Below are 143221 nucleotides of genomic sequence, written 5' to 3'. Positions count from 1 at the left end.
AGCCTCGATACAGAACGTCACATCACTAGTGTTTGGTTTAAGTTGAGTTCTTTAGGTTTCCCCAGTTTAGGTTTGTTTGCTCCCCGCTCTGCTCCTCCTGTTTTTGTCACCTTATCACCTCTGTAAATAAACATTCACTCGCACCCCAGCCAGTGCCTGCATTTTGGATCCTTTTCTCAATTCACCACACGACTGCTGCGCAGCCGTGAAAGTGTCTGATGCTAAAATACCACATATGTTCCCTCCTATAACAAAAATTAAAAACTAAGGATTGTTTACAGTATGATATTTTTTATCAGATATGTTCCCATTAGTTTGTGTAGGAATTATTAAACTGCATAGTGACAACCAAAAAACTGGTTCACTCACACCTTAGACCGATGTTGGACAACATGCCTTCCTCTAATGTTAAGTCAGTCTTTGCATTTTTTCCAGGTAACTCCCACAGGCATGACATGATGATTAAAGCTTGGATGTGTAATCTGTCGTGTGTATTATGTGCTCTCCAGCAAGATAAATTCATGTTTTTTTATATAGTTTAACAAAACTGTTTGCAACATAGGGTACAGAGGCCTGTTGATTCAAACAGGTTTGTTTAGATGCACCTTTTTTGAGTGCATGTTTTGTATGATAAGTTTTAATCTAAATAAACACTTTAATTAGTAGCTTTAAATAACAGTCATCATACCCTGCAGAATTAGAGACGGAGCAGCCGGGCTATGTAAAAAGCATCCAAAATGCCGAAAAAGATAAAAAGATTGCATACCTGGAAAGTAAGGTCGCTGACCTGGAACAATACTCCAGGATAAACGACGTCATCATCACTGGGCTCCATATTAAACCCCGGTCATACACTCAGGCGGTGACCGCTGACAGCAACGAGGAACCTGGAGAGCTTGACATTAGCTCCACGGAACAACAGGTGGCTGCTTTCCTGCGGTCCAAAGGGATTGCCCTGGACTGTAACTCTGTCGAAGCATGCCACCCTCTTCCCAGGAGGAACGGCAACATACCGGCTATTATATTAAGGTTTGTAAATCGAAAGCACAAGATTACGCTGCTGAAACAAGGAAGAAAATTAAAAGGATCTAATGTCTTTATCAATGAACATCTAACCAAACACAACGCTGAAATAGCCAAAAAAGCGCGACACCTTAAGAAGCTGGGAAAAATCCAAGGCACTTGGACGACGAACTGCAAAATATTCATTAAACTAAACGGATCACCAGAGGAAGCCAAAGTTCTGACCATTAAAAATATGGCGGATCTCGAAAAATATCAGTGAGCAACACGATCTGGACGGCAAACAAGGTAACAGACAACCACACACTCACTTATGACACACACTGGAAGGAAGAACTCAGATACATCTGGAAGAATCAGCTGCATCAGTCAGACAGTTGCAGAATATGATCAATTGGAACTGAAAACATTTAACTATATGGATCACAATACACACGACTTGGAATATGAAATAGATCCAGACAACAACTTTTTCTCATCTAACAATAACAATTGCTGCTACTATACAAATAAAGACTACAATCAGAGGATTAAAACTGAGAATAAATTATCAATTATCCACTTTAACTGTAGAAGTCTCTATGCTAATTTTAGTCATATCAAAGAATATCTTAACCAGTTTTCACATCCATTTAGTGTCATTGCCTTATCAGAAACTTGGATCAATATGGAAAAAGGAACAGACTTTGAACTGGAGGGTTATGAATTCACATTTATAACTAGGCGAAACAAAGGAGGAGGAGGAGTGGCCTTGTATGTGGACAAATCCTTGAAATTTAATGTGGTGGAAAAGATGACGATGGTGATTGATAATGTACTAGAATGTATTACAGTTGAAATTTGTAAAGAAAAAAGTAAAAATGTAATCATTAGCTGTATATACAGAGCTCCAGGTAGTAGTATTGAGACATTTAAAGACTGGATAGAAGAAACATTTATTGAAATAGCTCGCAAAAAAGTTTTCATTTGTGGAGACTTCAATATTGATTTGCTAAACCCAAATAAACATAAAACCACTGAGGAATTTATAAACACAATGCACTGTATGAATCTATTCCCTAAAATTACTAGACCTACCAGGATTACATCACATTGTGCAACTCTCATAGACAACATTTTTGCAAATGACATTGAAAATAAGACTGTAAGTGGACTCCTGATTAACGACATAAGTGACCATCTTCCAATTTTTACAATCTATGATAGGAATTACAAGATCAATAAAATGGACAGTAAAAAAGAGTACAGACGAGTAAGAACAGAAGAAAGAATGAATGCATTTAAAAAAGATTTATTGAAGGAAAACTGGGGTGAAGTATATCAGGAACAGGACGTTAATAGTGCTTATAATAAATTCCTTAGAATATTTACATTACTGTACAATACCAACTGTCCAATAAAGCAATATAGTAGGAAACAGAAATATATGGACTGTCCATGGATAACAAAAGGTCTGCAAAATGCATGTATAAAGAAAAATGCTCTATACAGAGAGTTCTTAAGAACGAGAACTAAAGATGCTGAAATCAGATACAAAAGATATAAAAATAGGTTAACTAATATACTTAGATTTAGTAAAAAGGAATACTATAAGAAGCAATTAGATATAAATAGAAATAATAATAAAAGATTATGGGAAATCCTGAACAGTGTTATAAAATGTGGGACTGGACAAAAGAACTATCCCAAGTATTTCATTTGTAATGACCATGAAGAATACAATATGGATGTTGTGGCAAATAGTCTCAATGAATTCTTTGTAACTGCTGGACCAAATTTAGCAAGAACAATCACTCATTCTGGGAAAGCACAGGAAAAACCCGATACACTGATTGACAGAAATCCATATTCTATGTTTCTCACAGCCGTTGATGAAAATGAAGTTCTTGAAATTGTCAAAAAATGTAAAAATCACAAATCTTTGGATTGTAATGATATTGATATGATAGTGGTTAAAAGAGTCATTGAGGCTATTATAAAACCATTTACATACATCTGTAATTTATCATTTCAAACTGGTCGATTTCCAGACAGAATGAAAATAGCAAAAGTTATACCTCTATACAAATCTGGAAACAAACACCATTTCACAAACTACAGGCCTGTCTCTTTACTACCTCAATTCTCAAAAGTTCTTGAAAAACTGTTTAAAAACAGACTGGAAAAATTTATAGATAAACATAAACTACTCACTGAGAGTCAGTACGGATTCAGATCAAGCAGATCAACATCATCGGCACTATTAGATTCAATAGAATACATCACAAATTCCATAGACAAAAAGCAATATGTGGCTGGGTTATTCATAGACTTGACAAAGGCATTTGACACTATAGATCATGATATATTAATAAGAAAACTGGAACGTTATGGTGTCAGAGGGGTAGTTTTAGATTGGGTCCGGAGTTATTTAAGTGACAGAAAGCAGTTTGTGAAAATAAATGGTGGTTGCTCCTTATGTATGGACATTGCTTGTGGTGTACCCCAAGGGTCAGTTTTGGGTCCAAAATTCTTCAACTTGTACATTAACGACATCTGTAAAGTGTCCAAAGTATTAAAAATGGTTCTCTTTGCTGACGATACAAACATTTTTTGCTCTGGTGATGATCTGCAGAATTTATTGGAGGATATGACTAATGAAATAAGTAAAGTGAAGTTCTGGCTTGATAAAAACAAATTATCATTAAATTTGAATAAATCTAAACTTATGTTATTTGGAAATAGTAGTTTAAATACAAATGCAAAGATTCAAATAAATGGTGTTGATATTGAAAGAGTCAGTGAAAATAAATTTCTGGGGGTAATAATAGATGAAAAACTTAACTGGAGAGCTCACGTAAGATATATTCATTCCAAAGTATCACGAAGCATTGCAGTACTAAACAAGGCAAAACAGGTATTCGACAGAACATCACTTCATATTCTCTACTGTTCACTGGTTTCACCATACTTAAGCTATTGTGCAGAGGTCTGGGGCAATAACTATAAAACCACATTACATTCACTTTTTACTCTTCAAAAGAAAGCAATTGGAATCATCCACAATGCAGGTTATAGGGAACATACAAACTCACTATTTTTGCAGTCTGAAATATTGAAAATTGACGATATAGTGAAATTCCAAACAGCACAAATTCTATTCAAAGCAAAAAATAAAGAACTGCCAGGTAATATTCAGAGTATGTTTTTTTTGAAAGAAGGAAGTTATAATTTAAGGGGTTTTTGTAACTTCAAAACAATGAAGGTACGTACTACAAGAAAAGGCTTTTGTGTTTCTGTTCAAGGAGTGAAACTATGGAACAAACTGAATATGGAATTAAAGCAATGTCCAAACATAAAACTGTTCAAAAAGAGTTATAAAAATATGATCTTCTCGATCTATAAAGAAAAGGAAAATATTTAAATTAAGTGAATGTCTCTATTTAAAAACAAACAAACAAAAAATTCATGATGTGATATTATAGTATATAGTATATCAGAAATCTGTTCACTATTTTTATTACAAATTATATCAGTAAGGAAGCTGACTAAATATTCACTGATAATTTATGGGACAGGGGTGGGATTAAATAAGTGTATACTTCTTCCCACTCCCTTTCAACATGTAAATTAATCAGAATGTTTTTTTGTATGTAATTTGTATAGTATATTTTTTTTCTCTCATTTCTTTTCTAAATGTACTTGTATATTGTTCACATGTTGAAATAAATTACCAATCAATCAATCAATCAATCAATCAATCAATAAGGGGGCGTGTTCGCAGTCATGTCCAGAGACGCTCCACCACGAGTTACTACTGAGCAGACTCTGGCTCCAAAAGTGGAACATGGCAGCGCCCACAAGCGGGATATTTTGGCTTCATTTTCGCAGAATGGGAGGAAGTGCTGTCAGCATCCAGTCTGGTAATAGAAATGGTTCTAATCTTTACAGTTTCTCAGATTGTAGTTTCTCAGGCAGCTTGTTAACATAATCAGCCCTTCACCTTCTTACCAGAATCATACAGTCTAAAACCTGCACGCCTCATCTGGGTAAGAAAGATGAAGTCATTGTGGAAGGACCTAGAACCTCCATTCCTTCTATCAGTGATTTAATGAAAAGACCTCTGTGTCTATGAGAAAGTCTATTTTATGAATTTGGGCCATACTTTGCCTAAGAAAAGGAGTATGCTCACTGGCTGACATGCAAGCTGTTTCACAGTCATAGCCGTCCTCTTGTCACTGTGGGGTTTTTTTTTTTTTTTAATCCAACCTCACCTCTTCATTTGTGTGCAGGACGGCCAGTAGCTGGTCCTGCGGGGAGAGCAGAGCGCCTTCTTTCTGCAGAGAGAGACGAGGCAGGAGGCCACATTTCTGGTAGTAACGCTGAGCTGCCTGCTCACACAGCCACGACACAGAGCAGGAGTTGGCCTCACTGGGATGCAGAGCAATGACCGGCGATTAAACAGAAATTAAAAACAAAACAACAACAACAACAAAAAAACACTATACCAATCAGATTGGTGATTTATTTTTATGTACTGCTCAAACTTAAAACTTTTCACCGACCTTTGTGGAACTGGGATCAGGAAGACGTCTTCCTGAACCCGGACCCTCATTCTGATTGGTGGAGGAAGTGACGTGGGCATAGGAGCAACCAAAGTTTGAGTTGGAGGCTAGAGTAAACAAAATAAAACATTCAAGCACTGTTAAAACATCTGTATTTAATGTCGTCAACTCTTTGTAGAAAGACAAAGCAGAGTCTGTGGAGGGATCAGAAAGTCTAAACATCAGGAAAGTAAAAGTTTGTCAGGTGATGCTACAAAACACCAAGGTATAACTATATATAAGATCCGAAATGGGCGATGTCATCTTTTACTCCTGGACAAAGCCCACGGCATCCAGGCTGCAGAAATATGTAAAAACAGCTCGCCCGTTTTGATCAGCTCGCGCTCATTTACTTCCACATTCATCACTGTTCAAAATGAATCAGAAATGAAGACACATCATCTTCAAGTTATATCCCCTAGTGACACTGAATTATAGTTATTCTCTCACTGAGTGTGCATTTCCTGAATAATTCATGTGTAGTCTCACTCTGACTATCACCTTTTCACACTTGGAGTGACTTATTCACAATCACTGTGTTGTGTGTATTTCCTTAGTTAGTGTTACTCCATCCGTAACTAACAAACAGCAAAAGAGCATTCCACTTCTGACCTAAGCATGGATAAGGAGAGGTGGGGGCGGTGTGTCTGATCTCCAATCGTCATCATCTGCATCCCCAAGCTGTTCTTTCTCTGAGAGAGGCCTCTACTGGACAGGGAGGAAACTGCAGATCCTGAAAGAAAAAGGGCACAACAAGCTAGAAAAGTGGGAAAAGCACGAAAAAGAAAAACCAAACAAACCCAGTCTAATCTGCAGGCCGTGTCCGAGTTCAAATACTTGTTTTGAATTCCAGCTGCAGAAGATAAGGCAGTTTCCTCTACTCTTGGCCCAGATGAGTGTGGTAAAAAGCAAACTTACAAATCAGATGTCCTTGCAGAGCCTTAACTCCATCCTGTACATCCGATATGGACTGAAGCTGTCTGGTGAGGCTTGCTATGAACACCAGCTGCCTGATAATGTTGATGACCCACTCTTTCTGTGAGCCCGCACAGCCTGTGTGTGTGGAGGGATGTCGGAAAAAAACAAAACAAAAAAACAAAAAAACAATTAGCCTGAATTAGGACTAGTTGTCATCATTTTTTTTTCACATAGCCACGGTTTTTTCTATGGTCTGTTTTTGGGCCATTAATGTAGTTTGGTAACAGCATTATGCTTAAAAATGTTCATCTTTTACTGTTACCTGTTGTGGATCACAAAGTTTAAAACTACTTAAAAACACACACAAACACAACAAAGTAACTCCACCATGTGTCTATCCGGTCTTTAAGTGATGACGTGATCAATCCTACTTCTGGGCCCAAACTACTCTGCGTTTAATAAGGCTGTTGTGTTTTTAACATGTTTTAATGCTTTGTAACTTGTTCTATTTAATCTCAACAAGCCCCTTACAAAAAGTAAGTGATCACTGTCGGCCTCTCTCAGTTTTTATTACAACTATTCATTTTAAAGCTCAGTTTTTAAAACCTTACCATGTAACTACAGCCCAGGCAATGCAGCAGCACATTAATGACTAACCTGTATGTGGATGGATTATCTCAGTTGTTCTCTTGACTGAAGTTTGGTCCGTTTACAGCATCCTGCCATGCCACTGCATTTGTCCCTAACCATCGGGAACCCTCACCTTAACTCTTATCCAGTGGAAAAAAGTTCCCCTTCATCACTGTGTTAATGTTATGCTAACATAGCTGTTTCGCTAGTCACATAGCACATCACTATATACCAGCTAGCCAAACTTCAGTAACCCTACAAACATCACTGCTGCTTACTTTCCTGTCTTCATGTATGTCAGAAGTGATAGCAGAGCTGTGCCTTTTAATTTGTTTTAGAAATCCCTCAGTCAGAACCTGGTATATTATATTTAGACGGAAACTAGTGAGCTAACTCTCTGCTAACTTCTAACTTCAGACAGATTTTTAACTCTCAGTGATCATTTGACTTTGGGACCTGCAGTGTAGTTTGGGTCCAGACACGCTAATGACCAGACTTAAAGACCAAATTTCGGGTCACTTTTGCTGGTCCCAAGCCCCAATAAAGAAGCTAGCTTGAAGCTTGACATAAAAAACAATAATTGCTAAGAAAAGTGTAATTTGTAGTTCTAAATATATTCTAAATGCATTTAGATCGTTTTTACTCACTTTATGTCTCTTCCACGATGTTACGTCTCTCTCCTATGTTGGTTACAATTACATAAGCACTTAGCAGGACAGTGGAAAAACCCAGGGCCACAGTGATACTGAGAATTCCACGGTGTTCACTGTCTTCAGCAACCTTACGAGGGCCGGTTGAACGGCTACAGTCTTATCATACACGTGCAGTGTTCCTACAAGCCATAAGGTTACCTTGAGTGAGGAAGATGATGATTGAATGTCCGTCTGAGTCCATAGGTTGAGGTGCAAGCACATTTCTCCCATTCTCCACAGAGGGCAGTGGCGCATAGGTGTGACGTCACTAACACTTAAGTTGCCTTAGAGTGATAGCAGAAAATTGTGAGCGTTACACTTGTATGCGGCTTGACGTAGGCACACATTGGCAGGGATGTGGTTGGAACGGCTGACTAGATAAGGCCTGGTGTCCAGCTAATGAAAAAGAGCCGAAAATTGGGGTGCGGCTGCGCAGGTGTGCACTTTAAATATAGCACTTTTGCCCTGTTATTCCGGGCCGCCCGATTGGCTCATGGGAACGTGACAGGCCCTATGGCAGAGATTGAGGACAGAGGGCAGTGGTTCGAATCCCATGCGGACCATATGTTGGGGACACAAAAAAAAAAAAAAAAAAAAAAAAAAAAAATCCCTGGCTCTGAAATTCACTTGCTACGCTTGCTAGAAGCCTACAGGCGAGCCTACAGAATGGGCTCTCTCTGCCTTTTTTTTTTTTTAACCCCTGTCTCAAAATCTCTTCCATCAATCAATATTGGTTGTTATGGTTGCTATGGACGCCAAACACACCATGCATTGTCGCTTTCTCAATCTCTTCTTCATGTCCGAACAAACGCTCAATTTTGCCTTCATTAACACAAATTATACATCAAAATGTAGGTATTTTTCTTGCCTTTAACAAAATGGCACTGTCATTATTGTAGGAGTTGCCGTTTTCTCGCAAATGGCCTCGAAGCAACACAGTTAAAAAATGTCCACATTCAAAGTCTATGGAGACTTGAGTGAAAATGACAGCTGAAATTCTGTAACAGAGGCGTTTTCAACTCCTCATATCTCCTAGATGTATTTTTCTTTAGAGACCTGAAAACCGCCTTGATTTTTTTTTTCCTTTTTTATTAAAGCCTGCTGATTGTTACAGTGAAAGAATGATGTCGACAGTCCGTGTACTTTTGGAGTTACAGAACATTTTGTAAGACGAAGAAACGGCAGTTTTCACCTCTCAGTTGTGGTAAACGCTTGAAATATATTATAGGGCAGGCCGCGGCGTAGAGAACGCGCTTTGGGAGCGAGAGACCCAGGTTGAAATCTAGCCAGTGGCAGTATCTAATATCGTTCCCTAATTCACTTTATAATTACAAATTCTCAACACTTGAACATTCCCACGTGTGTTCTGATCAAAACAGTGCAAGAATGAGCTCTTTAGCTTTTGATTTACAACCTATCCACATTTCTTTGCGGACACTCCTGCATGTCACAAATACATTGCACAAAGCGCATCTGTGGCTGTGTACCATTCGTGGTGCGTTGGCTCCCTCTACTGGTACGCGCCTCATTCAAATGTCGCCACACATTTAAAATTGCAGGGTGTCTTTACACTGTCATAGCTCCTAGATAGATTTCTTCAGAGCTGAAAATCGCTGTGATTATTCACCATAGCCTGCTTTGTCTTACAGTGAAAGAACGATGTCAACGTATAACATCGTTGGTTACTTTAATTATGTTTGTTTTTTTAAATCAAATCCTACAAAACAGGACCATTGTGACACAAAACCTCTCACACACTAACACAAACTCTTTATACAGATACAGAGCTTTACATGTATAAATAAGGCAGACAAAAATGCATAAAACACAAGCTATCCACAGACTGTCGGTGGACGCCATGTCACTTTATTTTGTTTTTATCTTGTTTCTTTTTGGTGTAGCCTCATTAAACAAAATGTTTATAAAAATGACCACTTTTATTATGAATTATTAGGAAATTAATAATTCATTATTAATTATTTATTATGAACACACCTGCCACCCTCAAGTAGAGGTGGCACAGAGGAGGCACTTGGAGTTTCGGTCGAGAAAGTGTCCGTGTGACTGAGTCCTGTCCCAGCTCTGCTTCAAGGTCTGTCGGTCCAGCTTGTTGAGGGTCTGAGAGCAAAGACTGATATCCTGGACCAGCTCTGACAAACTGTCCAGGTCTTGACTCTCCCAGGGGCCAGAGACCTGACAACCTGCAGGTTAAGCAACAAAGAATCATTTTATTTCATATCCATAATTTCCATTTTCCCCCCTATAAATATTTGACATCCAAATGTAGCCTGTTAGCTAGCGTTCAGCAATGTTTTCTGCTCCATAAAATGGAAAATTAATTCACAGCTAATCTTTTTTTTAAATCTTTAAACCACACTTCTATATTGTAATGTCTGTGTGTGTAATCATCATGTAACACCTCTGTGCATACATACTAAATGTTCAAACTTAGAAATGCGTCAAAAGGAAACGCACTGATAGCAAGAAACAAACTGTTGCCAAGTACAACTTTGCACAGGTGATAAAAACATCAAAGAAATCCAAATTGTGAATTAGTGTGAAACAGTGAATCTAAGAATAGCTTTAGAAAAAAAAAGGAACTCCATGGAGTATCTCCAAGTTCAGACATACCTTCGAGGTTTAGAAGTGTCAGTGGTCGACGGGCCTCTCTGACAGACGCCAGGATGTTGTGAAGTCCCACTGATGTAACAGACGGATTTCCTGACAGATTCAGACTCACCAGTGTGGGACACGACGAGAGGCACCTGTGAAATAATAAGAAAAAGTCCAACAGGCCAGTAAAGAGTGACAATTTAAACAAAGGCAAAGCCCCACTAACATGAGTAATAACTGAGCCGTAGAAATGACGCCCTCACACACACACACACACACACCTCGCCAAGGTAGCTACACTGCTGTCTGTCAGCCCATTTGCAGCCAGGCTGAGGTGGGTCAGAGAGCACTCGTCCTGCAAAAACACAAAAGTCTTAACCTGATTGCACAATTATATCTTTCGACAATAAATGACATTGCATGATTTTTGCGTGCACACCTGTGACAGGACTTTGGCGAGGTGTTCCAGTGCCGGGTAATCAGCAGGCCCTCTGCAGACAGCTGACAGGTCCACGTGTGGGAGGCAGTGGAGGGGCAGAGTCTTTAACACCAGCTCAAAGCCGGTGGAGCCCAGGGGATTGAGGGACAGGCACACTGCTTTCAAATGGCCTGTGCCTGAACGTTCAGAAGATGTAAAGTTAGTTGCAGTTTTGCTTATGGGTGGGAGTTCAGTGAAGCTTAAGGCTTCAGTCAGCTGCTTGTTAGAGAGTCACCTGTGAGCGCGCTGGCTAGCAGCAGTCGATGCTGCTGAAGGAAATGAGCAGTGAGACCTGCAGAGACCGCTTGGCTAGCACAGGGCAGCAGGACAGCAGACAGGACAGAGACTCAGACACGCCGTCCCCCAGTGGGTTCATACTGAGGTCCAGCTCCTCCAGGCACTTTGAGTGGAAACGAGCAGAAAAAGCAAATGATCACGAGAGCCAATTCTCTCTGACAGATATCATTGATATGAATCAGGTTAGCTTGTTATTAAGATCTAAGGTAGTTATTAAGACCAGAGGTACTTAAATACAGGTTAGATGGTAAACCTGGAGCTGCCACTATTGGCTAGCTGAGGCCCTTACCGGGAATGCAGGTGCACTCTGTCCCTTTAAAGCATTTACAGCCTTCTCCAGGCCGTCCCCTGTAATGCAGTTGGCAGAAATGTCCAGCAGCTGCAGACGAGGCATGGTGAGCGTTGTGGCAATCAGCTCAGGGAGAAGGTCGTCAGACATACGGTTTCCAGAAATTCGCAGCTCCGTGAGGCTGGCCTGAAGTTTTAGGGCACGGAGGAGCGGGCTGAGGGAAGAGGCGGCCAAACCGAGACATTTGGAGTCCTGACACGGAGGAACCCCGGTCCCGAACCTCACATAGCCGGGAGACACGCTTGTTCTCATCTACAGGTAGAAAGAGATGGTACTTCATAACAGAATACAAGAATGCACATGTGTCCGTTTTATAATGCATTTCCTCTGTGTTGCTCACCCACTGCTAGACTTTGACAGGCCTTCTTGTATCGCTCAGGGAGAGGAGGGAGATCCCCACGAGCAAACGTCAGCCAGAACCCACAACACAAACCCATCAGTTATCCTGCACTGGTGCGGGAAAGTGAAGCCAAGGATTCAATCCCAAAAACTGTGATTCCTTCAGTGTCTCCTGGAAGCTGGCTCCAAAAGCAAGTCAGCATCCAGTCTGGTAATAGAAATGGTTCTAATCTTTACAGTTTCTCAGATTGTAGTTTCTCAGGCAGCTTGTTAACATAATCAGCCCTTCACCTTCTTACCAGAATCATATAGTCTAAAACCTGCACGCCTCATCTGGGTAAGAAAGATGAAGTCATTGTGGAAGGACCTAGAACCTCCATTCCTTCTATCAGTGATTTAATGAAAAGACCTCTGTGTCTATGAGAAAGTCTATTTTATGAATTTGGGCCATACTTTGCCTAAGAAAAGGAGTATGCTCACTGGCTGACATGCAAGCTGTTTCACAGTCATAGCTGTCCTCTTGTCACTGTGGGTTGTTTTTTTTTTTTTAAATCCAAGATAGCAACGGTGACAACATTTGTCTTAAACACTCGTGATCAGACTTCATCAACCAATCATGGTAGTCTTCAGCATCTTTTAAATTGTCTGTGGTCCAAGTATGGTCACTTCTGGCTCTCCTCAGTGTCACCTCACCTCTTCATTTGTGTGCAGGACGGCCAGTAGCTGGTCCTGCGGGGAGAGCAGAGCGCCTTCTTTCTGCAGAGAGAGACGAGGCAGGAGGCCACATTTCTGGTAGTAACGCTGAGCTGCCTGCTCACACAGCCACGACACAGAGCAGGAGTTGGCCTCACTGGGATGCAGAGCAATGACCGGTGATTAAACAGAAATTAAAAACAAAACAACAACAACAACAAAAAAACACTATACCAATCAGATTGGGATTTATTTTTATGTACTGCTCAAACTTAAAACTTTTCACCGACCTTTGTGGAACTGGGATCAGGAAGACGTCTTCCTGAACCCGGACCCTCATTCTGATTGGTGGAGGAAGTGACGTGGGCATAGGAGCAACCAAAGTTTGAGTTGGAGGCTAGAGTAAACAAAATAAAACATTCAAGCACTGTTAAAACATCTGTATTTAATGTCGTCAACTCTTTGTAGAAAGACAAAGCAGAGTCTGTGGAGGGATCAGAAAGTCTAAACATCAGGAAAGTAAAAGTTTGTCAGGTGATGCTACAAAACACCAAGGTATAACTATATATAAGATCCGAAATGGGCGATGTCATCTTTTACTCCTGGACAAAGCCCACGGCATCCAGGCTGCAGAAATATGTAAAAACAGCTCGCCCGTTTTGATCAGCTCGCGCTCATTTACTTCCACATTCATCACTGTTCAAAATGAATCAGAAATGAAGACACATCATCTTCAAGTTATATCCCCTAGTGACACTGAATTATAGTTATTCTCTCACTGAGTGTGCATTTCCTGAATAATTCATGTGTAGTCTCACTCTGACTATCACCTTTTCACACTTGGAGTGACTTATTCACAATCACTGTGTTGTGTGTATTTCCTTAGTTAGTGTTACTCCATCCGTAACTAACAAACAGCAAAAGAGCATTCCACTTCTGACCTAAGCATGGATAAGGAGAGGTGGGGGCGGTGTGTCTGATCTCCAATCGTCATCATCTGCATCCCCAAGCTGTTCTTTCTCTGAGAGAGGCCTCTACTGGACAGGGAGGAAACTGCAGATCCTGAAAGAAAAAGGGCACAACAAGCTAGAAAAGTGGGAAAAGCACGAAAAAGAAAAACCAAACAAACCCAGTCTAATCTGCAGGCCGTGTCCGAGTTCAGGGCTCTCAAAATTTCAAAATCCCTGGTAGCCCTTCGGGCAGGGACTCTTCAGTTTTTGGTAGCCCAAAATAAATGTAAGTAGCCCGAATAAAAAAAGAGAGCAATTTTTTGATTGATGTTTTGTTTACTGTTTTGTTTCCTTTACAATATTATACATTAAAGTATAATATTGTAAAGGAAACAAAACATTAATCAAAAAAATGTTGAAAAACAAATTACAACATTGTATAAAAATTACAATCATCAACTCAAATACTTGGTTCTAATTGAACAGAAATTTCTATGAACTTGTAAGAACTGTGTAGGACATGAATCAGTCTGTGTCAGATCCTGAATTTGAAATTTCCACTGAAGTCACGGGTAAGAGACAAGTGGAACCAAGATCGAGGCCATTTGCTTTTTGAAGTTTGCAAAGACTGCTAAATTTTGCCAGTGGTAGTTCACTCTTTGCAACATAGTACGCTGTTCTAAACAGATTTTTCAGGTTTATTTTTAGTATGTTATTTGCAATTGGTGTTTGTTCTGGGAAAGATATTGCAGACTGAGCAATAATGCATTTCTTGCATTTCTCATGGGTTCTAATGGGGGCCTTTCTTAAAATGACTGGTCCCAGTAACAAAGGCGCTTGTCGACTCAGAAATCGAGAGAAAACCAACAACACACCCGGCAGAACATTATGTTATTTACACGGGTGCACATAAGTGGTCCGCATGTGCGCATTCCCTGTCAAAATAAAAGACGCGCACCAGATAAGAAGTTGCAACGCGCGTTTGCGTCCATATAAAAAGCACTGTTTTTGTCCGCTAGAGTGGGATTTTCACGGCACATTCCGCACCACATCTCTGTGCGTTCATCATTTGTTTGAAGCCAGCTCACCTCCTGCAACCACTTTTCTGAGAATACATGCTTCTTTTGTGGTTCGGACTCCTTCTGACATTTCTTTGGAGGTAGAGGAACACCAAAGTAATTGCTTAAAGGAGCTTCTTCGACATCTTTAAGAGTTCTAAACAAATGTCTGTCCTCCTCCAGAAAATCTTATGTATGCAAACACGCGTTGCAACTTCATATCTTGTGCGCGTTTTTTATTTTGACAGCGAATGCGCACCTGCGGACCACTTATGTGCAGCCCTGGTTATTTAGCTCGTCATATTGCAGCCACAGAAATTCTTTTGTCCATGAAACCATAAAGCTGCACTTTCTTTTTGCCTTATAGTCTGATTTGTCATAACTTTTCCGTTTTGTGGTAAGCTTTTCTTTGGCTGTCACTTCTTCACCCTGACCTCTCTTATTTGGCTCAGCAGAACTAAAATATATATCCTGCTGCTTTTACACACGCACTCACATAAGCTCAGCGATTCTCTGCGCGATCAACCTCTCACATGTTTAAGCTGCGGGAGATTTCACTTGTCATGTTTGCATAGTAAGCTAACGATTAATAAGACGATGTCAGAGGAATTGATGCGCAAATTATCATCACTCACCAATCAGTACTGTCGCTCTCTATACACAGTTCGCACGATTGCAAAGTGAAAGCAAAAAACAAGCGCAAATTCAAACGCGATTTCAATATGTCACATATTGACAGTGGCTCACCGATGCCAATGACATAATTACCCAGCTACATTTCTGAAAGAATGCAAAAGCATTGACATATATTTTTCCTTCCTAGAATAGCCCGACGGGCAGGGCAGAGATAGATTTTGGTAGCCCGACTGGAAAAATCGCTAGCCCCGGGACGTCGGGCTAGCGATTTTGCGAGCCCTGGAGTTCAAATACTTGTTTTGAATTCCAGCTGCAGAAGATAAGGCAGTTTCCTCTACTCTTGGCCCAGATGAGTGTGGTAAAAAGCAAACTTACAAATCAGATGTCCTTGCAGAGCCTTAACTCCATCCTGTACATCCGATATGGACTGAAGCTGTCTGGTGAGGCTTGCTATGAACACCAGCTGCCTGATAATGTTGATGACCCACTCTTTCTGTGAGCCCGCACAGCCTGTGTGTGTGGAGGGATGTCGGAAAAAAACAAAACAAAAAAACAAAAAAACAATTAGCCTGAATTAGGACTAGTTGTCATCATTTTTTTTCACATAGCCACGGTTTTTTCTATGGTCTGTTTTTGGGCCATTAATGTAGTTTGGTAACAGCATTATGCTTAAAAATGTTCATCTTTTACTGTTACCTGTTGTGGATCACAAAGTTTAAAACTACTTAAAAACACACACAAACACAACAAAGTAACTCCACCATGTGTCTATCCGGTCTTTAAGTGATGACGTGATCAATCCTACTTCTGGGCCCAAACTACTCTGCGTTTAATAAGGCTGTTGTGTTTTTAACATGTTTTAATGCTTTGTAACTTGTTCTATTTAATCTCAACAAGCCCCTTACAAAAAGTAAGTGATCACTGTCGGCCTCTCTCAGTTTTTATTACAACTATTCATTTTAAAGCTCAGTTTTTAAAACCTTACCATGTAACTACAGCCCAGGCAATGCAGCAGCACATTAATGACTAACCTGTATGTGGATGGATTATCTCAGTTGTTCTCTTGACTGAAGTTTGGTCCGTTTACAGCATCCTGCCATGCCACTGCATTTGTCCCTAACCATCGGGAACCCTCACCTTAACTCTTATCCAGTGGAAAAAAGTTCCCCTTCATCACTGTGTTAATGTTATGCTAACATAGCTGTTTCGCTAGTCACATAGCACATCACTATATACCAGCTAGCCAAACTTCAGTAACCCTACAAACATCACTGCTGCTTACTTTCCTGTCTTCATGTATGTCAGAAGTGATAGCAGAGCTGTGCCTTTTAATTTGTTTTAGAAATCCCTCAGTCAGAACCTGGTATATTATATTTAGACGGAAACTAGTGAGCTAACTCTCTGCTAACTTCTAACTTCAGACAGATTTTTAACTCTCAGTGATCATTTGACTTTGGGACCTGCAGTGTAGTTTGGGTCCAGACACGCTAATGACCAGACTTAAAGACCAAATTTCGGGTCACTTTTGCTGGTCCCAAGCCCCAATAAAGAAGCTAGCTTGAAGCTTGACATAAAAAACAATAATTGCTAAGAAAAGTGTAATTTGTAGTTCTAAATATATTCTAAATGCATTTAGATCGTTTTTACTCACTTTATGTCTCTTCCACGATGTTACGTCTCTCTCCTATGTTGGTTACAATTACATAAGCACTTAGCAGGACAGTGGAAAAACCCAGGGCCACAGTGATACTGAGAATTCCACGGTGTTCACTGTCTTCAGCAACCTTACGAGGGCCGGTTGAACGGCTACAGTCTTATCATACACGTGCAGTGTTCCTACAAGCCATAAGGTTACCTTGAGTGAGGAAGATGATGATTGAATGTCCGTCTGAGTCCATAGGTTGAGGTGCAAGCACATTTCTCCCATTCTCCACAGAGGGCAGTGGCGCATAGGTGTGACGTCACTAACACTTAAGTTGCCTTAGAGTGATAGCAGAAAATTGTGAGCGTTACACTTGTATGCGGCTTGACGTAGGCACACATTGGCAGGGATGTGGTTGGAACGGCTGACTAGATAAGGCCTGGTGTCCAGCTAATGAAAAAGAGCCGAAAATTGGGGTGCGGCTGCGCAGGTGTGCACTTTAAATATAGCACTTTTGCCCTGTTATTCCGGGCCGCCCGATTGGCTCATGGGAACGTGACAGGCCCTATGGCAGAGATTGAGGACAGAGGGCAGTGGTTCGAATCCCATGCGGACCATATGTTGGGGACACAAAAAAAAAAAAAAAAAAAAAAAAAAAAAAAAAAATCCCTGGCTCTGAAATTCACTTGCTACGCTTGCTAGAAGCCTACAGGCGAGCCTACAGAATGGGCTCTCTCTGCCTTTTTTTTTTTTTTTTTAACCCCTGTCTCAAAATCTCTTCCATCAATCAATATTGGTTGTTATGGTTGCTATGGACGCCAAACACACCATGCATTGTCGCTTTCTCAATCTCTTCTTCATGTCCGAACAAACGCTCAATTTTGCCTTCATTAACACAAATTATACATCAAAATGTAGGTATTTTTCTTGCCTTTAACAAAATGGCACTGTCATTATTGTAGGAGTTGCCGTTTTCTCGCAAATGGCCTCGAAGCAACACAGTTAAAAAATGTCCACATTCAAAGTCTATGGAGACTTGAGTGAAAATGACAGCTGAAATTCTGTAACAGAGGCGTTTTCAACTCCTCATATCTCCTAGATGTATTTTTCTTTAGAGACCTGAAAACCGCCTTGATTTTTTTTTCCCTTTTTTATTAAAGCCTGCTGATTGTTACAGTGAAAGAATGATGTCGACAGTCCGTGTACTTTTGGAGTTACAGAACATTTTGTAAGACGAAGAAACGGCAGTTTTCACCTCTCAGTTGTGGTAAACGCTTGAAATATATTATAGGGCAGGCCGCGGCGTAGAGAACGCGCTTTGGGAGCGAGAGACCCAGGTTGAAATCTAGCCAGTGGCAGTATCTAATATCGTTCCCTAATTCACTTTATAATTACAAATTCTCAACACTTGAACATTCCCACGTGTGTTCTGATCAAAACAGTGCAAGAATGAGCTCTTTAGCTTTTGATTTACAACTTATCCACATTTCTTTGCGGACACTCCTGCATGTCACAAATACATTGCACAAAGCGCATCTGTGGCTGTGTACCATTCGTGGTGCGTTGGCTCCCTCTACTGGTACGCGCCTCATTCAAATGTCGCCACACATTTAAAATTGCAGGGTGTCTTTACACTGTCATAGCTCCTAGATAGATTTCTTCAGAGCTGAAAATCGCTGTGATTATTCACCATAGCCTGCTTTGTCTTACAGTGAAAGAACGATGTCAACGTATAACATCGTTGGTTACTTTAATTATGTTTGTTTTTTTAAATCAAATCCTACAAAACAGGACCATTGTGACACAAAACCTCTCACACACTAACACAAACTCTTTATACAGATACAGAGCTTTACATGTATAAATAAGGCAGACAAAAATGCATAAAACACAAGCTATCCACAGACTGTCGGTGGACGCCATGTCACTTTATTTTGTTTTTATCTTGTTTCTTTTTGGTGTAGCCTCATTAAACAAAATGTTTATAAAAATGACCACTTTTATTATGAATTATTAGGAAATTAATAATTCATTATTAATTATTTATTATGAACACACCTGCCACCCTCAAGTAGAGGTGGCAGAGAGGAGGCACTTGGAGTTTCGGTCGAGAAAGTGTCCGTGTGACTGAGTCCTGTCCCAGCTCTGCTTCAAGGTCTGTCGGTCCAGCTTGTTGAGGGTCTGAGAGCAAAGACGGATATCCTGGACCAGCTCTGACAAACTGTCCAGGTCTTGACTCTCCCAGGGGCCAGAGACCTGACAACCTGCAGGTTAAGCAACAAAGAATCATTTTATTTCATATCCATAATTTCCATTTTCCCCCCTATAAATATTTGACATCCAAATGTAGCCTGTTAGCTAGCGTTCAGCAATGTTTTCTGCTCCATAAAATGGAAAATTAATTCACAGCTAATCTTTTTTTTAAATCTTTAAACCACACTTCTATATTGTAATGTCTGTGTGTGTAATCATCATGTAACACCTCTGTGCATACATACTAAATGTTCAAACTTAGAAATGCGTCAAAAGGAAACGCACTGATAGCAAGAAACAAACTGTTGCCAAGTACAACTTTGCACAGGTGATAAAAACATCAAAGAAATCCAAATTGTGAATTAGTGTGAAACGGTGAATCTAAGAATAGCTTTAGAAAAAAAAAGGAACTCCATGGAGTATCTCCAAGTTCAGACATACCTTCGAGGTTTAGAAGTGTCAGTGGTCGACGGGCCTCTCTGACAGACGCCAGGATGTTGTGAAGTCCCACTGATGTAACAGACGGATTTCCTGACAGATTCAGACTCACCAGTGTGGGACACGACGAGAGGCACCTGTGAAATAATAAGAAAAAGTCCAACAGGCCAGTAAAGAGTGACAATTTAAACAAAGGCAAAGCCCCACTAACATGAGTAATAACTGAGCCGTAGAAATGACGCCCTCACACACACACACACACCTCGCCAAGGTAGCTACACTGCTGTCTGTCAGCCCATTTGCAGCCAGGCTGAGGTGGGTCAGAGAGCACTCGTCCTGCAAAAACACAAAAGTCTTAACCTGATTGCACAATTATATCTTTCGACAATAAATGACATTGCATGATTTTTGCGTGCACACCTGTGACAGGACTTTGGCGAGGTGTTCCAGTGCCGGGTAATCAGCAGGCCCTCTGCAGACAGCTGACAGGTCCACGTGTGTGAGGCAGTGGAGGGGCAGAGTCTTTAACACCAGCTCAAAGCCGGTGGAGCCCAGGGGATTGAGGGACAGGCACACTGCTTTCAAATGGCCTGTGCCTGAACGTTCAGAAGATGTAAAGTTAGTTGCAGTTTTGCTTATGGGTGGGAGTTCAGTGAAGCTTAAGGCTTCAGTCAGCTGCTTGTTAGAGAGTCACCTGTGAGCGCGCTGGCTAGCAGCAGTCGATGCTGCTGAAGGAAATGAGCAGTGAGACCTGCAGAGACCGCTTGGCTAGCACAGGGCAGCAGGACAGCAGACAGGACAGAGACTCAGACACGCCGTCCCCCAGTGGGTTCATACTGAGGTCCAGCTCCTCCAGGCACTTTGAGTGGAAACGAGCAGAAAAAGCAAATGATCACGAGAGCCAATTCTCTCTGACAGATATCATTGATATGAATCAGGTTAGCTTGTTATTAAGATCTAAGGTAGTTATTAAGACCAGAGGTACTTAAATACAGGTTAGATGGTAAACCTGGAGCTGCCACTATTGGCTAGCTGAGGCCCTTACCGGGAATGCAGGTGCACTCTGTCCCTTTAAAGCATTTACAGCCTTCTCCAGGCCGTCCCCTGTAATGCAGTTGGCAGAAATGTCCAGCAGCTGCAGACGAGGCATGGTGAGCGTTGTGGCAATCAGCTCAGGGAGAAGGTCGTCAGACATACGGTTTCCAGAAATTCGCAGCTCCGTGAGGCTGGCCTGAAGTTTTAGGGCACGGAGGAGCGGGCTGAGGGAAGAGGCGGCCAAACCGAGACATTTGGAGTCCTGACACGGAGGAACCCCGGTCCCGAACCTCACATAGCCGGGAGACACGCTTGTTCTCATCTACAGGTAGAAAGAGATGGTACTTCATAACAGAATACAAGAATGCACATGTGTCCGTTTTATAATGCATTTCCTCTGTGTTGCTCACCCACTGCCAGACTTTGACAGGCCTTCTTGTATCGCTCAGGGAGAGGAGGGAGATTCCCACGAGCAAACGTCAGCCAGAACCCACAACACAAACCCATCAGTTATCCTGCACTGGTGCGGGAAAGTGAAGCCAAGGATTCAATCCCAAAAACTGTGATTCCTTCAGTGTCTTCTGGAAGCTGGCTCCAAAAGCAAGTCAGCATCCAGTCTGGTAATAGAAATGGTTCTAATCTTTACAGTTTCTCAGATTGTAGTTTCTCAGGCAGCTTGTTAACATAATCAGCCCTTCACCTTCTTACCAGAATCATACAGTCTAAAACCTGCACGCCTCATCTGGGTAAGAAAGATGAAGTCATTGTGGAAGGACCTAGAACCTCCATTCCTTCTATCAGTGATTTAATGAAAAGACCTCTGTGTCTATGAGAAAGTCTATTTTATGAATTTGGGCCATACTTTGCCTAAGAAAAGGAGTATGCTCACTGGCTGACATGCAAGCTGTTTCACAGTCATAGCCGTCCTCTTGTCACTGTGGGGGTTTTTTTTTTTTTAAATCCAAGATAGCAACGGTGACAACATTTGTCTTAAACACTCGTGATCAGACTTCATCAACCAATCATGGTAGTCTTCAGCATCTTTTAAATTGTCTGTGGTCCAAGTATGGTCACTTCTGGCTCTCCTCAGTGTCACCTCACCTCTTCATTTGTGTGCAGGACGGCCAGTAGCTGGTCCTGCGGGGAGAGCAGAGCGCCTTCTTTCTGCAGAGAGAGACGAGGCAGGAGGCCACATTTCTGGTAGTAACGCTGAGCTGCCTGCTCACACAGCCACGACACAGAGCAGGAGTTGGCCTCACTGGGATGCAGAGCAATGACCGGTGATTAAACAGAAATTAAAAACAAAACAACAACAACAACAAAAAAACACTATACCAATCAGATTGGGATTTATTTTTATGTACTGCTCAAACTTAAAACTTTTCACCGACCTTTGTGGAACTGGGATCAGGAAGACGCCTTGAGCGATACCAACACCTGTGAAAACACACCGAAAAAGAAAGAGAGCCCAGAAGACCAGAGAGAAACAAACGTGTGGATCATTGGGTCCAGTTACATTAGACGAGCCAAGGGTGAAGCAAAAGAGATTTTCGGAGAAAATTTCGGACTTAATACCAAAGTCCAGTGGTTTGGCAAATGAGGAATGCGCTGGGGGGGAGTCCTTCCTTGTTTTTATAAGGAGCTATCCACACAGAGCCCACCTGACATACTGGTAATCCATGCTGGGGGCAATGATTTGGGACTCTTTTCTGCTTATGAACTTTCTTCTGTCATTGAGAAGGAATTGATGCAATTGCACACAGAGTTCCCCTCAATGACAATTGCATATTCATCCATCAATGAGCGTCAAGTGTGGATATATGGAAATCCAGGCGAAATCAATAAGGACAGGAAGACTGTGAATGCCAGCATTAGAAAGGCTGTCGACCGCTTCGATGGAGTGATTATTGAGCATCCGCACATCAGGTTTTTTGACAACTCCATTTTTTTACACAACGGAGTTCGTTTCTCCAAGAAAGGAAATGAACTGTTTCTGACAAGCATCCGCACGGCCATCCAGAAAAGTCTTCAGTCACGTCACTGAAAACTGACTTGAGACATTTCTTTCACAGTCCAGAAAACCATACGTTGTTCATTTTAGGCAATGTGAGCAACATATAGCTAACGTGTGCTCTCTTTTTTCTTTTCCTCTGCCTCTCACCCCCCAACCAGTCATGACAGATGGCTGCCCCTTTCTTAGCCTGGTTCTGTCAAAGGTTTCTCCCTTTTTATAAGGGAGTTTTTCCTTTCCACCGTTGCCCAGCGCTTGCTATTAAAGGAGATCATTCGATTGTTGGGGTTGATAGTTTAGAATCTAAACTAAACTAATAAACATAAAACATCAGGTGAGGGGTTCACATAGCATGGAGCACTACAAAAATTACAAATAAAAACATGTAATTGGTGGCAAATCAAAAATAAAATAAAAAAAATTGAAAAATATCTCTTACTGCTCTGTTTATTTCCTTAAATGAACACTTGTACTTTTTGTCATAGAAGAATAAGAATATTAATATAAATATGAACACCAAGGCGTTCCCAGGCCAGCCGAGAGATATAATCTCTCCAGCCTGTCTTGGGTCTGCCCCGGGGTCAAATGCCTGGTGGCACCCTTGCCTCCATGGGCACCTTAACTCATCACTTTTGGCGCAGAGAATGTATTTTATGAACTAATATTAGTAGGCTGAAGCCTTTTATTTGAGCTGTGATTGTTTTTGTTATTAAGATACATATTAATATGTTTTTTTAAGGATCAAGATGTGGGTTTGTTTTTCCAGCTTTGTTAACAGTTGTTTTTTCAGAGATCAGATGTCCTCACAGGACAACATATACAAAAATATGATTTTACAGAATATGATGCATTGGTGTGGATTAAACAGTGTAATAGTTTTGATATTTACCTTAAAGAGCAGTAACCTTAATCAATATTGCACAGATAGAGAAAATCAGCAAAGTTATTGGCTTTAGTTTTGATATTTTGCCAGTAAAACAGTTTTATGTCTCCTGAGGTCTTTTCATTGTTTTATTGTTTCTTTTGCTAAAGAAAAATATCCCTGCCATTCCTCATTGTTAGCTAATCATGAATCCATCACTGGATCACACCCAATTGCTAGCACAATAATCATGTTTAAGGTTGTGAGCTGGTGTCTGATTTGTGTTTTCGTTAAATTAAGGCATCATCTGCACAAATGAACCACTTCATCAGAAAACAGAAAACTAAGTGTCTGTCATGGTCCTGAGTCTGTGTTGCCTTATGCTTTTGTTCATTCCGAGTATGTATTCTGCTGTGATTTTGCCATTTGTTAGGTTTCTGTTCTTTACCTGCCTGCTCCCACTTCTGTGTTCCCTCTGTCTGTCCTCGGTGTTATTGTGTCTACTTATGAGTCCGCCTGTCAAGTTCAGTGCCCTGTCTGGTTCTCTGTCCTGTTTTATTCTGAAAGTTCATGTTTCATGTCAGTGTGTTCAGTTTTACCACTCCCCTGTCTCGTTAGCCTAATTTCTCCCAGCTGTGTCTCCCTCCTGTGGCCCATTCCCTGATTACTCCCCGTGTATTTAAGCCCTGTGTTTTCCTGTGCTCTCTGTTGCGTCGTCTGTTTAACTCCATGTCCGTCTGCATAATTCTGTGTAACCTGGTGTTCAGTCTGCGTCTCTCCGCCATCTTTCTTTGTGCATTTTGTTCCTCCTCCCGTGCGTGTTTGGTAGTGATGGGCAGATGAAGCTTCATGAAGCACTGAAGCTTTTCATCCAATTGGTTCACTCCAGTGCAAAGCTTCTTGAAGCTTCATTTGCTCTATTAGGACACCTACTGGACGTAAAAATATTAGTTGGCATGAATTTGAAGAGTGTGGCCTTTTGCACACAGCCTGTAAATGTCAACAACAAAAGGAGTGTGTAAAACATCTATATTGTATTGATGGCAGCATACTGTGTATATTTATACTGGCAGTATGGAAAATGATCATTTGGAAATGCTTAAAATGGAAATGATCATTTACTGTGAGGTGTGGTGTGGTTGGGGGTGTGGACAGTGGTTGTGCTTTTGTAACGTTGAGGTATGGACAGCTACACACTGAGGCTTTGAGCCTCAGTCCTGCCCACGTTTTATTCTGTAAAAACTAAATTTTCACTGCTTTTATGACCTTTTAGTGGGGAGAACATAGCTAGGATTTAATGATTTCACAAATCTTTTGAATCCTTTGTCCTCCACAATGCTAAATGGCTGGGAGTCCTCAATCACCATGCTAACCAGGTCTTCATCTATTGGAGATTGTTCTCCTGAGGAAAGACAATAAAGACAAAGCACAAATATAAATATCACACACGGAACGTATTACAGTTGTATAATATTGTTATATCATTTAGTAACATTACTGCATCCTATATTATCATTGCATTTGATGGCTCACCTGGTCTTGCTCCACAATTGGTGTTCCCCTTATTCTCATGCAAAGCTCTGTAGTGCCTAAGCATGGATGAGGTGTTGTTGTTATATCCCAGCTCCCTGGCACATAGCAAACACTTCACCTTGTACAAAAGTAAAGCCGCTTAACATAAATTGTATTGCACCATCATTATTATGAAAATACATCTTCTGTAGAAATTTACATACCTTGTTGGGAGGAATAAAATCAAAATGTTCCCACACAGGGGAGGACATCCTCCTCTTCTTAGCTGGCTCCATTCTCTCCTGACTTTCTCTCCTCACTCTCATAAACCTCCAAACTGTCTCCAAACTCTCACTAACCGCAACTCTCCATCAAACACCTACATTTTGAATGAAGTCTGAGGGGTTTATATTGCTGTCATATCTCGCGACAAAGTTCGAACCACTTCATGAACCAGTCACGTGGTACAGCCGGGCAGCGAGGCTTCGGACGTCATCATTTTCAGCTCTTCCCATAAATGAAGCAAGCCTCGATACGCGCATCGCGGAAACGCCCCCTCAATTACTCGACACAAGCTTCGAAGCCTCGATACAGAACGTCACATCACTAGTGTTTGGTTTAAGTTGAGTTCTTTAGGTTTCCCCAGTTTAGGTTTGTTTGCTCCCCGCTCTGCTCCTCCTGTTTTTGTCACCTTATCACCTCTGTAAATAAACATTCACTCGCACCCCAGCCAGTGCCTGCATTTTGGATCCTTTTCTCAATTCACCACACGACTGCTGCGCAGCCGTGAAAGTGTCTGATGCTAAAATACCACATATGTTCCCTCCTATAACAAAAATTAAAAACTAAGGATTGTTTACAGTATGATATTTTTTTATCAGATATGTTCCCATTAGTTTGTGTAGGAATTATTAAACTGCATAGTGACAACCAAAAAACTGGTTCACTCACACCTTAGACCGATGTTGGACAACATGCCTTCCTCTAATGTTAAGTCAGTCTTTGCATTTTTTCCAGGTAACTCCCACAGGCATGACATGATGATTAAAGCTTGGATGTGTAATCTGTCGTGTGTATTATGTGCTCTCCAGCAAGATAAATTCATGTTTTTTATATAGTTTAACAAAACTGTTTGCAACATAGGGTACAGAGGCCTGTTGATTCAAACAGGTTTGTTTAGATGCACCTTTTTTGAGTGCATGTTTTGTATGATAAGTTTTAATCTAAATAAACACTTTAATTAGTAGCTTTAAATAACAGTCATCATACCCTGCAGAATTAGAGACGGAGCAGCCGGGCTATGTAAAAAGCATAAGGGGGCGTGTTCGCAGTCATGTCCAGAGACGCTCCACCACGAGTTACTACTGAGCAGACTCTGGCTCCAAAAGTGGAACATGGCAGCGCCCACAAGCGGGATATTTTGGCTTCATTTTCGCAGAATGGGAGGAAGTGCTGTCGCATCGTTCATCTTTTTATACAGTAATTGGTTAGGACCAATCAGCCAAACAGCAATCTTCTCCTCAAGAAATTTCAAAAATATACAAAACAATATATATAACTTCATAAGTCGACAAAAATAAAATCCAGAAAAATCATGTCGCTTTTCAGATTCATGATTCTTTCGGTTGCATCATAAAGATGTTTCAAGTTCAAGTTTATACATTTAACCTTAAGTTGAGGTCTTTCATGTTTCTTTAACAAAAAAAATCCCTATTCAGAAATCTCTCTTCTATATGTATGGAAGCCCGTTTCCGCCACTAAAAAAAAGAAAAAAAAGCTAGTATCCATAACTCGAAATTTCGAGTTATTTTCTCGAAATTTCGAGTTATTTTCTCGAAATTTCGAGAAATATAACTCGAAATTTCGAGTTACTTTTCTCAAAATTTCGAGTTAGCTCTGCCAATCAAAAATATACGTGAATGAGGTCGCTTTCTTGTTACCCGGAAGCATATGGCGCAGGACCGCGCACTCAAAAACGGATCCCAACAAATTAAAGTACGTTTGCTGATAGTAACACCATGTGATTCAGCTAATAACACAGGGATTTCATCATTTGTGAAGCCAGGCTGAAAACACTCAGCAATCTGTGCATTCACGACTGGATGTAATACCGGTAGCTTAGCTGTAGCATTTGTAGCTGAGGGCTTCAGCTTCCGGGTAACATGGAAATGACGTCATTCACGTAGATTACTGATTGGCAGCGCTAACTCGAAATTTCGAGTTGCTTTTCTCAAAATTTTGAGTTAATATGTCGAAATTTCGAGATAATAACTCGAAATTTCGAGATAATAACTTGAAATTTCGAGAAAATAACTCGAAATTTCAAGAAAATAACTCAAAATTTTGAGTTATGGATCCTTTTTTTTTTTTTTTTAGTGGCGGAAACGGGCTTCCATATATATGATGGTATGTGTGTGGAAATGTGTATGCGTGTCTGTGAATGTACAACGGACCACACAGCAAGCATTTGTTTGGCCTGCTAATATGGCGCCTCGAGCAAAAATCCTGGCCACGCCCCATCCCTTAAGATCCCGCTCCAAAGTCCTGTTAACCTACGGATCTACAAAGAAGATGCTGCACTTTTAACTCTGAGGGAGATGGAGAATGAGCCTATTTCTAAAAAAGTGGAGTGTGTTCCTTTAAGTACTATATTGTATATATTGTCAAAAACTAAAGTGTACACACACACACACACACACACACACAGTTCAGTTCTACAGTTCTTGGCAAGCTCCTTTGACTACGATGACCTGAATGACTGAGAACCTTCACAGACAAATCTCTTAAAATGTTTCCAATAATGAAACATTTCAATGTAATGTAGACAAAAACGAAAAATAAAAAGATAGTTATGGATCAGGACTCCCCGATCCTTACTGCGCATGTGCAAAGTTGGACCGTACAAATCGGGTCTATCCGAATATGCGATGTCTTGATAAACCAAGCAGATATTTGAAATTTACACAGCTACTTTCTCGCCTGAAGATATGTTAAACGTTTATTTTGTGACCCAGAAAGATTAATAAGACTAATTTTCAAACTCAGTAGCAGCCACCATTGTTGGCAGCTGAAATTTGGCTGGGCCGCGCTATGAATTCTGGGATATGGTGAGCCACGAAGGACACACCCGACCCATCCTTCAAATTCGGGGAAATGAAGGACGCATTTGTCGGGGGGGCCAAGATGGCGGAATAAGCGGTTGTACAATCTGCGGGTCTGATTAGGAAACGTGATTTTGATGTCCTGAAAAATACTTTACTGACAAACAGTTACTCCAAAAGGAAGTAGAACGCAATCGAAACCCCCCGGAAGCTACTTTGAAAGACCCTCAGACGGACACAAAGATAAACTTAGAGCAATAAAAATGGCTAACCCCAAGCTAGCAGGTAGCCTTTCCGATCACGATTTAAACCTTGCTGCTATGCAAGAAGCATGTGAGGAGGAAGATATAGAAGAGATGGAACTTCAACAAGAAATCGCAAGACCCATGGGTGACCACACTCCGTTACCAAGTCCCAATCCCAAGAAAATGAAAAGCAAAACTACCGGGAAGCAGGTGAGCATCGAGAATATACAGGGAGTGCAGAATTATTAGGCAAATGAGTATTTTGTCCACATCATCCTCTTCATGCATGTTGTCTTACTCCAAGCTGTATAGGCTTGAAAGCCTACTACCAATTAAGCATATTAGGTGATGTGCATCTCTGTAATGAGAAGGGGTGTGGTCTAATAACATCAACACCCTATATCAGGTGTGCATAATTATTAGGCAACGTCCTTTCCTTTGGCAAAATGGGTCAAAAGAAGGACTTGACAGGCTCACAAAAGTCAAAAATAGTGAGACAACTTGCAGAGGGATGCAGCAGTCTCAAAATTGCAAAGCTTCTGAAGCGTGATCATCGAACAATCAAGCGCTTCATTCAAAATAGTCAACAGGGTCGCAAGAAGCGTGTGGAAAAACCAAGGTGCAAAATAACTGCCCATGAACTGAGAAAAGTCAAGCGTGCAGCCGCCAAGATGCCACTTGCCACCAGTTTGGCCATATTTCAGAGCTGCAACATCACTGGAGTGCCCAAAAGCACAAGGTGTGCAATACTCAGAGACATGGCCAAGGTAAGAAAGGCTGAAAGACGACCACCACTGAACAAGACACACAAGCTGAAACGTCAAGACGGGGCCAAGAAATATCTCAAGACTGATTTTTCTAAGGTTTTATGGACTGATGAAATGAGAGTGAGTCTTGATGGGCCAGATGGATGGGCCCGTGGCTGGATTGGTAAAGGGCAGAGAGCTCCAGTCCAACTCAGACGCCAGCAAGGTGGAGGTGGAGTACTGGTTTGGGCTGGTATCATCAAAGATGAGCTTGTGGGGCCTTTTCGGGTTGAGGATGGAGTCAAGCTCAACTCCCAGTCCTACTGCCAGTTTCTGGAAGACACCTTCTTCAAGCAGTGGTACAGGAAGAAGTCTGCATCCTTCAAGAAAAACATGATTTTCATGCAGGACAATGCTCCATTACACGCGTCCAAGTACTCCACAGCATGGCTGGCAAGAAAAGGTATAAAAGAAGAAAAACTAATGACATGGCCTCCTTGTTCACCTGATCTGGACCCCATTGAGAACCTGTGGTCCATCATCAAATGTGAGATTTACAAGGAGGGAAAACAGTACACCTCTCTGAACAGTGTCTGGGAGGCTGTGGTTGCTGCTGCACGCAATGTTGATGGTGAACAGATCAAAACACTGACAGAATCCATGGATGGCAGGCTTTTGAGTGTCCTTGCAAAGAAAGGTGGCTATATTGGTCGCTGATTTGTTTTTGTTTTGTTTTTGAATGTCAGAAATGTATATTTGTGAATGTGGAGATGTTATATTGGTTTCACTGGTAAAAATAAATAATTGAAATGGGTATATATTTGTTTTTTGTTAAGTTGCCTAATAATTATGCACAGTAATAGTCACCTGCACACACAGATATCCCCCTAAAATAGCTAAAACTAAAAACAAACTAAAAACTACTTCCAAGAACATTCAGCTTTTTGGGTTCATTGAGAACATGGTTGTTGTTCAATAATAAAATTATTCCTCAAAAATACAACTTGCCTAATAATTCTGCACTCCCTGTATATGAAGTTTTACTTGGCTTCACAAAAAGATGCGAGGAAAGGTTTGATTCGCTTGACAAGAAGTTGGAAGCCTTTGAACAACGCATTGAAGTAAACACACAGGCAACCCAAAAAAACAGAGAGGAAATTGACAAGCTAAAGAAAAAGGTGGAGTCGCTGGTAAAGGAAAACAAAGAATTAAAGGAGAGCTGTCTGGAGAGTGCACGGTACCGCAGAAGATGGGACCTCAGAATACTGGGTCTGACAGAGAAAGAAAACGAGAATACACATGAAACAGTGATCGGCATTCTAACAAGAGTGGTTCCTGTGTCAGTGGAAAAACTGCAGCTTATGGTTGATACAGTACACCGACTGGGGAAGAAAGACAATGCTGTGAGCAACAAGGTGCCAAGACCAATCATCATACAGTTCAGCATGAGGACAGCTAGGGATGAAGTATGGAAGAAATCCAAAGAGGCCAGGGTCTGCAAAGAACTGAACATAAAATTTAAAGAGGACTTCTCCAAAGAAGACCGTGAAGCTCGGATCAAGCTGTGGCCCAAGGTGCAGGAAGCTCGAAACAACGGCAGAAGAGCATTCCTGAAGGAGGGTTATGCAATAATAGACAGTAAAAGAATTGATCCGTGAGATGCACTTGAAAAAGTCACTGCAAGTTAACTAAAAAAATGTATGTATGTATATATGTGTGTGTGTGTGTGTGTGTGTGTGTGTGTGTGTGTATGTATATATATATATATATATATATATATATATATATATATATATATGTATATATATGTGTGTGTGTGTGTGTGTGTGTCTATATATATATATATATATATATATATATATATATATATATATATATATAAAAACATTCTTTTTTTTTTTTTTACAAGAAACACATTCTAGTAAGGAAGAGGAAACATTTTGGAAACATCAGAAAGTATTCTTTATTCGCATGGTACTACTCACTCAGCAGGAGTGATGATTTTAATTAACAAATTTGCAGGGAAGGTTATTGATCATAAAAGCGATGGAATGGGACATTGGATCATGGTGTTGATAGAAGTCTGTGAACAGAAAATTATTCTTATCAACGTGAATGGATACAATAACAGGTCTCTAAATAGAAACATGATGTCAAACTTAAGTAAATTAATTGCAAACTGGAGTAATGAGGATGGCTAGTTCTACCCAGGTAATAACTGGAGGCAATTTTAACCTGGCACCAACAACCTGGGCTCGAACTGGCAATCTTCGACGAACTGCCAACTCTTGAGCCACAATCGCCCATATGAGTAGTACAAGCCAGATTGTTTTATTTAGCAAAACTGATTAATAGTTAAATATTATTGTTGAGGGGCACAGACAGGACTCTGCACGCACACACATTTAAAAAAATTGCGTCAACAAAAGGGCACTTTGGGCACCTACCAGGAAAGGGACAGGTGTTCAAGCCCCCCCTTTGCATGTGTCAAAGTATATTTTAAATATTTATTCAATTCTTTTCCAAACCCCAGCAGCTTTCTGTTCTAAGTTTTGAGTCTCTACTAAAATAAAAATAAAAGCACTCTAAGTTCTTTGTTTTTATTCAATAAGCAGCAAAGCTATATACTATTTTTGTGAACTGTGACTTTCCCCTGTTAACCTTTGATCACCCCCTCACCTGTATGTCATCATCCACATGTGTCTTATCAGTTTGCATTTGCCTTTCCTCACTGTTTTGAGTCAAAAACTTAACCAGCCTAAACATTTGGACTGTTTTTGTTGTAACCCACAAAAATCCCTTTTGCCCAGAATGCAATACCACCAAAAGGTAAGGTGTCTATCCTGTGCTGGCACTTTTAAATTTAAGCCAGAGATCAAAAGCCCTGCGTCCTATGATAACTTGGCCATAGTACATGTCAGTCTGTCATAAATTCTGCTGTAATCTTGCTCTTCTTTTTTCACCTCATTATATGACTCTATCTCAGTTATAAACCCCAGTGTGGTTCATTATGGTTTCATCCTGTGCAGATAGTAGGCTACATATGAACTAAAAATGTTAATGATGATGCTCATGATACTCCCCTGTGCCAGTGAAAACTCGATTTGATGTCTTTTGTTGTCTTTTCTTTGGCTACACTGCAAAGAATGTTAGTGATCCAGTTTGATGGAGTTGGAATAACAGCTCCCTCTGGTGTCTGTAGTATGAATAAATTCAGCAATCACTCATTTTGAGGCATGTACTCCACTCTGAGAAGAAAGTGTTTAATGTAGTTTTCTTTGACAAATATTATATGTTAACTTCTCTATGCTCTACTCTGCCGATGACCTTACATCAGCAAGGTGCTTTTAAGCCCCCTCCCCGACCCTCTGTGACTGTAGTTTGGTAAGATGCTAAGATCTTCCGTGCACAAATAGATGTTATATCTGCACTTATAATCAAAAAAGACCTGCATTCCCTCCCTTCTGGCCCACTGTACAGCACTGTAAAAAGTGAAGGAGGGCATGCATTTTGGACTTTTAACTGTATTTTCATTAGTTTTACGCTATTTATAGACATTTAAAATGACACCTGTTTTTCACTATCTATTATTGAAATACAACTTTGTTTTATAATTGCAAGACAGCCTGGGAAATAAGCCACCAGAATTCTTTCTTTAGTTTTTACATTTAATTCTTACAATAAAGATTTGTGATATTATATTATATTATATTATATTATATTATATTATATTATATTATATTATATTATATTATATTATATTTGACCTTGTTGTTTTACACCGGAAGTATTACATACGTTACCAGCGCGTTGCAACTTCCGGTGTGCCATAATACCGCTGCGCATATTTCAGGTTTGTTTGACCATTTCATTCGCTCGGTCAATAATTTTAAAGTTAACTGCATTTATGCTTTCAGTTTTAGATATGCACACGCCTATATGTGTGTAATTGATTAACATTATTGGCAATATGAGTAGTTTCTTTCAACACCATCTTATTAGCTGTTGAAGTTGTTTAGCAGTGATTCCCCATGTTAGCTTTCGCTAACTACCGTTTAGTAGCTAGCTTGTTAGCATCCACCGCTTTAGTCAGCCGATTTAGCAAGAAGTCGCTTTTCGACTGTTGCTCTATGTATATATAAACTTAATATTGGGTATTTTATTTTTGGTGGCGACCTGTACGTGTCTAACTACACTTGGTTGGCGTCTCTGATATATGAAAGTGGTAAAAATGACTGACGGCTGAGCAACACTTGAACTCTCCGACACACTGCACGAGGGCATTAAACAGCGTGTACACAGTGTATGTTATGTCCACCGGCTAAAATTGGAAATCCGCAAGTCTTTCATTGTCTTCCGTTACTTTATTTAATTATTTCAAAAGCCGTAATCTGTTTTTATTAGTAGTTGTCCAAAGCAAAGACGGGGGTGGGATTCTGAAGCGTTGATCCTAATTCAGTTGAATGGTAAATTAAATCAGTAATTAACAAATGGTAAGCCCCTTTCTCTGATTCAAACAAAGCTAAGCTAAGGAGACAGTACTGAACCCTCTGTGTGTTTGTGTTGCAAAGCAGGCGGTGGAGAGCAGACGCCGATGGGGGACGAAAAAGACACCTGGAAAGTTAAAACTCTTGATGAAATCTTACTAGAGAAGAAACGCAGAAAAGAATTACAAGAGAAAACTGATCCGAAACGCCAGAAAAATGTAAAGTATCTAAAAGCTAATATACACTCTATGTTACACATGCATGCTGACACAGAATGCAACAAACAGATTTGTGAGTTAATGTCTTAGGTCTCAGTTATTGTCATGTTAGCATTTTTATCTTAAAACCCAGATGTTAATTTAGGATTGGAATATAGAATTTATTAAGAAACATAGCCTAATTAATTTTGTCTAAACATTAGTGAAGTTGCTAAATACAAAAATGTTGTGGTCTTTTTTTGTATGTTAGCCCTCTTGTACTCACTGTCTTCTTGTAGGCTTTAACCCCAAATTCTGGATTTCTTGTCTTGGCCAGTTCTCAAAGGGCCTTGCTTCACAGGCGGATGATCGGGAAGCCAAACGAGACACTCCGGAGGAAGGAGAACTTCGGGATCAAAGAATGGAAATAACAATTCGTAACTCGCCATATGCACGTCAAGACTCAATGGAGGACAGGTACTTGGAAGTTGGGGGAAATTATGAGTGGGTAAACTGATCCATGACTTTTTCTTCTTTTTTTTAAATGTGGAAATTAGTATACATAACCAGCAGAAGCTACTATAACATACAGCTAGCATGCAGGTTAGCAGCAATAACTTATTACAAAGTTATAAGAGCTTAAAGCTGCTGTATAATGTTAATTCAGGTCACGTTTTTTTGTTGTTGTTGTTGTTGGGCTTTTTTTGTTATTGTGCGGCAAAGCAAATTTGCTGTATCAGTTGGGACAGCACAACAATACAGAGGACACACTAAACATGCAATGCAAAATTACAACATAAGGGCAAAAAATTATGAACATGCAAAATATAGTACAATACAGTACAGAGTACTATAAATAATATAATTAATATAAATAGTAGCAGATTATTGACTTTTAAGTAGTCTGCTATTGCTTATAAGTGGTTATAAAGCCAATTCTGAACAGATTTATTTTATTTTATTTTTTTAGTGGAATGATCCATAAGGGTATTAGACAGATATTGGTTCTGAATTGGTGCAACTCTCCTCACAATGTTTTCTTTGTTTCTTTTAGAGGGGAAGAAGACGAATCACTAGCAATTAAGCCTCCACAGCAAATAGCAAGAAAGGACAAATCTCACCACAGAAAAGAGGAGAAGCGAAAAGATAAAAGACGTCATCGCAGTCACTCAGCTGAAGGAGGTTCAGAGACTCTGCTTCACATGTTTTACAGATACATATTTTTATTTTTAGGGCTGTTTTTTCATGTCTGTTTGTTACTTAAACAGCAGGAAAACATGCACGACTCAAAGATAAAGAAAAAGAGCGCGAAAGCGATCGCAGGAAACGTCACTGGGAAGAGGACAAAGCCCGGCGAGACTGGGAAAGGCAGAAAAGAAGGGAACAGGCCAGAGCTCATTCACGTAGAGAGAGGTGAGCACCAACTTTGGCCAGAAGTAAATAATCTCATGTCAGTTCAGATAATTTCTGATAATTTTGCCTCTTTGATATTGTCAACGCTAACTTGTTTGAAAATCTGTTTTGTTGAACTTTTGTTGATTGCATGTCAGAATGTTAAATCCTGTCAGCGCTAATGTGTTTGATCCTTTAAAAAAACACTAATTTTATATGTGATGTTTTTTTTTAATTAAATAAAGACATGAAACATAAATAATTCAAGTTAATACTTAACTACTGTCCATTTAAAGAAACCAAAGAAAGCAGTGACAAGAGTGAACTTTGGATTATCCAAACAGACCTCCAGTGGACTCTGCTGGGTTTTTTTTGGATCACAGGGACCGACTGGAGCAGCTCGAGCGCCAGCGGGAGCGTGACCGAAAGCTCTGGGAACAGCAGAAAGAACAACGAGAGCTAAAAGACCGGGAGAGGAGAGCTGAAGAGCGACGCAAAGAAAGAGGGACTCGACGAGAAGGTCAGTGAGTGTAACTAAACATGGTGTCCTTTCCCAGCTGTGTAATTTCAACACAGAAGAAGAGTCATAATTTTATTCTCATGTAACTGGGGAAGCAAATGTATTTAAGCAAGTAAGCAAATGTCTCAAAATGCTAAACTGTGACTTGATGGATTGGGATTTTTAGACCCTGCAGCCTGTCAGGCAAACCTGCATCAGTGATTACCTAATTAATTTTTCTCATCTAAAGTGCCATCTCGGATGCTACCTGAGGAATATGATGACAAGCCAAAACAAAGTCACCGCAGCCGTAGTCCAGTACGTGTTCCCAGAGAAAGGTCTGATCACAGTGAAACACGGAAAAGCGGATGTGAGTTTTAAATTGTTCTTGTTTTTTTTTTTTTAATCAATGGTTATTGTTGAGACTATTAAGAGATTATTGTGGCTCCAACGTAACTCATACTAATTTTAATTTTTTTCTTTTCTGCAGCATCAAAAGAAGAGAAGCCTGAGAGCAAGGATCTGCTTGCTGATCTGCAGGATATCAGTGATAATGAAAGGAAGACTAGCACTGCAGAATCCTCCCTGGGTGAGTTAAATTGTAACCTACAGATTTAGCAATTAGCAGATAATAATAATAATAATAATAATAATACATTTATAGGCGCCTTTCAGACCCTCAAGGTCACCTTACAGTAACACGTAAACAATACCATAAAAAACACAAGAAAAATGCATATATAGCAAACATGGTAGATAAAATTTAGACATAAACAGTCATAAAAGTATAAAAGCAAATATAAAAACTGAGCAAGGTAAAAATGGCCTAAGACAGATCAGGTGTATGCAATTCTAAATAGATGAGTTTTGAGTAGTGATTTAAAAGTGGGGAGACAGTGTGTGGTCCGTAGAGCAAGTGGAAGTGCATTCCAAAGTCTCGGGGCAGAACAACTAAAGGCTCTGAGTCCCATGGTAGTCAGGCGAGCAGGTGGAACTGACAGAAGGGAGGCTGAAGAAGAGCGGAGTGTACGAAGGGGTGAGTATGTATGGAGAAGATCGGATAGATATGGAGGAGCAAGGTTATGAAGTGCTTTGAAAGTGAGAAGCAGGATCTTGAAATTGACACGGAGGTGAATTGGGAGCCAATGGAGCTGTTTAAGAACAGGTGTTATATGTTCAGTGGATCTAGTTCTGGAAATAATATGAGCAGCTGTATTTTGAACCAACTGCAATTTATGGAGGGATTTATGAGGTAGACCATAGAGAAGAGAATTACAGTAATCCAGACGAGATGTGACAAGAGCATTGACAAATATGGCGGTACTGTGTAGTGTGAGTGAGGGACGAAGACGGTTATTACGGAGATGAAAGTAGGAAGACCGAGTGATATTATTTATATGTGCTGTGAAAGACAGAGTGCTATCGAGGATGACACCAAGACTCTTAACCTGAGGGGATGGTGTGACAACAGAGTTATCAATGGATAACGAAAGACTGGTTGGAATTGTAGTCAGTTTTGATCTGGTGCCTATTAAAATGAATTCTGTTTTATTGCCATTAAGTTTAAGAAAGTTAAACTTAATGGATGTCAAAGACTCCACTACAGCAGACGATTAATATTGATAGGGATGTTCGTTGATTGGTCAAACTTGGTAAGACTTCTGATCATCATCAGAAGAATAGGATGACAACAAATATCTACCACAGCTCACTGTGTTAGGAAGGCTCTGTAGATTTGCAATAGGGCTGCATGATTTTGCATAAAATGAGAATCACGATTTTTTGGCTTAGAATTGAGATCACGATTCTCTCACGATTTTCTTTTCCAGTATAAATATTTATTGCACTTATCAACTGCACATCAACTTCGTAACAGTTGAGACTGAACATAAAAACAATAAATAAACATAAAAACAACAAATGTCTCACGTTTTGCTGTTGCCGCAAAATGTTGTACTGCTTGAAATTCCGTCTCCACCGTTGCTCGACACTGCGTGCATAGAACAGGTAGTGCAACAATAGAAAAATAGTTGCGGGACGGCACTGTGTAGCATTTGTCTAGGGTGTTGATCATTTTCCTAAATCCCTCGTTTTGCACAGTGTTGATGGGAGCCATAATCTTTGGTCAGGTGATAAGTGATAGCCTCCGTAATTTCTTTGTGCCTGCGGGAGTTTGACGGGTATAGGGAAGCGCTGAATAAGGTTCCCGTTATTGATGTTTGGGTGGTTGACCGGGACGGATTTTCTCCTGTCACTTTCTCGTCATCCCTGACGTGCTCGCCGTTGTTTTTTCCCTGCTAATTTTAGCATCACACGGCACAGCTTCTGTATCACGTGGTATAAGGCTCCGCCCTTGTCATTTGTTGAGCAGGAAGAGTGAGCGCTTGTTTTCATGCAGATTACGTCCCGGATCAAAATGCGGTACAATCGTGGTCGTCGTCTTTTTTTTTTTTTTTTATATTAATCGTTGTCATTTGGAAATGAGATCGCACATAAGTATGAATCGAGATCGCGATTTTCTAACGATTAATCGTGCAGCCCTAATTTGCAGTTAATTTCCAGTTTTTAAACAGTTTTTTTATCTTTCCTTATTTCATTTAGCATCAGCGTCTGTTTCTGAGGAAGAGGAAGATGAGGAGGAAGATGAAGAAGAGTCCAGCAGCCAGAGTGAGGGTGAAGAAGAAGAAGAGGAGGAATCTGCTTCAGGCTCAGGGCGGTCTGAGCAGAGTGCAGGTACAAATATTTGTGGCCCATACGGTTCTATCACTGCCATCAGATGCTTATCAAAGTGGCTTTCTTCCTCTCAGAAGACGTGAGTGAGGACGAGCAGTCTGGGGAAGATTTTGAACAAGAGAGGGAAAATGGAAATCACATACCTGCAGGTGAGTAAACCTCAGATATCAAAGAGAGTAGAAATCATATTTGGAGAAGTAGAGAGTTGGTTTTTTTTCTTAGCTTTTTATACCCAGCCAGGACTCTAACACTGCAGACTGTGCCTTTAAGAAACAATCGCACCACCATAAGGGCAAAACACAGAAATAGTATGAAATAGTATTCAGGCAAGAATGAAAAAAAAGTTCCTTAAATTAAGCCCTTTACTTTACTTTAGTTTTATATTCGGTAATTAGATGACATCAAGGCATCTGTATAGCTAGATTTTATCAGCCAAATGTTACTGTGCAAAAAATTCAGTACTGTTAAAAATGTACAGGATTTTCACATTTAAGAGAACACATTTTCTGATGGTGTTTTGAAGATGTGTATAGATTTTTTTATTTGATTGTTTTGACCTTATGTCACTAAATTGATTGATTGAATCTTTATTTTGAACATGTTGAAAAAGTATAAAAAAAAAAAAATAGAATTAAAAGAGACAAATGAACAAAGCAAACCAAAGGAAAACGAGCAACCACAACTCCAAATAACGTCCATGTTCAAAAAGGAGCAGGAAGAAGCATAAGCTTATTTAATCCCACCCCTTTTCCACTATCTAGTATCAATAGACTACAGAAATACCTCCTTGTAATTACATTATATGTTATGTGTAATTTTTTTTTTTTTTTTTTTTTTTTTTTAATATATACACATATATGTTTCTATCTATCCATACCTACGTATATACACACACGCACATATACACATTTTCAATAACCCCATTAACACCTGAAGGATACACAACCTACAATTTTATATATATTTAATATATATATATATATATATATATATATATATATATATATATATATACATACATACACACACATACACATATATATACATACATATATATATACATACATACATATACACATATATATATATATACATACATACATACATATACACATATATATATATACCCATACCAACAAACCCGTGCATGCGCACACACATGAAAATATTAGACAAGAACACCCTATCAAATCTCTACCTTTTCCCTGTACCCTGTAAAAACCATATCCTTAAACCGCTTTTTAAACTGCGCCATGCTTAATTACATAAATTAATTACAACATTAGCATGGCAAAAGAAAAGAATCTTTAAAGTCATCATTTTTAACTCAAACTATGGCTGTTTTTTGTTTTTAACTACTGTGATTTAGTAATGATGCAAAATAAATACTCTCTGTAGCACATTCATAAATGACTAAACTTCTGATAAAAACTCCCCTCGATCACAATCTACACAACATTATCGCCACAAGCTAAAAATGGAAAAGTCATCAGCATCACTAATGAGGCACGTTTTGGTGGCTGATGGGTCACACCTCAGGTGTGTGTGACTGTGCTGTGGATGTTCCTCTCATATCTGAGAAGTTTGCTGAATGAGCATTTGTGTACAAATCACACATTGTTTGGAGTTTATTCATCTGAAAATTCCAGTAATTTAAATTTTCTGACATAATTTTGAGAGATCTTATCTTAATTTCATGGAAAACGAATATTGTACATATTGGAATGTCTTCTTGATTGCTCCATCACATGGCTGTTTTTGTGCAGAGTTGGGATTCTTGTCCTGCTTTTGGACAGCTTTTCCTGTGCTGTGTCACATTTATGAACCATGTTACTGGGAAACTATTCTTTATCTCATCCAACCGATGAGCGAAGTGGGTGTTGTCTTGCTATCCCTAAATGATTCCCCAAAAGTGCTGCTACTCCTAAAGTAGAGGTTCCCAAAGTGTGGGGCGCAGAGCCATTGCGGGGGGGGGGGGCAGTATGAAAAGAAAGGGGGAAAAAAATGAATGCTTGGATGAATGCTTCCAAGCCAAAGACTAGAAAATATGATGAAGCATATCTTCCCTTTGGCTTTACATGCAAAAGTGCCAAGGTAGGTCTCCCCTGCAGAGTTTGTTTTCCTTACAGACAAACAGTATCCCACATTCTTGATTTTTAGTTCACAAACACTTCTTATAATGACTAACTGCTCCTGAAATTTTGGCGATGTTAGCTGTTTATACAGTAAAGTTACAGTGGGATACAAATAATATCAGGCTGATCCTGCCACCATTTGTTCCCCCGGTTCAAATCACGGACAAACAGTATCCCGCAGCTGTTTGTTTTTGAACCCATTTTGCACATAGAGGCATTTTTTTGAAAAATGTATTGATAGCAATGTTGAATATTATTACACAGAAAAACAACTACATGTAAAATTACGCCGTGACGTCTCTGCCTTTCTAAATGGAGGGACAGTAACTGCGTGTGTATATGTAAGCGTGTAAAAACTGAATATAGTCAGATTAACAGTAGCAGTATTTTGTCTATCTGTTATTGTAGAAATTCATCTCATGTAAACAATAACATGGCGCACAGCGTGACGTCAAAAAAGGCACACACCTTTGATGTTGCGTGACAAACTCCGTATTCCTCATCCACACGTAAACGCAAAAACAGAGTTTTCGAAAATCTCCAACCTGGCAGGAGTTTTTCAAAATCTTGTAAAACAAGATTTTGTAATACATTACAATTTAGAAACTAAATTGTAATGTATTCATTTAAAATGCATACCTTATTTATAACATGTAACCGTTTACCACACAGTACCAGAGTCCCGTTTTGACCATGACTCAGAAGAGAGTGGTGAGGACATGGAGGAGGAGGAGGAGGAGGAAGATGAGGAGGAAGAAGAAGCAGGAGAGGGGGAACCCACCCCTCACTCTCAAACTCATTCCCGTTCAGCCACTCCAGAAGGGAACTACATCCCAGAGTCTCCCCCAGTCTCACCTGTGGAGCTGAAGAAGGAGCTGCCCAAATATCTGCCGGCTTTTCAGGTTAGGGTCACAAATGTTGCGCATCATCCATATGAGCGCAAATTATGGATGTATGTTATTATTTTTGGCCCATTTTCTGTATGTTATAATCTTGACTTGCATTTTGTGTTCAGGGTTGCCGCAGTGTTGAGGAATTTCAGTGTTTGAATCGCATAGAGGAGGGAACCTACGGCGTGGTGTACAGAGCCAAGGACAAAAAGACCGGTATGAAAAGAAAGATACTCATCTATTTACTTTTGTGCTCTTCAGCTGGGTTTATTGTTTTTAGTAAAACTGACTATAGTATCATGTTCACAGATGAGATTGTTGCGCTGAAAAGGCTGAAGATGGAGAAGGAGAAGGAGGGCTTTCCCATCACATCTTTAAGAGAAATCAATACAATTCTCAAAGCTCAACATCCAAACATTGTCACAGTAAGGGTAAGAAAACATTTTGATATTTGCTTAGCGATTAACATTTCACCATTTACAGCTTCTACTAATGATTTGTACATACAACTAATCCTTTCCTATCAGGAAATAGTTGTTGGAAGCAATATGGACAAGATCTACATTGTGATGAACTATGTAGAACATGATCTGAAGAGTCTGATGGAAACAATGAAGCAGCCCTTCCTGCCAGGTAGAATGGATACATTGCTTGAATCCATTTTCGTGTATGTCTGTGTGAGAGAAAGGTTGAAAAAAGATCTTCTGACTTCAGTAGAATGTAAGATCTCATAGATGTTTCTTTGCTTCTGGGTTTACCTCTGAAGGTAGTTAACTGTACAATGTGCCACCTTCTCTTCCAGGAGAAGTAAAGACTCTGATGATTCAGTTGCTCCGAGGAGTCCGACACCTCCACGATAATTGGATTCTTCACCGTGATCTGAAGACGTCCAATTTGCTGCTGAGCCACAAGGGTATTCTCAAGGTATACCAGGAGAGCAATTCTAACTCTGAGGGACTAATGGTGTGGTAACCTTAGGCTACGTTCACACTGCAGGCGAAAGCGCATCAAGTCCGACTTTTTTGACCCTGTGCGACCTATATCCGATCATGGTATGACAGTGTGAACAGCACAAATCCAACATTTTAAAAACCGATCTGGGTCACTTTCGTATGTGGTACTGAATCAGATACATATCTGATGTTTTAGAACGCAACTGCTGTTTGAATGGTCAGGTCGCATTAAATCAGTCTTTTACGTCACTGACACAAGACAGACGCCAATTATCAGCGCCCGAGAAGACATCGTGAACGCTTCTTGGCCATCCAGTGAAACTGTTGGGAAGACGATGTTGGAGAAACGTGAACATGTTATTTGTACTGTATAATCTGCAGATTCTGACAGAAATCAGCAACTATCCTTTGAAGCACCGCTCCTCTCTAAAACAGCAATAAGGATAATTATTAGGCCATATGTAAATAACAAAATAACTTTATAACTTAAAGCAAAATTCTAAATGTAAAGTCAGAAACAAGTCTTTATATTAAGGGCCATCAGTCAAACAATACTGTTTGCTCTGGGTCTAAATAGAGCGCGTTGTGTGTGACGTCTTCTTTTGCACATGCTTTGAGGGGTCACACTAGAGTGCGTTTGCTGTCGCATTTTATTTGTAGTGTCAACAAGCAGACAAAAAAAATCGGATTTGATCAAAAAATCGGAATTGACCTGCAGTGTGAACGAAACCTGAGACACTGATAGTTGGTTTATCACTAGTCTTCATTAAGAACAGTCACTAGATGACAACACTTAAAAGTCCTGGTTTGACTCTTAAATACTGTCTCACTTTTTTTACATTTTTTTTTATCTTTCACATTTGTTTTTAAAGCATAGTAATGGAGGAAAGCCAAAAGGTGATTTCATTAATCTGTCTTTCCAACAAGCTAGCAGCGTGAACACAGTTGCATAAACAACACATGATTAGTAGAATTCAATTAGAGCATGAATTTCTGGCAAAGTGTAGTGAAGACTGGGTCCATGTGTAAATAAACAAAATTTTTACAGACACTTGTTGGTGTGAATTTTATGCAAATTGGCAGTAGATAATGTGAATTACACTCGATTGTGTAATTTTTTTTCAAATTGAATATGACTCCCTGCTGCCAGGATTTGCAGTCATTTGATTTCTTCTTTAATGGTCAGATGATTTTGATATAAACATCTTTAATGCTGAAATACTGTTATTTAGCCCAAACTAGAGCATTTCAAAGGTCTCCTCATCCGTCTTGGATTGTAGATTGGTGACTTTGGTTTGGCCCGGGAGTACGGTTCCCCCCTGAAGCCTTACACCCCGGTGGTGGTTACCCTGTGGTACAGATCGCCTGAGCTGCTGCTTGGAGCCAAGGTGAGAATTCAAATTCACACACTGCAGGAGTCTGATGAATCCTGAATACAATAGCTGAAACTACAGACAGTAAAGTGATGGCCTTTCATAGATAATAGTTACATCATCCTGACTGATTGTTTTACACAAAGGCATATCTCTCCAATAGAAGACAACATCTGTTGAGCATTTGGCTTGTAACACACCAAATACCACAAAATACTATTAGAGTTTTACATTGCATGTTTTATGCCGTCAGACGGCAGAGGCCTAGCGACCCATCAGTGTGCATCCACTTTCACATAAACTCCAGGAGGAACGTGCCAGGCAGACAGTCTACTTTATGTTTCTGTGGACTGCCACTGTGTTTGTTCTTCTCTCCGCAGGAATACTCCACAGCTGTGGACATGTGGTCAGTGGGCTGCATATTTGGCGAGCTTCTCACCCAGAAGCCTCTCTTCCCTGGAAAATCTGAAATTGACCAAATTAACAAGATTTTCAAGGTAAATGCTTTCATTTGTGCTTATAAAAGGTGGGGTATTGTCACTATAAATATTAAAGCTTTTCTTTTTACTGCTTGTAAGGTTTTCTGTCAGAGTGCAGTTCTGCAGTGAACCACAGGGTGGAGCTGCTGGTAGCTGTCACCCCAGATGATGTTGTTATACCTTACACTAAATGATCTAAATTAGGCATAACAGCAATATGAAGCGATGTTACCTGGGCCTCCCATGTTGTTGTTACCAGTGATCAGTTTTGAAATGCACCAAGGACTGGCTACTTGCCACTTCTGCAGTTAATGAGCACATCAGCCAAACTGGGAATCTCTCGTGTCCACTTTTTGTTTTTGTTTTGTTTTTTTGGGGGAGTGGACTAAAAGTATGTCTGCTGACTTGTCTGTGTTGACTCTAGGATCTAGGGTCGCCCAGCGAGAAGATCTGGCCCGGCTACAGCGAGCTGCCCGCTGTGAAGAAGATGACTTTCACAGAATACCCCTACAACAACCTGCGAAAGCGCTTTGGAGCACTGCTGTCAGACCAAGGCTTTGACCTCATGAACAAGTAGGATTTTTAGAGACTTTTTTTTACTCTTGCATAAGAAACATAACTCCTTTCACTGCACTGCAGTCAGGTTGTAGTATTGCAGCTATTGTCTGTTTTCATGTGTCTGTAGATTCTGTGTTTTCAAAAGATACTAAAGAGGTTATAAACCATAAAGACACCATTTGAAAAGAAAGGTCAAATACATTATAAATTAGCCATTTTTAAGGAATAGAGAATAAGTCCCATAGACTTGTGTAAATATTTGATGGCAAATTTTCAGTGTTGAGAGAACACATATCACTGGTATACAGTGATGAAGAGCATGTATTAGGTAACAATCAGCATGGCTCCTGCAGTGGAAATTGCCTTACTTGGACGAACCCTTTTCTACCCTGTCAAATTCTGTTACTCTTTCCACAGCTTTTTATTTAGTCGGTGCACTTCTGGCAAGCTTTCTTAAAACATGACAGCAGTAGTGGATATATCCCAGCAGGAGTCCAGTTCCATCCCCCTTGTTCCGTTTCACACACACGCACTCACCATGGTGACGCTCCACAGTACAGGAAAATGTTTTAGAAAACACACATTTAATAGGGAAAATCAGTGATGGCTTCATAATTCTTCTCTCACATTCCAAAGATCAGCTTTGTTCTGCACTGCGCAGATGAGCTTCTCAACTCTCCTCTCAGGTCTTTAACCAGCCACAGAAACTTTTCTCTACACCTGTAAATGACAAAACCATGCTGGTCAGCTAGCTCCCAGCTGCAGAGGATGGTAACAACATGTTTGCTGTGCTGCTGTGTGAGGAACCACAATTTGGTGGAAATTTGGTTCATTTCCAAAATTGCTGAAACTTCAGCTGTCAGTGTACAACACGTAGGGAAGTGCTGTTAGAAAAGCTTCACAACGGAGCAGTACAGAGAAACTTTGGAGGTGTATCTGGCAGGTTGACATTGCAGAGCAATGGTTTTTTTGGTTGTTGTTTGCAATATCACACCTCTCCTGTGTGTGAAAGCATTTGAAGACCCAGATTCAGTGTCTAACTGAAGGAGGTTTCAATTCACAACTCTTTAACCTGTTATACGTTTACCATTTCAACATGTAGTAGTTAAGAGATCCCAATTTTAATCCTCCTAGAGAGCCAGAATCCTGCCTGTTTTCTGTCCTGTTTCTATCCTGTTAGATAATGAGTTTCCATTACCTGGTGTCCCGTGCATAAATAGGACCGTAGTCCTCAAATGAAAAGCAGCTGGGTCCTCAGTCAAGAAAAGGAACAAGCTTACAGGACAGGAAGAGTGCACATTTTTGTAATTCCATAACAAAATGGTGCATTGGACACAAGTAGCAGGTTTTGTCTTATGTTGCTAGTATAGTGCTCTTGTCTTCTAGACCTGGTGTCTGTCTAATCCCAGCCATTAATCCTCCTGTAGATATCCTCTCACGTTAAATTAGAGATCATTTGTTTTGTAAAATCTTTTATGTTTAATGTCTGCACTCACTTACGGAGGGTTCCCCTCAGACACAGTCTGAGTCTGTGTTGCTCCTGTCATGTATAATTACGACTGTTTGCAGAAACTCTCTGGCCTTTGGCATCAGCACCACACCTTGTGTTCAGACTGTGTCACTACAGGGCCTGTTATACACTGTTATACACTAAACACTTTTGTTCTTTGACTATGTAAGAGTAACTTTGCAGAATAATCAGAGTGATCCTTGTTAATATTATTTGGGGACGTTGAAGATTAGGTGGGTAGTCCTTCTGTAGACAACCACATTGTGAATATGAATTTTTTGACATCATTTAGAGTAGAAAAAGTAGGGAAAACAACGGTGAAATGGAGCTTTTCGAGCATTTTGATGCCAGTTATATGCCAGCGTTACTCAGTGTGACTGTGACCCAATAAAGTAAAAGTCAGCTGGCACATGTGTAATCTTCAAATGTTCGCATCAGACACAACCATCAGCAGGACTTTGATTACACAGAAAGATCGCACAGAAAGATCGCTCCTTCATGGTTAATCCTACCTACAGAGCCCTGATTGGTTTTCCAACTGTGGAACTGGCCTTCATTGAGCTAAAAGGCAGACCCGTTTGAATAGCAGAGAAAAAAAAAACCTGAGGTGAGAGCAGGTCTGGCAGTTTTGTCCACACAAGAAGCCTGAGTTCTCCGAGGCAGTTTGGCATCTCTGATGAAACGCTGCTAAAACATAAGTTTAAAATTATTATTGATTGTTTTCCAGGTTCCTCACCTACTGCCCCAGTAAGAGGATTTCATCAGATGAGGCTCTCAAACATGAGTACTTCAGGGAGTCTCCTCTCCCCATTGACTCCTCGATGTTCCCCACCTGGCCGGCTAAGAGCGAGCAGCAGAGGGTGAAGCGAGGCACCAGTCCTCGTCCACCCGAGGGAGGCCTGGGCTACAGTCACCTGGTAAGAGCATTAGGCCTGACTTTTCTCCATTACACACAGCTACCAGGCTTTCTGAACGCTGCCTGTGTTAAATAGATTACAGACCTACAGGCTTCTGCTTTGTGTCCGCGTATTTCCTCCTCGTGTTTTCCATGATGAGCACTTTTTAGTTCCTAATGTTTTCAGCAGTGGTCCGGCTCACCCAGCAGCTTAAGGCCACTACTGAGATTTTTCAGTGGAATTAAGTGTTGGTATTTGCTGCCTTACACGCCAATTAGACCATGACAAGTGTATTTTTGTCTCACTTTTCTTCTCGTCAGGGTGAAAAAAAGCTTGAGCTTGTGATTAAGTATTTGGAGTGTTAATAATAATAGTCTTAATACAAACTGTTAGTTGTAATCAAATCCGTCATTAAATTCAGGTTAGGGGTTTCCAAAGGTAACTAGAGTCATAAAATAATATTGGTCAGTTTTGTAATAAGCATGTAAGAAGTGCAAGATTTCAAAAGTTTTTGTTAATATTACAAGTTGTGAATGTTTCCATTGTCTCTGTAGGGCGATGATGACCTGAGAGATACTGGCTTCCACTTGACAACCAGCTATCAGGGGGCATCTGCAGTCGGTCCAGGATTCAGCCTCAAGTTCTGAGCCTCAAGCTTCAGGACGCCCAGCTGGAAAACAGGAAAAGATCCAGCAAAGACTCGTGGGACTTCTTGTTTTGTTTTGTTTTTTGTTTGGAACCGGATCGTATCACTGGTTTACAGCTTTAGAGCAGATCAGTATCTGATCATTTACAACTGTTACCACATAGTCAAGACTGTCTCACAGCAAGACTGATGGCTCAAACCTGTTGAATTTCCACTCTTCCTGTTTGGGTTTTTTTTTTTTTTTTTTTTTTAAATATTAAGCCATTTAACTAACTGAAATGTGACCTTTGTAGCTCTTAAAGAGGAGAAACAACCATAAATCTATTCGAAAGTGTTTCTCTCATGTTTGACTTTTATTTTCCCTTTTATATTTCATGAGAGAGGACCAGGTTTTATAAATGGTTGGTATTTCCTGGCTGCCTGAGCTACTGTATAATGATGCAGCATTTGCTGTGTGTTCCATCCAGCATAATGTTAAAATTTAAATGGGAATGTCAGCTCTCCTGATGACAGGGAACTGATGTTTTTGCTAGAAATAAAGTTTGAAACTTTGTTTTGTCTGCCTTTTTTCCCATATTTATAAACTCTGTCCAAGCTATGCAAACACAACCGCACACTGCCAAAGGAGGGGGAAAAAAATGAAGGGAAGTCGAGCCTGAAAGAAATGCAGCCTTCAAACCAGCTTGGTAGCTGCTGTCCAAAAGTGATGTCATTCCTTGTGCTGCACCACTTTGTCTCAGTACTTTGTTCTTTCAGGGGGAAAAAAAGGCCCCGGCTTGCTTTGCTTTTGTTTTTAAATGACTCTGACTTCAGAATGAAACCAATAAATTCTTTGATTTCGAGCCAAAGAAAAATAAACAGTGCAGCTCGGGTCCCTGCAGGACTGGAACAGGTACTGAAAAAAGGCCCCTCCTGTCCTGGGGCTCGCAGAGCCAGCACTAAATGGAAATATTCATTAATCAATTTTATCTATCCCCTGGACCCACCGTAGGCCTTTCTGCAGATTATTACACCTGATGTGTTGAATAAGCTTGGACAGAGAGCTGCAAGTGGAACTGACTGCTCAGTCCCTGGAGGCAGACTATTGGCCTCAGCGTGCGACTAGTAAAGTAAGCTAGACGTCTGAGGTGTTCCATATGCGGTTTAAGGTCCAAATGGTTCCAAAGGCTGTAGACAACATTGTTTATTCTGGCTTTAGTAGCTTACTTGGGGCAGTGTGTAAATTATTTGAATGCTATGCATCTAAAGCAAGGGCTTCTGTAAGTTTTTCAGGTCCATTAAAAAAAAAAAAAAAAGACATTTGGGACATTTTGTAGAAGGCTATGGTGAGTTCTCCCAACAGTACTAATATCTTCTGGGTTTCTGTGCAACTAATTAGTCCCTATTTTTCAGAGGAATCCCGTGGGTGGCCTTGGACTCCTTCAGCTGCCTTAGCTGAAAGAGCTTTGAAGAAGTCCAGGCTTGATGAATCCAGACTGACGTCATCGTCCCGAACAGCTGATGAGAGCTGCACAGAACTTTCATCACCAAATAAAATGCAAACCACAGCATCTGCCACAAACAGCTTTTTACAGTCAGGTAGTGTTTTCCACAAAAAAATGTAAAAAATATCTGTCACAGAGCATTTATTCTTTGCACAGATGTAAACGCATTTACACAAAGACGGTCAACAATTTTACGTGGATACAGGAAGAACGTTTAAAAAACAAAACAAAAAATACTAGTATGTGCCCTAGTGAGTGAGGTCTCCTGGTGACCATCTGTGAATATGTCCTGTTCAGTGTGCAGAGGAGCTGGGCTGTTCTGCTTCAGAAGCGCACGCGTACCCTCCACGAGTAGTTAGTGAGAATTTTGTTCTTCTTCTTAACGATGCAGGTGTACGTGCCTTCGTTGATGGCGTTGGCCACTATAGTAATGTGGTCATCTTTCAGTGAGATGTAGTTTGGGTGAGAGAACTCCAGCAGCTCCCCGTCCTTGTACCAGCTGAAACAGGATTCGCACGTTAGAGACGGCGCTCAGCAACTGCAATACTGTAGCATCACTGTAACCAGGTAAACTGATAACATATTGGAGGGATAGAGAGAGAGACACTCACTGTACTTTGCCTTTCTTTGATGCTATTTTCTTCCCGCAACGAAATGTCAGTTTCTTGCCCTCGACCACCAGCTTGTGTTTGATCCTTGGGGGAGCCGGGGTGGGAGCTACGGTGGGGAAAGGGAATTCTGAAGAGGATAGAAAAGAAAACACTGGTGAGCTGGTGCACCACAACAGGAAATGCAAAGGTCATAACTTGGTGTTCTTAACCATAAAATGATTATCTTAAGATACACATGTGCAGTGTGACAACTTGCAAGATGTGGGCTAATTTAAACGATAATACAACGTTTGTAGCTGTGTTTCCATTCATATAGCCGGTGTGTGGCTCTTGGCTGACTTTATCTAACTTAGTCAGTGTGGCTGTATGAAATAAATGTTTCCCACCCGTGATCAAAAAGGAACTAAAAGATTTGTGATAACCATAAACCTCAGTTTCTTTCACTGTCTCCAGCTGTCACAGCCTTTCCTCACACAGCAGTGCCTGAAAGGAAAATGTGAACTAGGTGCAACAGTTTATTGAAATTATGCAATCATACATGGAAATACTGTATATACGGCAAAAACAGAGTTTGTGTGCAATTCTAGTGAGCTTGAAAGTCATTATTGTTATGACCACCTTTATTCTTCCACACAGCCTGAACTCTCTTGTCATTTCTTTAAGTAGTCATCAGGAATAGTTCTCCAGGGTTCTTAAAGGGCATTCAAAGCTCTTCTTTGGATTTTGGCTGCCTTTTGTCAAGATAATCCCACACTGCTTCAATAATGTCGAGGTCCGAGATATGCCAAGTTTTTGTCTAATAGCTCTTTGGGAATCATCTTGTTGGTGCAAAAATATGATTCCATGCCTGTCAAATTGTGTTATCTTTGGTATTTTTCATAGATTTGACTAAAGAAATGGAAAAGATGATGCTTTTTTTTTTACATACTGGCAGTAATTCTAAGATTGTCTGTTATGTGTAGACACAACACTGATTCATCCCTTGAGTTAAGCATCTTTTTTATGATTGAATGATTGATAGGTCAGTCTTATGAGACTTAACAAACAAACAAACGAGTGAAAAAGCAGCCAATGTCCAAAGAGAAGCTGTGAAAAATCTTCAGAAAGCCTGGCGAACCATTCATCAAGAAAACTTTTTTTAAAAAGTACAAGAAAGTCTTGTTTATTGGAGCAAAAAATTAAGAAATTAAGTTATCCTGCTTTCTGCTTTCCACTATATTTTGGATGCACATAGTGTCATTTGTACTCCATATTTTTTAAGGTTTAGTTACTTATTAGTTATTGTTTTAATCTGCTGAAACGCTGTATTAATGTAGAATTACTGTAGGTAAAACTACCCGAGAGTACATAAGTAAATAATATCCTCTCTAGCAGCAACATTAAAGAGAAACACAGATGAATGAATGCATGTTCCTGCCTGATGAGTCATTTTCCTTTAGTACTTGAAAGATATTCTGTGTGGGCACTACACAGACTTTTGATATAATAGTCTATCTGGGCGTCGGGCTGCACATGAGAGATTTTTATCAGTGTTTTCTACGCCAGGTTTCTTCACTCTGTTTATTTATTTTTCACCAAATATATAAATTTCTTGATTTGAGCCCCCGTGCGTTCCCCATGTTTTGTTTGTTTTTAAATCCCAGAAACGCCCATGCTTTCACAAACGCCTCGCCAAAATGCTGATTACTGTCAAAATCATTGATAGCAGCGTTATCACGTCAGGCATCCATGCTGCTAACCTGCTGGCGGTGTGCCTGTGTTATCAGTGTAATCTCTCCCATCTGGTCACAAGCGCAACAGGCCGCCTCGTGATCAACTCAGAGTCTGCCTAAAAAACAGTCACTCTCGTTAATGCTGCAAAAATCCAAATTGACCTTGTGTGTCTCTAACCCTCAAGCCACAGTCTGAAATTCCAGCGGTTTGGAGTCACTCAGGAATTTTCCACAGCCGTACAACGTCTCCCAATCAGCAATGAGGAACAGATTACTGTGAGCCAGGAATCGTATCCTCTTGCCTCTCTCCACACTGTCCCCCTGTTGCTGACAAAAAAATCTCAGAAAGCCACAGTCTGTGGGGCTGTGATAGTTAAAACTGAGCCACTTCTTGTTGTGCAAAAAAAAGGAGATCTCTGCACCACAGCATCCCACAATAAACCTACAGAGGCAGTTGTCTGATGAGTGACACTTGTGTAAAGCAGCCCTCACTGAGAGAGCAATCGACAGGTAGCGGCCCTGCTGTGTGAGCGTTCTGAAACGCTGCCACTCTCCAGAAATAAAACACAGACTCTCCCAGCGCCAAGTGTAATCTCCCTACAAATCAGACCCTTGAAAACCTCCAGCGCAGCTCTGCATGGCTGGACCTGTTGGCTCCCGTTGCTCCATTGGCAAACGGTTCACAGCAGCTCCTTGTGCTGCTCAATTGAGAGAAAACTTTCTCTGTCTTCTTTTTTTTTCCTTCCCCCTGGACTCCTGCTGCCGTTGCCACTGCTGCTTCTTACCGTAACAGAAATCACAGCTGGAGGGGCAGTGCTTCTGCATCAGTCTGCGCTTGCTCTCGCAGTAGCCTTTCCGAGCCCAGGCCGGACAGATAAATAGACGATCCAAACATCCTGGAGGAGGGGGGAGAGATGAAGTGAGGAGGAGGGTCAGATGGCAGCTCTTAGTCAGGCAAAAGAATTGGAACACCTCCAACCCTCCAAACACGAACACACAATCTGCTTTTTGTGCCAGTGAAAATGACTCACTATGACACACGCTAAAGACCACTCGTGAGTATTTTGTACAGTATTCATTAATGTTTCGCTTTCAGTCATCAAACGCAAACATTGTGCTCTACATTATGATTGGTTTTGATCACAAGCGCGCAGCAATACTCCTTTACAGGAATATCTAGATGCTTCTAATACCAGCATCAGACTACATTCTGAGAAAGCGTCCGATCCGGGCAATGCCTTAAATCATCCCGGTGGGATGTTGGACAGCGTCCTTTACAGGACATATGCAGTTTGAAGGCCAGTTGGAGTCTAGACCCAATTCGTCATTTCATCTGACAGCGGCAGCATCAATCTTGTTTTCCCTCAGCCATGTTTAACAACAACGTTAAGGAATTCTTGAACCTGTCAAACTGCCCGAGGGAATGAATTCTCCTGCAGGTTCTTCTGTCAGGCTGTTGAGAGGCTTCCCAGATGCACCGTCAGTTTTCTGCCCTTGTGAAATACCAGTCGACACTCAATGCTCATTTTCAATCCTGATGCTGCCATATGTGTCATCAGCCTCATCATGTGTCTTGATCCCAGCTCTTTATGGGCCTCATTCATTCAATCAAGAGGCTTTGGGATGCCTTTCAATGTGTCATCTAGACCACATACGTCCCCCCAAATCCTCAGATGTGTTATGAAAGTACAAAAAGAAGACCTTTAATGTTTGTGTGAGAGAAAACATAAGGACTGTGAACAAACCGTAGAGCCGGTGCAAACCCCACACCTCATCCTGTGTGATGAGCTTGCGCCCTGTCAGAGTTGCATTCAGGTGCATCAAAGCTTTGGGATCCATGGAGTGCATGAGTCCCAGGACGTGACCGATTTCGTGAGCCGCCACGTGGACGAGATCCGTCAGCCAAACCCCTGCAACAGAGACAGCTCAGCTCGGTGTCTGCTGCATTCATTACTTCACGCATGAAATATTAAAAGTTTCAGCAAACACAATAAAGATGCGTGCCTTTCTTCCAGCTGAAGCGCATGTTTCCCAGAATCCAATATTCGTGGTCGTCAAAGTGGATCTCTCCTGTTGGCGGGAAGAACGCGTGAGCCAGTTCTCCTGTGATGCCATCGAAACAATGGTGCAAGTGGGACTGCCAACAGTCTGTGTGGTTGACTGGATAGAAGCCTGCCAAAACAGAGAAACGGAGAGAAATAGCTCAGAGCCAAGGAGGGAAGCCCTCCCTCCATTATTCCTGCTCCGTGGAGACTGGAGTGGGGAGATGATGGATCACAAATGACAAACTCAGAGGATGACGACCATTCCTCTCACTCACTCTGAGAATTTATGCAGGACTCTCGAGTTTGCACCCAAAGGGGGCAGATAAAGCAGAATTTGGGGACTTTTGCCATGAGCTGATATGTCTGGAAGTTGTTAGACATTTTTTTTCATTAAGAATTATGAATATGTGTTGAATATAAGCTTGGTAATGTCATTGCAGTGCTGCGATTTAATGAGGCAAAGAAATTGCGGCGACAACAGCAGGGAGAAACAGAAAAGTCTGGCACTCAGAACTAACCAAGCAACATCTTTTGAGGGAGAGATGCACCCACCGATCTTGATGTCCGCCTCTTGGTCGGCCGGCACCTCTCTGAAGGTGAACGGCGAGACGTCGCTCCACATGCCAAAAGCCTTGGCGATTCCCCGACGTGTATCGCTGGCGTTCATCAAGTTTGTAGGGAAGGAGAGCAACCTGCTCGGAAACAACAGCACGGTGTGGTTAATAGTTGTCCCTCAACACATTCCTCTACAGCTGAGGAATCTGCCAAAACACAATAGCTACTGTTCAGACACAAAAGAATTCCCACATTCCTCAGCACCGCTCTGTTTTAGTGAGACCAGATAGTTTCTAATATCACAGTTAGACAGTAACTTAATAAATTGTTGATACCATCCATTTTACTAGTGCGAAAATTACTTAAATTAAGCTGTTTAAAAAAAAAAAGTTTGTCTACCACCAACCAACGGTTTTTGGAGCTCCTCTAGCTCAATCTAATCTTCCCGTTAGCGGATCATTTTACAGCTCCAGGATGAATAAAGTTACTGGATCTTCTCCTGACAGTTAACACAGCTCAATCCAACTCTTTGGAAGCCAAGCAACTGTGGCGTGACTTTCAGAATCCCCTATGTGCTCACTATTTTACAGTGTTCACAGTCAGATGATAATTCAGACCACTTTTTGGTGCTTCGACAAACTTTTGGTGGACAAGGTTCAGTGCAAACAGTGACTTAAGATTAGAAAATGTAGCAGCTGACCCACATCAACAGTAGTTATAGTGCACGATTGTCTGAAATCTGGAGCCTCGGTCTCTCATCTCGGTTTCTTTTAGCACAAACATTCGCTCTCCCTTTGCCTAATTTGTATTGCTTTTGTGCATCGCAGGCTGTAAATAAATACTTGTATGTGAGCTTGAACTTGTCCCATTTGAGCTTCTCCGGGGTGAGGGTGTAGCGCTTGTTCCTGGAGAGGTGAAGTACTTGTGACCGGGCCTCTTTGCGGATCCCGATGAGCAGCACAGTGGTGTGAGCTTCTTCCTTGGACAAAGAGAAACTTTGAATGAATGACCTCACACTGTGACAGGAGTAACTGAATCCTAAAGACTCATTTGGCTTTCCTAAGAATTCAATGAGATTCAACTGGTCACATTAGTGAATATTATATTTTCAACTTTCCATCTCAGGAAAGAAGTAAGAAAAAAGTTGCATTAAGTTTGATACTTTTCACCAGTATGTTGAGTCTGATATCTCTTCGGGGGGATGACAGCTGGAGTCTGGACTCTGTTATAACACTGAAATGCTGCCTATGGGTGCTTTGAGTTTTAATGCTTTCATAAATATTCTGCGGCTGATGTTGAGTTGCAGAGATATTCCATAATAGTGATCACACCTCGCAATAAATCTATAACTTTCTATGGAAATGGGTTTGAGCAATAAATCCGCTTTTCGGCACTAGAAGAGAGGCTGCGATTTCTCAGTTGAGGAGCCCATTCCTGTGCTTGACAACAGGAATGTTTCTCGCACTGCCTGATGGCTTTAATGGGGTTTTAAGGAGGCAGACATTTAAAAAGAGAAACTGCTGAGGGTACACAACTGGCAGTCATTGGGAGACACGTGCACAGCACACGCTTTTGAAGGCGCTGGGTGAATATAGGCTTAAACCTGACTTTGTTGAAAAGTATACCACTTGGTCTGTTATACCTGGCTCTTTACAAGAGCCTGACTGATGAGCAGGAATACCGTGTGTCAGGTGAAATGCAAGGGGATGAACAAGATTTTATAGTAGAGAGCGGAGCAAAGTGAAAGTTTTCAGTATGCTTCAGACTAAGTGTTTCTTCTGTGGTCTGACAACAAGATTAGAAATGTCCTTTCAGGGTCTAACATGCAGCCAACACGAGGCTATGGGTCATGCTCGCCAAGTCTCTTTGGGTGTGAAACTAACCAGTGTCTCCATGTGACTGCAATCATCGTCTGAGTGAAAAACAGAGAGCAAGACACCACAAATTCTTAAGAGTATTGGGATTCTTTTTCACGAGCATTCAGAACATGCATAAATACTGATACATTTAGATTTTTTCAGGCAAGAAATGACACAACCTCTGTTAAATCGTGGATGCGCTGATTAAAAATGGCTAAAGGTTCAAATAAAAAGGTCAGATTATGCACAAGTTGTCCCCGTGAGCCATTCAGTTTCAGACAATTTTTCCTTCTCTTGCCTCTCTATGATGTCATTAAGCGTGGATATCTTTAATATGGTCATATCAGGCACTCTGCTCTGATTGTAACCACCGAAGCCCCAAACCATTGGCTGTTTGCATCATCTGTTTGTGAGGGGCAGCCAATCAGAGAAAAACCTTACTTTTACAGGGGTACGGTCCTACTTCAGAAGTCACTTGGATATAAAGCTGGATTCTACTGTAAAACCACAACTCCAGGATTCTTTGAGTACCATGCCTCTTTTTTTATATAATATCTCTGACACTAAAACCCAGTACAAATATAATTTTCTTTTATAAATATAAGTTTCTTGCTGAGGAAAAACACTGAAGATGGAGAGAAAATATCAAAGTCTCTCCCTTCATTTTGGAATCTACGCCCAGTCCTCCAGTTCCTGTTCCTGCTTCACCCAGTCAAGACAAACAGATGCAGTACTTCCTTCATTTCCTTTCCAAAATAGTACTTTGGGTGGCCAGACTGTCCCACACCGTTATTAAACTTCACGATCTCTCGTGGTTTGGTGTTAAATATAACATTTCACTACCAGATTTAAGGCATAGGTCACTGTTTTATACAAAAGTTGCTTTTCCCGACCTCAGCTGACATGCTGGAGTCATGCGTTCAGTGACTTATGAGGTGTTAAAGCCAGCGCGTTTCTTAATGTGTCACGTCTTGTTATATTCACCACAAAGCTCATCTGGCATGTTTGCCACAAATAAAGATGAACCGCAAACCCACTAGTCCTCTAGACTAAACCTCAGAGCCGGCGGTGAGAGCTGACAGAGGGCGAAACATCTGAGGACAAATCCCACATGGGTCGTTTGGGGAGTCTGGAAGAGTTTAACCTCGTTTCCAGAAATTTCTAAACAAGGGATTATGATTTTCATCTGAACCTCAGAGACTTTGAGGGTTCTAGTCAACAAAAGCGATTTTCTGTACACAAATCAAAACACAGACTGTCTGTCGCACTTTTTGTCAACACGCACATATTCATGTTAAAATGAAACAGAGTGAGGCTGAACATTGTCAAAACAAATATTGTTAATCTCGTTTAGTAATATAGAAATAATAAGTATGTTACAGTGGATAATTGCCGATTCATTTCAGTATAAATCAATGAGAAATGCTCTTTGGTTGTTCTGTTACTTAACTTCATGAAGTTGTGTAATCCCCACCAGCGGGCTTCTTGACTGACACATAATGAGAGCGTGTGGCAAAGGCAGTGACATAAAGCGTCCCTCAGGCTCTATGTCACAGCGGGTGGGTGGCACTGAGTGAAATGTGTGGAGAAACACATTTATCCAATTCGCTGAAGATATTATTGCACAGAGACCCATTCCATAGACATAACCTAATAGCAGCATTCATCTAACTTCACATAATTGAATCTGATGCCTATTACCATCACTCACTGATTTCATGTGAGGATTTCCAGCTAAAAATATCTTTGAAGATCCAGACGAATAGCTTGAAATTGCACGGATTCTTGCATAATGTAACAGTGAAAGAAAATGATGTGCATCGTTCCTAAATGATCTGGTATTTTCCTGATACCCGCTGCTCTGTTTTGCTGATTGTCAAGTGGGCACCGCCAGCACAACTAATAATAAAGCCGATAATAACCTTTGTGGATTTGTGGTAAATATATGGTGCGTTGCTTTTACCTTACCTCTTACTCTCAATATAAAACAGCGTTTCATTGCTGGGTTCACCATTACTGCCACTTTCACCATGAACTTTCAATAAGCCTTACTTTTCTACCCCCGTATGTAGTCTCCTGTTACATAAACAGTTTTGCAAATGGAGCAGAATTCTGAATGGAGTTTGGCGTTATGTGACTTCAAAAGGTAACCAGCATCTTAATAACTTCATAAGCACAACTATGTGCCGGACTCTGCAGCTGCAAGGAAAAAGTGGTCACAGCATACCTCTAATCTCCAGGTGGGAAACGCTGTGGTCTGCTGCATCCCTGCAAGCAGAAAGCTGAGCAGCACAGCAGCCAGCAGAGGTGCGAAGCCCCAGTCGCCGTTTCGTAAACTTCTGCCACTCTGACAGCTCACCATGGCTGCCATAGCGCACCTCCAGGGGAGACAAAAACAAGAAGAATCCCTTCTGCAAAAGACTGCTTCACCATCTATTCCAGTGAATGCTACTGCGTGGCCATAGCACGCATCGCTGCTGGTGGGTCACTACTTGGGGAGCTTGTGGTCGCTGTGCGCAGCAGGCAGCGCAGTCCAGCCCCGCGGACCGACCGGGTTGTGAAAGCAGTGCAGACTGCATCAGCTCTGCTCGCCTCTCTTCCGCACTGAGCGCCTGCCAGCGGGCTGGTTTCACGTTACTGTAGACGGGGCAGGGGGTCAGTGTCGAGACGACCTAATGAAAACCAAACGTCCGTCAAACCACTTGTTGCGACCGCCGGAGATGCAGCCAAAGCGGAGTCAAAGGCTGATTTTTTATTTTTTGGGCAAGATTAGTTTTTGCACGTTTATGTAACGCTGCTGAGTTTATTCTTCTCCTCCTTACAGCGTGGCAGATATTTTTAGGTCAGAATAAAATCGGGGCTTTATTTAGTCGGCTGTTTTGTTTAAATTACTCTATAAGAGACAGTTTTAAGTGTTTATTTTAAACATTTTATTTTAGTTTTACTGCTTGCATGTCCAGGAAGAAGAGTATGATATGAACAATGAATGTACCACAGATAATAGATTTTACTTGTAGTTTTCCAGCTCCAGAGGTGACACTAATATCGTGTACATGGTGAAACTTGAGGGGGTATGGACAACTCCTTTTCAAACAAATGATGTAATGATATTTTGTAATGATTGTGAAGGCACATGTTTGAAATGTTTGAAATAAAAATGAACTGAACTGAACTGAGGTGGTCACAAAAATATTGATGATACCAACCTGCTATAGTGGATCGATACTAGTGCGATAGGATCAATATTTTAGTTTCTATTTTTCAAGTTCAGTATGGCAGGGCAGTGCCCATCTGAGTCTGATAAACTTTGTCCAGCTGGGATGTGGAGAATCTGCAGCGCTTGGAGAGAAGAGTTGAGCTTTTGTGAGGGAGCCACAGGAAGTGGGTTAACTAAGCCACCCTCCTCTGTACTATCCACCTCCAGATACTGTCTAAAGCTGGGCACAGTGACACAGGCAACCCTTTATGGTTCTGGTTTGTGCTTGTCTAATCCATTAACATGAAATCAGTCCAGCTAGCTGCAGGGACATCAACTGAATACTCTAGACCTTTGGCCTCAGATAAAACTGTGTCCCTGGACTCAGAGAAGAGAGAGCCCTACCATGCAACAGCAGTTTTTCCTGACACTTTCTCCAAAAGTGTGACCTTTTTTTCCAAGATGGAGTGCTGGAGCAGGCAACATGCAGGCAAATGTCCATGCACACGTTGTGCTTGTCTTCGTCATGCAAAGAAACCAAACCGGTGAGGACAAGTGCAAACAAAACTACTGCTTAAAATCTCTCGAAGGTACAGTTTCCAGAGGCGATCTGCAAGTCCTTCACTTATCACGTTTGTGTTTTTTAGAAAGGAAAAAAATGTGCTTGCTAGACTGAATTCGTATCAGGCCTCTCTGCATTGGGGGTTTATTTGTGTCCAGTTTTAAGGAGGGATCTGTTTGTTGGAACCTTACTCTTACTCTGTTACTCTGTCACTCTCCGGTCGACCTCACTGCTGCTTCGTTTCTCTCTCTGCTCATCAGCAACTTCTGCTGATTCCCCTTTGTTAACACCAAAGCAGAAAAACTGCAGATTTAGTTTTTTCTAGTACACCCTTGGGTGAAACCAACAACAAAATGTCCGGGCACATTTCGTGCTTGTCCTTGTCATGCAAAGAAACCAGGATGTTCATCACTGAGATTTGTTTTATATTCAAAAAGTCCAAAACCCACTTTTTTCCCACCCCAAGTTTGGAAGTCTTCCTAGTTTATCAACTGAACTTGTTGTCTGTTCTTCCTTTTTCAGCCAGACTCAAAATGCATAGTCGATTCCCAGAAATCATCACAAAACACAGACACGCGACATTTTAAATTAACTGTTGTTGTTCAGACGTTGATTAATGAAAATAAATTGGTTTTTTATTTACTTCAGAGGTTCCCATTTAAAGAGATTAAAGATGCCACTAATAGCTTGGTAAACAGTCAGTTCATTACACTGTCAATCTGAGCTGACACAAAATAACACAGAAGAGTAAATCTGTACAGGTGTTGATTTAGTACTGATGATATTAAACTTTCCCTTTTCATACATAAAGACACTTCCAACCATGATGCATAAAAGGTGGAAAATGGTGCAGAAAAAAATCCACCAAAATGCAGGAAAGGATGTGTCAGAAATTTAAACTTGAGAGAAACCTGCTGCTTCTGGGATGAAAGTCAAACCATAAGCAGTGAGTCAAAAATAAGGTTGAGTCTAATCACAAAAATGTTCCATGAAGTTGTTCCCCTACAAGACGTAGTGACACTTAAATGGCAGTTTACATTTGCACCCTCTGTGTGACCCTGTTATGACTCTGTATTTAAATAGCGTAGAGGTATTTCTATCATGTGATCATTTTTGTGGCTTTTAGGTCAAATCTTGTTTGAGTGTCTCTGACTCCGGTTGGTAAATAGTTGCTTTTTCCCCCGACACACAGTCTGACTGACAGGAAAATTGGTGGAATTTCTCGAATTAATAAATACTTCATAATGTCATGCCAGTTTCAGGGTTCTGGTATTATGCATGCTGACTCGCATGCTTGGCCCCGAGGACACATAAATGATATTTAATAATGATTCTGCCCGTGTTTTTCCTTCCCGTGACAAGCCAAGATGCTCTAAAGAAGACAGATCAACAACATTTTTTTTCCTGAACTTAACTTTCAACAAACTAGAAGCATTACTGCAGCATTAAAATGCTTTATCTGTTTGATTTGGTACAGTGACCAAACCCAGAAGTTATTTCATAGAAATGATTCCACTGGATCCTTTTCTAAAGTGATGTAGCTGAATGCACTCCCACATTATTTGTCTTAGATAACCCAGTAGCTGGAGCGACCAATCCATTTTTGTAGTATACATTTGTGTAAAATGTTACAACTTTTTCTCTCTCTTTTTTTTTTACATTTTCTTACCGAGTATATCGTGTGCAGCCCAACTGCTCGAAGGGGGAGATTTTCTTTTTCCCCTGGTCTGATGACCTTCCCCTGAGTTTGTTGTTCTAGTACACCCTTGGGTGAAGCTGGGAAAGGTCCTCAGCCAGCTGACTGTCATCTCTGGCCAGACCTGGCTAATCTTTTTTCCCTTAAATGGCTGGAAGCTAGACCGCTTGAACTCATGCGTCACTCATCCAACCACAAACCACTCTACTTACACACTGATTTTCTTTTTTAAGTAGCTTAACTGTGATTAACTGAGGTGAGTAAATCACTCTTTGTTATATGGCCAAGCCACATGTGATAGTTAGATTTCTTTCCCTGTGTTTGTCAGTTTGTTTGTTTCTTCCAGTCATCTGTTTTGGATTGTTTTCATGGCTATGAGCACAAACAGCTTCTTGTGACCTCAGTATGCATATGATAACTATGGCTATAACCACTTTTTCCTTTAAATTGTATATGTCATTGGAGGGTTGACATTTTGCCTGATTACATCATTGTGTGTGTTTGATGATGACATAATAAATATATATACAATACTGTGCAAAAGTCTTGAGCCACGCTCATTTCTTTACATTTTGCTTCCAATGAGTCAGGCCTTCTTGGGATTTTTTAAATGGTCTTGAACAATAGTTCTCCAGGCTTTCTGAAGGACTTCATGAGTTGTTGGTTATTTTTGTTGTTGTTGTTGTTGTTGTTTTTTATATTGGCTGCTTTTTCACTTATTTTCAGTCCAGTCCTTGTACCTGACCATTGTCAGAGAAATGTTGTTAAGCCACTTAACACTGACCTATACATCATTCAAGCACACAAAAATGCATCTAGCTCAAGGGGTGAACCAGTGCTGTGTTCACACATAACACAGTTTAGCAAAGAACCATTTTTAAAATGTATCTTTAGGCATTTTATTACCATCTGCTTCTCACAAAAAAACCCCCAAAACAAAACACAAAAATCTTTTTTTCTTTCTTTAGTTGAATCTACAAACGATGAAATAACAGAGTCTGACAAACATAAAATAGTGTTTTCACCCTAACATGGTGACTCCCAAAGGGCTATTAGCTAAAGAAGTTTCATAGCTTGGTTTGATGTCCAGTGTCTCCTTAAATATTTGAGGAAACTGGACAAGTTGGAGGTCTGGAGAGAGGTACAGTGAGTGTCTGCAGCCACCCGTAAAACACGGTGGAGGATCTGTTGCAGTGGGGCTGCATTTCAGCCAGTGGTGCTGGAGACCTTCTTAAAACAGATGGAATTTTTTAAAAAGTCCTGTCAGATTTTGATCCTCCACCACCATTGATCTGCTATCTGTATTCGGGTTAGCTATATATTTTTTAAGCATAGCAGTGATCACAAACACACTGTCAGTGGAGTAAAAGCATTGACAATGTGTTTGGGAACACCATCAGTCATGGATAGGCCTCCACGGAGCCCGGACCTCAACACTACTGCTGTACTGTCGGATCGTCAAATGACAGCCAACGTCCAAAGAAGAGCTGTGAATGTTCAAGAAGCCTGAACTATTCATGAAGATGACTTAAAGAAATAAATGGAAGACAGTTCAGGCTGCGTTGAAGAACAAAGGCGTTCACATCAAATATTGTCGTTCAAGCTGGATAGAATTTTACAAACACGTTTTGTTTTTGTTTTTTACATTTTTGTGCCCTATATTCTGTGTCTTTGCTTATGTTCCAATAAACTATTTCCCATTTTCCTAACAACATATAAAAAGACTTTTCCAGTGCTGTATCCATCCATCCGTCCACTTATATTCTGCCTCATATCCGGGTTTATATCTAAGAATAAAAAAAGGAGGGCGGAACCCTTTTTACGACGCTTGTTTTCTTCGACCTTTGTACGCGGTTACACTCGTGGCGGAGGAAATGGCACCCGTCTGGTCTCGCAGGCTTTACAGTGGCCAGCCAGTCGGGTACTGTCGAAGCTGACACGTAAGCTTTCTAACTGCCTCCTGCAACACAGAGCTCACCTTGAAGAGAAATATGGTTTTAAGTGGAGAGAGTGCAGGTGTGTGTGGGATATTGAAAACATAGCAGGTAAGAACTGCTGTCAGACATTTCCTCCCCTCCGTCCCTGTACATACAGCCATTAGCTCGGATGGCTAGCACTTAGCTTTAATCCCATAATCTCGTTAGCCTCATGTTGTTTACCCCCTTTTGAGTGCCGTGTCCTTGTCTGGGTAGCACCTGAGCCGTTTTTCTCCCGAGGGTAGTTTCACCCAAATTTCAAATGAAGTTTGCATTGGCAGTAAGCCGGAGTTTGGCTTTTAAAGTACCCACTTAAAAATAAATTCCCTGGCGTTACTTTCGCGGAACTCAGTGAGACTATTTCTCACGCAATTCGTATTTATTAATTCATGGCAGTTTAACAAACAAACTCAACATGGTGTGTACATGTCTACAAACAGCCTTAAACTGTGTGAACATTTGCCAGAAGATGGAGGATGTGACGTGGTTGTGGACGTCAGTAACAAAGTCTGTGTGAAACTTTTAGAAAAAAATGCGTAAAAGTTTTTAGTTCTTCGCCAAAACCAAAACAGGATAGCATGTCACTCCTGTTTTAGTTTATCTTAACTTTTGGATTGTTTTTATGATGACTTTTAAGGCCCTCTCTGGACTTCCGTCAAAGTATAATTGAAATCATATGATACCATAAACTTGTGGTTTCAAGTCAAGACTCTGTTAGCCATCCCTGTCTTTTTAAATCTCTCTTATAGACATTTTTTTTTAATAATTGGGCTTTCTCAGTGTTGAGTTACTGTTGTATAATGTGATCTCTTTTGGGTGATTATTTTTCAATATGTTATATTTGCTTCTGCTTTTAATCTCCATGCACCCAATACATGTGTCAGACTCAAACAGCTAAGAGTACTAAGTTGTGACCTCTTGAAGCTGGCATTCATTTCTTTCTTAAAACTGGGGATCTTTTGTGTGTAAGGTAAAGGCACGTATTTCCTCAAAGTACTAAAGTTTACTACCTGGCTTTGTTTAGCGTATTGGAAATGACATGCTCATATGATGGCTGTGGTCTTGTAAACACTGTCAGGTGTCTATTTTGTAAATTTATATTTTGTGTTTTTTGTTTCTTGCAGAAATCCCAGACTTGGAACATTTAGGAACATTGCTCGTGTTGCAGACCGCCTTGAAGGACAATGGCCAAAGAGCAGAAACAAAGCAGGGCGGAAACGTTTTTACTTGCAGGGTCGAATGGTCATAATGGCCAGCAATGGGCGACTGGTATGAGTAACTCTGTGCAAAATCATCCTGCACCTGCTAACAAAATGTCAAGGATGGCTCGCGTTGCCTCGGATGTAAGGCACAAGTGTGCGGCCTACGTGCTAGCATTGAGGCCATGGAGCTTCAGCGCCTCACTAACGCCCGTGGCCCTTGGCAGCGCCTTGGCGTACAAACTGGATGGCTCCGTGGACTTGGTCGTTCTGATGGTGTGTGCTGTGGCCGTCCTCGTGGTTCACGGGGCGGGTAACCTTGTAAACACCTACTATGACTTCTCCAAAGGGATTGACCACAAGAAGAGTGATGATAGGACTCTTGTAGACGAAATCCTGGCACCACAGGATGTTGTTATGTTTGGCGCTTTGTTATATTCTCTGGGGTGCTTGTGTGCCACTCTGCTTTTCTTCCTGTCTACGCTGAGGCTGGAGCACCTAGCCCTAATTTACTTTGGGGGTCTCTCCAGCTCCTTCTTATACACCGGTGGTGAGTGAAACGTTAAATTGAGTATTAATCACTGCTTAGCTGTTTGTCAACACACATCTTAAATTTAAGCTGTCCTATGCAATTTGTTGGAGGGTCACTTTTGGTTCATAGCTTTGCAGATAATTTGTACTGTGCATCTACCCTAAAATCATTGAGGTGCGATTCAACGCTGAAAAAATATATTTCACAATCTGGTGGCAGATGTTTAAGAGACAGATGACTGAAAACTGGCAAAAAAACCCATCCCCACAGTTACCTGTTTGTTGAATTTGGGTGAACTGGCCCTTTAAGAAAGCATTTCTTTAAAAACATGACAGAGATGTGTCACATTTTTTCATGAGGTGACGTTTATGCTTTCCAACAGAAAGCATTTTCATCAGGACTTTTTTTTTTTTTTTTTTAAGTGTGATATTATTTTGTTTTAGGAAAAAAAGTTCAGGTGATCAGGATTCATATGTAACAAAACATTTCTGTCAACCTATCAGAGCTGATTTTCAGGAAAAATGTTTGTCTACCAGCACAAGATGTTGAATAACTTCTATTACCAGATATCTGCAAATGCAAAGGACACGAGTTTTGGTATGAGAAGCTTTCTGGTTTCTGTTTGTAGTCTTATGTAATCGTATGAAGGTAAACACGTCATACAAGGACTGGATTTGCTTTAATGCAGTCTGAAAACCAGATCATCTCATGACAGTGTAACTATTTATTGGCTTTTGAAAATATTTCTGCCTTGCTAAATAATGAGCGGTAGATGCAACACAAAGTATTGGCCTGAATTTACTATGATTATACCAGAGTGCTTATAAGATTGTTGAGCTTAAGCAGAATTTATGGGCCTGCAAATGTGTTGGATCTGTGTACGTGTTTCCATTCGGACAGTGATGCCTACACCATAACCTTCCATGTAACATGATGTGCATCTCCCGTCGTCACGTTGCTGAAAATGGCGGATGTAAGCATCAAGTAGGCCGGAGTAGGAAGGGACTGACAGCAAAGTTCAGTTGGAATGGGGAAAAGCACCCAAGAAACCGCAATAAAAACGCAGACAGTAGCTGCAGTGGACTTTTGTAACTGTTTTTACCACTGTGTTAGTGGACAGTGCACATGTTGCCTCTGTTGGACTGCAGGCAGAATTTATGGTCCAGGAGAGGTGGCACATTCGCTGACTGCTGGCACTTCAGGGATGGCCTGGATGCCTGCAGAGAGCTTCTGTTGTCAGATGGAGGCGATGTACAAAGTATGTCGTACAACTGGTCTAAGGGTTACTCCAGCTTGTGGTGTTGGTCAGTGAGCCACAGCGAAAAGCGAAGTTTTCTCTGTGAAGCAGCCACTGTCTGTGCTTTTCTTTCTGTATTTATTTGCAGTTCTGCTGTTCCATGTGTATTCCACTGTCACTCTCTTCACTATTCCCTTCCACTTTTCAGCCAGTCACCATATGTCCAGATGATAAATTACGCTTCAGTATGCACACTAGCTGGTGGGTTCCTAGATTGGCTGTTTGATAACATAGTCAGGCTAAGGGATCACTTTATCTATCACTTAAATTTCTAACATTGTGTTTAAGTAGAGTCAGTTGCAGTGAGGTGGTGGAGGGGTCGGGTATTCATAGATCCACTCAGGCTGAAGTAGGCAGAGGTGTAGGGTTACATTTATTCCTGAAAGACTTTACCATTACAAATAATAAAGTAAAATGCATCATTTGAATGAACGGTGATGTGTTTTTAGGAATTTGATCACTGCTAAGGGGAAAAAAGTTGGTGTTGGGGAACATCACTGATATAAAAACAGCAGTTTACTGGCTGTGGTAGGTACTGGTGAGTGTGTGATAATAGTTGGTCAGTTTTTCAAACTGGCTTGAAAGACTTTACATGGCAGTGAGGCACTAATGAAAGGCTTAAAAAAATCGTGATGATTCTGACCAAACTAAGACTAACCCAAACTTTTTAACAATGCAGTACCCAGACTGCTGGAATACTCTTTTAAATGTACTGCCAAAGTTTTGACTGTGAGACTCGGTGGAACTCAATTTGCTGTTTTTGACCGATCCTGTTTTCTCTTCTTCTCCAGGCATTGGCCTCAAGTATGTGGCCCTGGGAGATGTAGTCATCCTCATTACCTTCGGCCCACTGGCAGTCATGTTTGCCCACGCGGTGCAGGTCGGGTACCTCTCCGTGCTCCCGTTGGTGTATGCCGTCCCGCTGGCCCTCAACACAGAAGCTATCCTCCACAGCAACAACACACGAGACATGGACTCTGACAAGCAAGCGGGGATCGTCACCCTGGCCATCCTCATTGGACCTATGCTGTCTTACATCCTCTACAACCTCCTGCTCTTTGTCCCTTACGTGCTCTTTTGCATCCTCGCCACCCGTTACACCATCAGCATGGCACTGCCTCTGCTCACGCTGCCCATGGCCTTCTCCCTGGAGAAGCAGTTCAGGAGCCGATGCTACGCCAAGATCCCCCAGAAAACAGCCAAGCTCAACCTCCTGATGGGACTTTTCTATGTATTCGGGATCATTCTGGCTCCTTCTGGCAGCCTGCCATTACTGTGATTTAGTATAAAATTCAAATTTTGTCGATTTAATACTGACTAGTTTACGTACTGATTTGTATTTGTATTCATACAAAACTGTCTAAAGGCTCTCGCTGGCTTTAATTTATTGTTTAATTTATGACCTGAACAGACTTAGCTCCTCCTTCGGGATGCTGAAAACATAATCAAGATGCTTTTATCGAGTATTAAGCCTGCTGTAATGTGTTGGTAAAAGTACGAAGTGTTGGTGTTGATTTGTAGGGGCGGGCAACATTTTCATAATATAAAGACTAAAAGTAAACGTACTGTTGCCATATTTCTAGACATGACATATAACATGATCCTACAAACATCAGTAAACCATTGCTGTCCTCTCATTATGGTACATACTCTTAATTTGTTCATTGTGGTTTTTATTTTGGAGAGCCTAATAGTATTTTGTCAGTAATAAAAGTTACTCATACTGATGTGCCATGTCTTCACTTTGAATCAATGGTAAGATTGCTTACTCATCTTTAATCCAGATCGGTTGAGATAAGTAAACATCACTAAACACTTAGAAATCCTTAGTTTTACATTGGGTGGGGGGAAAAAAACAACCTCCAAATATGAAAAAGAAAATGCATCACACATAATGACAGAGCAACTAATGCTTCATAATATGGACACTTCTCTCATGTTCTTGGAGCAATACAAAGTTGGCATGACTAGTAGCACAGTCTTATTCATACCACGGGGAAAGATCATTTACATGTCGAAGGAACTTAGAAAAGTGACTGAACTTCTTTAGGGTTTCTTTTTTTGGGGATGATGATGTTTCACCTCTCTTCCAAGGGGCTTCCTCAGTTCTAAAACCAAAAGGTGGAGACACGAAGGTATTTAAATTCTAGTGTTTTTTTTATGCTTAGGAGGTGGTCATTGACCCACTGTCATCACATGAGCCAAGGTGTGAGTCGTTACCACCACCCACAGGTTTCAGGTGAAACCATTGGAAGAACTTGCCTTACCCTATCATGTGATCTATTGAGATCACATGACACAATGCGCTTGGGAAGGGGGGCAGCCGCTCCCTCTGTTCAATGATGGACATAGCTGACCTCTTATTCCTCTTTCAAACCATCTGTGGTCTTGCTTCAAAACTTGAGCATTGGCATCCTCAACGGAGGGACCTTTAACCTTTAACCTCCTAAGACCTGAACTCTTTCATGGCATGCAGTTTTAATTTCTCTTTGATATTTGGGCTGATTGGGACCTGATGAATGTAAAAACAAAGAATTACCTTATTTTTGTTTCTAAGAAAAATGAGAGCAACATATAAGGATATTCATTTAAAATTTCGATAGGACAGTAGCAGTATAATGTCCTCGTAAGTGGATATCAGGCTCTTGTAGAGCAAGATTGAGTATTTTGGTCTAAATAACCCAAAATGTGATGTCCACATATATGGACGCCAGGTCCTAGGAGGTTAAGAGCAGATGTCTTATCATGTCAAAGTGGCTCTTCTTTCAACTCTGTGCCTTGGCTAACATGACAAGGCACAGTGGTCAAACATTTCCTAAAGAACAAAAACACCATAAAGAAGACAAGTCGCCTTCTTAATATGACCCGGATGACTGAAAACCCCCACAGACACATCTAGTTGTTCCTCCACGCCACTATAACTCCACTAAATTACATTTCTAACAGCAGGCACTAAATAATACAATAATGTTGAAGTTTCATTAACAAGTGCATATTGTCCCCCAACAAAAACCATGGTCATAGCTGGCCAGCAGGGGGCAGTATTGAACAGGTGTTAGGACAACCGGCACAGAAAGCTGTCACAGGCTTTGCGTTATTAAACATTTCACGCGCTCTCTGACGTTTTGGTGTAACGACTCGGTGTTAGACTAATTGTTTACATATTATATGTCTTATATGATCAAACTCTATGAGTATCACTAATTTGAATATTAGCAGAAGACCGATGATAAAACACAGCCTCTGTGGAAAGTTATTTTAAATAAAAGATCGCAGAAGGAGCTTTATTTTTATTCTTTTAATTGAATACTTTTTATTTACTGGACGTGTTTGCAGTATTCCTTTTTCTTTGTCCTTAAACATAGCTGATAGTTTTACACTTTAACCTTAGTTACAGTGCAGTTAAGAGTCGAGTGCTTTAATTGAATTTCATTAGGAAGGCTGTCCCGAGCTTTACTTTAATAATTACATGGCTCCATACTGCATTCTGCAGTTTCCACCCATAGCCCAGAGACATGAGGGGCAAATGAACTGGATGTTGACAACTGCCACTCCCATCTGGTAAATGCTGTAAACAGTGGAGCACCATAACATTATGCATTGAAAATGCTATTGAAATGTTGGCATCCTATAAATACTGATGAACTGTAAGGTACATTTAGCTTATGTGACTCGTTGTACTTCATTTAGGTGACGAGAAGGACACGTGAAATATAAGTCAGCTCAGTGAACGACTGTTAAATAACCTTGTTTCAAATAGTTCTGCTTTCCCTTTAACCCATTTATTGTGTTTCTAAAGCAAGTTTGTTTGTTTTGTTTTTTTAAAAATAGCATTATCACTTCAAATGTTCTTGTTTCTTTGCACTGAAGCTACACAGGTGACAAATGTGATTGGTTATTATTTGAAGTCAAACGTTATAAAACACACTTACTGGCCACTTCATTAATTACACCTTCCTATTGCCTTCAGAAGTACCTTAATTCTTTGTGGCATAAATTCAGCAGGTTGCTGACAACATACCTCAGAGATTTAGGTTCATGTTTACATGGCAGTATCCCACACTTGCTGCGGAGTTGTCGCCTATTGTCCAATTTGACCTCTGTGAACTGTGGCCTCAGTCTCTTCTTTGTAGCTGGCAGGAAGGGAACCCAGTGTGGTCTTCTGCTGCTGTTGCCGGTTTGTGCTGTTTTGCATTCAGAGATGCTCTTCTGTATATATTGGTTGTAACGAGTGGTTACTCGAGTTACAGTCACTGTGCCCTGACCTCTGTCATCAACAAGACATTTTTAATCAGACAACATGTTGTGCAGAAAAATCCAAGAAGATCAACAGTGTGAAGTACTCAGATCCTGGCACCACTAGACATGGCACGTTCAAAGTCACTTAAATCACAACTCGTCCCTATTCTGATCCTTGGTTTGAACTTCGTCTTGACCATGTCTATCTACCCAAACACCTCGAGTTGCTGCCATAGCTGATAATATAAGATGGGTTGGCTGTCCAGATATCTTAATTAACGTGACTGTTGAACCGGTATACCCAATAAAGTGGCCGATGATCGTATACACAGTTTGTATTTGAATGAAGATTTGTTTCCTTTTTCACGAGGAGCACGTGAAGGTAGCACCAGTGACGCAACGCATGGGCGTGTTGTCATGGCTGTGTGCAGCAAAAGCTTTCAGTATTGTAAATACTTATTTGCCTTGAAGCAAGCCATGTCAGCGTTGATAGCAGGCAGCAATATGGAATTTTATTTCACTGCAAAATAAATTCGTGGAAAAGACCCGGTGAGTAGCTCCACCTATAAAATAAGCTGCCTCTTTTTTTTAATATACCAGTACAGGTTGGGCAAACATGAATTAGCTAGCTAGCATTAACGTTAGAGAAGCTAGTAATACGCAGAATCCAGCCATCCCTAAAAAAGCGACGCTGATTTCTGGTCACTGTTTTACCGAGGAAAAAAGGTCTCTGTGTGTGTGTCACGGCACAGTTTTGACTAAATAAGAACACAGATGTGAGTCTGTCCAGCTGCCTTTAAGATGAAAGGCTTCCGTTAATTTTCCTGTTATAATCACAGCATCTTTATACTGTGGTGAAGCTGCTTGAACTTCAGTTGTCAATTCAAAAAAGCCACACTTAAGCTAGAGCGAATAGTTTTGGACTGCCTTTAAAGTGTAACAATCTGTATAACATTTGCTATAATTAAGCCGGCAAATTGTGAGAGGTGTTTAGTGTCACGCCTTCATCACATGAGAGGTCAGGAAGTCGATAACAAGGAGGCTTACTTTCAGTTTGTTGGGTGTCATGGTTGTTTTACTGTATCCATCAGCATTGGTCAAACTTTATATTCACTGTCACCTGACTGAAAATGCTGAAAAAGACAGAACTGTGGGAGCATAAGAATAAAAACTATTAGAATGAATGATGGGCACTGTTAGAGAAATTATTTTGTCATTGATGTTGCAGTGTCTGGTTATCCTGACAGGTGCTAAGACTGTGGCACTGTTTTTTGTTTTTTTTAACACCTGTCATCTTTCTGGTCATTTGTTAGTGATGAATCAGAGCTCAGTTGCAGCTGCCTCACACTGGAGCAGCAACTGGTCATATAACTGGACAGCCACACCTACTCGGCAGCATAGTTTCAGCCCTCTGCTGTGTCTCTGTCTCTTATTGGTTCCACAAATCTACATTACAGTAATAACCTGAAGCGCCTGCTCGCTTTCCTACATCACGGTTGTGGCTAGTGTTTTAGAGAAACAGTTCACTTGACTGCGTTTGAGAACAAATGGGGAAAATATTATGTGGAAATACCCAAGGTAAGGTATTATGCTCTTTGATTTAACTTTTGGAAGAAGCTTGAAACTTTCTTCAACACATGGCCTTTTTAAAATAGCAATTATTAGAATTAATGATTTCAGTGACCCTGTTATGGTTTGTGTTTCCATCATTGTTGGCTGGAATGATACATTCTGTAAATGATGGAAAATATGGTGACCTTTTGAGTGTTTCCACATCTCTTGTCATTTCTTGTCTTTTTAAGTAGATTTTCTAACTAAGCTAAAAAAGGGGATTTTTGGCTGACAAGCATGCATAATATCGCATAGCAGAGCTTGATGTTAGTGTCACGAGTGCAGTAATGGGTTTAACAAAGTGTAGCAATCCACAGGTCAAAAACAGTCTAATTTTGCTGATGTTTTAGAGTGCAGCATTTGTGCCAGAAAATAGAATTTTTCTTGGGATGGAACAGCGCCTCAGGTGAAGAAAACTGCAGCCCAGAACTTCGCTAACCATTACCCAGTGGATGTGCTGTTTGGAGCACATTAAACATTGTGGTTGAAATTGGACATTACCCATTGTGTGCTGCATGTGAGAATGGACGAATTTGGACAATGACCTGACCTAGGATGTTACCCTCCCAGGTCTGGTTGTGGCTTCCTGAATCCTCACAAGGTAGCACGTGGTAATACCTCCCTCACTCGGTCTTCTAAATCTTCTTTTGGCTCTCCCTTTGGGAACAGCTTTCTGTCATTTCCAAAACCACAGCTGCCAGGATCAGCTGGTCCAAGTAAAGGCGTTCCAGTGTTTCTGAATCTTTTTTTTACAGCTAGTGATGGTGAAATGGAGCGTGAGGTTGAAGGTTTGAACTGTCACTATTTCTGTTATCCTGAGCTAAAAGTGTACTTGTATTTGCTAATGTAAATTGCCAAAATGACTGTTTTTTTGTGGAGTGGCTGGGCTGAGTGTGAGCCAAGATAAAGAGCTCCAATTTGTGGAAGGAGTTGCTTCTCCATTGTGTCCTGTGTTACCATTTTAAGTGATTTCCGTGTCTGATCAGGATTGCCCCTACTGCCTTGCATTTGAGTTTTTTGGGCACATCAAATTTGGGGAAACCCTGGGTTGGACAAAGAACACACTGCTGCTATTAGATCTCATCTGGTCTTGGACCACCTCTGGGTGTTTGTGGTCTGTGTGTTGTGGTAGCTTTCCTGCTGCCATTGTGATCTGTCAAGAAATTGATTGATGGGTGTCACTAAAAAGTAAAGTGTGGCTATATTTGCATTTAAGGGTGTAAGGGGAAACTTAATCAGATTTGGTTGTGGTGTCCAGAAACACAGAGAGCATTGCTGAGAAGGCTTTTTTTTAACCCACTCTTGTAATTACACATGATTCTTCTGCTGCCAGATTAATTGCATGTCTGCATGCTCTATTTAGCTTTTGATTACCATAACATGTTGCATAGTTAAGTCATCTGACCAAAATATTATTATTTCAAACCTGGCATTTGTTTGTTTTTACGCTTGTAAAGGGGTTGCAACTGGAGAAACGGGTTAAAATCAGATACAGCCTCCTCTGTATTTATGCCACTTGTTGGGCTCATTGCAGTTTCTACAGTTTTCTAAAGACTAATTTGTAGCTTTGTGAATTACTCCTGGGGGGTGGGGGTCACTGGATATAACCTAGTATCAGACTTGGCTGATGTGCTGGAGCTTTAAATGATTACAGTGAATGAATGTTTTCACTCTGTGGAAAAACAAACATTCATAATTTTTCATCATCACACTAAATTTCCATACCGTTTCATCTGTAGTATGTTTGCATTCATGGCACGCATTTGGACTGAGCAGTGAGGACGCCTTGGTCTCATACTCCAGGCCTGAGTACCCAGGACATAAATAGAAGTGAGCGTTTGATTCTTTGCAGTGCTAAATGTGTTTGCTGTTCCCTGTTGTCTTTTGTAATAAAATCAAGGTTCTAAATAAAGCCAGTGTACCTGCTGGGACAGTTGGTTGATCAGACATGTCTTGCAGCTATATTAAAACATCTTTTTTCACAGCCTCTAACGAGGCTTTTATTTCAGCAGTCCTCCCAGTCTGGTGACATCTGATGACATGTTTGTGTGTGTTTGCGTCTGCTGGAAGAGGAACTGGGTGACTGAATGCTTCCTTTTATATATATATGTCTATTACACAGACAGCAGGAGCTTTGTTTACAAGAGTGGTGTAATAAACTTCATTATATGGCTGGGTCTCAAGTACTTCCTAAGCTTGCACTTGTCTTTTCGCATCTTGGCATTACTATCTGTACATTCATGTGTGTGCTAGCATGGACAGAGTGTCATTGGCTCACTTTTGGATCCATATTGGTGATGTCTCCTACAGCTGTAGCCACATTGGAAGATAATTGTTCAAAGCTAGGAAAGCATTGGGAATCTCTCTCTCACACTCACACACACACACACACACACACACACACACACACACACACACACACACACACACACACACACACACACACACACACAAATGCCCGTCTCTTCTCAGTGTGAGCTTGGAGGAATCTCTGGGCTGGTGTTGCTATCTGACTAGCAGTGGTTGCACAAACCTGTTTGCGACTCAAAAAAAAAAACAAAAAACGAGGATTGTGGCAGATGCCCATTCATCAGAAACCATAACCAGCCCCACCCCTTTCCATTTCCCTGAGCAATCTCCCAACACAAAACACAATATCCAGACCCTCCCCCTGAAGCATATGCCCCTCCCCCCTGCTCTGTGTCCTTTGCTTGTCTGCTTATTGGCAGTAGAGCGAATGTTGTCCCCACGGGCTATGAAAGAGAGGGCTGTGCATCCTTATGCAGAGCTTGATGCGCATGTGTTTTTGCATTTATTTTTTTTTTTGTTTCTGTAAACACAGCGTGTCAGCTTCACATGCGTGCTGCCGATGCTCACGTCCCTCAGTGATGGAGTATAGCATCAGAGGAAGCCTTTACAGAGCAAAGCCCATTGGCCTGTTTTTTATGTGAGACCACGGGAACGTCAAGCTGAATGCAGCGCTCATCAGGCAGCCGCTTTTCCTGGCCTTCCTCCTCCCTCTCCCCTCCTCCTCCTCCTCCTCCACGGCGGTAATCCTTGCTGACACAACGCACAAAGGACTAAATGCTGGCTGCATCCTCCAGCAGCAAGGCACTCTCCTCTTCCTTCAGCTCTGATCCTCTACAGCCTGTTTGTCTGTACACTACAGAAGGATGCTGGTTCTGTAAGTCTGCTTGCAAGTGCATATGATATCTCTTGAAAGACATGCTGGCTGTCCTACTCCTCCGCCCCCCAGTATACCCTCCTCCTCCTTCCTCCGGTTCATTCAGGGAGTGCATCAGAACGAGGCGTCAGTGCTGAAGAGGCGTTTTATATTTTCCTTGCTGGAAGCTGGTGGGACCACTGGTAGCTTATTTTTCATTCTCTGATGTTTTTATGTAGCAGGATGTAGGAGCTGCTTCCTCTCCTTCCTGTTTTTGTCGGTCTCTGTGTTCACCCTGCTGCACATCACTATACCAACAGGTAAACCAGCTAAATGGGGTATGCATTATGTAGCAAGTGATGCAGCTTCAGTGATGTCCATTTAAGCAATGCTACCTGCCTTTTGTGTAAAATATTGAAATCCATTCTGTCATTCTGTTCATATTTCAAACCCCAGCAATATATGGTAGACATATTTCCTGATTTCATAGTTTAGCTCCCAGACAGAGAAACTGATCATGTGCAACATACATGCAGCCAGCATGTGTCCACGGCCATGCTACTACAATTGTGCCACATGTCTTTGCAATCTGTAGTAAAGCTAGCAGTCGTGCTGAGGCAGACATCTGGCCGCTTGGCTGCTGCTATCTTTGTTTGATTATAACCAATCTGTCACATAAATGGCTAAACATGTTTGTCCTGGCCTGCAGGCACTGCATCACGCTAATGTACGTGTTGTCAAAGTAATGCAAGTGCTTTTGGATTTTAGTGTGTCGATTCACAAATGCCGGTTGTTTAATCACTGTTCTCCCCATCTCACAGGCATTTGCGTTTATTAGAAGTAGCTGTCACAACACTGCGTGCTTGGTGAAGCGAACTAAACTCGATCAAATAAATGGACACTGGCCTAGATAAGACTTAAAAGTTCATATGTTTCAGGTGAGGTTAGTACAGCCTGGATGTTTTGATATACAAATACCTAAAGTACAGAATCAATGCTGAGTCACATTGATTCTGTACTTTAGGCCTGTCGTCAATTGCGCTGATTATGTGTAGGTTTTTTCTTTACCTCACTCAGCCAGTATGTTTTTCTTTCTTTGTGTAACAGCTGGGTGACAATCACAATACGAAAAATGTTTGTCCTGACCTGCAGATGCAATGATCTTGCAATAATCTCAGTATGAGGTGTCAACGTTGAGTAAGTAATTTTAATTTTAGTTACAGGGAAGCCAATCACAGTTCTTCAACAGTATTAGTATAGGCAATGACTACAGAGCTGTAGGGAGTGCTGTCAAAAATGTCGAATAAGTAGACTCTTTTAGAGAGGATTTTTGTGATGCGGAGAATACTGCATAGATTTTTAGCTTTTAAGACGAGAATGGAGCGAGCCAGGTATAGCCAGTGGGTAAGACTTAATGTCCCCCTGTTTTTGTAGGTGACATTAATACAAAATCAAATTATCAAATGCAAGTAGTCACATGTGACTCTCTATTGACTTTTAAAATGATGTATTTAAGGTCTATGCCGGCCCTGATTGGACTTGCACTTGTGTGAGTTCAGCTCATTGTATGAAAGATCACCCTTGGCAAACACATGAACTGATCAAAGCTTTCGCGTACCTCTGATGTGACAGTGCTCATTATAGCACAAAGTAATGTGTTTACCTAAAAAAAAACAGTCTTCTTGTGGGATTTGCACTGTTTGTTTTTTAAGTTATTTCTTTACCGAATCAGTATGTTTTTCACCCCAGATAAGGCGTCAGGCGCATGTAGTTCTTGAGCAACATCTGTCATCTGTCCCAAAAAAAAAGAGGGAGAGAGAGAGAAACTGCATGTTCCAAAACAAAGATCAAAGTTCACAGCAAACCAAATACTGAGACTGTGCTAGAAAGGTGGGGTAGTGGGGTGACTGGAGCTTTCACATGGTCTTGCTAGTAGATCCTGGATAAAAGTAGTTGAAGCTTGAGGTGTCACAGCAAACTGGAATCCTACAGCTGCTGACATGTTCAAAAGTGGACTAAAGATCATGGGAAGTGAGTATGACTATCATTATCGTGCGGTATAATATGATTAGTACAGTGCTGTCATAGAGTTTTTTGATGTCTTTTATAAAAGTTTCTAGGGTTGAAGTTTTCTTATCTGGAAACGTCTGTGAGAGTCAAGCTGTAGCCATTAAGCTTTCTAAGTATGCTTTTGAACAAAGAGTTTAGTGTGAATTTGTTTTAAGAGGTGCATGGTCATCATATATTGGAATTGTGGAACTGAAGATCTTCACAGATGAGCCACAATATTAAAATCGCCTGCCTAATAATATAATATAGTGGGCTCCTCTTGTGCAGGGCGATAGCTCTGACATATGAGGGGATGGATACAGGACCTTAGGTAATGTCCTGTGTGACTGCCACAAGGAGAATAGTGATGAGTGAAGACCGGTAACTAAAAACATTTAGTTACCTAAAATTAAAATAAAAACTACACCTTTAAAAAAATGTACAGCTGAAATGATTAAATGTATAAATATAGAGGAAATACTTACTTTTAGTATCTGTTTGTTGAGGCATATGCCCTCTGTAAAACTAAACATTTTCAAACAATAATGGATCCTGTTCATTTTGGGCTGGGGTCTTTTGTGGATTGGGCTTGTTGTTGTGGATGCTCAGTCAGTCTGGATCAACACCTTGTGCTCTTTGTAGTGTTTCGCACTCTGCTGCAGATCTGTTTTTGCTGTGTAGCAAGGATCGTTGTCCTTCTGAGGAAGCCCACAGTGGTCAGGAAATGCTGTTAGAAGAAAATGAGCAATATTATATCTCATATCTGTAGCGAGGCTGTGAGATTGGTGTATCTGTTAAGTCTATATGACCTGCTCTCATTTGATTATGTCAAGTAAGCTAGGGCAAGCAGAAACCTGAAACGGTGAACTGAGAGTTCTCTTTTAATCTCGACACCTAAGCTGGAGAAATCTTTTTGTACAGGTATTATTTACTCACGGTCCTTATTGATTTTCCCGCAACTCCTCTGGCCTCCAGATGTTTCTGACGTAAACTAGTTCCAGCAGGCTTTTACTCACTTCTGATATTAAAGCTGATATTAAACTCTTGTGTATAGATTACACTTTGGTAAGCATTTTGGTCCGGTGACAGTGATGAAAGGAATATCAGTACAGGCAAACGGGCTCTTGTTATTAGAAATGAAATCGAGGATATAAGCCAATTTGAACATGTGTCTCTGGGCGCGCAGCCAAACTGGGCCTTTGCAGCTTTGCACAGTAGCACGTATCTGATGGTGCTGGCTCTGCCAATAATAATACTCCTGACTCATTTTCCATTTTGAAGCTGCTCAGTGAGTAGAGGGCAGGACTGGGTCTTTCTGATGGTTGGATAAAGAAGTGTAAATATGTAGTATCTGCTTCATCGATGTCTTCAGATAGCTTATCAGGCTGTGGGCCTACATCTCTGAAGATTATGTAACAGTCTTTGTTTAAGTTAAAGTGGGGACATGTGTTTACTATTAATACTGATTCTGAAATGCTTCTCTAATCATGGACTATTTTTCAGTGCGATTTATGACCATCGCTGCCTGCTCCCAGCTGCACTTCATTTAATGATACATTTAGGTGAATGTTAATATTCACAAACAGCAAAAAATCTCAGAGTATCTATCAGTATCATTTCTCCTATTTAATTTTTTTATGCTGTATTGCATTTAACTTTATTTCAGTAAACAATAAGTTAATAAAAATGGTACAAATACAGAAGAACTGACTAGCATTTCCTATTTTTAGCAGAAGAAATATCACCAGTGAGTAATATATACATCTTTCTTCTTTGCAACTTCTGTATTTATTGTATGAGATAAAGAAATCAATTAAGGGTGCTATTAGCATTGAGTTACTTTTACAAACAACATACATGCACAAATAAATTAGACATAGTGTTGCTGTTTGCTTTGTGATCAGCTGCTACACATAATAATTCAATGAGGATTTTTTCTTTGTTTTTGTTTTTTTTTTTTGTTACTTTTTTTTTAAATGTGTGTGTTTGTTTTTGCTGTGTGTAATTTTGGCATGTCTGCCTGTTGTTTGTGTGACGGACCTTACTCTCCCAGATTGGCCCTCAGCAGCGTGTATGACGGAAGCTAGGCCATCTGTTGTTGCAGGCAGAGATCTGTAATCCAGGCCGTCTTAGCCCTCTGTCGCAGATTGGCAGTGACATTTCAGCAACACAGGTAGCCTTGTCATGACTGCCTTCACCCCCGCCTCTCATAGAGAGACGTACAAGGAATGCGCGCTGGAGAGCCGACCTCTGGAATAAAAGAGCTCATGCTGCACCTGCACCTGTTCGCTCTAATTAGATATACGCTTGCAGTTGTCGAAATGTGGTGACACTCCAGAGTTTGACATCTGGAAACTATGATTCAGAATATCTCACATTGTTATTGGTTGTAATGCTTTGTAAAACTCGTAGACTGTGGCTACAATCTTTTGTGTGTTCTCAAACCTAGACCACCATTGAGAAGCTTATTGTTCTGTCCTACATTATGCATAAAGTCATGCCATGAGCTCACTCCTTTTTTTTTTTTTGCTTTTATCATAAACGACACTACAGGCGCTGATTAGGTTTGAAAGAACTGTCTGTCTGGTATTTATTTAAATGTATTTGTGGGTGATTTTTAAAAAATATGTCTATAAATGTAAACACAGTATTGGTACTGTGCAACTACTAATTGCTGTTGTCTGTATGTCCCTGAGCAGAATTTTGGCTGGTGGAGCACTAATGAAGTAGTAAAGTCTGACAGTAAATTTCATCATTAAGTCTGTTGGCACGGTCTTGTATTTGCCTTGCAACATTACATATGAGATGTAGTAATACATGAAAACATAGAGTAAATTTTAAAGTTGAAGTTGCATGAAGCTGTTAATAGAAGAGCATGCTGAATTGTTTTTACATCCGTACCGCTTTGCTGTCAAGCATAAGGTGGTAGTCACCGTTTTCTGAAATGTTTCCATGAGGTAAAAGTGTGCTCTTCACTTGAGGGCTGGTGATTCGTTTTCAACAGGATTCACTCTTATTTTCAGGATTCTTAAACAGCAGCTTTGTTGCCTAAGATGTTGGGATTCTGTGATCTTTTTTTTTTTTTGCAGTTGGTGTGTTGAGAAGAAGGCTGGAAGCTACCGTCTGCCAACATAAAAGAAATTTTTTTTTTATTTATTTATTATATTTTATTAATTATGTTTGCCAAGTACAGCTTTTAGCTGTGTGTTCACCGTTTGTGCACACTGTGCATATCTTCATGAAGCTTTTCCACAGGCAAAAACACCACCTTCCACAGCACTAAATTGTGAAACTGGAAATGACCTAGTTGCGTAGGTAAAGCGATCCAGCGAATCCACTATGTTTTAGTCTACTTCTCAGTACTGCACTATTTAATAATGATAAGATATCAGTAGTCACGCTGGGTTCTCTGGAACACTGAGGGGGCTGTGGAGTGGGTGGTATTGGGGGGGGGGGGGGATGTGTGGATAGCGGAACAGTTTTAAATGTAGGTGATAGGTTGGTATTTTTATTATTATTATTATACAGAGCTTCTAACACTGAATGCTAAGACAGCTGACTGCTTTTTCTTTACTCAGCTTCACTGCAGATTTAACTGTGGTATAAATATACTGACCTCCAGGGTTTCAGTTTGACTCTGTTGCTCTGAATAAGTTAGGATTGTGTTGTCGTCCAGCACTTTTCTTACTTGCATCCATGTGCAGAATGCTGGGAAGCTTCATGAAGGCTGTCCACTGCCCCTCACAGCTCCTCTCTGTGCACGCTGAAATATTAGATAACTGGGATGTTGTTTCAGTGCACAAAAGAGGCTAAGCTGTCACGTTGGACAGAAAATGGAGTATAAGCAGCCTGCTTTTCCTCCTTTTATCCCCTACATCCCATATGTTTTATGTTTAAGCAGTCACCACCTAAATGACATTGTAATCTCAATAAGCGTGCAAGTGTAATCTCAGCTTCTTACAAACATCTGTCCGCCCTCTTATATAAAGGTTTTTGTTTATCTTTTAATAAACACTATGGGTGTATTATTAGGCTCAATATTAAAAGACATGTTGGGTGTAAACATGAACAAATAATGGAGGGTATTTGGAAAGTTTAAGGATTTTTTCCCCACAAATATGCACAGACTTGTGGATTTAAAGATCATTTATTTATTTATTTTTTCTCTGTTTGAGCTGTTCATAGAAAAAGCTTAAATCTCATCATCTGCTTAATTTAAAATAATAGTTTCTTTGAACAGGGAAGTTATGGACTACCCACATCATCTTTTAGAGATTGTCGTCAGATATCATGCCTGATATGCCACAGATAAGCTGTTATTGCGTTGTTTATTGTTCTGACTTCCAGTTTAACCAGTCACTACTAGTGACTGCTGTTACTAGTGTCTCTGTTTGTGTCAGTAACTGTAGGGGTATAAAATAATGACTGATTTAGGGTCTACCACCATTATTGGTAAGTCCAGGGCTGTTGTCTCACTGGTATTCCTGGAAATCCAAAGCAATCAAGTTACAATGCCTGCATTGTCTAAGTAAATTTCCTTCCTCTCCATTACAGCAAGACAAGAGGCCTCTTTGGTAGTGCTGTATGTGGAGGCAGGCCGTGTGTGTGTGTGTGTGTGTGTGTGTGTGTGTGCGTGTGTGTGTGTGTGCGTGTGTGTGTGTGTGTGTGCGTGTGTGTGTGTGTGTGTGTGTATAAGCCTGGCTTTACAGTGAATAATGGCAACCAAAAGAATGTGTACTTCCAAAGAACTGAAGATATGACATCTTCAAATTCTTCTTTATTGAATTGCATGTTGTAGGAAAGGACCTGGTAATTATTTGAGACACACTATATTTAAATAGCATTGCTTTAATAAACAAGGAATACTTTAAATTGTGATGGAGATGTAATGATGTGGTGTATAAAAGAGTAGATCTGATGTGCCACATGTGATTAATGGATGTAATTAGATGTGTGCTGATGATCATGGTCTCCAGCAGAAGTTTCTTTCTGTGCTGCTGACTCAAGCTTTCCCTTACTGTAAATGCCACTTCCTTTTACTTGTAGTTGTAGTCTCCAACACCCAGCAGCATCAGTTTAAACCACTGGTGTACTCAGTCAGCTGTGTGAAATGTTTTCTCCTTCAGACAAAATTTAATCTTTTTGGTTTCTTTTGAAAAAACAACCTAAATTAATTTATTTGCCTACGGCAAAAGTTTGTTTCTTTTTAATTAAGGAGATTTAGGCAGATTACTCCCTACTTACTGAGGAATACTGTGAGATTTTATTATTTATTTTTTTTTTGCATTTGATTTTTTTTGCTGTTATAGCTTAGTGTTCACTTGTTCATGAAGAATATGACAACAAGCCCAGGCTAGGGGAGTGTGGGTAAGATTTTTCTTGTGATTAACTCTGTGTTTAAGAAACCCCCGTATAAGGAAGTTCAACTTGATGGCTTAACCCCTGATCGTATCTGGACCAGTAGCGCCAGTCTTTGTGAGACAAAATACTTATCTCATTAGCAATTACATAAACTCAGAGTTTTGTTCATTGTTAAATTGTAACTTTGTTTATGTCACTTAAAAGATGCCTGTTTTGTTTGTTTCAGAGATCTCACCTTATGTGTTTTCAGTTTTTGCCCCATGATTACTAGCTCAGTCTTATGAGTTGACGTTCAGGACAAGAATGAGGCCAATATGTTGTCCTGCTAAGGAATTAAGTGTGTGTGTGTGTGTACATGTGCACATATCCGGCCAGGGCTTGATTAGCGCAGGAGGGCATAGCATTGATGTCCAGCTGCTTTCTCCACAAGTGTGCCATCATGCACAGCAAGACCTCCAGTGAATGATCCACCACTAAGAGTAAAACACTGCTAAGAAATTAATAGGACGTATGGCATGCTGCTATTCAAGTCCCCAAGCAAACACTGATAGACATGTAGTAAAACACGCTGGTGCAGGAGTGGAATGTATCAACTTCTTTTGTACTTGGAGCATTTTACTGTGACTGCTCTTTCAATGCTTTTTATCCTTTTTTTCCTTCAGTCACCCCTGATCTGTTCCCGGAAACAACCCTTGTGCCGTCCTTACCAGCAGTACCATCGGCACGAGCCGGCTCTGCACCTCAGAAGCCCCGGAGGCGCAGCAGCAGCGGACGTGACAGCGTTGCCAGGCCTCAGACGTTGCCCTCAGCCTGTCGGCCAGGCCCCAAAAGAGGCAGCATGGAGGTAGGCATGCGTGTTGTGCGCGGCCTGGACTGGAAATGGGGAAACCAAGATGATGGTGAGGGCCATGTGGGTACTGTGGTGGAGATCGGGCGTCAGGGCAGCACTACAACTCCAGACAAGACGGTGGTGGTGCAGTGGGACAGCGGCACGAGAACCAACTACCGTACTGGCTACCAGGGTGCCTATGACCTGCTGCTTTATGATAACGCTCAGATTGGTAAGCGATTACATTAGAGTCATATGAAACTGCTGTGAAACTTTTGAGTCATGGCACCAGTGTGATTGTAGTTTTGTTATTATACCAAACGATACTATGCTATTGTATTGTTTTCAGTCCTTTCAGTAATTCATAGTTAAAATGGTTATTTCTGCTTTTTCCAGCTTAGGAAAATGCTAGAAGCTTTGATGTTCAAGAGCGCCTTCAAAATAAAATGTTGCCTTTGGTTAGATTACTTTCCAAGCTTTTAATAGGTTCAAATTTGTGTAGGTAGTTATTGTTTGCTACGAATTATAGTGTTATTATAATCCTAATACTTCTTTTAAATTAAAAAAAAACATTTGATCAGGATTTGTTTTATAATTATGTAAATGCTTGAACTCGATCTTATCCTGATAATTCAGCATTTTTAAAGCCGAGCACTAGCTTGAAAGGCTCTGATAAAAAGTGAAAAATGTATCCATGTAGTTGATCCATGTAGTATTTTTTATTTATTTATTTATTTTTTTTACACACATTCTCTTTACACACTTTGTATTTTTGTGAACGTAGTCTTTACTTGGCCCATTTAAAGAAAGCGGGGTACAGTAAGTCATCTCTTATCTTCAGCCATCAGCCATCCAGCTCAGTTTTGAACTTGAATGACACACACATTAATGCAGGACTCATTAGCATTTTTGCTCCATTTCAAGCAACATTTTTCTGCCTCACAAAACTTGCCCTTCAATTAATGGAGCGAAAGAAGAGGAGGAGAAGAGATGAGGAGCCAAGGGGGTGGGGGGCCTGAGGCACATGCTGTTTGTGCCTCAGTTTTTGCACATCTCATGATGTTACCCTCTGCAATAAGTAACATCATCAAGGATGTGACGTATGCCTTAAACGTTTCACTGACTTAGACACGGGGGAATGAATGGTAGTGTCCTCTTTGCTGTGAAGGTTATGACATGTTCTGTCAAAACATATGTTTCTTTGTAACAAAAATACAAAAAGAAACATCAAGCCTGTTGTGCCCACTCAACATCTCACTTTCCACTCCAGGGGTGCGTCATTCCAATATCATCTGTGACAGCTGCAAGAAGCATGGAATCATGGGAATGCGATGGAAGTGCAAGGTGTGCTTCGATTACGACCTGTGCACCCAGTGTTACATGAACAACAAGCATGACCTGAGCCACGCTTTCGAGCGTTACGAGACAGCACACTCCCAGCCGTGAGTACAACTCTGCTCGCTCTCCAGCACAGCTGATCCTTATTTAATTCTAATGATGGTGTCTTTGCTACTTTGCTGTTTTCAAATTGTGTTGGCCTCATAATGGCTTCCTCAAATCTTAATCTTAATCTGGAATTCATACATTCCTGTAGGTCTGGTTGGAGTCTTCTGAACAACATCATGCGGCCACTATTGCTTGTGATTGTGATGTTGTACCTCAGCGTTATTGTTATTGTTATTGTTTGGGCTTTGGCTGCGGCTGTAGTTAGTCTACAGTGCTATGTGTTAAGATGTTAGTATTTGAGGGTGACACAACCATTAAAAAATGGATGTGTCACAGCCACAATTCTAATGACCTCAGCAGAGCATGGCTGGTCCCGCACGAACTCTAACGAATGTCATCACAAGACACCTGTGGTATAAAAGTGGGCATCGTGCAAACTGCACGCCTCCTTGCTGGGGATAAATGTTTAGTGAGCTGATTCCAAGTGTCCTACGTATCCAGATTTACTGGAGTGAGTTCTCCCTTCAGAATTCACTCTTCTGCATCAGTTCACAGTAGAGCTCCAAACTGCTCCAGGCACTGTCTGAATGTCAGCTGGATGGCCTGTTCTCATTTTAACGAGGTGATATGTATGACCCAGATTTCTTCTATAGTTTAGTCCCGTCCAGGTCCAACACAGTTCCATTTAATTCCTCTGAGTCTGTTGCCCGAAAAATGCTCAGAATAGGTGCATGAATCATGGCTTCTTACAAATGGCTTCCTCTCAAAAGTTGTTGTTTTTTTTTTTGTTTGTTTTTTGGCCCAAGAATTTGGTAATCTTGATTTCTATTAAAACCCTTTTAAAAAAAAAAAAAAAAAAAAAAATTAAGTCTCACAATCAGCACATTATTTTAAAATGGGATGAACAGATGCATTCTTACACCTTTGCTTATGAATGTGCAGCTTGATTTTTCCTGCATTGATCTGTGAAATCCTGTTTTAATTAATTAAATATGAGACGTATTGTTAATAAAGTGGAATTTTAGATTTTGGTCAGGTCTGTACTCGTCTGCTATGGATAGGTGGTATGGTACCGGAGCAGCACATCAATTGCACATCTGAGTGAAATCTGGCCTTTGCAGTAATCATTTAGCATTCTGACACCAGCTGGAACTCATTTCTTTTCCTTCCTCAGTTTCTCCCCAAAACGACTGATTTTCATTAAGGTCAAAATTTTGTTTGGCTCAGCTGTGAACAGCATTGAGATAACAGAATAAAAACCTTTCTGTGAACCTCCATGTGGGTTAAAACATCAGCGCCTTCCTTTTGTCAGTACTGGGCAAGTAAATACTAATACTCACTGACAGTTCATTTTTTTATTTCATTGAGTTGGGGATTTCTTTAGATACATTAACAAAGATAATGATTTTAGGAAATATATAGTAGTGATATATTTCAAGTAGCAACCTGCCTTTGTTATTGAAATCTACCAAACAGGCATTGCTGCAATCTCATACAGGGTGCATAACATCAAAGTGAGACAAGGCTAAACTTAGAAAGCCGAAAATAAGGCTGTACTTTATTGAGACGAGAAACACCTTTAAATTGTTTGAGCTAGTAAATGTAAGTAGCATTTGCGATTCGTCAACCTAAATGTTACAGTTTTGCATTGTTGTTAGTTACTATTTATACTGTAGAAACCTTTTATGTGTGGGTTCTTTGAGATCATGGCACATTACGTAGATGCTAATTTAAAGCGGTGTAGAAGAATAGAAATACAGAATCTTAAAATACAGAGATTTCAAAGACTAAAATAGGATGTTGTGGGATTAATATCTCCATTTGAAAGATGTTTGAAATGGCCTTTCATAAATACTAGGCTCTATAATATGAATGAGATTTAGAAATTGTAGCTCTTTTCTGCAACCTTTTTGAATGGAGTGATAACACAATGAGCCTCTCTCAATTCTGGCTCTCAGGGAGATGACTTTTAAAGAATCAAAAATACAAATGGTATATTGATGCCTATCAGAGTCAGCCAACCTTATCCTGTCACGATGTGGATGAAATCTCCAACCGGTCGAAGCTCTTTGTCTTTTGAGTGGTTCGGTGTTTATCATTGACGGCTCTCACAGCGAGTGAGTGCACAATGTTCCACGTATTGTTCTCGATGGCGGTGAACTTCAGTGTGACTCAACATATTTTCAGTTGTTTGACTACAAGATATATTTATGTTGCCCCAATAAATATTCCAGTCATTCCTTTAACTTCTGAAAACTATGTACTGGCTTATAATTATGCCCTGCCCCCTTAAAGTGAAATTTTAGCTTTTAGAAAACAAATTTTGAGATGTTATTGTTTGTTATTCAGTTGTGTTTTTCACAGTGGTGATAAATTGGGTTGGATTTGAAGTTAGAAATAACTTTTGTTTATGTATGTCAGAAGCATTTTTATAGAAGAGTCTTTTTGGTCAGTGCAAGCTTACTCATAATGTCAGCACACAGCCAGTGTAGTGAATGCAAATTATACAAGACAACCAAGATCATTTAATCATTTGATATAAGTAACAGTTTTTCTCTCATATCATTATAATGCTATCTATTTATATCTTGGAGTCTTATCAAAGGGAGATTTGTATAATCGGAGGAAAAATTAAATTGCAATTGTTGTCTCTCACTGATACAGATTTGGAAGATCATCACATGAAAGTCACTTCTTTTCTCATCCAATGAATGAAGTAGAAGAGCAGCCGACAATATGTGATGCCAGACACACAGCACTTCTTTATTTCTGGACCACACTGACCCATATTTCACTGACAGCATTTCAAAAGATGAATTTATAATCTGGCAGTCATGGGACACACTGATATTTGCCTGGAAGGACAAATTTAACTTGCCTTCATAATGTTTGTGACTTCATGCAGTGCCAGCTGTGATTTATGTTAGGAAGCTCAAGTTGGGGCTCGGGCTAGTTAAGAGGGACTCCTTTCATGTGGGTCAAACATGTGCAAGGCTTTAAATGCAACTTAAGCAAGCTTGATCTATTTGTAGTTTACTGTCATACCGTTGGCAGAAACCTTATCGGCGGCCTGAGGGGACAATCGGTGGTCAGCGTAATAAACGGCTGCAGAATGCTGACAATATAATAGCGGCGTCACAAACGTGGTGTGAGAGCTGAGCCGGATGTACTGTACATGAGTGTTCCATTGTAATTACACAGATTTAGCTGGATTAGCATGGTTACCATTCTCAGCTGTGAGGATTAGCATGTTAACATTTTCAACTTCCTTGAAGACATGTTTTAACAGGTCTCAGATGTGGAGCGAGTCAGGGCGAAGTTTTATGCTCACAAGCCATGAAGCCTGGTCGTTATTAGCCTCTGGCTGTTGTTTTGGAATAATTTTGCAATGTACCGAATGCGCTGAAAAGCCTGCCGAGTCCTGCATTTAGTTAAGATTCATATGTTACATGGTACAAAGAGGCATGTGTTTACATGCTCACAGCAGCATATGTGCGTGCCATATGTTTACGAGGAGATGGTCAGTATGCAGCTGGTTAATCGGCTCTCCCAACGCAAGCACCACACATGCGAACCTATTGGGTCAAATCAGTGCCTAATCCTTCACCGCCCCACCTGACTTCTCAGTTTTCTGCTGTGTGTTCATGTTTAAGCTACAACCAAACTATCCTCATTATTGTCCTGCAGGGATTTCTGCTGCTTTCCCTCTTCCAGACAGAACTGAATAGAGTTGTAGCCCTGGTGGAAAAATAGCTGTCTCTCCTTCTCATTTTTTTGTTAGGGATCTAAGCACTATGTGTAATGATTTTTTTTTTCTTTCCAGTCTTATCAAAATAGCGTTTAAAACGCTCCTCAAATGTGTTAAGATTAGTACGTTACTAGGTGAAGTATGGATTAAAACAAGTATCGTACTAGATAATGACAAAACATGTTATTTCTAAAGATATCACCAATAAGTCTGGAACCTAATGCTGTTTTTACAGTTGTAAAGGGGCAACTCACACATTAAAGGCTCTAAATGCAAACAAGACAGACATTTTAAACTTGCTTTGAGATACAAGCTCTGAATGCATTTGCATGACACACTCCTGGTATTTTCACATACACGTAGTTTAGCTTTGTCTTTCTGACAGATGTGACTTCTCTTTGCTTGGTAGATCCTTGTGTGTATTACACTGCTTTAATACCAAAGGCTATTGCTTGGATGACTGTTGATCCAGCTTTTGTGTCAGTAGGTTTAGGTCTCTTGCCCTGATCCTCATCTTGTCTGTGAGCAGCGCTGACATTTGGTCAAGCTGGATTAGAAATCTTGATCCCTTGAAAGAGAAGCTGTACTGAAAAAACAAACATGTGAAACACTGAGGTCGTGTGTTTCACTGTCCATGAAAACGGGGACATCTGTCAGTTTATATCTTCTCTGCTCTCAAAAAACCATGGGTCATGTTTTCATAATAGGTTTGTTTGTCTTAATGAGCTGACTTATTGTTGTCATAAGTAGAGGTGCTCATGATACTTAAGTTTGTCCAGTCTTTCTAAACTAAATCTGAATGGTGCCATCAGGAAATGGGCATTTGTTATTAGCAGCTTCATGGTTTGAAGCTGTATATGCATGTGCATAACTATCTAGATGCACATAGTACTGGATGCTAGCACGTGCACTGTCTATGATTTGCCCTGTGGTGCCCTGCTTTCTGATAGCTCTGCTGTCTAGGATTAGGCTGAAAGCTCTGTGCTCAGATACACATCATTCTCGGCACAGACCTGTCTAAGCTCAGACCACACTCACTGTTGGTTAGCTTTAAGAGGAAAATGCACTGCTATTTTCTGCTGTGGCACATATGGGATCCTGAAAATCTGGCTAGCGATGGGGGTGAAGTTAGTCAAGCCTAACTTTGAGCGAAACCCCAGCACGAGAGTCTCTATGAGACTCCCTGAGGATGACGGCTCTCACAAGGCTCTTTTTTCTTTTCAACACACTGGATTTAATATGATTTGGAGTTTATCCCATTAGCTGTTTGCTTGGAAAGGAAGCTGGGCTTTGATCTCGTCGAGAAGTATGGGAATAGGCAGCTCTTTTGCACCAAGATCTGATCAAATTTTTACCATAAAGTATGTTTGATTTTGTAGATACGGCTAGCTCACCTATGTCAGATTGTGTTCAAGGTTAATGGTGTTGAGAATATTGTGGCTTTAATAGTGTGTGTGTGTGTGTGTGTGTGTGTGTGTGTGTGTGTGTTGTGTGTGTGTTATTATTAAGCATAGCTATTCACAGTCCTTGAATTCCTTTTACAAAATGGCCTTTGCTAAGTAAGATATCATTTCTCAGAACAGACAGCCTTGAGTAGCATTTGTTTGATATGTCATATCTTGTGTAACTTCAAATGTTTTCTTGTCACGAGTAAATGTACTGGCTGCAAGTGTTACATTTTTTTCTTACTTGCCTTGCCACTAATTCCAAACTCTTACAAATATGTAAGAGAGTTAATTTTTAATTTTTAGAACTTCTAATGTGCATATTTGGAGAAGGTTTTGGGGTTGCTTAGCACCCTTCAGCATTTTCTATGATTGTTTGTTCAGCTGCGTCTTCATGCTCTTGTCACAGGGTGAGCCTGGCACCGAGGCAGAACCTCCCACGAATCATCCTCAAAGGAATCTTCCAGGGGGTTAAAGTGGTTCGTGGACCAGACTGGGACTGGGGCAACCAAGATGGTGAGTGATGTGTGGGCTAATGATACCAATAACCTGGCAACTCAGCAAACTCTGTGCATGCTTGAGTGTGGAAATGTTCCTCTTCAAAGTGTTTTACCATCAACAGCCCATAATAACATTGTAACCTCACAACTCATTAACCTGTAAGATGTTGTGTTAGCATGTGTCTGTGTGTACTTATTTTGCGGGTGACTCATATAAGTCTGTCTCACAGATGTGCCTGACTGTTTGCGTCTCTGAGAGTCCCAGTTGAGTCCTCGTTGTTTGAATGTTTGCCTTTTCTTTTCCATCATTGTGTAGTGGCATAAACTGAGAAAGACCCTGCACCTGAAGTCTGTGGTCATAGTTTAGATAAAAAAGATTAGTTTAGATAAAGTAGAGAGTTAAGAATATATGAGACATTGAATTGTGTTTTATTGCCTCCACGAATGGCTGAAGTTTAACTCTGTCATATACTGTATACTGACTTCGCTGTTGCATGTTCTTTTTTTTTTCAGATCCAAACAGCCTACGCTGGCTGATGTTTAGTTAAAATCTTAATTCAAAGTAATCTTCCACATCGATGGGCTAAATTCAAGTCTGTAAACGTTCCCTTTAAAGAAATAGAGAATGGCAACGTGTCCTTAGACTTCTTCTTTTTTTTTTTTGGTCCAGGGTTGTGAGAATAGCAACGCTCCCTTTTCTTTCTAAGGAGAATGAGTCAAAATGTCCTTTTGGTGCCTTTGAAATCAGTGCCCTGGGGTTCGGTTAAGTCACTCATCAGGCCTAAATGGTGTATGCTCTAAGTGCATAAAAGACACACTGAGCATGCTCAGTGTCTTCCCAGCCTACCGTGTTGTCTTACAGGTCACTGGTTTAGTTGGTGTGTTTAGGCGCTGAAGCAGCTTGATGACTTAAATGGCATAGCAAGGATTTATTTACATCATACAGCTGGATGTATGGATCTGAAATTATCCTGTGACACAACACGTGCATTAATAATGTGGTTTGTGTTTATTGTTTGATTATTTGGTCCTTTGGTTTCACTCAAATCAAAAAGAGGAAATTGTCAGGTGTTTGACGGTGATTGTAGAAAATCATAATGAATGTCTGTGATACTTGGCAGCCCCTACAATGAAATGTTTGTCTCTCACTTTGTTTGCACTCATGTTTATTTATTTATTTTTTGATCATTGCATCACACCACGGTCGTCTAACTAACCACCTTTCCTTCTTTTATTGAGCTTGTTTTCTTTTCACTGCATTTGTTTCCCATTTTTCCCATAAACTGATGCACTGGTGTTTCTTGCATTATATCTGTGTTTGTTTCTGCACTTTTGTGTGTGTGTGTGTAGGTGGGGAGGGTAAGGTTGGGAAGGTAGTGGACATTCGTGGCTGGGACAACGAGTCTGGTCGCAGCGTGGCCAGTGTCACCTGGTCTAATGGCACCACTAATGTTTACCGAATGGGCCACAAGGGCAAGGTAGACCTGAAATATGTGACAGATGGCCAGGGAGGCTTCTATTACAAAGATCACCTACCAAAACTTGGTAAGACAGACTTTCTTTATTCAAGTATGCATTCCTTAGAAAGTTTAAAGTTATTTAGTGGCTCAGAAACTTGATTTAACTTGATGTAAACAACTTATGTCTTGTATGTCGTATATCAGTGCTTATCAGTACTTCTGTGTGGCATTGTAATACTGTAACACTGAGAAACTGATTACATACTGGCTTTAAACCCAAGCTATTTTTATCATTAGCTTAGGAAAAAAAATTCGAGTCAGTTTCTGTTTGTTGACGCTGACACCTGTTCATCCAGGAGAGCACGCAGAGCTGCAGCGTCAGGAGAGTGCAGACGGCCATTCTTTCCAGCAGGGTGACAAGGTCAAATGTCTGTTGGAGGTAGACATCCTACGGCAGATGCAGGAGGGCCACGGAGGGTGGAACCCCAAAATGGCAGAGGTACAAATGCCTTCCGCTAGAAAAAGTAAAAACATAATACCGGTTGACTATAGGCAGCTTTAAATAACTCCCTATTGAGTTCTAATACAATACAGACGTACATAGTGCTCTTCCTTGGGTTTTTCCAGCAGGTTTCCATTGTAACCATATGAACTGCTTCATGTTTTACACAAACATGTCCTCAAATGCACGTGGCTCTAGAACACAGCATACAGAAGATTTATATAAGTGGCTCAGATGGAGGTTGCAACAGAGGAGAAAGAAATGGAGCATCCAACTCTCATATCACAGCTGCTAAAAGGGACATTAAGGTCACAGCCATGTAGAGGAAGACCCAGGGTTAAATAGCATATTTGTGTTTGCAGTACATTTGCCGGATTGGGACGGTTCACAGAATCACTGACCGAGGAGATGTCAGAGTCCAGTACAGCAACAATATCCGCTGGACTTTCCATCCTGGGGCACTCACCAAGGTACTGCGTTACTTATTTTGTTATTTTAATATCACAGTTTATTACAGCTAAATTACTTTGTTTAGACTTCGGCTGCTTTTTTTCCCCCTTAGGTGAACACGTTTGGAGTTGGGGAATTAGTGAGAGTATTGGAGGACATGGAGAGCGTGAAGAGACTGCAGGCTGGCCATGGAGAATGGACAGACAGCATGACTCCTGTATGCTCATTTTACCTGATAATATTCGTAGCCTCCTAATGCTAACTTACTGTGGTTTTTCAGAATTGGATTGAAAATCCTCACCTTGTGTGCAGAAGTGAAGACTTGAGTCACATAAATTGGTGAAGTAATGATCGCTTTGAAGAATGACTTTGACTTGAACCCAGTGTTTCATAACTTAGTCCAGCAACCCAGCTAATCTGTTGATTTACCCTCCGGGGGCAACAGCCAGTTTTCCATGGCTTCCGCTGTAGCCAGCGAATATCCTAGTCAGGATTTATGTGTCAGTTTGCTGTGTATTGTTTACTAATACAGATACGTTGGAACATGGCATCATTTTAGATGTTAGTTAATGCTTTTCCGATGCATTTTGGCAAATGCCAGTGCCCTTTTACTCCATTCTCTATATTCCGGGTTTCAGGTTTCTCCCTGTTTATGTGCACAATGCTTACTGTGCTACTTGCAAAAGTAAAGGATCCAGTTGTTTAACGTCATCACATTACGACTGACCTACTTCATGAAAATTAGGTTGTACATGGGTGTTTAGTAAGGATCATTTATTTGTCATTGTCAATTCTTTCTCACCTATTCATTGTGTTATTCTCATAGGTGCTGGGCCAGGTCGGCAAGGTGTTGAAAGTATATGCAGATGGTGACCTACGGGTAGCATTTGGAGGCCAGACATGGACATTTAACCCAGCGTGCCTCTCAGCCCAACCCGTGGAGGTGGATGCCAACCTCATGACGGCCGAGAACCCCAACGAATCTGGAAGTAAGGCCTCTGCCGGGAAGAGGGGGCTCATCTCTAACACACCAGCTCCAGCTTTATCTCCTGCAGGCTTTCAGTTATCCCCCTACTCTCCCTCATTTCAGCTTTGCTACGCATCCTTTCTCATCCATGCGGCATCAGTGGCATCAAGTTTGTTTGTTTTTTTTCAGCAGTGTGTAAAGTATGCTTCTTTCTGAAATTTTCTCTGTAGCATCTCCTGATCCTGCACTTTGACAGCAGGTGGACACGTTTGTCATCATGTCACAAGTTCTCAGCAGTCTCTTAATCATGACAAAATCTTCTCTGTTTATGTGTTCAGTTCAGATTATGGGAGGCTAACAACAGACTGATGTGTGTTTGCAAATGTGTGTGGTCAGATTCCAGTGCATGCTGGGACATTTTGACTCATTCTAGCATTCGTTAACCAGTTCGAATGGCTTATTTTTTTTTTTTTTTTTTTTTGCAAGGCTTGTGCGACATTAGAATTGAAGTGGAAAAAACTAATGTAATTCTTTTGTCCTCTGTTCCCTTTTCACATCCTACCCCTACACCTCCTCTTCTCCCTCTCTTTCTGACTCTGTCTCTGTTCAGGTACTGTCATCTCAGTGCTGGAGAAGCTGCTCTCTCAGTCCACAGAGCAAGACAATCCCAGTCGGCTAGTCATTGAGGCAGCGCATGGCAGTGCCAGCAAGGTGCGGGAGCTGGTGCAGAAGTATCCTGACAAGGTTAGTGCAGCACTCCTTCTCTTTGCTGCAGTCCACTGTCTGTTCCAAGAGCTCTTTACATCAGGGCTCCAGGCCTTGGGTTGAAGTCTGATTGACTTATTGAGCCAGATACAGCAATATTATAGGCTGACATTTTCCAGTCTGTCAGTGCTATTATGTAAAAATGCAACTCAAACTCAACTATAGGACTCACTTGTTAACAGATTTACAAGGTTTCCCCTCCACCCTCACCCACTGACACAGGCAGTGGAAACACTGTCCAATAATTTATTGATGTAACCCCAAAGCATGACATATGTATCTTCAGGTCACACACAAGAGGGCTGAGACCTTACATTATTATAGAGAAAACCAACAATTCCCCCATGGTTTGGAGGAAAAATCTCCAACACAACCAGATGGGCTACCTTAGCCAAAGAATCAAATAATTCCAGGCATTAATTGCATGTTTGAATGACAGAACGTAAAACTGGTTTTGAAAGGACAGATCAGTGATTGATCCAGGCATGCTGTATATAGAATATATTTTCTTTATGAAGGTATTTGTAACAGTGCTTAAGTCACTCCTAACTGATTACAGGTGAAGAATAAGGCATAATCTAAAAGCTGTCAAACAATATGGGTAAAAAAAAGCAATAAGTGATCAGTTGTTTAAAAGTAGAATAAAATGTTGGCATCATTTTTCACCCTTTGATCATTGCCTGTGTTTTAGTGAGGTTCTAGACTTGCTGTGCATCACTGTGTGCAGTTTGTCTTCATCATGAACCAGATTTTCTCGGCATCTGTCAAACCTGAGATTCATTGTTTACACTGTCTTTTGCAATTTTCAAGTTTTCCTGTTCACATGTGCTTTTTTTTTTTTTTAGAAAATACCCAACTGGTCATTTTGGGAAACCCAGCTGCTATAGATAGACCTCAGATAGGCTGTGGGTTTTACAACCTCATTATCGTATTGAGTTTTTTCTCTAAATGGCATCCCTCAAACACCTCTGAGTCACATGTGGCTCCTTTTGTGCATCAGTGACACACCGAAGTGTCGAAATACTTTTGAAACCTTGCAGTTTGGCCACTGTGTGTTAGTGTAGCTGTGTCGCACTCACTTTTCATTCAGTGTTGATCTAGACTACTTAAATTGATGTTTGAAATTTCCTAAGATGTTTTTCTTTTGTTCAAGAAAAAAGGAAAAAAAAGTCACACTGTGAAGTCAGAGTAAATATTTATCTCTGCATTCAGCTCTGCTGTGACGACACTACTTATTTGGATTATGTGTTCAAGTGTATGACGAGTGTGGTTGTTATTCATGTGCAGATTATTTCCAACCACTCTGTGTTGAGCTCAGTTATTGTCCAGACTAGCATCAGCTCTGATGAATCTGCAACGATGTGTGTGCCCATGGCAGGTGGATATCAAGAACCAAGGCAAGACTGCGCTGCAGGTTGCTGCTCACCAAGGCCACATGGAGGTGGTGAAGGCCCTGCTGCAGGCAAACAGCTCAATTGAGGTCAAAGATGAAGATGGAGACACGGCATTGCACTACACTGCTTTTGGGTAAGGACACACACACACATAAATATATATATATATATATATATATATATATATATATATATATATATATATATATATATATATATATATATATATATATATATATATATATATATATATATATATATACAGAGACAATTTGCCAAATACAAACAAGAAAAGACTAGCATATTGCAAGTCCAAAACAGGAGCTTGTGACTGACAGATAAATGACTTGAGCTCAAGCTAATCCCTTTCCTTGTAATGTGATCACCTGTTCACAGAAGTGACTGCCTTGAACTGTTGCATAATAACCATAATAAGGCACCCAGTTAACGTCCTGCGTTAATGTGATCAGGAAAGATTTCATATAATCCAAATTATAAAAAAGTCAGATGGGATATTTGTGTGTCGTGGTAAGAAACTCTTGGGCTTTTTGAAGATGCAGGTAGCTTTTTCTTTTTCTTTTCATTTGTTGTCTCCTAGTTTTGAATTAATATAGTTTACAGAAATGTGAACAATCAAGTGCGGGTTAATTTGTGTCTGTTTTGGTCCAGTAATCAGGCGGAGATCGCGCGGCTGCTGTTGAGTAAGGGGGCAAATGTCAACCTCCTGAACAACTCCATGTGCACGGCGCTCCACATCGCCGTCAACAAGGGCTTCACTGACGTGGTGCGGGTGCTAACTGAACATTCTGCTGATGTCAATCTCCAGGTGAGAGGTGGCTGTGTGCTCAGTCCTGACCCCAGCCATAAATAAAAATGATCCAACATGTTAGTTTTTTTTATGCTTGATCGTTTTTCCAGTGTTGCTTTTTACTCCTTATCTTTTATTTGAACTAAATTAACTCAACTATTTGACTCACTCTGGTGCAGTTACTGGTTAGGAGTGAATGAGCTTATTATTAATTATCAAACTAGTCAGTTTAGGGGGGTGGAGAGAGACCCTTGAGTAAGTGTTTAGATAGCCAGTAAGTAATCTTCTCTGGCTTTCAGTCATACTGCCCATAGGGGATTTTTCACATGGTCTAACACGCCTGCAACCAGGCCAACAATTTCCTAATTTATTTTTTTCTGCTTCAATGGTGTGGCTACTCAGCTAAAAACATGCCAGCCCAGAGTTTTTTCAGCGTTTCCGTGTGATAAATGTGCACGTGATCTGAGCGTACATCTGCTTTTTTTGACCATTTCATAAAGGCGGGGAAGCATATAGGCAATCAGGAACTTTTGCCTCCCTGGATCAACAAATTGTAGTGAACAGAAATCATGTTCAGTCGACAGATCACCGGAATATTTTGTATAGAAGATGTTTAATAGACCATGTCAATGTTATTTTCTAAAGTCTCAAGAAAATATTTAAAAACCTGAATTTGAAAAGCTAGTTTGACCCTGTTTGCTTCCTGTCTTTAACAGGATTCATACGGGGACACGCCGCTCCACGACGCCATTGCTAAAGATTTCCGTAATATCATTGAGATCCTGTCCGTGGTGCCCAACATTGATTTCACCCAGCAGAACCACAGAGGCTTCAACCTGCTGCACCATGCTGCCCTCAAAGGAAACAAACTGTGAGTGGGGATGACGTAATCATATCTGCATGCGCAGTCACATGTCATACACAGAAGTGAAATTAGGAAATATCCCCAAAACTTGTTGGAAAAGATTTTTTGACTTTAAATGTTTTTTTAGGCACTTGAGGCATTTTCTTGAGCTCTAACATGCAATTGGGGTTTCTAGGGGTTACCATTTAGTGTCATTAGAGGATTTTAGGACTTTTGAAAAGATTTTGCCTTGTAGTCTTGCAGTTGTCACTTTGAGATTAAGAAGTATTGGGCATGTGCCTTAAAATATCACAAAATTGAATGTGCCAAAGCAATAAAAGACTATTATTGACTATTGTTACTGGCAGGAGTTGGGGTAGTTTCTTTAGGAAGAAAATCATAGTGGGTTTCATGTGCCAATCGTTGCTGAATTTCTTGCAGTAGTCACTGGCATCAAATTCAAATTTTATTTTTTTTTATTTGTCACGTACACAGTCATACACAGTACGATATGTAGTGAAATCAGTGGTTCTGCTTTGGGCTGAGCAAATTAATGATACTATACTATGTTTCAGAATTTGGGAAACTGGTTCTGGATTAAACCTCGCACCACGTTGATGAAAAATCAATCAAAAGCTTTGGTTTCCCCAAATCTAGCTTTATGTACACCAAACAAATTCAGCTGCAAAGTAAAAAACCTTTAGCGTCATTCAGCTTTCAGTCCTTGCTCAGTTTTTCACCGTGTATTGTTAGTTTAAACGCATGTATCTGTGAGCGTTGGAAGTGTGCGTGTATAGGCTTGTGTGCTTATGTGTGGGTCTCTTCTGTGGGTTCAAATAAGGATTCAAAGGTCGGCTCTCTCAGCGCTATCTGTTACAGATAGATCTCATCTCCCACACAGCTTCTGCTGCTGTCAGCAGGCTGACTGTCAATATGAGGCAAAAATGCAACAACATTTACTTTTGCGTCACTTCTTTCTGTACACACTCAGTTGTTTTTATTTCTCTTTTCCCTGGACTGTATGCAGTCTAGTCATTTCTCAGCAATGCAGTTTTGAGATTCATGAGTGCGTAAAAATTCCCAAAATCCAAACAAAAGCTAAACAATGAGCCAGACATGTTTTCCCAGGAAAGACTTTATTAACACAGCAAAGCTGTCACGATTCGGCTGTAGACTTTGTCACTGCTGTGTAACACTGTTTTAGAGGCACAGAGAGAAGATACTGTACACTGTGTTACATAAACTTCACTTTGCAACGCTGTCGAAATTCAAGCCCATTCTGAAAGCGGCTCTGCACCAACACAGACACTGTCCGGATGGGAAAGAGGTACAAGTGACACCGTTCGGAAGCTGGAAAAGGATCAGCTCAGCCATTTTACTCAACACTGAAGTGCTTAAGGCCAGCCTTCAAAGTTGCCTCAGTGGTACGTGCCACAAAGGCTCCATTATTTTCTGTCTGTTGGTTTGAGGCTGATCAGCACTGGAGGTTCTTAATCTTAAGCTGAGTCTTGACACAGAAATGCAGTTGATAACTGAGTTTTCTCACAATGATAGGGTTTCATATAAATGTTCCCTGGATTTTTGTTGGTGTGCCGGTATCTCCCTCTGTTCTCCACACCTCCAGGAACATGTAAAGGTAGAGGGAAAAGTCAACAATCATCATTCTTCTCCGTAATGCGTTGCCTGTTGCTTAATGCGGTCTGTAGTGTGATTTTTTTTTTTTCTTCATTAATTTCCGGAGTATTAACAATATATTGCTTGAAATGATTGAGTGCAGTTCTATATGTATAAATCTGTATTTTCTTTAGGTGGAAATTGGATTATTTTGATAAGGTAAAGAAATATTGCATTAAAGATTCAAGTGACTTTTAAAAGGTTGCTGTTTCCCTAAATGCAACAAATCTGACTGAACATTTGCTTTGAGGCCTTAACAACCTTTTGGGAATTTTCCATTACAAATAGCACAAATTTGTCATGGAAGATTTTCCCCGGCTTTTTAAGGGGTGGGTCAATAAGGCAATAAGGCAAGTAGTTAAAAATACCAGAATCACCGTAAATTCCCCCCGAAGCAATTCATTCATTCAAGGCTTTAGTTCAAGACTTTAAAAGTGTATCTTATATCTAAAGTCCATGAATCTGTATGGTCAGTAAAGAACAAATGCATTACTCTAGCTTACTATAGTCCGCTGGCTGTTTTTCCTGAAGACTCTCCTCTATTTATTTATTGCTATAAATTTACTTAAAAAATGCTGCAAGTTAATGAGGCTTTCTCCTCAAAAAAGGCTTTAAAGCCTCAAATTCTGACTTCCTCCCAGTGACCCACATATCCTCAGCACTCCCACAGCCAGGCTCCTCCTACGTGTCTTATAATCTACTGACCTTGAAAAATAGTATCTCAGGACATCCCTGCACATGAGCGGTGTGTGGACAAATGTGGACTGAGCGGGGAAAAGACTTTTGGCAAGCAACACCTGCAAGTGGAGGCCGCAGTAGACAGTCATTTAATAAATGTCCGATCTGTTCTGGCAAGTGTCATATGTGCACCTCTGGGAATTTAGGCTGCTCTCCCCAGCATTCATTTAGCCTGACATCAGCTGCTGCACCAAAAACAGAGACACAGGATTTACAGTGTTCAGGATCAACTCGGTTCACCAGGTCCTTCATTTATCATCAGCAGGCCTACACTATACTAATGCAGGACAGTGACTGTCTACTTTTTGTGTTTCTATATTGTCCAATACACATAGCAGACTAAAACTGCTTCTTTTGTTTCCCTCATTGTCTGTTTTCAGTCCATTTGTCCATTAGGATATTTCCACTGCTTAATTGATGGCTGCTTTACTATCCTGAGGATTGAGTTCTCAAGAGCAGCTGTGACCTTCTTTTTTGTGACCAAAAGACAAGAATGTTCTGTTTATTAGAATATTTATTTATTATAAGGAAATGGAAAAATAGGGGCTTGAGGCCAAGTTCACAAACAGTCCTGGGAAAGAAAAGAAACAAGGCTTGTTGCCAGATTTCCTTTTAGAGGTTTCAGCTCGATAGGAGAGACGATGCTAACTGTATTTACTTGAAAATGAAAACTGCTTGCCTCTATTTCACCTCAACATAGCTTTATTGTTTTCTCCTCACTTTCACCACGTCTGCAGCAAGTTTTTTTCCCCTTTTTCTTCAAACCCTTGTCTTCATTTTTAGTGTTCATCTTGACAGTACTGTGTAAACTCTCTGACACAGCTAGATTTCACAACTTAGTCACTCTTATAGCTAATAATACCGCCACGTTTTATGTTTTGTTTTGTCGTCTCGTGTACATCAAGCAGTCCTCCTGCTTTTATCAAGCTTTGATTGAAAAGCAAGCTACAAACAAGCATGATGGAAACTCCCAAAAATAACCTAATGATGACTTCAGTCCCCAGGAAAGTCATTACCAGCGTGCCTAAGATGCCCTCCAGCTCTTGCGCGTGAGTGCATGTTTGTACAAAACTGCCTCAAAACGCCAGCTCAAGTCTGAATATTCGTGAACACACACAGGAGTAAGGCTTATGGAAGAAATGCAGAGAAGAAAGGCACAGCAGATATAGAGGTGACACAGCTGAGGCGGCTGCTACCCGTCCTGAGTGAAGCTAATAAAAGGTGGTCTGGAGCTAACTTTTATAGCTCAACCACACACACGCTGACACACACGTATAGAGCTGCATTGCAGATACCAATGACCTCTAACACAGTGTCTCCCTAACAGCCTTCATCCATCAATCGTGCCTATACATGCCGCTTACTTATAGCAGTCCAGGACCTCATGTATTAGCGCTCTGCTGCTAAGAGTCCTGTAATCACTGTAAAATTTTAGTTAGGTCAGTGAAACCTGCATTAAAGTTGTCCCTGTTACTCTGATGTCATACAGTTGCATCCAGTCGGGTTAAAAGAAAAAGCACAACTTTGAAAACCATTATTCGAATTGGAAGAGTATTATTTCCAGAATATGAATTACATTTATTTATTATTATCAGACAGACTACAGTCTCAATTATAATGCGTCATCTCAAGGCAATGCAGACAGTGATTGGATACAGGGCCATGTTGGTTAAAGTGTCCACTCCCCTAACAAAAAAAAAGGGATGAGTTAAAAAAAATAATGATGGGTGTTCCTTATATGCCATCTGTTAATCTGCTTCAGCTTCACTATGATTGCTCGACACCAGCTATCGATGTGTGCACCACTGGTGTTTTTCAGTGAGACCCAGCAGGATTGACATTAAAATTAAGTTACGATCACTGGAAAGTTTGCTTCACCTCACACGGAGGCCTTCACAGACACGCTAGCTTCCCGGGCGTTCGTGAAGGCTGTCGACTTCAATTTCACACGTCATAAAGCAAACTCGGCTACAGACCAGAGGGCAACTCAACAGTGCAGTCCATCCTTAAACTGCAGAATTAGTCCAGTGTGGTAAAGATAAAAAAATAGTTCCCATATTGTCACTTCACCGAATGCAGCCGAATTTCAACTTCACTTTTGTTAACCTCTCACAGTTAAGACGACTTGCTCTAATCTCTAATCTGACCAAACTTGCTCTTAAATTTTTCACGTTAGAAAACTTGAGCTTGGCTGTCCTCAGCTGAGTTGAGCACTGTGTAAATGAGGTGGAGGTTGTGGTATTTGTCCTTGATGTAGTGCACTGTTTGTTTGAATACTGATGATGATGGTGAGCGTTCTTGTTAGCGGCTTTACAGCAGCTGCGTCTCAGTCCAAGCTCATTTCAGAGACCAGGAAACTTGATCATATTTCCATTTCTGAGAGGTTTATGCTTTGTGCCTTTTCTTCAGCTCAAGGTGGTGTTGTAGACACTTGTCGCTGTCTGGTCAGATTCAGGCACATAATGATAAGCCTACATCAATATATGGTTAAGGAAGTACTCAATGTTGTACATTTAGGCTGTTGTCGTTTTATTTATACTGTAAGTGCGTAATTTCATTAAAATTCAGTGGAAAAACAAATAGTATTTCCCCAGCTGACATCATAAATACATTGCACTTTTTGGGCCCTTTCCCCCCCCCCTTTTTTTTTTTACTTCTCTATTTAATATTCATTATGCTGATGTGCATGATGGATGTTCACTTTATACTTGGTATTTAGTAGAGATTTAGAACAGCTTATTTGTAATCCTGCTTGATTGTTTTCTCATTTTAAGGTCACATAGTTATTGCTGATATAGTATTTTATTTTATTTTACCTTAGGAAGGGAGAACAGGCCTTATTACATATATTTGAGTAAAATAAAAGGACAGTTGAATAACTATTTTTTTGTTTCCTGTAAAAGCCTGACTTGTTGTCCCTTTGTTCCAGTGTCCCTACGTTTAAGTATTTGTAGATAAATAAAACAACATCAAATAAAATACATTGATATTCCATTCAATTCAAGTGTTACCATTATATCAATATTCAGCCGTTTCTGTGAGTGTTTGATGGGGCAACAAGCTCGAAGACAGCTAATACAGCACTTAATTTAAGGAGTCAGGAACGATGTGGCTAATTGAGTGTTGTGTTTCTGTCCTGCTGGCAGGGCCACAGAAAAGATCCTGGCCCGAGCACGGCAGCTGGTCGATGTTAAAAAAGAGGATGGCTTCTCTGCGCTGCATCTGGCGGCTCTCAACAACCACAAAGATGTCGCAGAAATCCTCATCAAGGAGGCGAGTTGACCATACGTTTGCATATTTACCTGTTTAAACCGATGCTTTTGTTGTAAAACTTTAAAAAAAATGTATTTGTTTTTGCTCTTCTTCTTCTACAGGGGCGCTGTGACATCAACATCCGAAACAACCGGAACCAGACGCCGCTTCAGCTGGCGGTGACGCAGGGCCACACAGAGTTGGTGCAGCTGCTGGTGGACGAGGGCGCCGACGTCAACATGGAGGACGAGGACGGTGACACGGCCATGCACGTGGCCCTCCTCCGCCCGCAGCTGGCCAACGTTATGCTCAGCCCATCCGTAGGTACCAGCAGCAGCGAGGAGAGCAGCGACGGATGTTCCTCCACGTCTCTGTACTGCAGGGTGAGAACTGACGGGGAGGGGGAGGTGGCATGTTGTTAAATTTGTTCTTTTCATTTTTAAAAGATTCCTTCGAGGGGAGCGCCTGGTTTGATGAAACTGTTTTACTGCTACACCAAAGTTCACCACTTTTTAACTTTTGCGATTCCCGTTATGATGGGATAGATTTAAAACATGAGATTGGCATTTAACAGATCCTCTACTGTTGAATTCTTGGTGTTGCTGGAAGTGGATCAAATGAAAAGAGAGCAAGAGAAAAGATGCTGTTTGACAGGATGAAATGGTGGCTAAATAAAACCTGGCAACAAGGTAAATATAGGACAAAGACAAGGTTACTAAGACTACTAAGAGATGTAAATATAGACTGGATAAGAGAGTAAATGGCGATCAGAACATTACTTTAGAGCTGGAGAAAGATTATTGCGGGCTTTAGAGTGTAAGTGCAGGCTCATAGTAGGGTAAATAAAGGCTAATAAGGGTCGAGGATAAAATGATGGACATAGATGAATAAGTGTTACACTATTTACCCTTAGTTCTAGGGGTTAATTTAGTGTAAGAGAGTTAGTTGACTTTACCAGGTAAACAGCAGGATGAGTGTGAGAAGGAGTTGGAAGGACTCAGGTGGCATGACCTTAAAGACGGCGTTAAATAAGGAGTAAGGACTTTGGCAGGTTGTATAAACATGGCAGAAGAGTGGGGTTAACTGCGGACAAAGTAATGAGGAGTGCAGTGAAATGATACCATATATAGTTTAAAGCAGGGGCTGCATGCCCAGTGAAGCTATAGACATTTGAACAATAAGCCCTCAACATTTAGGATTTCGTAAGATGACTGTGTCTTTGACTCTAATCTCGTTCTGTGGCTTTAAAAGAAAATACTGGCAGAGACTTTGTAATGAATGAGAGAACGGCTAATTCTACTACTTGTAGTTAATCCAAATTGTACGTTGTTAATACAAACATGCTTTGCTGAGCCGTTAGGACTGCTCTGACATCATCAAAATGGGAAATAGATGGATTTAGGTCACATGATTTCCACGTATTCCTACACTGGGAAAAGAGAGGTTCCGGTAATTAGATAGATGCTAACTTTGTTTATCTGTTGTTTGATACTTGGCTGAATCTTTTACTCACGAGAAGTGGCCTAATATTCATTTTACACAGACCTTGACTCTTTGCTTTGAGCAGCACTTTAATTGCTGTTCCACCAGTTCGTGTTGGTATCATTGCACCAGTGAAGAAGAACGTCCTTTCTAGTATACATGACCGCAAACACTGCAGCTCCTCTCAGCATCCTGGACACCTGCCAAGCGCACACTAATACACACACATACACAGCCATGAAGGTGGCTAGACTTAAGTGCTCAGGGCTGTTCTGGCCACTGTCAGCAGATGAGTTATTAGGAGTTCTTCCGTGCTGATTAGGAGTGCAATTATATATCAGCCTTAGCTGGGTTGCACTGTTTTTACTTCAGTTACCTGGTGTTGCTTAAATTCAGCTCCTGGAGGTTTTTAAGTTGTTCTCAGCTCTCACCGTTCGGATCAGCTGTTAGGTTTTTAAAGAGTGCGTCTCTAAAACGGTCTAAAATTTCTCTCCCCTCCCTTATCTTCTCTGTCCACAGCTGAACGCGACAGGTCTTCTGGGGAGTACGGAGCTGAGCATAGGCACAGCTGTCGCCTGTTTTCTAGCGATGGAAGGTGCTGACATCAGCTACGCCAACCACAAGGGCAAGAGTCCTCTGGACTTGGTGGCAGACAGCACCATGCTGCAGCTCATCAAGAGCTTCTCTGAGAAGCACAGGTAGCCGTTTGCAAAATTAGGGTTGAAGTACACGAAGTGGTGGCTGATATTTTTATGATGCATAGTTCATAAAACATTCTGACGGTCATATTTACACTCTTATGTGCTATTTTTCATTGAAATGACAAACAGAAAACAGTTGCTAAGGAATAAGCGCTGGTGTGTGGGAGTCAGCTGAGGTTAAAAAAGGAAGCCTTGGTTTAGTGGGGCGTTATAGCTGTGTGTTGTGTGTCAGGTTGCAGCGCCTGCAGGCCATCACATGCGGACAGGGCCTGAGCAGCGCCAGCCTGCGGCGGGTCCACACGACGCCCAACACCATGACCAACCTGGTTCTACCAACGCCGCCCGGGCCCAGCGAATGCCTCATCTGCTCCGAGCTGGCTCTTCTGGTTCTCTTCTGCCCCTGCCAGCACAGTGTGGCCTGTGAAGGTGGGCTATGCCTTTTTTCTCTCTGTGTTGTTTGCTCTACTTTCATTATTGAATGTCAAACAGTATTGTTATTGATACAGACAAAAATAGACTTTGAGTCTAATTGATCCTTGGCTAATGCGGTGCTTGTCTAAACAGAATGTGCCCATCGCATGAAGAAGTGCATCAAATGCCAGGTCACAATCACCAAGAAAATTAGGCAAGGTAAGTTCTAGCTGCTTTACTGTCCGAAATCTTAAGCCTTAAATGTTTCTTGTTATCTTAATGTTTATTCATGAAATTATTTATTCATTTATGATGTCCTAAAGACGACGTCTCCGTATTCGTGGTGCTGTCTGGTCACTCAGACGCAGCCTTGAATGGTAAATGCAAGCAGCTGTGTGTTCTGGACACTGCTGTCTCCGTGTTAACCTTATTATTTTGAGCCATTAGTACAGCAGGACGGTCTCATCTTGCACAGCACTGCACAGTCTGCATAAAATGAACTCGTTTAATAACAATGACCTCTTTCCACAGACCAAACGGAGGTGGACTGCAGCCCCGGCACCGAGAACTCAGAGCAGCACAACCTGCTCGAACAACTGCAGTCCCGCTACCGTCAGATGGAGGAGAGGATGACCTGTCCCATCTGCATCGATAACCACATCAAGCTGGTCTTCCAGTGCGGGCACGCCTCCTGCATCGACTGCAGCGCCGCTCTTAAGACCTGCCCGATCTGCCGGCAGACCATCCGCGAGCGGATCCAGCTGTTTGTCTGAGCTTCTCTCTCCGCTCAGTCCAGAGAATAGTGGAGGGGGGCATCGGAGAGAAGCGAGGCTGGGGATGGGCAGTGGGCAGCTGTTATTTTGGACACCCCCAGTAACCCCAACCATCCCCTTGGATCAGCCCACAGGCTGCTTGACTATCAGATGCTGTATTAAATCACTGAGAGGCCACCTTGTGTTCGGAGTAGCTTTCATCGAGCAGCGCAGGCAGGAACGTGTTTATTAATTTAATTCGATTTTCAGCTCCAGGACAGATGTTTAGCTGAGTACGACAGTCAAAGTCACGAGACGACGCCGCTGCTTTGATTGGCAAGCTGGGAGGGTAAAAAAACGCCCCTCCCCTCACTCACTACTTCTTTTCCTCACTCCCACCCAGCCTCTGCCTCGTGTAATCTGTCCTCTCTTTGCTGCTTTAAGTGGATGTTTGTCCCATCATCCTCTCTGGCTCTCTGGCCACATCTGTTTACAAGGCTGCGCAGAAATCACTTCTCATCTTGCTCCTCAGCCTGTCCTGTGAATTATGTTTGCTCTCATTTGTATCAGTCTCTTAATAATCAGTGTTAGTCTCTGCAGAGGGAGTTGGTATAACTAAAGGCTCTCTATATAATCCCCAACCAATTGTCTGTATGCAAGGGGAAATACACACTGTATATGCATGAACATATGCATATTGCAAAGCTGAAAAGGACCGTGTCGTCATGGGTGATTTGTTGTCGTTTTCTTTCTCTCTGCTTACATTTGTGGTTTATAACGTACCTACGAGTACAGGTGTGTATTTATGTGTGAAAGGTGGTATTACTTAGTAATGTCCTTTTTCGGCCAAAAGGTTTTTGGTTTCTACTGAAGTTCACCCCCAAGCCTATGTCCTCTACTCAGGGTATCAAATCATTGAAAGCACTTGGAATATCCATACAGAATTAAAGAGCCACCCCCAGACACACACACACACACACACACACACACACACACACACACACACACACACACACACACACACACACACAGATACAGATACACAGCATTATAAAGCAACAGGTTACTGAAACGAAAGGATGGAGAGTTGGGCATACTGACTAAGAACTGAAGTAGAAACACTTTGTCTAAAGTCACAGTTTCATTCTCATTAGTTAAACGAATGTTTGCAACAAAGCTGATGTTTTCCTCTGAAAATACAAGAAAAAAAAAAAAGTCCACCAAGCTTCCCAGAAGAACCAGTCGGCTTCGTTTCTGTGTTTCACTTTGTGTGTGGCGACCACTCGGTCTGTCTGTCACACGGCTGGTGCGGAGAACCCAGCGAGCACACACTTTAACAGCTATTTTGTTACCAAACCCACCAGATGTATTGTAAGATCTAGAATCAGAAGGGCAAAAACATTGCGTAGTCGTGTCACTTGTGTATTTCCTTCCACGTCTACCTTTGTAGTCCAGTCTTTTCAGAAGAAAGCCTCCCTTTCTCCTCTGGAGTTCTGGATTGTATATCATCCTGATATCTGTTCTTGGTGTGTTAACTTGAAGGGCTTATGCAGATATATATATATATATATATATATATATATATATATATATATATATATATATATATATATATATATATATATATATATATATATATATATATATGTAATTTTTATTTTCGGACATAAGCTTCCAGAGACATTTTTTTTTTCTTCATTAGATCCCAAATTTTGGGAGAGGCAATGTTAAAAAGATGTACATTTGAATGTTTTTTTTTTTTTGGGAGGGGGTATATCCGGTCTCACTCTGCCTTTCTTATGTATAAAGAAAAAAAAAAAGGTAACAGAGAAGGAGCTGGAGAAACCAAGGGGTACCACGAGATTTGCTTTGAGGAAAGAATTTTTCTTTTCTTTTTTTTATCAGTGCCAAATCGCATGAGGATGTGCATGGGCATGCACGCCCGAAATTACCTAGACGCACTATGCTAAACCCCTCTAAGCTCAAGCGAGCGTTCGGTTATTCCAGCTGTGTGAAGTGAACTAAAAAAAAAAGAAGCTAATTTTCATGTTTTTTTTTTAGGTTAGAATCAGAAATATTATCACAGCACACTCGGTTACTGATGTTAGCAGCTGAGCTAATGGTGTTAGCCTTTTAACTTTAGCTTACTGTTTTGAACCTCCTCGTGTTCTCAAAGAAACGTGATGTTACACACTTCTGAAATATTATCAGTCCCATATCGTTTGGAGCTTTTTACAAGTATATATATATATATTTATATTTTGTGAGACATTGTCAATCAAGGGACACGTTTCTTACAGAAATTTCAGCATTTTAAGGATTGTTGGTGTTTTAAGGTGATGGGTTTACAGGCAAAGGCAATAATGTTCTAGAAAAAAAGGGGAAGATGTTTGTGGTTTTTTGTTTGTTTTTGTTTTTTTAAGGAGGTCGCTGTGAGGGCAGGAAACAATTTATGTATAAAAATTATATTAAAGCAGCAGTTGTTACTATTGGTGTTTGTACATTTCAGCTCTTGGAGTTCTGATGTTGGCCTTACTGTCCATTCCTCCTCTGTTGATGTTTTTTCAGTTGTATTCTGTACAAAAATATTTTGCAATAAATATGGAACTGTTTTCTAAGGACTTGGGCTTCTCCTATGCTTCATTTCTTAATTTAAACAATGAGATTTCCTTACCTCAGTTGAGTGTGCTGCATTTTCCCCTTGACTTGAAGCATGCTTGCAGAAATCAAGAGTCAGCAGCAACAGAATCAGATGCTAACCTCTGTGAATGAATGGTTAACTTATTAATTATATTTTAGATTGAAAAGGTAGCTCATTCTTTCAAATTTCACAGATTAAGCTGCATGTTTGTCAAAATTTTATTTGTAGAATAATGTGTCCAGTCATATCGACACATCTTGTTTAAAATGATGTGACAAGATGCTGTTTTTAACAAAGGAAACCTCTCAGCTGACCAGATATCCGTCGGTTCTTCTCATGGATGGAGGCTTGAATCTATCCCAGCTGTGCTTACCTGAGTTTATAGTCACCACTATTTTTTACAAACATATATGGATGTCTTACAATGTTTCTATAATGTTTTTAGCTATTTTTATTATTTTTATTATATTCCTCTGTTCAGCACTTTGGCCGACGCTTGATGTCTTTTAAATGTTCTATATAAATAAAGATGACTTGACCAGGTAACCTAACCCCATGCATGTCTTTGAAATGTGGGAGAAAGTCTGAGTACTCTGAGACAACCCACGCAGACACAAGGAGAACATGTGAAGTCCCCACAGGAAGGCCCCAGCCAGGATTTGAACCAGGACCTTCTTGCTGTGAGGTGATGATGCTAATCACTGCACCGCTGTGCTAGCCATAGTGCAAACTCACATTGTTGGACAAGAAGTACTCTGAAAAAAAGCTTTTGATCATATGTTTGTGATTAAAAAAACAAATGACTTCTTCAGGAACATTGTACATGTATTCAAATTATTATATAGCATCATCACTTTGTCCTTCGGATTGATCGATGGTGCAGTTCTTAGCACTATCCCCTCACAGCAAAGCGGTTTTGGGTTTGAACCGTGTGTATGGGTAGAACTTTTTGTCTGGGTTTCCTCTCACAGTACAAAGATGTGAAATTGCACCCCGAGGACAGTCCCACGATTTACACCTGTCATATCTCCAAACATGTAGCTCAATTTCAGCTGCCTATATAAAAAACAAATGATGATGCTGATTATTATTATGTGCCCTTTGACACTGGTGAATAGCCTTCACAGTATTGACAGGAATGCTTTAGATTTGTTTTCAAATAGTTTTTTTTTCTCCCTAATCTGAAGGAGTTCTCCAGGGCTCCACATTAGGAATACTGATCTTCTCTGTATATAGTCATTTATGAAATGCTTGGTCCATTTTTATCCAGATAATTCAGCGATCTCACCCTAGAGTAACACAAACCCTGTAAAACCTTACCTACAGTACATCGCACTTCCTTTTTATAATAGTGAAAATTTGATTAATAACGTGTTAATAATCTTTCTTTGTGGTAAAATCTCTTTCCTGTTACTGAAAATCCTGTTATAGTAACAGAGTGGATACCTTGAACGAATGATACCATGGTGTTATCTGTTTTCTTTTTTATTTCATGTTTTATTTTTTTAATATAGATGAAATCAAGAAATAGCGGGGGTATCTTTGTAGTTACATGCAGGAAATAAAAATAGGTCAACAATACAATTTGAGTTCAATTTAAAGGTCTTATTTTCAGGATAATGAATGTTTATGAGCAACACATTTCCAGGGTAAAGTGTCATCAACAGAGATGATAATGTCCTGTAACAAGGTCTCAGTCTGGCCTGTGTCATGAATTTGATCAGAATGACCCACAGTATCCTTACCTGAACCATTATGGACTCTTCATCAAAGCAAAGGATTAAATCATGGAAAGTTTTGCACTCAGTTATTGTTAAGAATGATCCTGTTAGTATTCTCGATTTTCGAAGCCCTTTTTGTTGCTGCCTCGTCTCCCTGCTAATCCTTACCTTCATCAGTGCACACCTGCTTATTTTCAGACACTATTTTCATTCCTGTTTTCACCCACACAGCAAAGAAATTGATTTTTTGCAGCCTGTGAGAAATGAAAAGACTCCAAATGACTATTTTTATACCAGGAAAACTATTTCAATCACACTTTCCTCCCTGACTACATTTAGGAGGGGGGGGGATTAAATGGAAGAACACTCACTGCAGTATCAAAGATGATTTGAAAGGTTCAAAGACTGAAATATTTAAAGTGTGTGTAATAATGGATCCCTCGATCCCTTTCCTGGATGCATCCTCCAATCTTAGTTCCGCTAAACAGCAGGTGAGCAAGTTGTGTCCGCTGTTACCCTTTTAGTGTGGCTGGTTTCTGAGCAGCGTCTCTGGTTAAACACTGCCTTGTGCTTCCTCTTAGTCCTAATTGTCTTATGGCTCAGAAGGCTTTGGCATATGACTCAGTGATTTGGTGACGTCTGAGGACAGGATGACAGAACAGTGGGACCAAAAATCAAGCCGTGATGTTCGAATTTCTTGTTTTTGTTTGAACATCACAAAGCTGAGGCGATATTTATTTTTTTAAAAAAGGTTACTGGGTTTGTCTAATCCTCTATGATAAACGCCAGCTCGGCCAGTTTAGTTAGGTGGACTACAACATAAAATCATTCAGTACTCAATATGTATTTGTTTGACTTTTTGTTCACATGTTAACATCACATCTTTTATACTTGATATATCCCAATATTCCCGCTCTTGCCATTTCATCAAATACGCCTCTGCAATGTTGCGTGGAGATCAGGGGCAGTACCTGTGGACTGGCAGACCGGGGTGGTGGTCCCCATCTCTAAGAAAGGGGACCGGAGGGTGTGTTCCAACTACAGGGGGATCACACTCCTCAGCCTCCCTGGGAAAGTCTATGCCAGGGTGCTGGAAAGGAGAGTTCGTCCGTTAGTCGAACCTCGGATACAGGAGGAACAATGCGGTTTTCGTCCTGGTCGCGGAACACTGGACCAGCTCTTTATCCTCTCCAGGATACTTGAGGGTTCATGGGAGTTTGCCCAACCAGTCTACATGTGTTTTGTGGACTTGGAGAAGGCATTCGACCGTGTCCCTCGGGGTGTCCTGTGGGAGGTGTTGCGGGAGTATGGGGTGTCTGGCCCATTGCTACGGGCCATTCGATCCCTATACAACTGTTGCAAGAGCTTGGTTCGCATTGCCGGCAATAAGTCGGACTCGTTCCTGGTGGGTGATGGGCTCCGCCAGGGCTGCCCTTTGTCTCCGGTTCTGTTCATAATTTTTATGGACAGGATTTCTAGGCGCAGCCAAGTGGCGGAGGGCTTTTGCTTTGGTGGCCTCAGAATCTCATCTCTGATCTTTGCAGATGATGTGGTTCTGTTGGCTTCATCGGGTGAGGGCCTCCAGCTCGCACTGGAACGGTTCGCAGCCGAGTGTGAAGCAGCGGGAATGAGGATCAGCACCTCCAAATCTGAGGCCATGGTTCTCAGCCGGAAAAGGGTGGAGTGCCCACTCCGGGTCGGGGATGAGTTCCTGCCCCAAGTGGAGGAGTTCAAGTATCTCGGGGTCTTGTTCGCGAGTGATGGGAGAAGGGAGCTGGAGATCGACAGACGGATTGGGGCTGCAGCTGCAGTAATGCGGACGCTGCACCGGTCCGTCGTGGTGAAGAGGGAGCTGAGTGTAAAAGCGAAGCTCTCAATTTACCGGTCGATCTACGTCCCTACCCTCACCTATGGCCACGAGCTGTGGGTAGTGACCGAAAGAACGAGATCGCGGATACAAGCGGCAGAAATGAGCTTCCTCCGAAGGGTGGCTGGCCTCTCCCTTAGAGATAGGGTGAGAAGTTCGGCCATCCGGGAGGGGCTCAGAGTAGAGCAGCTGCTGCTCCACATCGAAAGGAGCCAGCTGAGGTGGTTCGGGCATCTGACAAGGATGCCCCCTGGGCGCCTCCTGGGTGAGGTGTTCCAGGCATGTCCCACCGGGAGGAGGCCCCGGGGCAGACCCAGGACACGCTGGAGAGATTATATCTCTCGGCTGGCCTGGGAACGCCTTGGTATTCCCCCGGATAAGCTGGAGGAGGTGGCTGGGGAGAGGGAGGTCTGGGCCTCTTTGCTTAGGCTGCTGCCCCCACGACCCGGCCCCGGACAAAGCGGATGAAGATGGATGGATGGATGGACAACTGTTCAACCTTGGAGCTAGCTCGGTGCATTTATGCACGTAGACATGGTGAAGACAACCTGGTGAAGTTCAAACCGAGCATCAGAATGAGGAAGAAAGGGGACTTTAGTGACCTTGAATGTGTCATGGTTGTTGGTATTTCAGAAACGGCTGACCTATTGGGATTTTCCTGTGCAGCCAAGTTGAGTGTTTACAGAGAATGGGCCACAAACAACACATATCGAGCGGCAGTTTTCTGGGTGAAAATGCCTTGTTTATGCCAGAGGTTGGAGGGGAATGGCCAGACTGCCTTTCTCCTCCAAACTCTGCCAACAGTAACTCAAATAGCTATTTGTTACAACAAACAGAAGAGCACAAAGGTACCACTCCTCTCAGCTAAGAACAGGAAACTGAGGCTACAGTTTGCACATGCTCAGTAAGATTAGTGAATAACCTAACCCCATGACTTGGTCTGGTCTGGCTACCATTAAGATGGTAGGGTCAACTTGAAAGCATGGATGCATCCTACCTTGTATCATTGGTTCAGCCTCCTGGTGTGTGGGATATTTTTCTTGTTCACTTTTTACCTCTTAGTACCAACTGAGCATCATTTAAATATCACAGCCTACCGGAGTATATGACCAAAAGAGGTTGGCTGCACAACGCAGCATGTTCAGTGTACCTATGGTGATGGCTGCTTTCAGCAGGGTGACAGACCAAAACTGAAATCCTTTTAAACTGGTTTATTCAACATTAACCAGTGAGTTCACTGCACTCAGATGGCCTCCACAGTCACCAAATTTCAATCCAATAGAGAACAGGAGATTCACATCCTGGGTGTCCAGATGACAAAGATATTGCATGATGCTATCATGTAAATGGACAAATTCTTATATAGTGCTTTTCTACTCTCCTGGAGCACTCAAGCGCTTTATACAAATGCCTCCTTCACTCATATTCATACTCTAATGAGCGACTTAGGGTTAGTGTCTTGTCTAAAGATATTTGGCCTGCAGACTGGAGCAGCCAGGGATCGAACCACCAACCTTCTGACCTACTCTACCTGAGCTACAACCCATATCATGGCAATATGGAACAAAAGGTACCTTGGTGAATGTATGAAATTAAGGCACTTCTGCAGGCATAAGGGCCCCAGCTAACATTTGCCGATGTAGCCATGAAAATAAAGGCAAAAGGGGATGTCCTTTCTGTTATGTGAACTCAAACTTCTCACTTACATTTTGATCATGGGAAGGTTTGGTGAAAGAAAAATACAAAAACATGTTTAGCACAGGATAAACAGAAAACACATGTTAGGAGACATATATACTTCGAATATTTGTGAATAAGGAACTGGCATCCATCCATCTTTTCCACACTTTTAATTATGATGATCAATATACTGGCATTTTCAGGTGTATTGTGCATTCTTCTGTCTCGTATCCTTCTGATTTTAGCTTCTGTTCCAGCTCCTCCTCGTTATTTTCCTGTATTAGAATAAATACCACTCTGACGATCTGACTCTGTCTTACTGATTTTCGTTCGTTTCACCGACCACGAACAACATCCATGCAAACATTTGCAGCCAGTGTGTCACTATTAGTGTGTTTCATCTCCTGCAGCAAAGCCAGAGAGATGAGGTGAGATCGCCATCTAGTGGCAGCTGGAAAATCAGAGTAATGACGTTTAAACACACACACACACACACACACACACACACACACACACACACACACACACACACACACACACACGATGTTATGATTTATATCGATGTCATTATGTCAGGCAGACTATATGTGGAACGGGAAGGCAACAAGCACAGGGCGATGTCTCAGGGCGCCTACAGAGGGCGCACTTCCTCACCAAACTGCTTTCCGTGCCCTGTGTGAACTGAAGCTCTCTCTCCTTTCCATCCATCCAGTGAGGTGAAGAGTTCTTGCTAGAGTATTTAGGTTATACTTAAAGGTCTATCCAACCATCTATCCAACATTAGTGCTCACAATGTTACAGAAGGAGACTGATAGTTGGATTTAAAGCTTTTGTGAGTGTTAAATAGCTGCTTGTGTTCTGTCTGAGAAAAACTCCTACATAAAGACACTAATTATTAAAGACACTGGTTAATTTAGGGGTTTGAAATTTGTCCGCTGTGTCCTGAACCTTTCAGGAGCTTTTCATACAGTTTCCCAGTGCAGGTGTAGCACTCTGCCGGTGTCATGGGGCACATTAACTCAACTGCAGAAACTCGTGTTTCTCCTCTGCTCCAGTCAGCCAAAGAGTACCTCAAGGATTTGTGCTGGAACCTCTCCTTTTGATAATTTATATGCTTCCACTAGGTCAGATCATCCACCACCATAAACTGAGCTATACTGATAATGTATCTCAGCACCAGCTTCTCCAGTTACCTCTCTTTTCCACTTCCTCTAAGACATCAAAAACTGGATGTCATCAGCTTTCTCAAACTGAACTCTTGGCTGTGGCTCCCGAGTGGTTGCTATATTGGTCTTGATGTGGAAGGATCTTTCCAGCTCCAGTAAGATGGAGGAACTATCCACAACCTGGATGTCATCTTGTACGCTACCCTCCTGTTGTTATCATATACCAAATCCATTCAGACTCTGGCCATTACGCTGAAACCACCATTCACACCTGTTCGATCTCCCTAACAGAGGCCTGGACAGGCTACAGTATGTTCAGGACTCACCTGCCAGAGTGCACACCTGGCAACACATCATCCCCACCTGAATCTCCAATAAAATCCTCCTCACCTACAAATCTCTATATGCCATTACTCCTGGTACTTTTCAGACCTTCTCAGCTAAACGTCTACTCTCCTTTTGAGTCCTCGGCGCTGTTGCCCGCACACTCTGGAAACACACTCCCCTTTCCGCTCTAAAATGCCTCGACTACATTTTTAAAAAGCAGTTGATAAAAAACTGTCATGTACTCACTGAGGCCTTTGACTTGGGTTCTTTGAAATGTGCTATTTAATCTAATGTGCTCTCAATATTACTGAAGAACGTAAAGCTAATGATCAATATAACTGGGGGTTTTCAAACTCATGAACCTGTGTATGAACTGTATCAGCATGACTAAGTAGGGATCCAATGGCTGACATGACGCACGCTGCTTCATATTCCAGTTTTTAAGTTGTCTTACAGGTTTGCTCAGACGCTCACTGTGTTTACTGTATTGCCTGGTAACTGTGGGGGGGAAAGAAAAGAACAGGTGAAAGCACAATAGGTTTGTGCGTACACTTTCACGTGTCTGATATAACGAGCCCGGGGAAGGAAGTGTCATATGATTCAAAGCTCTCAGCCTCACATCATTTGGTTCTAGACTAACTTTTATTTGATGCTCCATCAGATTTTGGACAGATCAGGAATAAATGCAGATTATGCCTCTTTTAGCATTTAGCATGATTCAGTCTTCTGTCACTTTTTCTGCTTTAAAACACAGTTTATCTGTGGCGTTATCACAGTGTGACTCTTCCTACAGAGGTGTGTTTTCAGCACTGTTTACCTGTTTGCCACATCCACAATCCCCTGAGCGTCAGCTGTTTGTTACAAGGTGTGGCACCCTGAGTCAGGAAGTCCACATATTCCTCTGTGTCCTGTTTCATTGATGAAGTGTAAAACAAACACCAAAAAACCAGAATGTGTTTGTAGTCACAGAGAAATCCGGCTCAACACTTCCTCTCAACTCTTCAGTCTTTGTGGCAGCTTTGCCCTCCGAACTCTGCGCGGTCCAGTTTTGATGCTTTGATGGAAGTTAACCAAAAAGATGCTGCGAGTTTTTCATGCTAAGGTTTAGTGATGCAACTCGCCCACTGGGGAAAGAAACCAGTATTCAACCTGGCTTTGTTTACACTGTCACTAAACAACTGTTGTCCCATCATCGGTTGCTTTGTTTTGGGACATAACTTTAAAACGTCCACACCTGCAAGTTTTGCTCACTCGCTGAAATAAAGCGGGAGATAAAGGGAAAGAAAATGCGGCAGGAGGGCTCCCTTTACCTTCTCTAAATGTCTCACAAACACAGTGGACAACTTTAAGTTCATCTTTGGAGCCTGTGAAAGACCTACGAACCATCCCAAATTTGGAATGATGTTTGGCACAAATAATTCTGGCTATTCGACTCCTGAGATGCAGCTTTGTTTGCATCATTTCAAATACATTGTAAAAACATTTAGCATGTTTTCACCAGTAATACTTCTTCTTTAAATCCCCCCAAAACAAAACAGTTAACAAACCTTACAGGCCCAAAATGCTACAGAAAGACCTCAAAAACGATTCAATAAAAATGAATAACACTGTCATTTATTAACAAGAGTATTTAAGTAAACATGGGGATTTTCCTCATAATGTCCTGCAGCTCTGACCTACAAAACCTCGTGTGAGCCTGAATGTAGCCTGAGATCCTCTGCTAGAAGTTCAGGCTACAAAACAGAGCAGATGAGGTTTTTATTGTCAGACGTCCCCCAGTCGGTCATTCCTGTTTCTTCACTGAAGAAACTTTAGGATTGTATTAGCACAAATATACAGTGCTGTGCAAAATTCTTATTTATATATAGCATATAAGGTAAAAACAGTGCTTGTGCAGCTCTAACGAGCTTGAAAGTCAGTATTTTTGTTATGAGCATGTTTACTCTGTAACACAGCCTTAGTCAGCTTTCTAGTCATTCCTTTAAGTAGTTTTCAGGAATATTTCTCCAATACATTCAAAGCTCTTCTTTAGATGTTTCTGCGTTTTGTTCTGTTCTCTGTTGAGATGATTCCACACTTCTTCAATAATGTCGAGGTCTGGGCTCTGGGGAGGCAAATCCATGACTGATAGTGTTCTGTTTTGTGAGCTTTTCTATCCAGGTAGATGATATTTCAACAAGGAGAGATGATATAAGAAGGATTGAGCATGCTTTGTTGTGATAGAGAAATTAATTACTGAGGAACATTCCTCCGAAAATGGTCAGGTACAAGGAAGGGAATGAGAAAAGGGAAAAGTTTAGAGGATGGAGGATAATTAAAAAATAATTATTACACATAGACTTGTTTTCCTTTTAATTTGAGGCATTTTGCCCAATATTTGCAAAGAAAGCTTCAGAGCATTCCTGAAACAATTTATTAAGTTCATGTATAAGTTCATAGCTTCGCAGTGCTGAAGGGGGATTCAAGCTTTTCACGGCTGCACTCCCACTTAGTTTCAAGAGCTCAAAGATAGTAGTAGTAGCAGCAAAGGCCAAAATATCCAGGCTTCTAGGATTGTTTTAGTCTTAGTCTTATCTAGTCTAGTCTTATCAAACCTGATGAAGCTGCTCCAGAGCTGCACAGGTTTACTGACTGTCACGGTATAGTTAGTCCTCCTGGGGAAAAAGGAAAGATCCTGCGTTTAGTTTTAATGGCACAGATCGTGATAACTGTGACCCATGGGATTAAAGCTTCTCTTTAACAACAATGACTTAAAGTTTCCTGGAAGTCTCAGTGTCTCCTCTCGGTCACAAATAATTAATAAATAATAAACACATGATAAATAAGTAGCACAGGCTAATAAACATATAGTGTCACCCTCAGATTTTGCTTTTAATGGGAACATTTAAATCCCCAAACAAGACAATACCTTTGTTACTAAGACAGCATCCCTTGCTTTAAACAAAGAAGCAGAAATCCTGTTATTTTACTGCTAATGTCTCACAAGACGATTATCTGAGGATACAGAAATGATCTTTACAATCTCAGTAACAGCAAGGGGTCGGTTGTGCATTGGTGGTAAATGATAACCGATGCTCCAATTTGTGATGATTTGGGTGTATTCTTATCAAAGTGCTGATAAAATCCAAGAAAACTATATGTTGAATATGTTTTATAGGCTTTTTGATACACGATGGAAATGATGCACCTGCTCCTTTCAGGAGGCGAGCACCTTGTTTTCCCCTTTGTGCTCCTGTTCTCGCCTTCCTCCCAGGCTGACTGTGGGCATCTGTTGCTATGATGAGATTCCCACTGATGCAACACCAGCCGAGCTTGGCTCAACTCTCTGGGCACACGAGAGCCTTGTGTAATTTCGGTGTTTGTGCTCACAATACCCCACACAGGAGCTCGTTTCTTTGTGCGTGTGTGTGTGTTTCCCAGGTACAGCTGATCATTGATGCGACTCCACAGTTGCCTCAAAGCCATTTGAACAGCATTTTAGTGCATAGCCATCTCCCCACACTACCTGCCACACCTTAACTGCTTAACACTTCAATAGCGTGCCCATGCCGCAACTTGTGCACCCACCACCCCCTTCTGCATCCCCACCCTAACTCCTCCCATCCCATCTTGCCCTCATTGTAGTCAGCCAGCTGTTTCCTTGCTGCCCAGAGTGTCCCCCTTTGCTGCAGATTTGTAAAAAAGGTGGTCATTACACTTCTTATAGGATAATACAGTCCATATGTAGTGGGACCCCCACCACAGCAGATGGGTAAACAAAGAATGATGCAGGTTAATTAGGCCTGATGACACCCACAGGATACGTCTTGTGTGAGTTGTAGTGCGTTCACATTGTTCGGAAACCATAAATAAAACCAGATCATAGGGATTTTACTTCTAAGGCAGGTTAAAATAAAAAATCTAATCCATCACATTTCTTTCATTCATTTCACACATCACTAAAAGAGCGGTTGTGGCTGTTTTCAGTTCCCCCGCAGCTCGTCTCTGTGCGAAACTGTCGCAGACAAAGGGCGCTGCCTGTTAGTTATGTTTGCGGCAGAAGCCAGTTTTGCATCTTGGTTTGATTTGAACAAAAGAGGTCAGGAAGAGAGGCCTGAACATGACAGAGCAGCCTTGTCTCCTGCAGGCAGTCCATGGATGCAAAGTTATTTGCATAGGAAAATAGAAGTGAAGCCTTTGGAGGAGCAGGGGTTATAGCGTGACCATCGCTGGTCCATTCAGTTGGAAGAAATGTCGATAGATATAATGTAGATAATATGGACTATATTATTACTTTATCTGTGCTTGTGGCTGTTTTCCCCACATTTTCTATTAGTTAAAAAAATACAGGCAGTGAAACAGAACCAAATGAAAAGTGGTGGCTCAGAAGCTGCTACAGCTCTGCCCGTGTACCCAGGCTCTCCCACATACTGCCTGATTTGCCTCTGATGCAAATATCAACCGAAGATGCGCTACGGTGATGACGCAGCTCAGACAGCAGAAAAAGCTGCTTCAGGCAAAGGAGAGAGTGATTTGACTTTCAGTGTCAGACTGGGATTTTCTGTGCACCTGGTGAAACTTTGTGCTTCACTTTCAACGTCTCACTATTCCACGTTTTATCTCCTCAACAACTGAAACCCCCCCACAATTCATCCAAAAAATCCACGCATCAGTCAGGGGAGTTTTGATCCTAGATCAGTGCTAAAAACAGCTGTAGTGTAGACATACAGGATCATCGTTTGCTTCAGTGGTGTCGTGCAAGCTGCGTATATTTCTTAAAGCAACTATCAATGTGCTTTCCTTTTGTTCCTGTGAGTTGTGATGCTGGTGGGTGCCTAAAAACTCAAGGAACAAACTTGTCTGACTACATTAAAGACATATTTAATCAGGCCCTTAGTGTGCAGCACACTGATATGGATCTGTGGCTTTGTAAATAAAGATACAGAAGTATTTGTATAAGGACATGGTATAAATATACACCAGATCTGTGGTAGGGTTTTAAAAGGTAGGTATATGGCAGTTAGGTAATGCAGGGTGGTGTTTCACTGCACTGCTTCAGAAAAGCAAAGAGTGATTAAACGCATCCCCAGGTGACCTGATTAGGAGGCAGATCCATGAATTTATTCAAATGCCAGTGATATTCACCTGCAGGCCTCAGCAGCTGCACTGCAGGCCTCAGTATGTTCCACACTTGTCATATGAACAAAGCAACAACCGCCGAAGTTGAAAAAGGAAATCTCAAAAGTACATTTTCATAAACGTTGCCAGTACTTCTTTACAGGCTCCAGCGTAAAAATGCCCAACTTTGTTGCTGAAATAAATATGGATATAGGTTATTTTAAAAATAAGAAAATTAAAAAAAAAAAAAGTCTAAAAATGGCATCGAGACTAAAAGTGGGGCAGCTTGGGGAATTTATGGGTTCTCCTTGTGCCTATATAGAGCACATGTGGAAGTCCTCTTGGTGCTCGGATTTCCTCCTACGCTGGTTAGCTGCTACAGTGCGGTGAAAATGTATTTGACCCTTTTTTTGGGGACTTGTATTTGTGGATAAACACTCTCACTGTGGTTCACTGCAGTCACAAAGCCTTAGAAATAGCTTTTCATCTGTTCTTCAGTTTCTTTAGATCGTAGCATGATGTGTTGCTTTGAGAGATCTTTTAGCCTATTTCACTTTGTCACACAGGTTCTATTTTAGTGATTTCTCAAATCAATGGTCTGGCAATAATCAGGCTTGGGTGTGGCTAGTGAAACTGAAGGCTTTCCAAAACAATGTGGTTAATCACAATTAACTCATGATTTAAGAAAACTATTTACTTCTGCGGCAGGTTAAAGTCAAAATGACCTTGTCACGTTTTGTCTAATATTCGAATGTGTTTGATGATGTGAAACATTCAAGTGTGACGATCCTATTAATAATAATCAGTAAGGGGCAAATATATTTTTGCAGCACTGCGTGTGTGTATGTGAGACAGTGTGGCTGTCTGTGTGTCTCTCTGTAGCGCTCTGATGGAGAAAGTGGCTAAAAGTGTTAGCAGCCACAGGGCTGGGCTTTTCTGCCATGTGTGGTGTTGTTGATTTTTGTAGCATTTAATTGTAACTGTCCAACAAATAGTCTGGCCTGTAGTAATTTTTGGGTTCAGCACTTTCCACAAGCCTATGTTTCAGTTTTTTTGGTTGATGAAAATTTTTGTGTTACACAATGTGTTACACAGGTCAGGGAGACAGACAGCCACTGTGTTGGATAGAGCTTTAAAGTTCAGGGCCTTTTTAGTCCCAACATAGCAGCGCTCCTGAGGTAACACCGTCAGGTCCTGTGGGTCTCTGACATGAAAGAAACATGGAAAATTATGTGGACAGATATGACAGATATTTTTTCTGCTGAGTCCGATTTCAGATGCTAAAAAAAGAGCCAATCTTTCACCTTAACTTCATGTTTTTTCACCTTCCTGTCCTCTGTTTAATAAACACAGAAGCCTGTTATTCAGTTGGCTGTTGGCCTGTTTGCTTGTCTTTTATGTGCTGTGTATTGGGACAGTACAGCCCAATCTCATGCAGGGGCCTATTCCCCAAAGCTGGTAGTGTGGCGCACTAAGGCAAATTGTGCCCACAGGTAGTTTTGGCCTCTAGTGTCACTGTCGCTGTTAGCGGTGCTCCAGGTGCCACGCCCTTCTTTCTCTCAGCAAACCCACTGAAAAAGACAACTCAACCTTTTTTTTCTCTAGCTTTTCACCTTTAGTATGAGGTTATTGTTTCTGGAACCCTGGCAGCTTGATTTGGTTTGATTTGATTTTAAAAGTGTCATCAAATGGTTGTTTACTTGTTCAAAAATCCTTCATTTACCTTAGTTTCACTTATCTGTGCCCCACCTGCAGCGGCTCTGTGCACTGCAGTCTAAGAGGCAATAAGATGCAGACGCAGTTATGTTTGAATGAAGTCATGTTAAATGATAATAACATGTGAATCTGTCCTGAAAACACTGAGTTGACGTACATTTGCACACAACTTCTTTTGAAGTGTGTGTGTGTGTATGTTGGCGTGGTCTGTCTGCGGTCACCCCCCCCCCCTCCACATGAATAGAGCTGAGCCTTGTGCAGTCGACAGCTGTCTCCTTTGAACAGTCCAAAGACAAAAAGCCTTAAATCCAGTAACCTCCCTCTTTCATGTGTTCATTTGATACCACTCTTCCTCACCTTACTGTCGCTCCATTCAGCTCTGCAGCCTGGGGCTGCAGCTTGCTACCACGCTGCATTCATCGCCGGGAGTTCCTCACTTGGTCCCTCTGAATGAGATGAAGGAGGGAAAAAAAGCTTTTGGAAAGACAGTGTGCAGCTGAGTTTGACTTTTGTATGGCGCCAGAATGTGGGATCCTTTAAAACTTGTTTTCACAGTTGAGGGTTGATAACATTTGCAAAGAACCCCCCCCCCGACACACACACAATTGTTCCGTGTTTTGAAGCGCACACCTTTAATGTCATGAGTTACAGCTGGTATTTTCACAGTATTCCCTGTTCATTTAGCATGCGAGTTCAAGCAAGACTGGAGTGAGACATTATGAAAGATATGACACCCAAAGAATTTATGGGAGAAATTAGTAACAGCAAAGATGGTGGTGCAAGTATGATTCTCAGGAGAACCTGGCTTTTTAAAATCTTTTTAAGCAGCGTTTCTCAGATTTGACTGGCGAGTAGCAGTTTTAAAGTCCTGGTGACCAACGAGATTAAAGTTTATTTAAGAGAATGGTTTTAAATACCTGCCAGAAGGTGTGTTTAAGATGGCTGCTTGTTGTAGAGCAGGGGTGTAAATTTTGGACTTTAAACTGTATTTTCATACATTTTAAAGCTTGTTCTACCGATAAAGGCCACGGGGAGGCCATTCATACCTCGCCAAAGTAATTAAGTAATCTATAAACAATAAAATGAGAGAAAAGTTCTTGTCTTTTCTTCTTCTTTACTAAAGCAGACTTTCTTTGACATGTGTACACTCTGAGACATACTGTCGAAATTTCACTTCTTTGTCTTACATTACGACATCTCAGGATTAAACGTGTGTAGTTAAACTTTACATGGACAGAAAGCGAGGTATCACTGGTCTGGCCCACTAAAGTCCAAAGTGGACTGACTGTACATAGCCTGTGATTTAAATGGAGAGTGACATCGCCACTCTAAAGAAACTTTAAACTGGATTAGCAGCTTGATAAAACAGCCAGTGTCTGTAGTACCTGAGCTCTGTGTGTGAAGGAGTTTTGGGGAAAAATAACAAAGTGCAAATCAGGATCTTTTTCTGCACTGAAATATGTTGACAGATAAATCAACGTATATTCTATTCTTCTGCCTCTGATCAACAAACAGGCTGAAAGGCAGCCTTAAACAAGAATATTTTAAACTTTGCATTGAAAATGTTCTGTAACGAGTTCCCTCTGTGAGGGAACTGAAAGCACACTGATATAAAGGTTTTCGTTATAGCTTGGCCTACAGCATTGCCCAGAACAAGTCTTCTCCTCAGGATACCTCCCATATACTTTATGGCTTCTTAGGGGAAAAAAGCCATAGATGAAAGCTAAAAATACTACTGTATATTTGGAAGAAAAAAGGGGAGTCTTGGGTGAGTGTGTGTGATAACCCAGGCGGTTGGCCCTCTGTGTGTCCGACTGCCTCCCATTCACTGAGGGTAATTAGAAAATCCTCAGGGCAGGAACTGCTCGGCTGTGTGTGTATGTGCCAGAGCGCCACTGAGTGTGTTTAGCTTATGCACAAGCAGGCTGAGGCCCAATACTGTACCAGGCAAAGGTTTCCACCGGATCGCTCTTGCATAACTCAGTGAGTGATAACACCGGTGCATTCCTCTCAACACACATCACCAGCTGCCAGCATCTTTTCCTCAGTTTTTCCCAGTTCACGTTTTAAATGCACTTGGTCTCAGAGCACCGGGTGAACAGGAGAGTGTGAGGTTCTAGAGGAGATGTGAGTTACGGGGACACGTTTGCAGATTCACCTCTCGGCCTGCTTTGAAGGAAAGGAGAGACTGGGTGGTCATCCAGGCCAGAGATTATGCTCATCCACAGGTAGGTCAGGTGGGGTCAAAGCTGCAGGACTTCCCACATCTATTGAGTGTCTTTACTTTCCAACCTTATGAGAAACACATTGTGGAAAAGGAGAAGGGAGGGTTTTTCTTATTGGATATGCACCGACAGGAGCTTTGATGGCAGTGTTTAGTCGTATTTAATCCTAAAATGTCAAGGTGGAGTTAGCTCGTGGGGTGCGTTTGCTAAATTTCAGCTGTTTTATGGTGCCTACTCTTGGCTAAATTTCAGTATGTTGATTCAGAGGCTCCTTAATGCCAGTGTCTTCCTGAATGATCGCAGATTAGATAGCATAAACACACTGCCATGAACAGAGCGCCGGCCATAAAACAGCAGCATCATACGGGATGAGTGTATACACTCTGACCGCCAAAATACAGCCCTTACCTTCACTTCCTCAGCCGATGAACAGCTGGTCTCCATGGCACCTGCTCCTCCACAGGTTCTCATGCATTGTATTGCACCTAGCTGCCTCTTTTCTGATTGGCCGTAAGGATTATATGAACCCAGTTGCCTGCCGTCTGGAAACTGTAGTGTTTACAGAGCGGCGCCCGAATCCACAGGGTGTGTTTGGCGTTGTAAAAGCTGTGGCTGAGGAAGCCTTTGTGCTGAATATGTTAATGTGTAGCCTCTTACTATGACAGGCTGGTGCAGCAGAGAGGCCGAGGTAATGTTTAGGCCTGTGGACTTTGACACGCATGTTTTCATGTGCTGATGATTTACTCGCATAGCCAGCTCTATGAATTAAATCTGAGGACAGACTTGGGAGTCAACTGAGGTCGAAGCTGGAGTGGTTTTCCAGAATCCTACCTCCTTTTTATCAAATCCTGTGCTTCACATATATACTCTATATGATTAGCTATATAATTATCTAATTCAAGTGCAGCTTTTAGCAGCAGAAAACATTCATCATTCAGTGTAACACTTTTTTGCTTTATGTAGAAAGGAAGGTGTAGCTTACTATTTGATGTTCAATTTTGTTTTATAATCACAACAGTCGCCTTTTTATTGTAAAGACACAACAATAATAGAGAAATAAAAACTCAACCATCACATGACCCTGCGAGCGAACACTTGGCAACAGTGGAAAGCAAAAACTCCCTTTTAACAGCAGAAACCTCCAACAGGGGAGGGGCAGCTGGTTGGCTGTGAGGGAGGGAGACGGGACAAAAGATGTGCACTGGTAGAGAGCAAGAGATTAATATCCATCCGTCTGGACAGGTCACCACACAGGGCAGTTTAATAATAACTAATGATTAAATACAGAGTGGTGTTTAAACACATAGTAAGTGAAAAAGGTGAGTGAAGTCAGTGCATCATGGGAAATCCCCAGCATCGTAGGCCTACTATGTAACTATGGGAGGGTTCAGGGTCACCTGATCCAGTCCTAACTGCAAGGTTTATTAAAACAGTAAAGTTTTAAGATTAATCTTAAAAGTAGAGATAGTGTCTGTCTCCTGAATCCAAACTGGAAGCTCGGTCTACAGAAGAGGGGCCTGAAAGCTCAAGGCTCTGCTCCCCATTCTACTTTTAAATATCCGAGACCCACAAGTAAGCCAGGAGTCCGAGACTGAAGTTCTCTGCTGTCCACTATGTAGGATATATGCTCTATATGTCCAGTCCCTGTCAGTTCTCTCGCTGCAGCATTTGCTCAGCAATGAGTGTTGGCGTGTTTTTAATAAGCGATACTGTAAATGCACAAAGGGATCTATTCAGTTCAGGGGGAAATCTGTTTCCTTTCACATAAACATTCAACAGCTCTTACACCACTTACAGTTGCGGAACCTGAACTCTGTTTGCATGAGGAACAAAAGCTTTTTCCTGCATTGATCCGATATGCAGTGTGCTCACAGCGAGCCACAGCACGAGTTCCTTAATGAAGTGTGAGTTTGTGTTTAGAATAGCTGCAGATTAGCTGAAGATGGCTCACTCTTGAGCTTATTTTAAAAATCTCTTAGCCCTCGGCCCCTTGTTTTAAAGTTTGAGTGGAAAGGTTGAATTTCTCGGTATCTCCGTATTCCCCTCCCTTACCGCTTAGGTCAGATGTATATTTTGGCAGCGACGTTCAGGATTTCAAAGAGCAGCAAAGAGATTTAAGCTATAAATTTCACTTAATTGCATCCATTTTATATGGCTCGGCAGTAATTTACTGGCAACAGACAGTGATGAGAGACAAAGCCTTTATGATGAGTTCCTAGTCAAGTCAAACAGATTCGTAGTATGTGTAATAGCAAAACACTGTAAAAGTAGTTCAGAGGTAAGTTACAGTACAGTGTGTACAGTTAGTTTTCTCTTTTATTACCAGAGTTTAATGTTTAGACGACTCTTCGTGTGATTCTGAAAGAAAGAAATCACACTGAGAAGCGTTTGGGTCTGATCTGGGCTTTATTTGGTATCTACGACCCTCTAAAAGGCTGTACCTGCCAGATGTGATCCAAATGCCACAAAACCCCTAACATCTGGATCCTTTCGATATGTTGAAGCAGCCAGACCTACCGTGTTAGTGTCAAGACCAAGTATGGCCCATACAAACTGCAAATATGGGCCACATGGGGGCTGACCGTTATTTCCTATCTGGGATGGAGGTAGTGTCACCTGTTTGCGACTGAGAGTGATGACCTAAAAAGGCAGACTAGTTTTAGAAGTAGTAAACAGGTGATGCGGGAAGCCGGGGCTGTTTCTGAGAAGTGTGACTGTGCTGCCTTGGCACTGAGCTGTTTCAGGCTTGATGTGGACTTTAAAGCTTTTTTTTATACTTTTAAGCAGGTTTCATTTCAGTTGCTTCCGGCTGCTTTTGGTCACTTCGCAATATCTGCTGCAGTGTGGGTGGTTTTTGTTTTCGCCCTCGGCCCTGACACATGGAGGAAGTGGAGGGTGCATATGGGGTTGAGGGCTGTGTTTCTTGGTAACTGGTCCCAGTGGGACGCTTCCTGATGGCGTCTTCACCTGAACCCTGCTTCCCTGGAGAGCTTCCAAATCACAAACACATCTTGCATCATTTGCAAAACCTGCGATTACTGCCCCCCCCTCCTCAAAGCAGACAGTGTGGGAGAGATCAGTTATTACTTAACATGCAAAGAACAAAAGAATAAACAAAAAATGCACTGTACATGTCAAGTATTTTTAGCAACATTGAGACACAAGTTTGCAAAAGTTATAGTGTCAACATAAAATGAAAAACTACTGGACTTAATCCTTTAAGCGGACCAATACTGGTCCATGAGTCGTTTGGTACTGGGCTGCAAGAGTTGAGGCTCGGGTGTGAAATTTATGGTTTTCAGGGTTTTTATCAGTTTTATCATTTTTTTTATTTATTTATTTTTATCATTTTTATCGTTAACTCGGTTTCCCTGGGTCTTTTCCCGTGTGTTATGAATAAATCTTCTTCCTTTTTTTTGGTACCAATACTGGTTTTATTTTTGTTGTATTTATCCGCCACACCTTAAAGGCCGTTCCGTGAAAATATTGTTGGACATAAACCGGTCCGTGGCGCAATAAAGGTTGGGGGCCGCTGCTTTAACCCAGTTTACCAAAAAACGTTGTAGACACTGTGTTTTCTTTCAGTGTGTGATGTGTGGCCATCCTCAGGGCACAAAGGCTGAAATGAACCTTCAGAAATGAATTTCCCATATTTTTTGACCTGTCGTGACAGTTCATACCATGTTACAGTGACTAGGCTCAGCTTTTAGAGCGTCAGTGATTCTCTGAGCTTTTTATTTAAAGTGATGATAAGAGTTAAGAATGCTACACTTGAATGAAAAAGGCTTCAAACAAAAAAAATGGCAGACTAACACACGATACATTTACTGTTCGTATGATGTTTGGAGTGTGTTTATCTTATTTTTTATTTTTATCTTTTTGTCATGGAGGCAGGCTCTTTGGGTATTATATCAAACCCTTAATCGTTTTAAATTCAACATTTTTTAAATTGTATCAGAATTACACACAGATCTTTTCCTTCATTGTGAATACAGACTTTGTTTCTGCTGAACTCTGTTACTGAAGGTTTGAAGATCCATACATAATTCACACTGTAAAACTGGCACAGCTCCTGCCCTCCCACTCCCTTCCCATATTTCATGGAACATGTTTTGGGTCTAAAAACACTGGTAAAATCTAGAAATAAGAGTTGTAATTCTAAAATTTTAAAAAAGGGCAGACTGTGAGAATCGATCAGTCGTTGCAGGGGTTTTTTCAGGCTAGTCCCTGAATATCTTTGCAGCTGAAAAAAGTTTCAGTATAAAAGACACCACTGGGAACTGCTTTCTATCTTTGCAAGGCTCTTTTAGCATTCTTCCAATCAGCCCCAAACCCTCCTGTCCCAAATGTTTCATGCTACAGGACATGATAAAGAAATTCTCTGAGAGTGCTGAAGTGCGTGTCAGCAAACACCATCCTTTGAAGACAAACTCTGCCACTCTAGCAGTAACAATGACTTCCATTGAGCAGCAAGCAATGCCTGCCAATTGTATCAATACTGGGACTGGAGGTGACCTTTTATGTTTGCAGACATTCAAAACTATGACTACTTCCTGTATGGTGTGTAAGAATCAGACAAAGATCACAAAGTTTTCTCTTAAAATATAATCTTTGGAATTTGTCCGTTTGGTCTCGGTCGTTCCGGTGTGGTAGAAATGCAAACAGGTCTACACAACTTCTTGTGTAGACCTGTTTAGTTCCTGATTTAGTTTCAGTTAATATTCACTTCCTGGGGACTTCTGGTTAAAACAGACTTGTGATTTATTTACAAAGCACCGAGTAGACCTACTTCCAGTTTACATTTATCTGTCAGCCTCCCTTTGGTTCGCCTGGTCTCAGAGTTAAAAATGAATGGTGATGCTGTTACGACACCAGACATTATCTATGGCTAATTAAAAGCAGTTTTGAACTTGTGTTTATCATAAATATAACTTTGATTGATGAACCTTTGATAATCAGCTGTATGTGCTGTCCAAGCATGATTTTCCTTTCAGAATAATCTCTGCCCCAAAGACTCAAAGGCCTGTGCAATGGGCACTCAGCTCCTGTTCATGTTGTCATGCCTGAATGAAACTGACATGCACATAAGCTAAAGCAGATATCTCATCCTTGAAAAATCTTTATTGCCTTCATTCAAATGCTTTAGTAAACGCATTATACAGTGAGCTAATTACATGAGATCAAATGGAAAGTCTTTTGGAAGAAACGGACAGGTGTGTTTGGAGATGGTACGCTCTCCTAGCACCTCATAATGCCGTCCAACTGAACACACAGAAATCCTTTAAAGACTGACAATGCCAGTTTTGGATGTGAAGAAGGCAAGGCTGACAAGCTTTTTAAAGCACGACACAATGAATGATGACCTTCAGGTCACCATTTACGCTCATTTCCTAAACAAACTCCAGCGTCTGGACGGCGAATGACTGAAATTTGAGCCAGCCGGCTGCTCTGCAGGTGTGTTTGACTGGCAACAAGAGTCAAACTTTAGCGTGTGAGTGTCTATACATGCAGTTTTAGGATGGATAAGAATCCATTCAGATGACATTGAACTTGACTTTAAGAAGATGTGCTTCTCATGTACCACTGAGGTCTGACTTAATTTATTATCATTAACTTTGCAGTTAATGATTTGTAATGGATGCTTTTTTCAAAAAATAATGTGGTAATACATTTTACCACAAATTAAAATGCAATTAATTAAAATGAGATGACGCATCACACTTACAGTTTTACATCCCTTTTATTATTAGCATAATGTTCTTGGCTGCCCCATGATATTTACTATTAATATCTATCATTACAACATCATCATTTCTACAATTTCTGTAAAAACTAGTTCACTATTTAGCGATACTGAGTTGAAATGTTACCATGTGGAGGGGAAAACGACAGCTGTATGTTACGTAATGTGGTCAGAGTGTGAGATAGGTGATGGTTGTAGGCCAGAGGGGTATACCATGAAGGAAGTTCATGCTGTCTTTGTGTTTGCTGGCTTAAAAAAAAAATCTAAAACCCCAAGTGGAGATAACAGGTATTATTACAGTGGTTTTCTATTTTCTCTGTTGAGCTGTGCTTTCTGCTTTAGGCTACAAGCTCGTCATGTGACCCTTCTTCACAGAAAATGAAGCCTGTGAGAGCCGCCTAGTCCAATCAGAGATGTTTTCAGATGATAATAATGAAATGGTGATAAGAACATAAAAAACCCACAACAGTAAGATTCAGCAGTGTTGTGAGAGAGAGATTCATGCTGCAGAAAATCATTAATCTGGTGATCTAGGGCAGAGACTGGACAAATTTCAATTTTTAGTTTGAGTTAATATATTTATTTTAACAAGCACGTCCTTAGGAATAATGCTTATGCTTAAACTGGATACTTTTAAACATTAAATGTTACTGTCCCACAGAATAATAAATGAAACATACTCTAGTTTCTCTATTGTGTTTCTAGCAGCTACAATTCCAGCAGCGTAAAACAGGTTTAGCAGCAGATTAGAAGTACAAAAACACTGATGCAGTTTCTACTTCAGCAATTTTACATTTACATCTTCACACCTGGGCTTCTTCATTTATGACGCTAGTAAGGCACGACTTAACAAACTCCACATATAAAACGTATTCCCTCAGCAGAAAATCTATATTGTGCTCAAAACATGCTGCAAACAGAAGAATCAGTTAAAACGCGGCACTTCCAGACGATTGTTTCATCAACCGAAGCTCTAAACCTGCTCCCAACCAGGTTATGTGTTCAGCATAAGTTGCCATGGTGATTTAGCCAAGTAAAAAGCGAGCCACTTTCGTAATACAGAGCAATCTGACTTTAAGCTCAACATAGCTCACTAACCCATTCATCTTGCTTGGTAGTAAGTACACCCCTCAGTTGCCAGTGTGTGTATGTGTGTGTGTTTATTTACTTTTTTTAATATGACAATTTTACTTTTCCAACCTTTGTGTCGACCATATTTAGAGCACATTAACATTCAACAGTGGGTATATTTATGTGGATTATGGTCATGTATGAATTCTGAATATTACTCCATTTATCTCTGTGCGTGTCGTGGATGTCAAGTTGATCACAGCAGCAGTTTGGAGCCAAACAGTTGTGTTGTGAAATAGTAATAATTAGTATGCCTCGCTCCGCTCCCCTATAGCAATATGGCCCATTGGAGATTATGGGATACAACCGTGCCATCCATACACACCTTCCCACACCAAATCTTTTGGGGCCAATTACCTGCTGCTGGTGGCAGGCGGCAAGTCAGAGCATGGCTGTGGCTGCTACACTGCTTGTGTGCATGCTGCTCCCTTGGTGATTCTCAGGCTTTGTGAAAAGAAGTGAGACTTGTTGTTTCTTGCAACAACAGGGCAAATGCAAAAGTACAATATAGAGTTAAAAACACTGTGATGTACAAAAAGAACTGCAAGAACAACAATGACACCAACAAAAGCTGTATTCCATATTTCTGTTATCTGCTCTGAGCGAGTGAGGTGGTTTTTCTGCCCTGGCAGACAGGGAGCTAATTGGCGAGAGACTCGGTAGAACTCAGTGGCTGAGTGCTGAACAGTGTAATGAGGGACCTTTAAACATCACACCTGGGCTAAGTCCTCCAATTTCTTCTAAGACAACGTAAATCTCTATAATTATCTCGTAGTCACCTGAGCAGAAGGGCAGGAGAAGCGGACAGGTGGATAAAACAATAGAAAAGACCGAACAATCATTTAGTGCGTACTGAGCGATTAAAGGCCTCCAATTTAAGAGACCTGTGAGAACAGCAGCTTTCACAACAACTACTATACCCCTGACTTTTCACTTTAACATGGAAAGATTGGTATTCATTATTCATAACTGATGAATATGTTATAAGACACAGCATACTGCATTGTTCAGATCAGTTTCACAGGTGACTCTATACAGTACAAGGTGTCTATTTACTTCAAGACATGCACACATACACCTTTATTAAAACTACTCCATTTAGGTCCATCTGCATGTGCACAGTATCGAAACAGTTGTCAGACAAGCTATATTTGATACGTGTAAAAGCTTTGGTGGGTCTCTGAATACCCAAAATATCCCAAACAGGCCTTATTTAAAATGATACATGGCTGATACATGCCCTGTCAGGCCGTCTATCATTTCCTTCGATGATCACATTGCAAAAATTTTGTAAATTTTAGACATTCATGCAATTTCCTAAAACGTGCATGCTGCAAAGACAATTATAACAATTATACATTTACATGTAGAAGCTTGACATACTATATGCATGTCTCAACCTTTTAGGAGCACATGTGTGAAACGTTCACCACTGAAGCTGTTTTTTCCATATCAGATTTTAGTACCTAGACTCGCCAGACACCTTATTAGTTGCACCTAGTCCTGGGTTTGACCTCCCTTTTGCTTTGATTCTAAGTGGCACCAGTTCAACAGGGTACTGGAAACATTTTGGTCCATCCATGATGCAAATCACCTGCACCACCACATCCCAAGTGTGCTTTAATGGATTGGGATCTGGTAACCATGGAGGCCATTTGAGTACAGTGAGCTAATCACGATGCTGAAGAAACTAATTTGAGAGGATTTTACTTTTTTGACATGTCAGCCATCAGAGGATGGGTACTATGATCATAAAGGGATGGACATAATCAGCCACAGCACTTGTGGAGCCTGTGGTGTTTAAAGAGTACTAAGGACCCAAGGTGTGCCAAGAAAATATCCTACACCATTACACCACCAACAGCAGCATAAACTGTTGATAGAAGGCATGATGGATGCTTTCAGTGTGTGTTTATCAGCCTTAGCTGACAGGAGTGGCACCTGTTGAGGCCTTCTGCTGCTATAGCTCAAGATCTGGTGTCTTGTACATTCAGAGAAGCAGCTCTCGTGCCTTGGTTGTAATGAGTGGTTATTTGAGTTGTAGCTTTACTTCTATCAGCTAGAAGTAATCAGGTCGTTCTCTTCTGATCTTTGGCATCAAAAAGGCATTTTTCCCAGAGAACTGCTGCTCAATGGATATTTTCTCTTTTTTGGCCAATTCACTGTAAAACCTAGAGATGATTATGTGTGCAAATCCCAGCAGATCTGCAGGTTAAGAAATGCCCAAGCAGCTGTTCTGGCACCATCAACCGAACCACGTTCAGAGTCTTGGTTTGAACTTCAGCACTGTCTTGATGATGTCTACGTGCCTAAAAGCACTCAGCTACAGCCATGTAATTGGCTTAATAGACATTTGCATTAACCAGCAATAGAACAGGTAATGAAATGCTTTCAGAGCGTATATAGACTAATCAGGAGATTTATCATAAACTCTTTGACTGTTTCTGGCATATTTTTATCCTTTATTCTCATTGGAATGTAAGCAATTCACTTACCGAGACTTTGCAAACAAAAATCCAAGTAGAAAATTTTTGCTAATTGTTATTTGTGTAATTTGTTGAAGCTAACAATGATCAGTGTAAAACAGTGAAAAAATCCTTAACCCTTTGAGGGCTAGATTCTGAAAAGAAAATGCTCCCTTAAATAAATACCTTAATTTTAATTTTAATTTTTTGGTGGGCTGTGCATGTGTGTGTGTGTGTGTGTGTGTAAGGCCCGAAGCTACAGATGTGGTTATGTGGGAATATTTGGGGGTGGGGGGGGTGGGGGGGTAAACACACTTTATTGAACTGGGTTTTAAAGGGCGGAGTGTGCCACAAAGGTCACCTGTTCAGTGCACTATGATTTTTCGGTTGGCTAAACATCATATAAACAGAAATATAGTCTACTTTTGAGGCCTGGGGGGAGATACATGTCCAGCTTTGCGAGTCACCTTGGATACAAAATGCAGGTTAATGAAGGGCAACATGGAAACTGTCAGTGACAGCACAGGATAAAATGAAACAAGCGTGAGTCATTATTTTCCTTTTCTTAGTTAACAAGTTCTAGTGTGGATCCAGAATGTGATCCACATGTTTGGCTGTCAGGTTCCTATAAACGCAAACAAGGATACAACCAAGTACACGGGGCAGCAGTGTATCAGGTATCAGTAAACATATAAGACCTAAAGCATTTAAAGCGAAGTCATGGAAAAATCATGAGTCAGAGAACAAACTTCCCATGCGAATAGAAAAAGTATCCTAACGTATCGGTCACTGCCCGGAAAGGATTCTCGACAGGAAAAGTATTCGCTCTATTTGTTGTCATTTTCCAGACGTAGTTTACACCTGCCTTTAGGTGTTAGTTTGTAGGCCTTTTGTTTAAACACACACACACACACACACACACACACACACACACACACACACACACACACACACACACACACACACACACATTCATTTTTCTATACTGTAAAGAAACATTAAGTCATTTTTACTGATTAGCTTAATCCCCTTGTGAAGTCCTTAAGTCATAGTAATTCATTTTATTTATAACAACAACAACAACAACAGTCACCTCACGGAGCTTTGCAATAACTTCAACAATGCAGAGAAAACCACAACAATCAGACCCCTATTAGCAAGCACTTGGCAACACTGGTAAGAAAAGCTCCCTTTTAGCAGATAGAAAGCTCTGGCATAACTAGAATATGTCTGTGTCCCGCTTCCAACTACCTACAGAGTGACTCCGAATTGTAGAGGGTTGTAACTTCAAAACTTATATCGCTTTTGCAGTTTTGAATTTAAGCATGCATGTAAGCATTTGCCTCTTTGTGCTTGTTGTACATCTGAAGCTGTTGGGTCACTGCTGGTGATGGATGTCTTTACATCCCGTCTTGTGTGACCGGCTGCCCAGATAGCCATCAGTAGCCAAATAAGCTCAGGTCAGGCCCTTGTCCTGTCCCTGCCTCATTTGGTATGCAAATGAAAAGCCTAAACAAAGCAAACCTTTCAGAGCAGAGCAATTTACAAACTGCTTCCTTTGAAGAGACTGAGGTCCGCTCAAGGTTGATGGTGTCAAAAGGAAAAAAGTGAATAAACTACTTTTAATGCTTAAGCCCACCCTATGTAACTATTACCAAGTGTGGTGGTCAGCTAAAGCAGTAAACTGTTAACAGGCTGAACATTGAGCTTTGCCATAACCATCCCTAACCTAATGGTTAAACTGAAAGACTTGTGGATAATAAATTATTTTATTCTAGTTTCCTTCCCTAATGTCTATTTGCGATGTGTTTTATAGATTCAAACAATCGCCTTTATTCCATCTTTTTCAATGTAGTTCTGCTGCAACCTCTGCCACGCCCCTACTGAAACAGGATATGGTTCTGGCATTGTGCTCATTGTTGAGTCTAATCCCGATAATTACACCTCAAGACCGAAAGTGACCTTACCCAGCATCCAGCCAAGCCCTGACCAGGTTTGGATAATACCCCTCTTTGCCCTTAAGGGCCAAGGGCCCCAACAGGCCCCTTGTCGTTGCTCCCCCGTTTCACACAACTCAAACTGACCACAGAGTGCTGGTGTTTCCTTCTCAGTATGTCTTACTCACCTGTACTTTGTACACCTGTCCTTTCCCGGTGAAACTCAGACGGGTTATTGTTGGGGCAAAAAAGGTGTGTGGACACAAAGAGAGCCCGGGGGAAGTTATGAGAGCAAAGGGCAGGCATTTCAGGTTATGGTGGGCTTATGCCTCTAGGAAGCAGGTAAAAGTTTGCGCTTGACATAATACCTTAAAGATACATGTTTTCGAATACTTGACCCCCAATAGTTTTTCTGGCTTGATGATTTATTTTCCCTGAGCAGGATGGGTGTGTTTGGCAGTTGGGAAGTAATAAGTTGTAATAAGAACATAGGAGGTCGTTTCCACAGAGGCTTGAGCTGACATCATAAAAACATACACACACACACACACAACAAGGTACCTGGGGGCCGATGGGGAGGGTGGAGGTGAGCAAACCGGTGAGGTGGGATGGGTGGGGTATTCGTCTTTAAGACCATTGGCTAAAGGCAGCGCGGGGGACGCACCTGCAAGCGGCAGAGCCCAAGGAGATTGGCTGCAACCTGAAAATTACACCTGTGGGGGGAAAGAGGAGGAGGGGAGGTCATGCTACATGTAAACCAAGCCCTTTACAAATTCAGCCTCTGTCTTCTTGAGGAGCTTAAACGCTTCACACCGCCGATGAGGGCTCACGGAAAAAAACAAGTTTTGCTCTGGCAGCAGGATGATGACTGACGCGCTTCGAAATGGTTGGCTGTGTTCCGGGGTTTGGCTTGTCTTATGACTCTACGCCTGCATCTACGTGACGAGGACAGCTTTTTTTCCCCCTTAACTTTCTAATCACCGTCCAGAGGTCGACTGTCCTTCAGCGTGAGCAGGACCGCGAAAGACTAGCCAACAGGGCGTCAGGAGCCCGCATACAATGATGCCTCTTGTCTGGGGTTTCTGGATCGATGACCACACCTGGGAACGACTGGGTAAATTCACAAATGCGATCCCCTCTTTGTCTTCATTCTCCATCTTTAAAGTTTGTGCTGTTGTCATTACCTGTTGCTCAGTGGCGGCAGAGTTAGAACTTTAAGGACAATCGGTAGATGGCTAAGAGCAGGAAATGTACGACAAACAAATTAGGTCATCGCGTGAAGCCCTCGGCAGTTGCGTGCTGATATAGGAGGGTCCAGGTAGTTTCAATGGGGAGCGAAAATAATGTGTATCAAATTTCAGCTCCATTTAAGCAGAGAGAAAGAAGAGGAAACAATAGAGGCTAACGCTCATTCCTAAACTGGATAGACCAGTTGGGGCAGGTAAAGGCAAACTGCCAGACTTGTCAAAGGATATGAAGCTAGACGCTGATTCCTTCTTTTACAGACTTAAACATGCTTAACGAGGAGACAACCACGACACTACGGTATGAAACATCTTCACAAATCCATAGCATGACAGTAGTAGCCGATTATTTAACAAACATTTCTGTTAATTTAAGCGAAAATTCATATCAACTTAATTAGTAACTTTTTTTCCTTCAACCTGTTGAACTGTAAATCCGTTGATGACATTATCCAGCCTTTTCCCCTCGCGTTTAACCTACGGGTTTTCTCTTTTGGCTTTTCAACTTTGACTCAACACTGCCCGTTTCAGATGTGGAAGTGAGTCAGACAGACGTAAAATGTCTGCTCATCCGTTTTCCGTACCTTTGAGGTTTAGTACAAGTTAAGACAGGAGTTGGAATTATCAGAGCAGAGCATTTTCACAAGATAGAAGGTATACATTTAGTTTCCTAGGCTGCTATTAACATGCTTTCAAGCAGCGGCGGACTGTGGAAGTCCGAAACGGAGAAGGGAAAATGGAGGGAAAATGTCGACTGCTTACTGTACAGCGACAACTGCAGAGCGAGGTGGAAGGTTGTGATTGGTGGAAAGTGAAACATTTGTTCATTTCTTTCATACAGTAGAATAGCTGCGAGTCACATGAGTGCCAGTTGCCCTGCTGGTGTATTGCAACAGGGCGGGAAGTACTGAATAGAATTTCAGTGGGGTGACATTTAATCACCAGCAAGCCAGAAAAAAGTGGCAGATACTTATTTTACATTGTTTGCTCATGTTTGAGGCACAGGTCTGACCTGAAAGGGAAGTGTAAGTCTTATCGCCTCATGGGGTGAGAGGTTAAATTCAAGCTGCAATACGATTGCAGGGTGAATGACACTGCATTAAGGGTCAGGACTATTTAAGGAAACTCGGTGCTAGGCTAGGCTAGTACTTTTTTTCTTTTTTTTAAACCAAGGAAAAATTACATCATCAATAAATACTTTCTGAATTAAAGTTAAAAACAAAAAAATTCCACTTTTGGGATTAAACACAAATTTTCTACTTGGATTTTTGTTTGTTTTGGGATTAAACACTTAATCAGGAGTAATGCTATCTCCCACCAGGGACCTGGCACCATGTTAAAAAGCAATTATTTAACTTTTTTCATATTCATAACTTAGCTAATAAAGCTGTATTCCAGGGGGAGGAGCTTAAAAAGTCTGGTAGGAAAAGCTTATATCTCGTTTTTTGGTAGTCAAATTTTTTTTGAATATTTTAGTCAAAATGGGGGAGGTGAAGTGACGAGGGCGAGACTGGGCTGGCCAAAGGAGCGACAGTTTTAAAAAAGACAAAAGTATACCTAGTCCATCACAGTGTGCACATTTAAAATCATTAGCAAGCAACTTGAGTGGCACACGGATGATAAGCAGTATCGTAGCCTAAATGTCACCACGCAGCTCCTCAGTAGTCTGAAGGGCCAATTAGGTGGCACTGAGATAAGGTCTGGAGTTAAATAAGGTTTTGGGTTTCCCTGCCATTGTTTTCTCACAAAGACAGCAACTATTGATTAAGGCCCAGGCCAGTTTACCTATCAGGTTGTTCACTTCACAGCAGAGTCGCATTCCAGCAGAGAGGGCAGAGTTACCTGAGCACGCCTCACTTCCAACAGGCAAAAAGCGTGGTTAGCCGCGAGCACAGCTAACTCCCACGGCGCAGAGCACAATGGGAGAAAAGCTTTGCGATACGTTGACATAAGCTGGAGCAGAAGAGGAAGTATATGGACAAACGCGGGGCAAACAGAGAGGACGTAGGAGCTGGTTAGATATTTGAATACTGACACACGACATGCTCTGCTTTAATAAGGTACTGTTATTTTCACAGCTTGTTTCTACCAGCTTCAAATTTCTAGGCTAATCTTTGTTTCACCTCTTTCTTTTTCTCTCATGCTCTTGTCTTTCTCAGAGGGCCTGCAGCACTGGTTTATAATGCTGATGATTAACTAAATAGTCTGGGAGAGCAGGTCTGCTTGGCTTTCTCATTTCATGGGGCCTGCCTGACCGGGAGGAAGACGGAGTGTTCTCAGGCAGCGGGCTGGAAACTCAAGATCTTTTTTCTTTCTTCTTCAGCTCCATCCCTCTAAACGTGCTCACTTTACTTTGGTTTTGTTGCATTCTTTCCTTGGGGTACTTTTCATGACGGTAAGGTTACAGGTGCATTCTCAGCTTCCTTCCCCCGAACTTTTCACTCCCTTATACTCTTTTCTTCTCCCTCCCCCCTCTGTACTCTACTTTAGCGTTGCTTTAAGGATGACTGTGAAGCTGCTCTTGCCAAAAATGCCTCAAAATTAGTTGCTTTTAAAAGGACAAAGATTTAAAATCGAAGGTTTAGTCTTTAATTAATTATTTTTTTGTAGGTAAAAGTGTACTCGCAGCACGTATTATTAGAGAATAATGATGTACACTCAAATTTCAGTATAGGGTGTGAAGATTTCACGCTTTATACCTGTGAATGATCCACGTTATTCAGTAAAGGAGGGCTGTTTCAGTGACCTTCTGCATACACAGCACTGGTCAGGTCGGGCTGAGCAGCATTCCATCAACCTTTCATCACTCGGCAAACACAAAGACAACGGCCCGAAAGGTCCGCCAGTGGAAAAGAGAAAAAAAGAGGTTTTCCTTTCTTTAAATTCATTAAACATCTGTTGAAACAGCTCTCTTACCACGCTGCTTTAATCGAACGAGAATAGTATGTTACAACCTAAAACAAACAGCAAGGATACAGTGTGACGTTGGTGAGAGAGAGCTCCCCGAGGGCTAACATGCCTTTGAGGCTGAGGGATGTGCGCAACTTGTAGTGTTTGAAATTAGTAACTGCCATGTATTGTGTGAAAAGCAGCCTTCCCAACCTTGCCGTGCCATAGATTTAGACTAGTCAGAACAGGTTTTGGCAATCATTAACAACCACTGTGGCCCAGTCTTCTGTGACAGCAAGTTTAAGCTAAATACCCCAACCACAACAAGGGCTCAGCAGTAACACAGCAGAGAGGTCGTCTGTAGATATGGACTTCCCCCTGCTACCATTTCCTGTACTATTTTCAGCAATGTATGGCTGTTTGGTGGGCTCTGTGGTGGTTAAGTTCAGAAGTTTAGTGGAGCTGAAAAGTTGCATATTTTTACGTGTCTTTGAGCTAAATTCTTAACATTTAATGTGATAAAGTTGAATTTCCCTGGTTTTTTTTGTTCTTTTCTTCTTCTTTTTTTTTTTTTTAGAGAAAACTTTTTAAGATTTCCATTTATTGAAGGTTAATGAATGAATGATGACCTCACGAACTTTAGGCGGTGTCAGACGTGTTTTGGGTGATTATCTCCATCTTACGAGGCAGCATTGGATATCATCACTTTCTCTAATACTGCCTGGTAATGATGATGATAGCCACCTGCCGACTACAATCATATCAACCGCTCTATCATTGTTTGGTGGCAACTTGCTCCCATTCTGGGCCCTGTGGATCAGCTCAAATGCTTGAGCAGTGACAGAAATGGCTCTCAGGATCCATCTTACCTGACAGTGCTGGACTGTACTACTGTTGTTCTAACACTGTCTGGTAACGATGTTTTCTGGGTGACTGCGTGGTCTCCGGTATGTAAATGACAAATATTGTGAAGGGCAGCTGAACTCTTCGAGGCATTTTGATGTGGTCGCTGAAGGGCACATTTCACAAAGCCAGCTGCTCGGTGTGCTCACATTTTACTCGCATGTCGATTCCAGGTAAAGTTTACAGTCTTTTGTTTACAGTAGACTTGCGTTGCCTCAGGCTGTACCGAATTCTGTCTGATTCCAGCGAACTAGTATAGTTCTTAGGGTTTTCCCTAATATATTCTTGTGAGAGCAAGTAGATCTCTAATACAGTAAGTCCTGAAAGTCAGCTCTTTAACTTATCTCCCAACCTCCCTTTTAAAAAAAAAACGTTAATGGCAACCCCACCCCAAGTTAAAGAATAGCAGTCAGTTGATGGTTCCACCGGTCCTGCAGGGCCTCATTTCCTTGTTCCCTCCCCTGAACAGTGTTGGTCTTTGTGCTGTATGGCAGCGATTGGTCCACCTAGCCCTACCTGCGTGGCACATCCTGGAACTGACACATGAGCTCACCTGAGAGTGCCTTGCTGCATAAAAAAACCCAACACAGCTATAGAGTCATTTATAGACTATAGCCTTTTCCCAGCTTTCCAAGGCTTGTCTACCAGGAATTTTAAGCAGATATAAAACTGACTTCCTATAATACATTGGAAGTTTAACTTCCAATTAATTTCTGTGCTGTTGACTTAGAACAGAGGAGATTAAATACACCGTTTTACACAATGAACACTTTCCATCATCGGGATAGACGTGAATGTCATGGGTAAAGTCTTCAAACAGACGTCAGAAACAAAAGCAAATAATAGACATGAAGCAAGCAGAAACCTAGTGTTTGCAGAAGGAGGGAGAATTACCCCACAAATATTGAGCCACACCTTTATTTGCTCATCTAGCTCCATTATCTAAGCCACAGAAACATGGAATTGTATTTTGTCCCTCCAGTTATCCCCCTTTTCTCTGGATTTCATCATTTAATTTGCGTTAATGCAAAAATGTAGCCAAACCGGAAAACAAAAAGTCAAGCTAGCCAAGCGTAGTTTGCTTTTTTTCTCCCCTTGGTCTGTTTACCTGTGGCTTTGACTCTTTCTGCATGCTTGGCAAAGTAAAATGGAAAAAATGACTTAAGGTACAATGTAGTGTTAACAGAATCTATGATCGCAGCAAAAGAGGAACTGCTCATTTCAGCCTGTTTCTGCAACACTGTTCTCTTCCCTCCAGCTTTCATCTTCCTCTTTGCACAGGTGAAAGCTCAGAAGTCATCC

The 143221-nt window shown here is 41.2% G+C and overlaps 6 protein-coding genes and 1 long non-coding RNA gene across 15 annotated transcripts; 3 read left to right on the top strand and 4 right to left on the bottom strand.

Moving 5' to 3' along the window:
* Positions 1–5279: 5279 nt before the first annotated feature.
* Positions 5280–6645, bottom strand: LOC308408028. Its single transcript, XR_013973748.1, has 4 exons — positions 6525–6645; positions 6219–6339; positions 5568–5674; positions 5280–5433 (listed from the first exon to the last, which is right to left on the bottom strand). It is a non-coding gene; the product is annotated as an uncharacterized lncRNA (long non-coding RNA).
* Positions 6646–10485: 3840 nt separating this feature from the next.
* On the bottom strand, positions 10486–13669 carry LOC308407655 (tonsoku-like protein). The gene is made up of 8 exons (XM_080899442.1): positions 13557–13669; positions 12906–13012; positions 12616–12772; positions 11524–11835; positions 11173–11337; positions 10899–11074; positions 10741–10814; positions 10486–10611 (listed from the first exon to the last, which is right to left on the bottom strand). The coding sequence occupies exons 2-5, from the start codon at positions 12983–12985 to the stop codon at positions 11188–11190; spliced, it is 699 nt and encodes a 232-aa protein (XP_080755568.1). The 5' UTR covers positions 12986–13012; positions 13557–13669; the 3' UTR covers positions 10486–10611; positions 10741–10814; positions 10899–11074; positions 11173–11187.
* A 5207-nt stretch (positions 13670–18876) lies between these two features.
* Positions 18877–22045, bottom strand: LOC308407215 (tonsoku-like protein). The gene is made up of 9 exons (XM_080898750.1): positions 22019–22045; positions 21729–21885; positions 21038–21244; positions 20638–20949; positions 20287–20451; positions 20013–20188; positions 19855–19928; positions 19596–19729; positions 18877–19165 (listed from the first exon to the last, which is right to left on the bottom strand). The coding sequence occupies exons 4-5, from the start codon at positions 20947–20949 to the stop codon at positions 20302–20304; spliced, it is 462 nt and encodes a 153-aa protein (XP_080754876.1). The 5' UTR covers positions 21038–21244; positions 21729–21885; positions 22019–22045; the 3' UTR covers positions 18877–19165; positions 19596–19729; positions 19855–19928; positions 20013–20188; positions 20287–20301.
* A 10870-nt stretch (positions 22046–32915) lies between these two features.
* On the top strand, positions 32916–48404 carry cdk11b (cyclin dependent kinase 11B). 4 transcript variants are annotated; one of them, XM_080898982.1, is made up of 20 exons: positions 32916–32957; positions 33679–33809; positions 34126–34265; positions 34843–34970; positions 35060–35201; positions 35564–35700; positions 35930–36049; positions 36170–36268; positions 38281–38412; positions 38487–38561; positions 41220–41449; positions 41563–41653; positions 41747–41868; positions 41965–42070; positions 42240–42361; positions 43671–43778; positions 44144–44260; positions 44667–44815; positions 47038–47227; positions 47761–48404. In XM_080898982.1, the coding sequence occupies exons 2-20, from the start codon at positions 33699–33701 to the stop codon at positions 47851–47853; spliced, it is 2412 nt and encodes an 803-aa protein (XP_080755108.1). In that variant the 5' UTR covers positions 32916–32957; positions 33679–33698; the 3' UTR covers positions 47854–48404. The 4 variants fall into 4 exon arrangements, with proteins under 4 accessions (XP_080755108.1, XP_080755106.1, XP_080755107.1 ...); XM_080898980.1 differs by having other exon boundaries at positions 35525–35700; XM_080898981.1 differs by having other exon boundaries at positions 35057–35201.
* A 153-nt stretch (positions 48405–48557) lies between these two features.
* On the bottom strand, positions 48558–70846 carry mmp23ba (matrix metallopeptidase 23ba). The gene is made up of 9 exons (XM_080898983.1): positions 70598–70846; positions 58346–58790; positions 55102–55238; positions 54257–54396; positions 53664–53831; positions 53405–53569; positions 52445–52555; positions 49948–50074; positions 48558–49835 (listed from the first exon to the last, which is right to left on the bottom strand). Exons 2-9 carry the CDS (start codon positions 58487–58489, stop codon positions 49661–49663), a joined length of 1167 nt encoding a protein of 388 aa, XP_080755109.1. The 5' UTR covers positions 58490–58790; positions 70598–70846; the 3' UTR covers positions 48558–49660.
* ubiad1 (UbiA prenyltransferase domain containing 1) lies at positions 63430–68303 on the top strand. Its single transcript, XM_080900166.1, has 3 exons — positions 63430–63617; positions 64673–65297; positions 67368–68303. Exons 2-3 carry the CDS (start codon positions 64733–64735, stop codon positions 67853–67855), a joined length of 1053 nt encoding a protein of 350 aa, XP_080756292.1. The 5' UTR covers positions 63430–63617; positions 64673–64732; the 3' UTR covers positions 67856–68303.
* A 376-nt stretch (positions 70847–71222) lies between the features above and the next one.
* mib2 (MIB E3 ubiquitin protein ligase 2) lies at positions 71223–108213 on the top strand. 6 transcript variants are annotated; one of them, XM_080898994.1, is made up of 19 exons: positions 71223–71364; positions 83662–84060; positions 85099–85270; positions 90877–90983; positions 92318–92512; positions 92784–92926; positions 93292–93399; positions 93492–93596; positions 94206–94368; positions 94957–95090; positions 96490–96638; positions 97175–97331; positions 98030–98184; positions 103716–103842; positions 103944–104204; positions 105823–106001; positions 106237–106430; positions 106569–106634; positions 106947–108213. In XM_080898994.1, exons 2-19 carry the CDS (start codon positions 83838–83840, stop codon positions 107186–107188), a joined length of 2880 nt encoding a protein of 959 aa, XP_080755120.1. In that variant the 5' UTR covers positions 71223–71364; positions 83662–83837; the 3' UTR covers positions 107189–108213. The 6 variants fall into 6 exon arrangements, with proteins under 6 accessions (XP_080755120.1, XP_080755119.1, XP_080755117.1 ...); XM_080898993.1 differs by lacking the exon at positions 71223–71364 and adding an exon at positions 72246–72393; XM_080898991.1 differs by lacking the exon at positions 71223–71364 and adding an exon at positions 75172–75610.
* The last annotated feature ends 35008 nt before the right edge of the window (positions 108214–143221 follow it).

The sequence above is a fragment of the Rhamphochromis sp. 'chilingali' genome (assembly GCF_963969265.1).
Source record: "Rhamphochromis sp. 'chilingali' genome assembly, chromosome: 12".
In the NCBI taxonomy this organism is placed as follows: Eukaryota; Metazoa; Chordata; class Actinopteri; order Cichliformes; family Cichlidae; genus Rhamphochromis; species Rhamphochromis sp. 'chilingali'.
The sequence above is the reverse complement of the archived record's forward strand: the minus strand, read 5'-3'. Positions and strand labels throughout refer to the sequence as shown.

Bases quoted from the DNA above. Each gene is read 5' to 3' on its own strand.
- LOC308407655 (XM_080899442.1), bottom strand. From the start codon at position 12,985: ATGCCCACGTCACTTCCTCCACCAATCAGAATGAGGGTCCGGGTTCAG. The intron at 12,773-12,905 runs GTCGGTGAAAAG...TCTGCATCCCAG, and splicing joins CTGATCCCAGTTCCACAAAG to TGAGGCCAACTCCTGCTCTG. The intron at 11,338-11,523 runs GTAAGGGCCTCA...TTCCACTCAAAG, and splicing joins AGAGTGCACCTGCATTCCCG to TGCCTGGAGGAGCTGGACCT.
- LOC308407215 (XM_080898750.1), bottom strand. From the start codon at position 20,949: ATGAGAACAAGCGTGTCTCCCGGCTATGTGAGGTTCGGGACCGGGGTT. The intron at 20,452-20,637 runs GTAAGGGCCTCA...TTCCACTCAAAG, and splicing joins AGAGTGCACCTGCATTCCCG to TGCCTGGAGGAGCTGGACCT.
- cdk11b (XM_080898979.1), top strand. From the start codon at position 33,699: ATGGGGGACGAAAAAGACACCTGGAAAGTTAAAACTCTTGATGAAATC. The intron at 44,816-47,037 runs GTAGGATTTTTA...ATTGTTTTCCAG, and splicing joins GGCTTTGACCTCATGAACAA to GTTCCTCACCTACTGCCCCA. The intron at 47,228-47,760 runs GTAAGAGCATTA...TTGTCTCTGTAG, and splicing joins GCCTGGGCTACAGTCACCTG to GGCGATGATGACCTGAGAGA.
- mmp23ba (XM_080898983.1), bottom strand. From the start codon at position 58,489: ATGGCAGCCATGGTGAGCTGTCAGAGTGGCAGAAGTTTACGAAACGGC. The intron at 53,570-53,663 runs GCACGCATCTTT...TCTCTGTTGCAG, and splicing joins GCGCTTCAGCTGGAAGAAAG to GGGTTTGGCTGACGGATCTC. The intron at 49,836-49,947 runs GTGAGTGTCTCT...ATCCTGTTTCAG, and splicing joins TCAAAGAAAGGCAAAGTACA to CTGGTACAAGGACGGGGAGC.
- ubiad1 (XM_080900166.1), top strand. From the start codon at position 64,733: ATGGCCAAAGAGCAGAAACAAAGCAGGGCGGAAACGTTTTTACTTGCA. The intron at 65,298-67,367 runs GTGAGTGAAACG...CTTCTTCTCCAG, and splicing joins CTCCTTCTTATACACCGGTG to GCATTGGCCTCAAGTATGTG.
- mib2 (XM_080898990.1), top strand. From the start codon at position 75,633: ATGATATCTCTTGAAAGACATGCTGGCTGTCCTACTCCTCCGCCCCCC. The intron at 92,927-93,291 runs GTACAAATGCCT...TTGTGTTTGCAG, and splicing joins GGAACCCCAAAATGGCAGAG to TACATTTGCCGGATTGGGAC. The intron at 94,369-94,956 runs GTAAGGCCTCTG...GTCTCTGTTCAG, and splicing joins GAACCCCAACGAATCTGGAA to GTACTGTCATCTCAGTGCTG.